This window comes from Hypanus sabinus, unplaced genomic scaffold, assembly GCF_030144855.1.
Source record: "Hypanus sabinus isolate sHypSab1 unplaced genomic scaffold, sHypSab1.hap1 scaffold_105, whole genome shotgun sequence".
Lineage (NCBI taxonomy): Eukaryota > Metazoa > Chordata > Chondrichthyes > Myliobatiformes > Dasyatidae > Hypanus > Hypanus sabinus.
The window spans coordinates 691,513-835,691 of NW_026779103.1; the positions used below are offsets into that span (position 1 = coordinate 691,513).

Genomic DNA, 144,179 nt, shown 5'->3' on the forward strand with positions numbered 1-144,179 from the left:
ACCATACCAGAGCCCACTGATTCTTGAGGCATTGTTACTAATCCCTCCAGAATCTTTTCAGCCACCTCTTTCAGAACTCTCAGATGTGCACCATCTACTCCGGGTGACCGGTTTACCTTCAGACCTTTCTGCTTCCCAAGAACCTTCTCATGAGTAATGTAACTTTACATAATTCTGACCACTGACATCTAGACATTTATCATCCTGCTCGTGTCTTCTGGAGTGAAGACTTATGTAAAATACTTATTCAGTTCATCTGCCAGCTCCACGTTCCCCATTACTACCCCTCCAGCCTCGTTTTCCAGTGGTCTGCTATCCATTCGCACGTTTGTTATATCCATATTAGTGTATTATTTTTTTTCAAAATACCTTAGTCCCATTCTAATCTGGAAACTTCACAAAGAAAAACAAGAACTGAAATGACAAATTCAGAAAACCCTATTTACCACTTAGATGAAAATTACCGAGGACAGAACTGGGAAGAGCTATAATAGTCATTTAAAAAAATCAAATGTCTGATAAGATTTCTAAAGTATACATTTTCATACAAAATAAACAGGATTCAGCACACCAGACAGGTATATACAAATCTGATTTGAAATACAGACCAGAAAACTTAAATGAAAGGCCAACTCAGAAAAATGAATCATCACTATGGAAGAAAACATTAACCAGTGGAATGAGTATGACCCTCCATGGGAGACATCCCAATGATCTGAGCAGACCAGATGGTGACAAGGAAGCATCGAGCGCCCGACTCTGAGTTGGAGACCTCTTCCCAGAAAAAGGGGTGCCTTGGGGAATTACATTTTAAAATAAACGGAAATACATAAAAGACAAACAAACAATGCAATAAATGCAGAAAATGCCACGAGAAACCAGACACAATCCAACACATTCCAGGATCAGCAGTTTAACTCAATCTGATTACTTACAAAGGTACAATCAGGTGGTAAATATCATTCACCAAAATCTTGCTTTAAAATACAAACCCATTCATGACCACCATAACTTCATTATAGCACCATGAATTTAGGCCTGATCCAGTTTTAGAGTCAAAATCTTACAAACTATAGGATAATCAATACATTATTGCAGATAGGACAATCCATAATAACCAAATGGATATAATATTACAGGATAAGCAAGCAGGAACAACTCCCTCAATAGAAAAAACTATTCTGAACACACTAGTTCCTCAACCAATGGAGTACCTCACCACAGGCATTATTTGTGTCATCAGTCAGACAATTGAATTATTATCTCTGTCAATTAGCTTCCAAATGTTGCTACTCTGTCATTCGTTGTCCGCCCCGTTGCTGGTTCCCTTCTCCTCATCATACGGTCTTAACCCGACCATCATCCAGAGCCCCAAACTCTGCCCTGTGCAGACCAGCCTCTGGTTTCTAACCCCACTTGGTTGAACTAATGGTTTCCCATTCTGCTTTCAGCCTTTACAGGACAGTGGTGTTTTCTAACAACCCTTTAGAAGCAGGGAAAATGACCCATAATGTGGAAATGAGCCCTGAATAAGGGGGTTAACTGCCAATGTCATTCCTCTTCACCCCAGAAATTGGAGGATTTCAAAGGACTGTCATAGAACTGAATCACTGGCAGGGTTCAACCAGCCTGAATTGACTCTACTGTACTCTAGCTGTGTTATAAATTCACTAAGTACTGGAGACAGAGTTTAAAATAGAACTAATTATTTGTCTCAGACCCACAATATTAAACTCCAGTCCTATTAAAGGTGAATGTGCAGCAGAAGAAACTCCTGCCATGCCCAGTGACCAGGGTACAGAACTGGGTGTGGGGAGCAGCAGCAATAATTGCAGAGTTCATCACCGACAGTCACTCTTGAAATTGCATTCCGCAACGGTGATGGGCAAATCTCCAGCATGAAGCTTACTAAAACTTTCTCCTCAGTGTGAACCCAGCAGTGTGTCACAAGGTTAGATTACTGAGTGAATCCCTTCCCACATTCACAGCAGGTGAACGGCCTCTTCACAGTGTGAACTCAATGATGCACATTTGGCGGAGATGTCTGAGAGAAATTCTTCCCAATGTCTGAGCAGGTGATCAGCCTCTACCCAGTGTGATCTCGCTGGTGTCTCTGTACATGAGTTGATCGGCGGGATCCCTTCCCACATTTACAGCAGGTGAATGGTCTCTCCCCAGTGTGAACTCGCTGGTGTGCCAATAAGGAAGATGACCGAGTGAATCCCTTCCCACATTCTGAGCAGCTGAACTGCCTCTCAGCATTGTGAACTGACTGATGTCTCAGTCGGTGAGATGAGCAAGTGAATCCTTTCCCACAGACTGAGCAGGTGAATGGCCTCTCCCCAATGTGAACTGACTGGTGTATCTTCAGTTGGGCTGAGCAAGTAAATCCCTTCCCACAGTCTGAGCAGGTGAACGGCCTCTCCCCAGTGTGAATTCGTCGGTGAGCCATTAGGTTTGATGACTGACTGAATCCCTTCCCACAGTCTGAGCAGGTGAATGGCCTCTCTCCAGTGTGAACTGTCTGGTGTCTCAGTAGGTGACATGCCAGAGAGAATCCCTTCCCACAGTGTGGGCAGCTGAATGGCCTCTCTCCAGTGTGAACTCGCTGGTGACTCTGTAGATTGGATGATCGAGAGAATCCCTTCCCACATTCTGAGCAGGTGAAAGGCTTCTCCCCGGTGTGAACTCGCTGGTGTCTTTGTAGGTAGGATGACTGACTGAATGTCTTCCCACAGATTGAGCAGGTGAATGGCCTCTCCCCAGTGTGAACTGTCTGGTGTATCTGTAGGTCAGATGATTGAATGAATCCCTTCTCACAGACTGAGCAGGTGAATGGCTTCTCTCCAGTGTGAACACTCTGGTGTCTCTTTAGGTGGGCTGACTGAGTGAATGCCTTCCCACAGTCTGAGCAGGTGAACGGCTTCTCCCCAGTGTGAATTCGCTGATGTAGCTTCAGTTGAGATGAAGAAGTGAATCCCTTCCCACAGTCCATGCAGGTGAACAGCTGCTCCCTGGTGTGAACTCGCTGGTGAGCCATTAGGTCAGATGACCAAGTGAATCTTTCCCTATAACTTCAGCGGCTGACCAGCCTCTGCCCAGTGTGAACTGACTGGTGTGTCCACAGGTGGGAAGACCTTCTGAATCCCTTCTCACACACAGAACAGGTGAATGGCCTTGCCCCAGTGTGAACTTGCTGATGTACCTTCAGTTGTGATGACCAACTGAATCCAATCCCACTGTCTGAGTGGGTTCTCCCATGTGTAAGATGATGGGCATGCCAGTCGGTCAGATGATTGAGCAAATCCCTCTCCACAGTCTGAGTAGGAAGGATGGTCGATTGAATCCCTTGCTCCACTCCTAAAATATCTGGACAGAGACAGCAAAACTGGTGTGTTGTGTTTGAATTCCCATAGACAAATTCCTTGTTGTTTTTAACCTGTAAAAAGATTTACAAAATCCATCAATGGGTATAGGTCAAAATTTCAGACGAGATCACTCGAATTGTCAAGGTGTAATCTGGCATCACACTGTTACAGTGAGGTTCTAACTGGGCACAGTGCTGGGTTCAGGAATGACCATCAAACTCTTTGATGCTCTTCCTGTCTCTGTAAGAATGGGACATTTCTGCCGTCTCCAATCTGTGACCTGGCTCAGTTTGACTCTCTCCATTGGTGTCATTCCCTGTTGCCACTGAGCTGTATGGCTGCCTGGCCCCACAGGAACTGAAACAGTCTCACACAAATAGTCTTTCTTGTCACGTAGATGGAATTTCTTTGATGTACTGTTAATTTAAACGGCCACAGTTTTAATGCCATGTGAATATCTCCCACTCAGCTGTACAGGATTGTTGGTCAGCACAGAATTCGAGTGAATGTTAGTATTATTTCAGGCACTTGTCACAGTCATGGAAAAATACAATACAGACACAGGCCCTTTGGCCCATCTAGCTTATGTTGAACCATTGAAACAGTCTACTCCCGTAGCCCTACTATCCAGGTACTATACGAACCTCTTAAATGTTGAAATCAAGCACGCATGCACCACATGTGCTGACTACTCATTCCACACCCAGATGATCAACAGTGTCAAGATGTTTCCCCTCAAGTTTCCCTTAACGTTTCACCTTTCACACTTAACCCATGGCCTCTGGTTGTAGTCTCACCCCATCTGAATGGAAAAAGCAAACTGGCATTTACCCTATCTATGCCCTTCTTTCACTAACAAATCTCCACTCAATCTTCTATATTCCAAGAAATAATGTCCTGACCTGTTCAGCCTCTCCTTGTAACCCAAGTGCTCCAGACCTGGCAACATCCTTGTGAATTTTCTCTGAACTCTCGGAACCTCTTTTACATCTTTCATGTAGGCAGGTGACCAAAACCGCACACAATACTCCAAATTAGGCCTCACCAATGTCTTGTACAAAGTCAACATAACGTCCATCTCCTGTACTCAGTACGTCGGTTTATGAAGGCCAATGTGACGAAATCTTTCATTCTGTCCCTATCGATCTGTGACACTACTTTCAGTGAAATATAGACCTGTATTCCCAAATCCCTTTCTTCTACAACACTCCTCAGTGCCCGACCAGTCACTGTGTCAGACCTACCCTGGTCTTTGCAGCTGGTCCAGTTCACAGTGCAGGCCATGACAGTCTTCCTCTCTGAACACTACACCACCAGACTTGGTGTCATCCACAAATTTGCTGATCCAGCTAACCACACCATCATCCAGATTACTGATATAGATGACAAACAACATCAGACTCAGCACTGATCCCTGTGGCACACCACTAATCACAGGCCTCCAGTCAGGGAGGCGACCATCTGCTACCACACTCTGGCTTCTCCCAAAGACAGTGTCTCGTCCAATTTACTATCTCATCTTGAATACTGAGTGACTGAACCTTGTTGACCCACCTCCCATGTGAGACTTTGTCAAGTGCCTTGCTAAAGTCCATGTAGACAACATCCGTTGCCTTGCCTTCATCCACTTTCCTGATAACTTCCTCGAGAGACTCTATAAGACTGGTTAGACATGACCTACCATGCACAAAGCCATGCTGCCTATCCTTAATTAATCCACATCTATCCAAATACTTATACATCTGTTTCCTGCACATACGTTCCAATAACTTTCCCACGACGGATGTCAAGGTCACCGATGTATAATTTCCTCGTTTATTATTAGAGCCTTTCTTGAGCAGCGGAACAACATTAGCAACAACATTGGGAACATCCAATCCTCCAGTACCTCACTTGTCACTGAGGATGTGCTTGAGCCCCGACAATTTCTGTACTTGGTTTCTGCAGGGTTCCAGGGAACAACCTGTCAGGTCCAGGGAATATATCCACACTATTTTGCCTTAAGACAGCAAACACCTCCACTTCTGTAATCTGTCCAGGGTCCGTGAAGTTAATGCTGCTTTGCCTCACTTCTATAGATGCTGTGTCCATCTCCTGAGTAAATATAGATGTAAATATAATATTTTAAATCTCCCCCATATATTTTGTCTCCTCATATTGATTACCATTCTGAACTTCAGGAGGATTCATTATTTTCCCTTGCAATCTTTTTGCTCTTAACATATTTGCACAATCCCTGAGGATTCTCCTTCACCTTGTCTGCTGGGGCAACCTCATGCCTTCTTTTATTTCTTTCATAAGTGTTCACTTGAATTTCCTGTACTTCATAAGTATCCCATTTGTTACTATTTGACTGTACCTGGTATGCAACTCCTTGTTATTGAACTGGGAGAGGAAAGCCAAAGGGGTGATAGAAGATTCATGAGTTTGGGGAACGAAACAAGAATGTGTCTGATATCCCACTGGTAATGCTTGCCAGTGCTGCACGGTGGGTGGGGTCTGTGAAACTAAAGTTGCAGGGGGAATGGGAGCCTGAATAACAGAACAGATAGTGGAGAGTTTGTGGAGACAGATGTTGTTCTGTCCTCAGACAAGGTCAGGAATGAAAAACGTTGAGCATGATGCAGTGAATATGCTCAGCCCTGTATATTTCAATACAAGGAGCAGCGTAGGAAAGGTGGATGTGTTCAGGGCATGGATCAACACCTGGAATTAAGACACTAGGATCTGGCAACTGTGGACTGGGACAGGCTGCTTTATGGCAAAGGTGTGCTTGGTCAGTGGGAGGCCTTCAAAGCGAAATTTTGAAAGTACAAAGTGGGTATGTGCTTCTCAGAATAAAAGGTAAAGATAGAAATTGTAGGGAACCTTGGATTTCAAGAGATATGGAGACCCTGGTGAAGCACAAAATGAAGTTGCATAACAGGGATAGGCAGGCAGGTTCTAATGGAGTATAAAAAATTCAAGAGGACACATAAGCAATAAATCAGGATGGCTAAAGAACAGCATGAGGTTGTTGTCGCAGAAAAGATGAAGGATAATCCTCAGGGCTTCCAGAGACAGATTAAGAGCAAAAGGATTGTAAGGCAGAAAGTTGGTCCTCTGGAAGACCGGAATGCAATCCATGTGTGGAACCAAAGCAGATGGGGGAGATGTTAAATATTTTTTCATCTCTATTTACTCAGGAGATGGACAAAGCGTCTAAGGGAGTGTGAAAAAGCGGCATTAAAATCGTGGACCCTGTACCAATTAAAGAAGAAAAGTTATTTTGCTGTTCAACATAGAGCATAGATGTCTACAGCATATTCCAGGCCATTCAGCCCACAATGTTGTGCCAACCATGTAACGTACTCTACAAACTGCGTAGAATTTCCCTAGTGCATAGTCCTCTATTTCTCTAAGCTCCATGTTCCTAACTAAGAAGCTGTTAAAAAAAAAAACCCTATTTTATCCGCCTTTACCACCGCTGCTAGCAGTACATTCCATGCATGCACCACTCTCGGTGTGAAAAACTTACCCGATATCCCCTCGGTACCCATTTCCAAGCACTTTAAAACTATGCCTCCTTGTGTTAGCTTTTTCAGCCCTGGGAAAAAGCCTCTGACTATCCACACGATCAATGCCCCTCATCATCTTATACACCTAAAAAGAGGCTCTAAACATAAAAAAAGGAAAATATTCTTTGCTTTGAAGATTTGTTAGAAGTACAGAAGTTAGTTTTTTTTTACACAGAGAGTGGTGAGTGTGTGGAATTGGCTGCCAGTGGCGGTGGTGGAGGCGGAAATGAAAGGGTCCTTTAAGAGAGTCCTGGATGGATACATGGAGCTCAGAAAATTAGAGGGCTATGGGTAAGCCTAGGTAATTCTAAGGTAAGGATATGTTTGGCCCGGCTTTGTGGGCCAAAAGGCATGTATCGTAATGTAGGTTTTCTATGTTTCAGTGTAGACAAAATATAAGGATATAGAACGGGTAAATTCAAGCAGGCTTTTCAAATGATGTTAAGTGTGACAACAACCAGAGGTTATGGGTAAGTGGGGAGGTGAAAATTTATGGGGAACATGTGGAAAATCTCTTCAATGAATTGGCCATGAGAGTGCAGAGTGAAATGCCAGCACAAGTGGTGCACGCCAGCTCGGATTCACCGTTTCAAAGAAGTTTGGAAGGGAGCCTAGATGGTAGGTGTTTGGAGGGCGATGGTCCCAGTGCAGGTAGATGCATTAGACAGCTTGAATGTACTTTCAGCATTGACTAGATGGGCAAATAGTCTGTTTCCATACTGAACTTCAACATGTTTCTATGACAGAGAAGCTGGCCGAACTTGTTTGGAAATTAGAGAGAGTGCAGAGGCGATTTACTAGGATGTTACCTGGGTTTCAGCAATTAAGTTACAGAGAAAGGTTGAACAAGTTAGGTCTCTATTCATTGGAGCGTAGAAGGTTGAGGGGGGATTTGATCGAGGTATTTAAAATTTTGAGAGGGATAGATAGAGTTGACGTGAACAGGCTGTTTCCATTGAGAGTAGGGGAGATTCAAACTAGAGGACATGATTTGAGAGTTAGGGGGCAGAAGTTTAAGGGAAACGCGAGGGGGTATTTCTTTACTCAAAGAGTGATAGCTGTGTGGAATGAGCTTCCTGTAGAAGTAGTAGAGGGCAGTTCAGTTGTGTCATTTAAGGTAAAATTGGATAGGTATATGGACAGGAAAGGAGTGGAGGGTTATCGGCTGAGTGCGGGTAGGTGGGACTAGGTGAGATTAACGATTCGGCACGGACTAGGACGGCCAAGATGGCCTGTTTCCGTGCTGTGATTGTTATATGGTTAAAATTTACTGGTCCTGATATATCCCGATTAACTGGAATCCACTGTACTGTTGAAATGTAGTCAGTTGTAACGTAGGGAACGAAAACAACCAGGGCAGATAATCTGTTAGTGATTTTGGTTGAGGAACAGAGATTGGTTTAGAAAGAGAGAAGGATTTCCCACTAGACAAAAGGTTATGGCATTTGTTACATTTGCCTGAAAAAGCAAGTATAGATTTAGTTTTGAAAGAGAGCACTTCTGGCATTATGGCGTTCTCCCCGTATCGCTCTGAAATGTCAGGATTGCTTAAGTGTCTGCTCAGGCAATTGAGATTCTAACATAGTGGCAAGGATAAGCCAAGCTGACACCTTTGGAACGCAATAATTTTTCTTACCCTCTGCGAACAGAACTATATAGACTTTTTACAATGTTTACATGATTCTTCAATACAGTTCAGGAAAATTATGTTTTACAGCCTATTGCATTGTTCCTTACAATTGTCCATCCACCTCCAGAGCCTCAAAATCCTGGAACCCTGAAGACAAGGTAGTCTTCTAAGCCTTGTTCTTGGCATATCATATAGTTGTGTGACACTGACAGCTGGTTGAATTCCTGCAAAGAACCAAAGTCAGGGTGTAACTCCAGCTCAGGGTCTTCAAAAGTACCCTGGAAGGGAAAAATAGAGATATTAAAGATAGAAATAGAGCTGTTTCTGAAGATGCCAGCAAAGGAGTCGCCATTAGGCACCTTCGTTCTCCTAAGCTCCTCCTCTACTAAGGATATCCCAACATCCATGAGACAGTATATATGATTGGCTACTGTTCAAAATTAAGGTCAGACATACACAGCAGGAGGTGATTGATTTGCTTGCCCTTTTAAGAGGGACGCAAGGTTTGTAACAGCAGTCTAGCCACTAAATCCTGTTTGAAGATACGCCTAGTTCAAGAGTATCCTAAAGGGCAACAAGAGAATGCTTTCAAGGTGTATGTTATGCTCAAAGACCAGAGCAACAGATCCTTAGCCTGGTCAGTGTTCACTGATCTGTTTGCTATCCATTGTGATTCTTCATCCTACATCTTGAACACCTGTAGTAGCCTAATGGAGAGATCAGCTAGAAGAGAGAGAGATTATCAGATTGAAGCATTGAATGGTGACATTACTCTTACACCTCCAACACTAATTCAGTGTAATGACATTCCAGACAGTCAGAAAGAAATACCAACGCCTGAGGCTGCTCTCTAGAACCTTAAGTGTTGTGCCAAACAGATCCCACCTGTAGATGATACAGGCCAAATCCCACTTTGCCTTGGTAGAGATATCCTCACAGCACACAAGGTCAGGAAGGATATCAGTGGTCATGGCAAAGCACCCTTTGCACAGAAGCTGAACCGAGGATGTGTTCTTGTTGGTGATATATGTTCAGGGAACGTACACAGGCCTACTGTTCACAGCTTTACAACAAACATTCTGGAAAATGATGGGGTGGTAAATTGGATTAGTAAATATGCAGATGATACTAAGGTAGGTGGCGTTGTGGATAATGAAGTAGGTTTTCAAAGCTTGCAGAGAGATTTAGGCCAGTTAAAAGAGTGGGCTGAATGATGGCTGATGGAGCTTAATGCTGATAAGTGTAAGGTGCTACATTTTGGTAGGAATAATCCAAATAGGACATACGTAGTAAATGGTAGGGCATTGAAGAATGCAGTAGAACAGAGTGATCTAGGAATAGTGGTGCCAAGTTCCCTGACGGTGGAATCGCATGTGGATAGGGTGGTGAAGAAAGCTTTTGGTATGCTGGCCTTTATAAATCAGAGCATTGAGTATAGGAAATGGGATGTAATGTTAAAATTGTACAAGGCATTGGTAAGGCCAAATTTGGAGTATTGTGTACAGTTCTGGTCACTGAATTATAGGAAAGATATCAACAAAACAGAGAGAGTACAGAGAAGCTTTACTAGAATGTTACCTGGGTTTCAGCACCTAAGTTACAGGGAAAGGCTGAACTAGTTAGGTCTTTATTCTTTGGAGCGTAGAAGGTTGAGGGGGGACTTGATAGAGGTATTTAAAATAATGGGGATATATTGAGTTGATGTGGATAGGCTTTTTCCAATGAGAGTATAGGAGATTCAAACAAGAGGACATGATTTGAGAGTTAGGGGGCAAAAGTTTAAGGGTAACACGAGGGGGAATTTCTTTACTCAGTGAGTGTGAAACGAGCTTCCAGTAGAAGTGGTAAAGGCAGGTTTGGTATTGTCATTTAAAGTAAAATTGGATAGGTATATGGACAGGAATGGAGGGTTATGGGCTGAGTGCGGGCCAGTGGGACTATGTGAGTGTTAGCATCGGCACGGACTAGAAGGGACGAGATGGCCTGTTTCCGTGCTGTAATTGTTATATGGTTATATATATGGAAGGGAAAAGGTAGGAGTGACAACGCAGCAGCAATGGCTGGAGTTTCTGGGAACAATTCAGGAGATGAGTGATCGATACATCCCAAAGAAATGGAAGCATTGGAAAGGCAGGAGGACGCAACCAAAGCTGAAATGAGCCAAAGCCAACATAAAAGCCAAAGAGAGAGCAAACAAAAGAGCAAAAACAATTGGGAAGCTTTGAGAAACCAACAGAAGACCGAAAAACAAGTCAGATGAGTTTAGGACATAGAATGATGATTAATGAGTCAGTCATTAAAGAGCCTTGGCAGCACCCAACAGTCTGAGGCATTTAGAGGAACAAAATATCTGGGGCTTCAATATCTCTTGAGAACCAAGGTTCCCTGCACCAGTTACCTTTCACCTTTTATTTTGACAGACACATACACACTCTACACCCTCAAAATTTCACTTCTGAAGGCTCCCACTTACCAAGTACTCCTTTGCCAGAAAGCAGCCTGTCCCAAACCACACTTGTCAGATCCTTTCTGATACCATCAAAATTGACCTTTCTGCAATTGAGAATCTCAACCCGTGATCCAGAACTCTCTTTTTCCTTATTTACTTTCAATTTCATGGCATTATGATCTCTAATTGCAGTCACCAGCCATGGATCATTTCCTAACAGCTTATTGCACACTTATACGTCAGGAATTCTAGGTAGTGATTAAGGCCACATTTGACAAACTCTACCCCATCTATTCATTTTACAGCATGGGAGTCCCAGTCAATATATGGAAAGTTAAAATCACTTACTAAATCTACCTTTGTTTCTTGGCATGGTCTGGGACCTCTCTACAAATTTGTTCCTCCAAATCGCTCAGACTGTTGGGTGCAACCAAGTCCCAATAATGGCTAGAATATCATAAATCCCTGTCTTCAGCTCATTTGGAATCTGGACTGAAGGAATGGAAACAGGCTAACCCCTATTGATATCAATGGATCTGGGGTTGAGAGGGTGAACAACTTTAAGTTCCATGGCACAAACGTCACCAAGGATCTCACATGGTCTGCATATACTGGCTGTGTTGTGAAAAAAAGCACAGTGCCTCTTTCACCTCAGATGGCTGAAGAAGTTTGGGATGGGGACACAAATCCTAAGGACTTTCTAAAGGAACACAATTCAGAGCATCCTGACTGGCTGCATCACTGCCTGGTATGAGAACTGTACTTCCCTTAATTGCAAGAACCTTTTACTGGTAAAGAGAAGAATTAATTAAATTAAATACCAGCAAATTCTGGAAGCAAACATCATACTGTCCGTAAAAAAGCCGAAGATGAAAAGAGAATGGCTTTTACAAAAAGATAATGATCCTAAACATAACTCAAAATCCACAATGAACTACCTCAAGAGGTGCAAGCTGAAGGTTTTGCCATGGTTCTCACATTCCCCTGACCTAAACATCATCGAGCATCTGTGGATAGACCTCAAAAGATCAGTGCATGCAAGACAGCTCAAGATTCCACAGAACTAGAATCCTTTTGCAAAGGAAGAATGGGCGAAAATCCCTCAAACAAGAATTGAAAGACTGTTAGCTGGCTACAAAAAGCATTTAGAAGCGGTGACACTTGCCAAAGGGGGTGTTACTAAATACTGACCATGCAGGGTGCCCAAACCTTTGCTTTGGGCCCTTTGCCTTTTTTGTTATTTTGAAACTGTAAAAGAAGGAAATGAAAAAGCTTTCTTGCTTAAAATATTAAAGAAATGTGTCACCATTTTTGGAAATCAGTTCAAATTTTACTCGTTTAACTACTCACAGTAACAGAAATTTTGACCAGGGGTGCCCAAACTTTTGCATGCCAGTGTAATTGAGCAGGCCACTTTTGAAGCGGCCGTCTCCGCCCAGAAGGCTGAGCTGTTCCTACAACTCATAATACCACGATGACTGTTGTGAAAATATTGCTAAATAACTCCACACTATGGACTTCCAGAAGTGATAAGCTAGGACAATGGGCCAAAATAAATGAGGAAATCTGTAAAGAACTTGCTATAAAACAGCAGTTCCACTGCACCCATCATCTGAACGCAGCGGCATAGTGGAACGAGCCAATGGTACTTTGAAAGGTAAGTTGGCAAAACCTACACAAGAAACTGGATTGACCTGATTGAAGGTTTTACCCTTAGTCCTATTCCATATGAGAATCACGCTATCAAGTTAGACAGGGCTATCAACGGCAGAAATCATCAATGGGAAGCCCATGAGAACCCCATGGGGACCCCGACCTTGTCTGCCGCTCCTCCCTGAGCGCTTACCTGCAACATTGGATATGCATACCTTGGGGGAGGAGATGGGAAAATATTTATGGAAAGTAACTAACACTCTCCAAAGCTTGCATTCACAGGTACGACAGGCCTATCGAGACGACGAAACCCCAACTAAAGGTGACTTCTCCACCATCCAGCCTAGAGATTTTGTTCTGCTCAAGAACTGGGATGATAAGAAGTTGGGACCGAGGTGGAGAGGACTGTACCAAGTGCTACTGACAACACCTCCTGCAGTGATGGTGGAAGGGCAGCTCCGGTGGATACATCGAACGGACTGTAAACACGTTACTGGCGGAACTGATAAGACTGAATGATGTACTGGTTAATGCTGATTTTAATGACCCTAAGGGAACTTGCCCCTGTCTTGGGAGGCCCCCAGTTTAACAGTTTCCTGTCCCTCTACCACACCTACGCTAAGCACGTAGAGCGGGGAGCATGTTGGTTATGTGATGAAATTCCCCAACAGGGTCAGACTATGATCCCCATGTCAGTGGTGCCCTGAATACTAGCGAAGTAAATTCAGATCTGGAGTTTTCTGATAGCCGTAAAGGTAGCATTGTCAATGGCACCATATCCAGGTCTGGAAGTTGAGACTGGGGATGGTGTTGCTTTGAGGGTTGGAGTCGTAGATCTCCTCCACAAGACCCCTCCAAGCTATGGCCGGGGATAAGAGTTACATCTCCAGCAGTGGCTAGTACTACTTGTTGGTGTAATTAGAACGAGAGTGCACCCCATCAAGTGGGAAGTAGTAACTCCAAGAGTCAAGCTTATGATACCCTTGGACCACTAAATGGAGCTTATTGGGTTTGTGGAAATAGGGCCTACCCCTGGCTGCCGGGAGAAAGAACAGGGCAGCGGCATGGAACCACACCTTACCAGACGGGTTCTCGAGGGGGGACGAGAGTTGGAGTGGTTGTTGCTACTTGGCCGACTTTGTGCCACACTTGAGGATCCTGGCTCAGCCTCAGGATCACCCCCATTGGAATAGGCAATGAAGGGTTGCCTGTTAAATTTGGTGGAATGCTTTGAGAAATAATAAGCAGGGTGGCCAAAGGAGAATTGGTAGATATTGTGTACGTGGATTTTCAGACCTTTGACAAAGTGCCACATGAGGCTTCTTAACGAGCTCTGAGCCTGGTTGGGTGGCGATGAGGAAGGAGCTGATCTCGGGTTTGTGTAAATCGAAGGGCGGTTGCAGTGGGAAAGGGCCTGGACCGAGCCAGGCGGCTGCACCGTCTGGGCCGGGAATGTAGGATCAGTTCGTTGTGGTTCCCCAAGTTGTGAGAGTGGATGTCGGTGACGAGGATCTGTCTACATGGATGGGTGTGGGGTAAATGGTGGGAATGTTGTGGGGCTACTGACGGGGTGAGGGAGGTTGGGGACGTGGGTTATCGGACACAGTGTGACCCGGGAGGATGCGTTCTAGGGCAGATTTAGTTGTAAGCAAGGACGGATCTGGTCCATTGCATCAGACAACTTTCAGGAAACAACAAATCTCTCTTTATATTAATCACTGTCTAATTTTGCTGCTACCATTGTGTTTGTCACAGAGCCCAGAGTCTGGGAACAGCTCGATGGTAGGAAGCAGATGGTGATGATGGGAGCAAACACAAGGAAATCTGCAGTTGCTGGAAATTCAAACAACACACACAATATGCTGGTGGAACACAGCATGCCAGGCAGCATCTATAAGGGGAAGCACTGTCGACGTTTTGGGCCGAGACCCTTCGTCAGGACTAACTGAAAGGAAAGATACTAAGAGATTTGAAAGTAGTAGGGAGAATGCGAAATGATAGGAGTAGACCAGAGGGGGTGGGATAAAGCTAAGAGCTGGAAACATTATTGGCGAAAGTGATACGGAGCTGGAGAAGGGAGAGGGTAATGGGACGGGAGGCCGAGGGAGAAAGAAAGGGGGAGGGGGGAAGCACCAGTGGTCGACAGTGTTTCTCCTTATAGATGCTGTCTGGCCTGCTGTGCTGCGTTCCACCAGCATTTTGTGTGTGTTGGTGATGATGGGAGGCTGTTTATTGGAGTCAAGGCCCGTGCCTCCTGGAGCTCCCCAGGGTGACACCCATTGCTACTTGTCATCTATGTCAATAATCTGGTTGAGAATGTACAGGGTATGGGTAGTGAGTCTGCAGCAAGTAATTGCAAACAATTACCTCCTTTTGCAGGATAGTAAATATAAACACCCCTCTTTCCCTCCCCACACTCAGAACCGACCAAAAGCTACTTCAGAAGATACAAGTTCTTCAAATGAGCAAACACTGAGGGAATGTGAGTGACTTAAAAGAGCTCGGACACTGACAGTACATTATTGCAACTGGGTCTGAGAGACTTAACTGATACATTCATTCTCACCTCAACTATTCCCTACTTTACTTTGTACAGATACCATAAATTCCAGTGTATAAGCCGAGAATTAGGCCCCAAATTTTGGTCCTAAAATTAGGAGGTCGGCTGTTACAGAGGGTGCCAACTTTGGAAAAACGAATACAGGGAAGACAGGTCGGATTTATTGGTTGTTTTTGAGTCAAATTCATTCCACTCTCAATGCATGAATTCTTTGGTTTGTTTAAAATCACATCTAGTGGCTGGCGCACGGAGATCAAACCACTGGGGATGACTGCAATCTCTGTGTTTTCAGCTTTCAGTGCTGCTTTTGTCTCACCTGACAAGTGCGCTTTGAACACGTCCCAGACAAGTAGCGACTTTTCCTTCCCAAAACCTTCCGAATGTCAACGCCACACCTCTTTAACCCACTTTGTCCATCCAGCAGCGATTTTGAACGTAAACAACAACACCTCGCAGGAATTTTCTGAGTAATCTTTGTTTTTTGTCTCAAGATCGAGTCTATTCATAAATCGGGTGCACCAAATTCGCGTAGCTTTGAAATTTTCACTGACCTCATGGTGTTTTTCGTCCCATTGAACTCGTATCATTTCTCTGGTAACAATGTATCCGGATGATCGCTGGTGATTCACCCACTCTAAGACATTTTCTTCCAGTTCTGGCCACTGGCGTGTTTTCCCGTGGTTTGCACATTTCATCTTTGGCATTTCCCTCAGCGTGTCCTCTGCCTTTCTCCACTCTCTCACTCTCTCTCGTTTACACTAAACTTCTTAGCAGCTGCAGAATTATTTGTTCCTTTGGCAAAATCAACAACCTTCAGCTTGAAGCCAGCACCATATCGCACTCGTTTTAATCTTTTGTACATGGCGGTCGCAAACTCAATACTGAATACATGTACTGATCCCGCCACCCCGTGTTATGTTTTAACGAGATTACGATCGGTGCAAAATGGTTTTGTGGGGGTAATATTTCAGAGGCTTCTTCACCATTGGTGACCTAATCCAAAAGTTTCCTCCCTGATTTATTTATTAAGAATTTGCTGATAACGCTCTTCACTGTGTAAGCCTGTTTTCTTAGCAGGTACCGGTTCACAAAAATTTCAGGTTCCGGATCCTGCAAAGCTGAGTACAGGCATTGTTTCTGGTTAAATCAAAAACCTTTATAAAAGGGGACAGCTTATACAAAGGTAACATGAAAAAGTCCCATTTTTAACCTTGAAAATGGGGGTCGGCTTATACTCCGGAATATACGGCATGTGACGTCTAAAGGACCAGTGTTTGAGTAAATGAGACTCACCAGACTTGTTCCCGACTGAATCAATGGAAACCCTGAGTCAAAAGGGTTTCTCTCTAGTCGGTGCTCTCAGTCCTCGTGCTGGTTCGCTTGCTGCTGCTCCCTCATCTTCATTCGTGGTTTGCTTCCAGTTGTGGGTATTTCTTCCAATAAATCTCTCACCGCAGGTCTAACTTTAACACGAACGATAATGAAGCATGTTAACAATACAAATGAGAACAAAATATTTCTGCTTGCTGAAATCTAAACATTGAAGACAAATATAACGGTCTCAGTGAACAAATCTGTAATTGTCCCTGACACGTCACCGAACCTGATATGGGATAGGAAGGAGTCATTGTTCAGTCATGGTAAGATATGAGATGTCGGGACAGAATTAGATGATTCGATCTATCGAGTCTGCTCCACCACTCAACCATGGCGGAGATTTATTCCAACACCATATTCCTGCCTTCCTTCTGTAACCCTGAACCTACTTAGCAATCATCAATATATTAATCTCTGTCATAAATATACCCAAAGCAGCCTCAACCAACCTCTATGACAACAAATTCCACAGATCAGTCATCTTTTGGCTGAAATTGTTTTTCTCATCACAGTTTTGAAGGGAAGTATCTTTATTCTGAGCCTGTGCTGTCAGATCACAGACTCTCTGTCTAATGGAAACATCCTTTCCATGTCCACTGTATCCAGGCTTTCCAGCATTCGGTAGGTTTACTTAACCACACATCCCTCCGCAACTCCCACCGTCCCTCTGAACTCCATTGAGCACAGGTCCAGAACCATCAAATGCTCCTCATACATAAAGCCCATCATCCCTGAGATTATTCACGTGTACCTTGTTAGCAACAACTGCACTGAACACAATCCCAATCATAACAGACAATCAGGAGATTTAAACCATTCCAGAGTGAAAGCAATAAAAAGAAACTGGATTCACCAAAATCCCTCAAAAGTAAGGAACTGCTGTGGGGATAGCAACAAATTTAAAGATTCAGGTTCACAATCATTTGTCAGAATGGATTCAAAATTTATCATTTTTGTGCAGATCTCCAGTAACCTGAGTGTCTGTTTGATTTCCACTGTCTGACAGACAGGTGACAGCAAGGAGGAATTTGCAAACACAGTTCAAACACTGAACCCCCCCCCCCCCCAGATCTATTTCCACTTGTTCAAACACAGAACAGCCCATTTACTCACAGCCTGTCCTTGTGAGGGATGGAATACAAACTCATTTTCTCCTCAGATTAGCTGCATTGCGTCCAAAGAAACTCCAGAAAAAAAAACACTAGATCCCAGACCAGAAACACTCGCTCAACACCTCATAAACCGGGGCAGCTTGATCCCCGGGTCCAGTTTACTTGGATCTAAACAGGGGTGCAGTGCACCTCCGGACCTCACCGGAGCAACACTCCAGCACATCTGTAAAAAACACTAGATCCCAGACCAGAAACACTCGCTCAACACCTCATAAACCGGGCAGCTTGATCCCCGGGTCCATTTTACTTGGATCTAAACAGGGGTGCAGAGCACCTCCGGAGCTCACCGGAGCGCCACTCCAGCACCTCTGTAAAAAACACTAGATCCCAGACCAGAAATACTCGCTCAACACCTCATAAACCCGGGCAGCTTGATCCCCGGGGCCATGTTACTTGGATCGAAACAGGGGTGCAGTGCTGCCGGAGCTCACCGGAGCACCACTCCAGCACCTCTGTAAAAAAAAGTCAAATTAAACAAGCGGGGAATTTAACAGCGGCCGCATATTAAATAGAGGGCATTTTACAGAAGTGGGGGTTGGGGACAGGGGTTGGTGGATGGGGGGGGGGGTGGGGAATGCAACTAATAACATTAAGATAAGATGTTCGATAGTTTTTGGTGAAATCCTGGAGCCGTGACTGTGGTGGTCCGTGGATTACTCGCTAATACAAAAGTAATTTTTTCTCACTTATAACCCTATGGCTTCTAAGCAAACGACGTTACTCCACTTGCTTGGTAATTATATTTTATGATTATTAGTGAATGCAACTGTGCAATACTTTGTCATATTATTAAATTAAGTGTTATTTGTTTTATTGTACCAGTTATATACTGAAATGCAGTGATTGGCTATAATCTTGTTAATGTCTTAACTATCACCGTATTTCTGTGGAGCTCTGGAATTCATATATATTTCTTTGTTTAGAGTTTGATATTATAAAAAGCCCAATTTGTGTACGTGCTCATCACATGAATGGTGCAAGGAAGTTACCCAGTACATGAAAGGAGCAGGTACACAAATTAGGTGTGACATACAAGGGGTGATTGATAAATTCGTGGCCCAGGCAGAAGGTCGATTTCAGAAAAACTAGCTATTTTCCATTATCTGAAACAGAAATACAACAAAAGTTACTGACTTCAAACTTTCTGTATAATCACTCAAAGAGTTAAACTGCAAGTGCATGTACCATGAGCTGTATAACTTTAGCCGTTCTAACAGAGGCCACAAACTAATCAATCACCGCTCGTACAGCTAAAAGATTGGCATTGCACCCCTGCTGCAGCCGTCCGGCAGAGCTCGGGTCCGGCCCTTTCCCAAAGCAAGTGGCCCCCAATGTACAGAAATCCGCCGAGGTCAGACCCCATTCACCCCCGCTCTAGTCGGAGAACTCCCAACAGCCGGAGTCGGCACTGCGCATGCGTTTAACGAGAGGTTTTCCGCAGCACCACCGGTGGCCGGAGGTCTACACATCGTCGCTAGTGGCCGGAGGACCCTACAGCGCCTCCTGTGATCGGAGGCGGGAGGGACAACGGAGAGGCCAAGTCTGCAGATAATACACACAAAATGCTGGTGGGACGCAGCAGGCCAGACAGCATCTATATGGAGAAGCACGGTCGACATTTCGGGCCGGGACCCTCCCTCTGGACTGAGAGTGGACGGGAAATGGTCAGAGAAAAGAGGTGAGGGTTGGGGATGGGGCATGAGCTGGGGAGTGAGAGGTGGATCCAGGTGAGGGGGGAGGTGGGAAGGTGGAAACAGTGACAGGGGGGGAGGTGAGTGTTTGGTGTAACACGGGGCTGCAGAAGATGGTAATTAATTCCACAGAGGATTAACAAAGAGGTTAGAGCGTATTTGTTATAGAGAGTGCAACGAAGATTCACCAGACTGATCCCTGGAGTGGTGGGTCATCATATGGAGAAAGACTAAATGTGATAATCCTTTCACTTAGAGAATCCAGGACTGAAGTGAACACTTTGAAATGCACAACATCATAACCAGTTGAACCAGGGATCCCAGTCATTGAAAAAGGGGATGGACTGTCCCAGACTGAGCGGAGGGGGAATGTCTCCACTTTGAGGGTGGTAAATGTCTGTAAATTCCCACCACAGAGGGCGGTGAAGACTCAGTGATCGTCCTCACATAAAACAGAGTCCGGCAGATGTGTGGAGATCGAAGGGATCGAGGAAATGAGGATCGGGCAGAAACATGTGGCTGAGATGGCAGAGCAGCCGCCATCTTGTTGATGATTAGAGGGGCTGAATGGCCTCCTCCTGCTGTTTCTCACTTGATGTCTCAGTGTTCCTGTCCAGTGAGGCTGGAGGAATGTGAATAGACTGATTTAAATGAAACCTGCGCATTTCCTGTTTGGGTCTGATTTGTGTGTTGTACCGTGATGTCAATCGAGCCCATGACTTCGTGACCATAGCGGTGGAGGGAATGGGATGTTTCTGATGTAAATATTAAATAATGTGGGAAATGCGGCGGATGGGGCGGGCAGTATGTGAGGGTGAGGAGCGGAGACACTGGTTCAGGTGGGACACCCTCCACCCGTCACCTGATCCCGTTTCCTGTTCACGTTTCTCTGCAGATCTGCAGCATCAGCGGGTCACTGCTCTACATGTACGTGTAGCTTCATCTTTCACCCATTCAGACAAGGCAGTGAGATCCGGATCTGTCGCTTCCTCTCGTTGTGGGTGGACAATGTTCTCTTCCTGCAATACGTTCAGCATGTTTCATCCCACTGTTTCACCTGCTGAAGTGCAGCCGATGTTTCTGGATATGTGACCCATTTATGTGAGAATTTCGCCTTTTGATTTATCTGAGCTTCTCATAAATGTGTACAGTTCAGCTAAGCTTCACTGCAGAATTTACAAAGCAACAACCCAGTCAGTCAAATAGATCCACACAATTAAAAGTTTATTACATTCTTTGTACTACATATATAATTTATCTATTTAATATGAATCAGGTTCTACTGCTGCCGCAGAGGCAACAAATTTCATGACATATGCCGGTGCTATTAAACCTGATTCTGATATTGATATGGGAGACCCTCCACCCGTCACGATCCCAGTTACCGCAGATCGTAATGCGAGGTTGAAGCCTTTTTTATTTATTTGCATTCCTCAGAAAAGGCAACTGTTAAGTTTCCTTCTGTGGTTCCAAAGCAGAAGCTCACTCTGTCTAATGTTTCCACACAATTAAAATGGGGATATTGTTTATTATCATCACGTACTGAGCTACAGTGAAAATCTTGCCTGACGTACCATCCACACAGATCAATACATTATGACAGTACATTGAGTTGATATACGACAAGACAATAACTGTAACAAAGCATTATTGCTGCAGAGAAAGTCCAGTGCAGATAGACATATGGTGCAGTGTCACGTCGAGTCCATTTTATCATTCATTTGGCTTATAGCCACAGACAGGAAGCAGACCTTGAGCCTGGTGTTACGCACTTTAAGGCTTTTGTATAGCTTCCTTGAAGGGAGAGCAGGTTTGCAGCAAGAATGTCCAGGTTGTGAGGAACTTTGAGTTCATATCCTGCTTTTCTGAGGTAGGGGGAGTGTAGGAAGAGTCAATGGAGGGGAGGCTTGTTTCTCTGATGTTCTCGGCTCTCCAAAGTTCTCTACAGTTCCTTGCAGTAAAGGGCAGAGCAGTAGCCATACCAAGGCGTGAAGTGTCGACAAGAAGCTCAGAGACCACAGCCTGCCTTGTGCAGCTGGATCCTGGTCTTCCTGTCAGATCGCCGGCAGGTGCTAAGAGTGGCCTCACTCACTTCTGTCTCTCTGACCCTCAGCACATATACCCCACAGGGTTGTCTCCCTGGCCCCCTTCTTTACTCTCTGTGCACCCACGACTAGTGTCGCCACTCACAGCTCCAATCTGCAAATTAAACTTGTTGACGACACTACATTGATTGGCCTAATCTCAAATAATAATTTTCAATCAATCTCCTGACAAGACTTGGTCCAAACAAACTTGCCACCCTTCTTCAGGAGATCAGTCAGCGGAAGAGCGATACCAGCAAAGTTCTTACGGAACTTACAATAATATCCAACCATTCCCAGAAACCTTCCAAGAGCCTTGTTACCAGTTGGAATAGAAACTTCAGAAAATTGCCTGGACTTTTGCCTGAATAGGAACCAATTTGCTTTGACCTACAACATTGCCAAGATAGGTCACAATGGCATAGCCATATTCACTCTTAGGTGAGTTAACTGTAAGGTTGGCCTGGGAAAGCCTGTCAAACAGCTTTTCTACTGCAGAGATACGGTCATTCCAAGTGTCTCTCCCTGTGACAACGTCATTAGTACAAGTATCTGTGTGTTCCAACCCTCGAATTACAGAATCAATCATTCTCTGGAATGTTCCTAGAGCATTTTTCATTCCAAACGGCAAAACATTGTATTCGTACAACCCAGAACGTGTCACAAACACGGAAATTTCTCTACCTCTGTCGGTCAATGGAACACACCGATACCCTTTCAACAGATCAATCTTTGTAAGAAATTTAGCCTTTCCAGCCTTATCAATGTAATCATCCAACCTAGGGATAGGATATGCATCTGTTTTTGTTACTGTATTTACCTTTCCATAATCAGTGCAAAATCTAGCAGTGTTATGCATATATAGGTGTAAAGATATATTTCACAAACTTAGCTGGTAAATGATGCAGTCTTACGCTGGTGTGGTAAGGATATTCAGTTCACGGGATTGAAGTGAGTGAGAGATTTTGCATCCAAACAGGTGTTGTCGACCCTCTTCCAATGTCCTCCAAATCTTCCAAGTTAGCCAAACATGACCAACTTAAGAGCACCGTCTTCAAGTAACAATCTACCAACCCAGGCAAGGGTTTCTAGCAGATTTCACAGGGTTGCTCTTACATGCACTAATATTCACAGACTGATTCCTCCTAACTTATCCTCAACCCCACCCCACCCCCCCGTGGGCATTTAAAACATCAGTGACAACTCTTCCCACTAGCCGTTGTGTGTCTGCGTGTCCTATGAAACAAACAGCAACACTCCTTTAAATACCATTGTGCTGTCCATCATGCAGGCACTCCGCTCTATCTGTCTCTGTAACAAGCTGCTTGTTCTCGTCTCTCTCTCTCTCTTTTACAGACATGGTTCTTAGAGGCACAGTCCATAATCACAGGCCTAATAATACCATTGTTCAGCATATATTCAATTTCTTGCTCAGCCAATTTACACTTTTCTACCTTTGTGCAATATGGGTGTTGTTTAATCAGTTTGGCTGGACCGAAATCTACGTCGTGTACTGCGACCGTGGTTTGCTTGGGAACATTGGGAAATAAACCTTTAAACTTCAGAATTAATTTCTTCAGCTGTTGTTGTTGTTTTGGCTGCAGATGAGCCAACTTGTTATCAATGCTTTCTTGAACAACCGAGTTCATTAGCCTAACTGGGACCACGTTTGGCGTGTGAAATGTCTCAGATGGGTCAATTGTTTCATTGTCAGGGTTGCCAGATTCATATGTTTTGATAACAACACCCACAGATGGTGTCTGCTTGTCAAAATAAGTCTGTATCATATTTATGTGTACCACCTGTGTTGGTTTGCATCGGTCGGGTGTCTCAATAACATAATTCACGTCATTAACTTGAGAGACTATTTCATACGATCCATTGAGTTTCGCCTTAAGTGGATTCATCCACGTTGGAAATAAAGCAAGCACCTTACCCCCCCCCCCCCCAACCTGGTATTTTCTTTCACAAGCCTGTTTATGAAACCAAAACTTCATTTTGCTTTGAGAAATCTATACGTTTTGTCTTGCTAGGCTACAGGACTGGTGTAGTTTGTTTTTGAACTTCAAAACATAGTCTAACAAATTAACATGTACATCCCATCAATCCACTGTTCCTTTAACAAGGTCAAAGGTCCCTCACTCTCTGACCAAGTACAAGTTCAAATGGACTAAAGCCCATTAATTCCTGTACTGACTCTCTCACTGTGAACAAAAGCAATTATATTCCTTCATCTCATTATTTTCCATTTTCAACAAAGTATGTACTATTCATTGTTTTGAGGGTGGAATGAAATCTATCTAAAGCCCATTGTGATTCCGGATGGTACACAGATGATGTAATCCCTTTAGCTCCCAGTTCATAAACCACCTGCTGGAATAAACCAGATGTAAAATTACTTCCTTGATCAGACTGGATTGCTTTAGGCAAACCAAACAGAGTAAAAAAAAACTTGGCAAGAGCCTTCGTCACAGTTTGAGCTTTAATATTCCTGAGAGGTAGTGCCTCTGGGAATCTGGATGAGGTACTCATAATAGTGAGCAAATACTGATGGCCAGCTTTAGTCTTTGGCAATGGGCCAACACAATCCACTATAACTGGAAAAGGGTTCACCGAATGCAGGTATAGGCTGGAGTGGGGCCATTGGTGTGACCTGATTAGGCTTATCCACAACTTGACAAGTATGATAGGTTCTGCAAAAGGTCATAACATCTTTCCTCAAATTAGGCCGTAAAATTCCTTCATAATCCTGTTTACAGTTTTATTCACTCCAAAATGGCCACCTAAGGGCATACTGTGGGCCAAAGTTAACATTTTTATCCTATGGACTTTAGGAACTACAACTTGGTGAACAATTGCCCATTCCTCACTCACAGGTATAGCAGGTGGCACCACTTCCTGATTAACAGTCCATCCTTGAGATAATACCCTACTTGCATTTTCTTATTATCATCATCTGAGAGAGCGGTTTCTTTTAAAACTTCAATCTCAGGGTCTCGGTTCTGTTCTGCTATAAACTCCTTTCTAGACAGGGATAAGTCTTTCTCATCAGACTTACTACCTGAATCCTGTTGAAACACTGAAGGCAGAAAAGTCCGACAGGTCAGCATTACCTGAATCCCGATTTTGGCTATCATGGGTATCAGAATCATGCTGCACAGAACCGTCTGCGTCGGCAGACTTTTTAGCCATACTTGGGAGTTACTACACAGGAAGAATAAATGTTAAAATCCATCTGTCGGTCATCAGTGGTTGGCTTAGTTGTCAACTGCACTGCAGGAACAACTTTATCATCTGCCAGGTCATTCCCGAACAGCAAAGTAACATCTTCCACCGGTAAACTGGAGCATAATCCAATCTTAACAAGTCTGGAAACCAACCGTGACTGTAAAGTTACCTTGTGCAATGGCACAGAAGCCCCAATGCCTTTAATAAAATGCTGCTCCCAATGCCTTTAATACGATTTACCTCACCAGTGTTAGTCTCATCACCAAACGTTAGAACACTGTCTAATGTAAGTGACTGAGAAGCCCCAGTATCTCAAAGAATTTTCACTGGTACAGGGGTTGACCGTTCCTTTACTTCAGATACAAACCCATCTGACATAAAATGATCGAATCCGTTCTTAACTCGGTCGGACCTCTCAGTTCTTAACTGACCTTCAACAGAATGTTCAGAAGCCTGTCGGTTTATAGGTGCTTCAACATTTGGGACTGCCTCCTTTTTTCTTTTTCTTATTCAGGATACAACAGTTAGCCATCATATGAGCAGCTTCTTACAATAGCAACAAGTAAGACCAGAATATTTCTCCTTCAGCTGCTTCCCTTCATCCTTACTCGTGTCACTAGTCCCAGCTTTAATTTCTGGTTTACCCTGGTGATCCCTGCTACTCTTTTGGAAACTCTTATTCTGGGTAAATTTAACATTATAAGTTAAAACAAACTCATCTGCTAATCTAGCAGACTCCTGCAATGTAGCAGCATCCTTTTCATCTACATATGTCTTTATGTCATCAGGGACACACCTTTTGAATTCTTCAATTACAACCAACTCTTTCAAGCGGTTAAAATCATCATTTATATTTTTATATGTGCACCAGCCAAAACACAAACTTCTCACAAGAAAATTCCATATAAGTCTGGTTCACAGATTTCCTTGAATTTCTAAATTTTTGCCTGTATGATTCTGGGGCCAACTCATAAGCTTTGAGCACAGCCTGTTTCACTAGGTCATAATCAGCTGCTTCATCAACTGTCAAGGCAGAATATGCTTGCTGAGCCTTCCCCTTAATTACACATTGTAAGAGAATAGGCCAACCCTTTTCTGGCCACTTTAAACTATGAGCAACCTTCTCAAAATGCTGAAAGTATTTATCAACCTCTGCCTCGTCAAGTGGAGGTACCAATTTAACTTCCCGACTGTGCTCAAACTTATCACCAGAGTCTAACACCAGACCCCTTTGCTGTAATCTGTCTATCTTCTCCAGCCGAACACCCTCTGTCTTTATGCTTCCTCCCTGTTTTTCTGCCTCTCTAGCCTCAAACTGCCTCTGCCTTTCCGCAGCCTCCATCTTTAACTTTTCTAAGTTGTATTGGAGCTCAAGTTCACTCGGTTTACTTTCAGGAAACACCTCCAACTCCTCCACTTTAAACACACCTCAGATACATAATGTTCAGCTATAATCCTCTGCATCTGTGCCTTTCTCATTGTCAATTTCACCTTAGCAAGTTTAAACCTTTTCACAATACACAACAACACGATCCTTCTGGTGTCCTCTAATGCCTCAGAAGTTGGTGCTTCCAGACATTTATCAACATCCATTGCTGCTGTTTTTGCACGCACAAATAAATTAAAAGGGATTTCCCCAATGAAATCAATAATTAATTAATCAACACGCCCTCAAATTTGTTCATATCCCAGATGCAGGCCCCAATTTTGTTATGAACAAAAATTTAGAATCTAAAGCTTTAGAAATGAACCAGCAGCAATACACTACTCCTGGAGTCTAGTTTTGATGTTAAAACCACTATCTTTATTAGTATCTACTTATAATAAAGTAATTTAAGCAAGATAAACAAAAGTTAACATTGTTATGTGTATATATGTGTGTAAATTGTTACGTACCCCGTAACAGGGTCACTTACCAGCAAAGATAGAGGTCCGTTGAAGTCTGATGGTACCATTTTTAACAGTATTTATTGATAAAAATACAGAAAAATAATATCAATGCAAACATACAGATAATATACGTCATCAATACTAAATCTAAAAGCGCGGGTATAATAATAATCAATAAGAAATAACTCTATTGTTGTGTAGGGGATAATGTATTGTCCGATACAAATGTAAAACTTATTCAAATTCATGCAGGCTGCAGCCTTTTGTTGGAGTCAGGAGAGAGAGAGAGATGTTTTAAACTTGCCGGCTTTCCTTTTTATGATGTCGATCCTTCGAGAGTTCCGTTTTTGAAGTCGGTCCTTTAGCTAAGCCGTTCCGTGGAAAACTCGTCATCCGGGCAAGGATGCACACACACACACACGAGTCACCACCGGCTGTCACTATTAAACGCTGTCACGGGATTTCTATCGTTTCTCCTGGTGCGTCTAAAGGGGTTGTTCCCCAGACCCTCTTTTATCCTTACTCACGGGGTCTCAGATGTCAATCAGGTTGGGATGATGCAATCCCTCAGCCAGCCCCCTCGGCTCATTCCCTGAGGGCTTCAAATAAATAGTACGGTACTGAATACACAGTTAGGTCTCCAAGAGACAATGGCCGTTTCCCGGGGCCAGGACATTCCAAACCCCATGTGGATTCTGCGTGTCTTTCTCTCATATCCTGGGTCTCCTGACATGAATTAATAGCGATCCTGCGATTCTCAAAAAGGAGGGGGCTACTTTGTACACTTCTGCTGCTCAGAGTTGGGGCACAGGCGTAACACCCTCTTGTTTCAAACCGTTTTAGTAATACAGAGTCTTACAGGATTTTAGAATCTAACAAAGCTTTTTTTTGCATTACAGAGTAATAAGGTTATACATTCAATTCGGCATCTAAACTGTTAACGATTACATTTTCACTTCCTTTAATAACTCAAAGTCTTATAACTTACTAAAGTCTTGTAGCATCAGACTTCAATTTAATAACCACCTGTGCTGTCTATATTTAGTTTATAGTATTTTCGCTAGTAATTCATTCGATAGTATTTTCTAGTTAGAATTAGAAGTGTTTAATATATATTCATAGCATGTAAAATATATCGGCATGCGATGACGTCACATCCGGTTTCGCCGCGACTTGTGGGAGAGTACCGGTTTGAAATTAACGCGAGGGTGGGTGCTCACCACAAGGCACACCTGAGCAGAAGTTGTTTTGCAGGCATTAGAAATCACAGTGAGAGCAACGCCTTTTCACCATATGTTAATGTGAAGAGTGAACAGTAAATGGTTAATCTTACTTCAAACTGGTTTCATTGACTGTGGTTTATCTCGACGTTGAATTCGGCGTTCCGTTACACCCGAAGGAGAACGTTACAGTGAAAAAGCGGCATTATCAGGTGTTTCAAGTGCTGCAATGTCAGCTCGATCCAGCATCAAGTCGATGGCGCCCAGCGACAAGGACAGTAGAGCGGCATCAAGTAAGTCCACCCAGGCAAGAGCCAAGGCAGAAGCCACCAGGATGCGACTGCGTTACGCCAGACAAGAAGCAGTTTTGAAAATGGAACAGGCCACCAGAGAAGCCGAAATCCAGAAGTAAAAGGCTGCCAGAGAAGCCAAAATCCAGAAGGAAAGGGCCGCCAGACAAAGTGAAGCGGCCGCCAGAGAAGCCGAAATCCGGAAGGAAAAGGCTGCCGGAGAAGCCGAAATCCGGAAGGAAAAGGCTGCCGGAGAAGCCGAAATCCAGAAGGAAAGGGCCGCCAGAGAAGCCGAAATCCAGAAGGAAAGGGCCGCCAGAGAAGCCGAAATCCGGAAGGAAAAGGCTGCCGGAGAAGCCGAAATCCAGAAGGAAAGGGCCGCCAGAGAAGCCGAAACCCAGTTGGAAATGGCAAAAATATCGACAGAGTTGCAAGTGCTGCAGCTAGAAAGAGAAGAAGAAGCTGCCAAGGCGGAAGCAGAGTACATAGAAGAAGCTGAAGGGACGCATGATCTGACCGAAGTAAGATCTACTTTAGAAAGGACCAGATTGGAACGCACAAGCGACTACGTACAATATCAAACAGACTGGCAGGCTCGTCTCCCCTCTCCATACGTATTCGATAACTTCCCCAGCTACGAGGAACCTCAGAGAGTCACGATTGCATCACATCCATACGAGGAAGACAATTTACCCTCGCGACTCCGTGATGAAGTCAAGAATGAAAGAGCTGACAACCAATACTTCTCGACACCAAACTTACAAGGTTTGATGCGAAGAGATGCAGAGGTCGAATCCAGGACGGCAAATTCCATAAGAAACGTACGCTCTCAGTCATATAGGCACAACGTACTTCTCCAGCCCGCATGCCGCTTACAGCTGATCCCACGATGCAGTATTTAGCACGACGGGATCTCGTCACTTCGGGACTGTACCAGTTTGACGATAAACCTGAAAATTACCGTGCATGGTACTCCACATTCACCAACGCGATCAACGGAGTCCAGCTCAGTGTAACCCAAAAGTTGGACCTTATGGGGAAATGGCTGGGGAAAGAATCACGCGACCAGGTGAGACGCATACGTTCAGTGTACATCAACAAACCCGAGCTAGCCTTAAGCGAAGCGTGGGAGAGACTTCAGGAGAGATATGGGGCCCCCCGAAATTATTGAAGCGGCGCTATATCGACGTCTGGAAAACTTTCCTAAGGTGTCAGCCAAAGATCACTTTAAGTTAAGAGAATTCGGAGATTTACTCATGGAGATCTAAGGCGCCAAAGAAGATGGCTACTCAGCTGGTCTAGTATACCTAGATACTCCATCCGGGATTAGACAAATCGTGGACAAACTTCCATTTGGGCTGCAGGACAGGTGGCTGACTGTTGCCTCAGAGTACAAGGAAGGCCACGGTGGTCGATTTCCTCCCTTTAGGCACCTCACTGAGTTTGTGTGCAAGGAGGCGAAGATGCGAAACGACCCTAGCCTCGTGGGTCCAGGAAGCAGTTCGATTTACACCAAGCCAGGTAGATCCTCTTCGAATGTTTTCAACATTGATAAACCCGTGTCAGTGCTCAAGTCTGAAGCCCTTACAACTAACAACGACCCTAGCAAGGATTGTCCACCGCAAACCGACGACGTTCTTTCACCCCCACAACAGGACGGCGGGGAGGGAGAGGCTCACTCCAGGACAACAATTGTCAGCTCGAACTGTACAGAAGTTTGCGGTCAAGCTCAGTCAAGCCGTTCTTGTTCCAAGATCTGCCTCACGAAGGTGTACCCTAAAGGAGCCAAAGACAAGGCCATCAAAGCCTATGTGATTCTGGACGATCAGAGCAATCGCTCACGAGTCAGTCCAGATTTCTTTAAATTGTTTAACATTGAGAGTGAACAGTTCCCATACTGCCTCAAAACTTGCTCAGGCAACAAGGAAACCCAAGGAAGGAAGGCAGAAGGCATCCAGATCGAGTCCCTGGATGGTAAAGTCGTCATCTGTCTCCCTCCGCTCTTAGAGTGCGATGGAATCATGAATAACCGCACTGAGATCCCGACACCAAGTGCGGCGCTACACCAGCCACATCTCCACCACATCGCCAAACACATCCCAGAACTGGATCCAAAAGCGGAAATACTCCTGCTATTAGGAACAGATGTAATCCGGGTACACAAGGTTAGGCAGCTGGTCAATGGACCACACGACGCCCCCTTTGCACAACGCCTGGATCTAGGCTGGGTGGTGATAGGAGGGGTGTGCCCTGAAGACGTACACAAACCGATGGTTAACACACTCAAGACCAATGTGCTAGAGGGTGGCCGCCATTCAATCTTTCAACCCTGCCCGAGTGTCCCGTGCATTAAGGAAGCACAACAAGACGTTAACAAGCGTAAAGTAACTGACGAGACGCTAGGTCAGTCAGTTTTTGTTCAAACCGAGCACGGAAATAAACTTGCACAATCAGCTCAAGATGCCATTTCTTTAAAAACAAAGGACACCAAGGTCTTCAGAGATGAAGCAAATAATGGGGTTGCCCCATTGCCTTTCAGAGAACCACGCCAGCGCTCACCAGATAACAAAGAGCAGGCAGTCAAACGGTTCACGTCCTTACGGAAAACCCGGAAAAGGAAACCTGAGATGCAGCAACGCACCCGATTGACCCACGAGGTACTGTGCACCCTAATGGCAGAGGTCACAGCCATTATAAACGCACGACCACTCCAGCCTGTGTCCTCTGACCCAGAAAACCTCTTCATACTTTCGCCATCAATGCTCCTTACACAGAAGGCAGGAGCACCTCCTCCACCAGGAGACTTCTCAGACAAGGATTTGTACACAAAGCAATGGAGACAAGTCCAGGCTCTGGCAAATCAGTTCTGGTCTCGCTGGAGACAGGAATATCTACCTTTGTTGCAACAGAGACAAAAGTGGACAGAACCCCGCAGGAATCTTCAAGTTGGAGACTTAGTCCTGCTCAGGGACAAGCAAATCGCCCGCAACCGCTGGCCAATGGCCAGAATCACTGCCAGATTCCCTCGCGGGGATGGACATGACAGGAAGATCGAATTGAAGACTACCGACCAAGGCGATGTGAAAATTTACCAAAGGCCAGTTACAGAAGTTATTCTACTTCTACCCAATGACTGATTAAGAGACTAAGTTTTGTACTCTGTTCATTATGACCTTACGAAGGTCAAGCGGGGAGTGTGCTGTCTTTACGACAGTTATTTAGTTTATAGTATTTTCGCTTAGTAATTCATTCGATAGTGTTTTCTAGTTAGAATTAGAAGTGTTTAAAGTATATTCATTGCATGTAAAATATGTCGGCATGCGCTGACGTCACATCCGGTTTCGCCGCTTCTTGTGGGAAAGTACCGGTTTGAAATTAACGCGAGGGTGGGGGCTCACCACGAGGCACACCTGAGCAGAAGTTGTTTTGCAGGCATTAGAAATCACAGTGAGAGCAACGCTTTTTCACCATATGTTAATATGAAGAGTGAACAGTAAATGGTTAATCTTACTGCAAACTGGTTTCATTGACTGTGGTTTATCTCGACGTTGAACTCGGCGTTCCGTTACACCCGAAGGAGAACGTTACACCACCTATTTTTATTTATTTCCTTCAGCAAACAAAACTAAAGAGTTGTGATCTTAGCTTATGTGTGTACTACAAAAGTTCATGCAAAATACTAATCTTTATGTTACTATCAAAATTAACAGTCAAGCTTCCATGGGGGTTGTCTTTATTATTCACATACTTTGGCGAAATCCCTTAAAACCGGCTTCTGCTATTTAAAAATGGTGTCCCCATTAACCCTCGCCTCTTCTCCGGTTAATTTCCTCGTGGTGATCTTGGGCACCCTGGTGAAATAGGCTTTCGCCCGCTCCTTTCATAGGAGTTATTTTATCAACAATGTGTTCCAAACTTAGACCATCTTCCGAATTTCCACCCAATGCCTTAATTTTACGCAAGTTGCTAGTTTCCTCTTCAGGTCCCTTCAGGCTATTAGTTTTCAGTTTAAACTCTTTGTTCAAACAACATTTCAATTTCTGCCTTTTCACACCACACTCTGGAATAACAATAGCGTGTGGGGCTCCTTTACCTTCCAACTCAACCTGTAATTGATTCACAGGCTTTGTGGTACCAAGCCATTGTCTCTGTAGCTTGGTTGCTGCTTCTGTTATCAGTACAGCCTTTAAATTCTCTTCATTCAATATGGGAACTACACATTTCCCTTTACCTTCAATAATAATATTCAACTCACCAGCTTTGATCTCCTCATTAACTTGAAACACACCTTCGAGCACAAACACCTGGGAACTCTCACTTCCCACTATTATCAAGGTTAACCCTTTATTCACTGAACTAAGCCCATCTGACCCACAAGAACTGCATTCCTTTTCAACTGAATCAAATACCTCAGACTTTATCTGATCTCCATTACTAGGTTCAGTACCACGTGCATCCACATCTTCGACACACAGAAACGAGACATTTGCCTCTTCCAGGCTTTCAATATGCGTACCCGGTCCAAATTCTAAATTCCCCTGTTCCTCCCAGCTACTCTCTGGGCAATTCCCTTCCGGAATAAACTCAACCCCATGGGTTGAAACAACCTCATCTGCCAACTCAGCAGACTCCTTCAAGGTAAGGGTACCCTTTTCATCTAGGACTGCCCTCATTTCATCATCCGGAACACCGTTAGAATTTTCCACTTCTTCAAACAGTTCTGCCAAACCAGACAGATCATCCATGTCCAACCCTAGACATTTTAACAGCTCTGTCTGTTTCTCATCTTTATTTCGTGCCTCTAGAACTTTTCTCCTCGCTAAGGGCAGGTCTACCTCCTCTCTCTTACTCTCTTTCACTTTACTACTCTTAGTTTTACCACCCTCTAAACCCTCGTGGTACAGGGTTGGGAATAACGTCTCGGCCAACTCGATACTGGCTGGATTTAAAGTGCTCTCGTTCTCAGCTGCCTTTCTCGACATGCTGCGAGTGATCGCGTATGCGGGATAGATCTTGGAATCTGGGGCGGGGCCTCCACCGGCTGTCTCGTCAGCTTCATTGCTGACCAAACCCTACCATCGGCGAAATCATTACCCAGAAGGGCGTCCGCGTCAGTTCTCGGGAATTCTGATCGCACACCCATTTCAACTGGTCCAGAGACTAGCTCACAATTCATAATAAACCTATACAAGGGCACCACTTCCTTCCCTTTTCCTATTCCTTTCACAGCTACCATTCCCATCTTGCGACCAAAATCCAGTACCTTATGGCTAATCAATGACAGTTCAGCCCCCGTCTCTCTCCAGATTCGCACGGGAACTGGTGGGTGTCCCTCTCTCACAGACCCGGTTCCATTTGACATACAAGTCTCAGACCCTTCTCGTACTCTGTCTACCCAGGGCTCTCTTGTCGATTTACTGATTATCACGGCACATCCAATAGGGACTGCTGCTTTCCCCTTTCCTATCTCCTTCCTCGGAGCAAAGCAGCTAGATGCAATATGTCCCCCCTTTCCATAATTAAAATAGGTCAAGCCTGGAAATCCCTGGCTGTCTTGCCTCTCCTCCCCAATCTTACCAGTAACTGCCGGCGGGACCTCTGCCTCAGCCAGCGGGCTTTCTCTATCGTTCCCACGATCTCTCTGGGAACTTTTATTCGAGGTAAACTTTGTCTTGTGGGTTAGGGCATATTCATCTGCGAACCTAGCAAATTTGGAGATGGACGTAATAGGCTTCTCATTCAAATACATCCGGATATCCTCCGAAAAACCACTTTTAAATTCTTCAATCAGAATTACCTCCCCGAGACGCCAAAAATCCTCTTCCACTATTTCTGCTGTACACCAACAATCCAAGAGCACACCCTTCTCATAGGTAAACTCGGTATACATCTGATTCCACCCTTCCTTTAGATTTCTGAACTTTTGTCTATACGCTTCAGGTACCAATTCGTAAGTACGGAGAATGGCCGCTTTTACTTAGTCATAATTCTCCGCCTCGTCCTCCTCCATAGACAACGCCACATATGCCCGTTGTGCTTTCCCTTTTAACACACTTTGTAACAACGCCACCCACTGCTCTTTGGGCCACTTCTGATAAACTGCCACCTTTTCAAAAAGCAAGAAATAACTTTCAACATCCCTTTCCTCGAATGAAGGTACTAACCCGACTAACATTAAAACGCTCCTCTCGGTCTGACCCTTGAGCTCTTCGCTCTTGCCTTAACTTTTCCATATCCAAGTCATTTTGCCTCTTTCTCTGCCTCCTCATTCTCTCTCTCCTTCTCGGCTCTCTCCTTTTCCTTTTTAGCTGCCTCCAGCTGTTTTAACTGAATTTCATGCTCTCTTTGCTTCTCGGCTCTGTCCTGCTCTTTTTTCACCTCTAACCCCTTTAGCTGGAGCTCATGCTCCCGTTTCACCTCTAACTCCTTTAGCTGGAGCGCATGCTCCCTTTGTTTGTCGGCTCTTTCTTTCTCCTTCTCAGCTGCTTCAGCTGCTTTAATTTAATTTCATATTCCAACCTTAATTTCTCAAACTATAATTGAGCCGTCCCACTAGCTGGTACCTTTTCAGGGATATTTTCCAATACCTCAACTGTAAACACATTCTTCACAATACAATACTGAGTTATGGCCATTCGCACCTCTGGCTTTTTCATTGACAACCTCACCTCTGCGAGATTTAGCCCCTTCGCCATATTTATCAAGTCCAATTTGGTGGCCGCCTCTAGCGGTTCCAGAGTCGGGTTTTCTATAAATTCATCCACATCCATCTTTGCTGGTTTCCCGTCTGGCTACCCGTGTACCAGATGCAAGTTTGGACTCCTTTTCCCGATTCACTGGCCTCCCAATTTGATGTCAAATCTCAAGACGAGAACCCCAAGTTGTTACGTACCCCATAACTGGGTTACTTACCAGCAAAGATAGAGAGGTCCGTTGAAGTCTGATGGTACCATTTTTAACAGTATTTATTGAAAAATATACACAAAAATAATTTCAATGCAAACATACAGATAATATACGTCGTCAATACTAATTCTAAAAGCGCGGGTATAATAATAATCAATAAGAAAAAATTCTATCGTTGTCTAGGAGATAATGTATTGTCCGATGGAAATATAAAAGTCACTCAAGTTTGTGCAGGCTGCAGCCTTTTGTTGGAGTCAAGAGAGAGAGATGTTTTAAACTTGCCGGCTTTCCTTTTTATGATGTCAATCCTTCGAGAGTTCTGTTTTTGTAGTCGGTCCTTTAGCTAAGCCGTTCCGTGGAAAACTCGTCATCCGGGCAAGGATGGACAGACGGGATTTCTATCGTTTCCCTGGTGCGTCTAAAGGGGTTGTTCCCCAGACCCTCTTTTATCGTTACTCACAGGTTCTCAGATGTCAATCAGGTTGGAATGATGCAATCTCTCAGCCAGCCCCCTCGGCTCATTCCCTGAGGGCTTCAACTAAATAGTACGGAACTCAATACACTATTCCATCTCCAAGTGACAATGACCATTTCCCGTGGCTTTGTATCGCTGAGGGGCTGGGACATTAAAAACCCCATGTGGATTCTGCGTGTCTTTCTCTCATTTCCTGGGTCTCCTGACCTGAATTCATAGCGATCTTGCGATTCTCAAAAAGGAGGGGGCTACGTTGTACCCTTCGGCCCCTCAGAGGTTGGGGCGTAACAAAATATAACTCCCAAACTATTGAGCTTGGGGGAAACAAGGCTTGAGAGTCTTGAGATGGTAAAGTATGGAAGTTCAGTTCATCCACGGAATAGGTAACGAGAGAGAGATATTTGTAATCCAGGGTAAATGTCGAGAGAAGGCAATTACGTCGAATTCCAAAGGTTCCATTGTAGTAAAATGAGAGAACAGTTGCTGTAGATTTTATGCTTCATCGTTCCAAATCCACATACGAATTATCACCGAAAGTGACTTGTCACAAGGGGTATCATCTTCAAGTGTATTATCACACCACACCCCGCCAAGCGTTAACACAAAAGTAGTCTTCACAGGATACCTTAAATCTGATTCACACCTATGGATCAAACAAGGTGACAACCACACATTCGATGCATGGTGAATCAATACTTAACCCACACTTGTGGGCATAGGAAAGCTCTAAACAGTGACTCTTGGCCACTAGTTCCCTGGTTTCGATCCTTCCATTTTCCCTCCTTTATCTCCGTCTGACTCTGAGTGTCTGATTCCTCGGTTAAAACTAAACAAGCTGTGAGTGATGTAAACAAGCTGCAAGCCAGACTGATTTGCCTTCTTAATCACTCTCTCTCTTAAAATGAATGTCCTCAGCAAGCAAAAGCAAGGGATTAATAACAATGAGAACTGACTGGTGTGCCAGTAGTTGGGATGACTGAATGAATCCTTTCCAACATTCTGAGCAGGTGAATAGCTCAGAATGTGTGAACTGACTGGTGTTTCTGTAGGGTGGAGGACTGAGTGAATCCCTTCCCACAGACTGAGCAGGTGAATGGCTTCTTCCCAGTGTGAACTTTCTGGTGTCTCTGTAGGGTGGATGAATCAGTGAATCTCTTCCCTCATTCTGAGCAGATGAATGGCTTCTCCCTAGTGTGAACTCGCTGATGTCTCAGTAGGTGCGATGACCGAGTGAATGCCTTCCCGCATTCTGAGCAGGTGAATGGCTTCACCCCAGTGTGAACTCGCTGATGACTCTGCAGGTTGGATATCCGAGTGAAACCCTTCCCGCAGTCTAAGCAGGTGAACGACTTCTCCCCAGTGTGAACTCGCTGATGTCTCAGTAGGTGGGATGACAGTGTGAATCCCTGCCCACAGTCTGAGCAGGTGAACGGCTTCTCCCTAGTGTGAACTCGCTGATGTTTCAGTAGGTGGGATGACCGAGTGAATCTCTTCCCACATTCTGAGCAGGTGAACGGCGTCTCCCCAGTGTGAACTCGCTGATGTCTCTGTAGGCTGGATGACCGACTGAATCCCTTCCCACATTCTGAGCAGGTGAATGGCTTCTCCCCAGTGTGAACTCGCTGATGTACCTTCAGTTGGGATGAGCAAGTGAATCCCTTCCCACAGTCTGAGCAGATGAACGGCTTTTCCCCAGTGTGAACTCGCTGGTGTATCAGTAGGTGAGATGACATAGTGAATCCCTTACCACATTCTGAGCAGGTGAACGGCTTCTCCCCAGTGTGAACTCGTTGATGAACTATCAGTTCAGTTGAGTTAATGAATCCCTTCCCACAGACTGAACAGGTGAACGGCCACTCCCCAGTGTGAACCACCTGATGTACCTTCAGGTTAGATGAGAAAGTGAATCTCTTCCCACAGTCTGAGCAGGTGAACGGTTTCTCCCTGGTGTGAACTCGCTGGTGTACCTTAAGTGTCGATGAGAAAGTGAATCCCTTCCCGCATTCTGAGCAGGTGAATGGCTTCTCTCCAGTGTGAACTCGCTGATGACTCTGCAGGTTGGATAACTGAGTGAATTCCTTCCCACAGACTGAGCAGGTGAACGACTTCTCTCCAGTGTGAGATTGCTGGTGTCTCTGTAGGCTGGATGAATGAGTGAATCCCTTCCCACATTCTGAGCAGGTGAACGGTTTCTCTCCAGTGTGAACTCGCTGATGACTCAGCAGGCTGGATGACAAAATGAATTTCTTCCCTCATTCTAAGCAGATGAATGGCTTCTCCCCAGTGTGAACTCGCTGATGACTCCGCAGGCTGGATGACGAAGTGAATCCCTTCCCACAGACTGAGCAGGTGAATGGCTTCTCCCCAGTGTGAACTCGCTGATGTACCTTTAGGTCAGATGACCGAGTAAATCCCTTACCGCAGTCTGAGCAGGTGAATGGCTTCTCCCTTGTGTGAACTGACTGGTGAGCCATTAGGTCAGATGACCGAGTGAATCCTTCCCCAGAAATTTAGCAGATGACCAGCTTCTGACTGGTGGGTCCACAGGTGGGATGACAGACTAAATATTTTTTTTACACACAGAACAGGTGAATGACCTTGCCCAATGTGAACTTACTGATGTACCTTCAGTTGAGATGACTGACTGAATCCATTCCCACAGCCTGAGCAGAAGAATGGGCTCTCCCCTGTGTAAAATAATGGAGGTGCCAGTTGGTCAAATGACTGAGTGAATCCTGCCCCGTAGTCTGATCAGATAGGAAGGTTGATTGAATCCCTTGCTTCACCTCTTAAATATCTAGACAGAGACAGCAAAACTGGTGTGCCATGTTTGAGCTTCTGGGAGACAAATTCCTTCTCGTTTTTAACCTGTAAAAAGATTTACAAAATGCATCAACGGGAGTAGGACAACACTTCAGATGAGATTACTTGAGTTGCCAAGGTTTGATCCAGCATCACACTGTTATAGTGAGGTTCCACCCAAGTTGGACAGAGAAATCAACTTCTAACTGGGCACAGTGCTGGTATCTGGAATAACCATCAATTCCCTGATGCTCTTCTTGTTTCTATAGGAATGGGGCATTTCTGCCATCTCAAATCTGTGACCTGGCTCAGTTTGGCTCTCTCCATTGGTATTATTCCCTGTTCCTGCTGAGCTGCATGGGTGCCTGGCCACACAGTAACTGAAACATTCTCACACAAATAGTCTTTCTTAATGGGCAGCTGGAATTTTCCCATATGTATTATTAACTTAAAGTGCCACAGTTTTAATGCCTTATAAAAATTTCCTGCTGAGATGAATAGTTGGTCCACACAGCTGTTCAATGGACACAGAGTGAATCTTTGAATTATTTCAGGCCCTTGCAGAAAAGTACCAACACAGAAACAGGCCCTTTGGACAATCTAGCTTGTGCTAAACTATTTAAACTGCCCACTCCCACAACCCTACCATTCAGGTACCTACACAAACCTCCTTAAATTCAGCTCGAATTCTCCACTTGTGTTGGCTGCTCATTCCACACCCAGATAACCATCTGTGTGAAGAAGTTTCCCCTCACATTTCCCCTTAACATTTCACCTTTCACCCTTAACCCATGGCTTCTGGTTGTAGTCGCACACCATCTCCGTGGTAAAAGCCAGCTTGCATTTAGTCTATCTATGCCCCTCTATCACAATCAAATCTCCCCTCAATCTTCTACATTCCAAGGAATAAAATCCTATCCTGTTCAATCTTTCCTTGTTACCAAAGTCGCCCAGACCTGGCAACATCCTTGTGAATTTTCTCTGAACTCTCAGAACCTCTTTTACAACTTTCATGTAGGTAGGTGACCAACACTGCACAAAATATTCCAAATTAGGCCTCACCAATACCTTCTACAAGTCAACATAACATCTACCTACTGTTGATAGTGCTTTGGTTCATGAAGGCCGATGGGCCGAAATCTTTCTTTCCATCTCTATCTAACTGTGGCACCACTTTCAGTGAATTACGGACTTGTATTCCCAGGTCCCTTTCTTCTACAACACTCCTCAGTGCCCAACCAGTCAAATACAACACCTCACTCTTGTCTGCATTGAATTTCATTTTCCATTTCGCAAACCATTTTTCCAGCTGGTCCAGGTCGCACTATAAGCCATGATCATCTTCCTTGCTGTCCACTACACCCCAATCTTGTTGTCATCAACAAATTTACTGATGCAGTTAACCACAGTAATCCAGATTACTGATATAGATGACAAACAACATCAGATCCAGCACTGATCCCTATGACACACCACTGGTCAAAGGGTTCCAGTCAGAGAGGTAACCATCTGCTACCATACTCTGGCTTCTCCCAAAGACAGTGTCTCGTCCGATTTACTATCTCATCTTGAATGTTGAGTGACTGAACCTTCTTGACCAACCTCCCATATAAGACTTTGTCAAGTGCCTTGCCGAAGTCCATGTAGACAACATCCACTGCCTTGCCTTCATCCACTTCCCTGATAACTTCCTCGAGACTCTATAAGATTGGTTAGACATGACCTACCATGCACAAAGCTATGCTATCCAACCTTAATCAGTCCACATCGATCCAAATACTTATATATCCAGTTCCTGCACATATGTTAGAATAACTTTCCCCCTACTGATGTCAAGCTTACCAAGGTACAATTTCTTAGTTTATTTTTAGAGCCTTTCTTGAACAGCAGAACAACATTGGCTGTCCTCCAATCTTCCAGTACCTCACCTGTCACTAAGGATGATTTAAATATCTGTGCTTGGGCCACTACAACTTCTGCACTTGTCTTCCACAGGGTCCGAGGGAACAATTTGTCAGGCACTGGGGATATATTCCTGGTAATTTTCCTTCATACGGCAACAAGATTACCTCTGTAATCTGTACAGTGTCCATGAAGCTGATGCTACTTTGCCTCACATCTACAGACTCTGTGTCAATCTCCTGAGTAAATACGAATGCAGAAAAAATCTCCCCAATCTATTTTGTCTCCTCATATGGATTACCATTCTGATCTTGCAAAGGATTAATTTTTTCCCTTGCAATTTTTTGCACTTAACATATCTGCAGAATCCATGCCTTCTTTCATCAGTGTTCACTTGAATTTCCTGTATCTCATAAGTAGCCCATTTGTTCCTATCTGCCTGTATGCACCTCCTTTTTATTGATCTGGGAGTGATCAAAACACTATCAAAACAAAGGGATGATACAGCTGCATGTTGGGGGGTGGGGGTAAGTGGGGTTAAGCTAAATTTGCAGGGGGGATGGATGCCTGAATAACAGAACAGATAGTGGAGGGGTTTTGAAGACAGGTGTTGTTCAGAACTCAGACAAAGTCAGGAATGAAAAACATTGAGCATGATGCAGTGAATATGCTGAGCCCTGTATATCTCAATGCAAGGTGCATGATAGGAAAGGTGGATGTGTTCAGGGAATGGATCAACACCTGGAATTAAGACACTAGGATCTGGCAACTGTGGACTGGGACAGGCTGCTTTATGGCAAAGGTGTGCTTGGTCAGTGGGAGGCCTTCAAAGTGAAATTTTGAAAGTACAAAGTTGGTATGTGTTTGTCAGAATAAAAGGTAAAGATAGAAACTGCAGGGAACCTTGGATTTCAAGATATATTGAGACACTGGTGAAGCACAAAATGGAGTTGCATAACAGGGATCGGCAGGCAGGTTCTTTTGAAGTGTAAAAAATACAAGAGAACACATAAGAGATAAATCAGGATGGCTAAGAGAAGACATGAGGTTGCCCTTGCAGAAAAGATTAATCATCAAGGACTCCAGGGATAGATTAAGAGCAAAAGGATTGTAAGGCACAAAGTTGGTTCACTGTAAGACCAGAATGGCAATCCACGTATGGAACCAAAGCAGATGGGGGAGATCTTAAATATGTTTTCATCTCTATTTACTCAGGAGATAGACAAAGGTTCTATTGGAGTGTGAAAAAGCCACATTAAAATCATGGACACTGTACAGATTAAAGAAGAGATGTTATTTCACTGTTCAACATAGAACATTGAGCATTGAAATCTACATCATATTCCAGGCCATTCAGCCTACAACATTGTGCCAACCACGTAACTTACTCTAGAAACTGCCTAGAATTTCCCTAGCAAATAGCCCTCTATTTTTCTAAGCTCCATGTGCCTATCTAAGAGGCTGTTAAAACACCCTATTGTATCTGCCTCGACCACCGCTGCTGGCAGTGGATTACACGCACGCACTATTTTCTAGGTAAAAAATTTACCCTTGCCATCCCCTCGGTAGCTATTTCCAAGCACCTTAAAGCTATGCCCTCTCGTGTTAGCCATTTCAACCCTGGGGCAAAAACCTCTGACTATCCACACGATCAATGCCCTTCATCACTTTATAAACCTAAAAAAGGCTCTGAGCATTAGAAAGTAAGTTTGCTTTGAGGATCTGTTAGAATTATGAGGGTATAGATAGGGTAAATGCAAACAGCTTTTTCCGCTGAGGTTGGGTAGGATGACAACCAGAGGTCATGGGTAAGTGGGGAAGGTGAAAATTTAACGGTACCATTTGGGAAAGCTCTCTAATGAAATGGTCGTGAGAGTGGGGAATGAGATGCCAGCAAAAGTGGTGAATATAAGCCCGGTTTCAACAATAAGAGAAGTTTGATAGGTACTTGGATGGTAGGGGCATGAAGGGTGATTGTCCCAGTGCAGGTAGTTGAATTAGACAGCTTAAATGTGTTCTCGGCATTGACTAGGTGGGCCAAATAGCCTGTTTCTCTACTGAACTTCTCCATGTTTCTATGACAGAGAAGCTGGCCAAACTTGTAAGGGGAAAGGTAGCAGTGACAACAGAGCAGCAATGGCTGGAGTTTCTGGGAGCAATTCGGCAGCTGAGTGATCGATGCAGCCCAATGAAGTGGAAGCTTAGGAAAGGCAGGAGAACACAACCATGGTTAAAATGAGAAGCCAAAGCAACAGAAAAACCAAAGAGAGAGCAAACAACCAAGAGCAAAAACTATTGGGAAGCTTTTAGAAACCAACAGAAGATGACTAAAAATAAAGTCAGATGAGCTCGCATGGATTTATGATTTGTAGTCATTAATGAGTCTTGGTAGCACCCAACAGTCTGAGGCATTCAGAAGAATAAAATATCCGGGGCCTCAATATCTCTTGAAAACCAAGGTTCCCTGCATCAGTTACCTTTCAACGTTTATTTTGACAGACACATACAAACTCAACACACTCAAAATTTCACTTCTGAAGGCCTCACACTTACCAAGTACTCCTTTGCCAGAAAACAGCCAGTAACAAACCACACTTATCAGATCCTTTCTGATACCATCAAAATTGACCTTTCTCCAATTTAGAACATCAATCCATGGTCCAGACCTCTCTTTTTCCATATTTACTTTTGAATCTCATGGCATTACGATCACTAATTTCTGTCATCAGCCCTGGATCATTTCCTAACAGCTTATTGCACACCTCTACGTTGGGAATCCTACGCACTGATTAAGGGCACATTTGACAAACTCTACCCCATCTAGTCCTTTTACATTATGGGAGTCCTAGTCAATATATGGAAAGTTAAAATCACTTACTGCATCAACCTTTGTTTCTTGGCATGGTCTGCAATCTCTCTAAAAACTTGTTCCTCTAAATCCCTCAGACTTTTGGGTGCAACAAAGTCCCAATCATGGCTACAATATCATAATTCCCTGCCCTGAGCTCATCTGGCTTTCCTACGATGCTTCTTGCTTTATGATATACACAGCTCAGCACATTCATCGCACCATGCTCAGCCATTTGATTGCTGATTCCATCTGAGGACTGAACAACATCTGACCAAGCCTTTAAAGGCGGGAATCTGTCCCCCCAGTTTAACTCCCTACTGCTCCAATACTTACCAACTAAGTTAGCCAACATGATTAAAACAAATAACATGGATGGTCTGACAATGACCAAAATCGAATGTGTCGAGCTTTAACATATTGTTGGGACCTGACTTTCAAATCCCAATCAACCCTGAAGGGAACTAATATTAAAGGTGAAGATGTTCAGTGGGAAGAAGGACACAAGAGGGCGATATCTGGGGATCAGAAATGGGAAGAAAAACCTACCAAGAGACAGGTGGGGACAACAACCCGTTTTCAAATTAACAAGCTAGGATGCTTCCTGCCGTGAGTACCATCCCTCAGGAAGAGCCCAACGGAACATTGCAAGTTGCTGGAATTCCAATTCCGTTTATGATTGATATGCCGACAACCACAGCCACTCTCAATCAGGAAGTAATATCGGAAAATGGATTCCAGCTATCAAACACTACAATCACTCTGTCTGGGTTCGAAGGCACGGAACACACGTATTCACATACACAGCCACTGCAAGTGGAATTCCAGGGGGATTGAGTAAAGCCAGTATTATTTGCCCCTCTAGGGACAAAGTTCCCAGTCACGTTAGAGCAGTTAAAGGAAGAGAGAACATTGTACTACTGGCCGAAGTTCCGGATTTCCTTTGGTGACAAACAGGACAGGTGGTTCCCCATACACCGTGAGGGTTTGCCTTGGGTTCAAGCCAAAAAGCCTAGGGTTCCTTGCCTACACCCTGATGAAACAAGCCTCCAGCACCAAGGGAGGCTGGCCAGACTTGGCCGCATGCCAACTCTGATACTGGAAGGACTCAGGTGAAGACAGGACATCTGGTAAGACACTCTTTTAATATTGACTGAACCCAAGAGGCTGTACCCCATCTTTGCGCAATTTCAGGCCATGAAATTGGCCTTGCTTGTTAATTTCTAAAACTGCCCCCCATCTGGATCACCATGAAAAGAGGACAGAGATTCCCATGCATTCTGCTATATCCCCTCAAGCCCGAGGCAATGTTTTATGAGAATGGAAGCCCTTTTGTGGATCCAGCAGGGAAACAATATTCTGGTGATGCGATAGTAACTGACAGTGAAGTAATTGAGCGGGATTCTTTTGAAACAGCCGTCTCATCCAGAAGCCTGAGCTGTTTGCTCTGACTTGTGCCTGTATCCGAACAACAGATAAAAGTGAGAACAATTACACGGACTCCCGTTATGCATTTGGAGATGTACATGACTACCGGGCTCTCTGGGAACATGGGGATTCCTGACTTGCTCTGGCCACCCCATTAGTAATGCCACCTTTGTAAACAACTTACTCACTGCTCCGCAGCTACCTTGAGTTCTGGCCATTATTAATGTGCGGCCCACACCCGCATGTCCAAACAGGTCACTAAACCCAATGCTTTAGCAGATTACACAGCGAAAAGTGCTGCACAATCCTCGATAGTTGTAGTCTCCTCGGGATTCCCATCAAGCAATCCTCCATGACTCAGGCAGAACAAGTTTGCCAGACATGCGAGAGTTACGTACTTCTCAGGGGGACACCTGTGAGGAGGAGTGCAAGCTGTGGTCCCAGATGGGGTGCCAGAAAGACCCCGACCCAGGTATTTGGATCACCACAGTGGGACAGGTTTGTGTTCCTACACAGTTTTTACCTATATTGGTCAATTATGTACACACCTGGAAAAGGAGGGATTGGTTGCTAACCTGCACCCTGCACACCGGGTACGACTCCCTTGACCATGTTCGTGTCTACAAGTTGATGTTACTGAATTGCCTAGAGTACATTGCTATAGATACTGCTTAGTTATTATAGATGCATTTCATAGATGGATTGAAGCTATTCCAACTACCAATAATACTGTTATGACTGTTGTGAAGGTATTATTTTGGGATATAATTCCCAGGTACGGCCTGCCAGAGATGCTGAGCTCTGACAATGGCCCACACTTCGTGGCGAAAGCAAGCGAAGGGGTGAGTAACAAATGAGCTATCAAGCAACAATTCCACTCTGTACACCACCCACTGTGTACACCACCCGCTGGCTTATTGTAAAGTGTCAATGGCGCTCTGAAGAGTAAGTTGGCCAAACTAACAGCGGAGACTGGACTCACTTGGTTGAAGGTCCTACTGTTAGACCTATTCCACATGAGGGTCACCCCACAGGGGAAATCAGTGTTGTCACCAGCTGAAATCATTTATGGACGGCCCATGAGGACACCCTGTGGACCAAGACCTTGTGCACCATTGTTCTCAGGAAGTCTACCAGGTAAATTGGATATGCATACCCTAGGGGAAGAGATGGGGAAATGCATATGCCAACTAAACAAACTTTTCCAAGCATTACATTCACAGGTACGATTGGCTTACAAGGAAGAGAACTACCACGCAGAGAGGAGTGACTATCCCACCCAAGAACCTGGGAATTTTGACCTGACCAAGAACTGGGATTGAGGGAAACTCAGAACTCGGTGGAGAGGAGCATATTAGGTGTTACTGACCACTCCACGGCTCTGAGACTGAAGGGGCAATCTCGGTGGATATATCGAACAGACTACAAACGTGTTACTGAAGGAACTGAGTAGAAGGGCTCTCTCGGAATAAAGGAAAATGTATTGGTTGATAGTGGTGTGTCGAACCTCGAGGTTTCTTGCCATGGACTGTCATTTTAAGAGAGAGTGCCTGAGTGACGTCATCCGCCAGCTTTCTCGGCTGCTGTTTTATTCTTACTGAGGGAGAGGGAGGGGTGGAACTATTTGACTCTGCAGCGTGTTTACACTTGCTCACAGCTTGTGTTTACATAGCTTGCAGTTTGCTTTATTTAAGCAAGGACAGTCAGAGACGGACAGTCAGACGGAGAGAAAGAAAGAGGATGGAAGGTTCGAAACAAAGGACCTAGTGGCCGAAGTTCGCTGTTTGAACCCTCCTGTGCCCACAGAACAATACTGAATGTGTGATTGTCACTTTGTTTGATCCACTGGAGTGGATCTTTATGTTTGGCAGTGTCCTGTGAAGACCACTTGTGCCAACCCTTGCCTGGGGGTGGTAACTCACTGGTACAGGGTACCCCGTGACAAATCACTGTTGGTGATAATTCCTATAATCCATATGGGGATTTTGATGGAGTATCCCGTGGCTACAACTTTTGTTAACCCTTAACTGGATTTGGGTGCGTTATCTGGTGACCACTTGTGAGAAAGTTATTCTGTGGAAATCACTGTCGGTAATACTTTGTGTGTTGGATCTGGATTGAGAATACCTTGTGGAATCTACCTGTGTGTTAACCCTTGCCTGGGTGGTAGTTCCCTTTGAAGACGGTACCCCTGTTATCAGCTAGTTTTGGTGATAATTCAAATGTGGATTTGGAACGAAGACGGATAAGATCTTCGGCGACTGTTATCCTGTTTTATCACCGTGGAACTTGTGGAATTGGAAGCAATTGCCTACTCTCGACATTCACCTTGGATTACAAATATCTCTCTTTCATCATTTATTCGGGGGATGAGCTGAACTTTCATACTTTACCATCTTCAGACTCTAAGCTTGGTATTCCCTGAGCTCAATGGTTTGGGAGTTATATTTACACATATGTATACACATAACACTGTTAACCATAGAACACTACAGCACAGTACAGGCCCTTCAGCCCTTCATGTTGTGCCGACCCATATAACCCTTAAAAAATATACTAAATCCACACTACCACATAACCCTCTATTTTTCTTTCATCCATGTGCCTGTCCAAGAGGCTCTTAAATAGCCCTAATGTTATAGCCTCCAACACCATCCCTGGCAAGTCATTCCAGGCACCCACAACCCTCTGTGTAAAAAAACTTACCACTGATGTCTCCCCTAGACTTCCCTCCCTTAATTTTGTACATATGCCCTCTGGTGTTTGCTATTGCTGCCCTGGGAAACAGAGACTGACTATCCACCCTGTCTATGCTTCTCATAATCTTGTAGACCTCTATCAAGTCCCCTCTCATTCTTCTACTCTCCAAAGTGAAAAGTCCCAGCTCTGCTAACCTTGATTCATATGACTTGTTCTCCAAACCAGGCAACATCCTGGTAAATCTCCTCTGCACCCTCTCCATAGCGTCCACTTCCTTCCTATAATGAGGTGACCAGAACTGAACGTAATACTCTTAAAGTGCAGTCTCACCAGAGATTTGTAGAGTTGCAACATGACCTCTCTACTCTTGAACTCAATCCCCCTGTTAATGAAGCCTAGCATACCATAGGTCTTCTTAACCACCGTATCAACCTGTGCAGCAACCTTGAGGGATGTATGGATTTGAACCCAAAGGTCCCTTTTGATTGTTTTGATTAAGTTGTTATAGTATAAGTAGATACAAATAAAGATAGTGGTGTTAATATCAAAACCAGACTCCATGTCTGGTCTATAGCTGCTGGTTCAATTAAATTGTTACAGGTATGTAACACTGGTATTCGTGTTTATGTCTTTGAGAGGGATCACCCCAGCATCCAGGGTCCCCATGTTAACACATTTCTGTATCTCTGTCACACCGATGCCGAACAGGTAGTACTAGGGGCCTGCTGGGTTTGTGCCGAAATTCTGCAGCATAGTAAAACTATGACTCCAATGTCAGTAATCCTGCTCAACCAGAGTGAGGAACTCTCAGCCTGGGCTTTCACAAATAACGCCAGGGGAAGAGAGATGAGGAACTGGGGTCCAGTCAGAGATGACTGTGGCTGTCAGTATTCTGAGGGATGGTATCTCAGGCTCCCACCAAACACAACTTCCTAGACTGGGAAACATGCATCCTGACCATACTTGCAGGTGCCCAGCAGCGGAGAGGAACAACTGAGACTGAGTGATTTTGGATGATCCCTTTTCTCTCCTATGGAGTAGCCAGGAATCCACCAAAGATAATCAATTTGGCTACAGCACTTGAGGAGCTGGCCACAATACTGCAGGGGCTCTGACAGAAACACAGGCCCAAGAAAACAGACAATTCCACTGAAACGAGTGCAATCCAGCAAACAGTCGTACAGAATCATTTGGCTTTAGATTTTATCCTCACTGAGAAAGGGGGAACCTGTGCTATTAGTGACATAGAATGCTGCACCTATATCCCTGATGAGTCTACCAACATTACATCCCTTTCCGAGCACACTGCCAGGGAGATTGATAGCATCAAGAAAGTAGGGCAGGATTTACACAGGTTCACCGAAGGGTCGAAATGTTAGTATTTGAAGGCCTGTTTGGTAATATCTGAGGCATGATATTGCATTATGGCTTAATAGTTGTGCACATCATTGTTATATTTAATGTTGTGCACTGTTTTTATCCATTGATAAGTCAATGTTGTACATGGTTGCTTTCTCTGTGAAAAAATTACTGCTTGATCATGTAATGATCAAAAGGAGGGAGTGGTGAACTATGTAAAAGGGTTAACACTTCCTTAAACAATAGCCGCCTGTTCTTCTGAAAGAAATTGCTGATGATCAGCCAATGTACCAAGCCATGCTGAGCCATATTTCTTCTTGAGGGTAGCTAGCTAGGGTTTCTGGATGTTTATCTGAATTGTGCACTCATGCGTAGAGATAGGACAACTTCAATCTGTCCTGTGTGTGTAAGCCGTTATGACTATTTTGTAATTTATCTTAAGGGGCTGTAATATAGTAAATAACCAGCCTGCCTTCTGTGGTGGGTATCTGGGTACCTGTGGTGTAAGGGGAATTGTTAGTCAGTTAGTGGATTGGGCGGGAACAGTCATAGACTGTTCCTGTTTGAGCGACTAACTGAGTAAGTCCCTGGTGCTTGGAGTAAAGAGTTTGTATTTATATGGTCTTTGAGTGACTTTTTCCAGATTCGACTTCCACAGAATGGCAGTGGTTTTAAAGGGCTGGGCTGCTGGAAGCACATTACCAGACCTGGAGTGATTGCAACTGGATCTGACAGAGGCATAACTGGTTCTGCTGGGCACATTCAGTCTCCCTCCAACTATTTCTCACCTTCCTTTGTACAGGTATGTAATGTCTAAAGGACCAGTGTTTGAGTAAATGAGTCTCACCAAACTTTCTCCTGACTGAATCACTGGAATCTCCGAGTCAGATGGATTCTCTTCAGTTGATGCTCTCAATCCTCTGGCTGGTTCACTTGTTGATGTTCCCTCATCTTCAGTCGTGGTTTGCTTCCAGTTGGGTTTTTTATTCCAATAAATCTCTCACCGCAGGTCTAACTTTAACATGAAAAATAATGAAGCACATTGACAATAGTAAGGAGAACCAAACATTTCTGCTTAATGCTACTAAGAGCAAAACTCATTGAAATTTAAATGTTGAATATAATGATCTCAGTGAACAATCTTTTATTGTCCCTCACACTTCACAAAAAGATATGGGAGAAGAAGGAGCCATCATTCAGTCATGGTAAGACACAAGACACAGGAACAAAATTAGTTGATTCGATCAATCTGGTTTGCCCACCATTCAACCATGGCTGATTTTCATTCCAACACCATATTCCTGCCTTCCTCCGTAACCCTGAAGCTACTTAGCAATCATCAATATATTAATCTCTGTCATAAACATAACCAAATGGCAGCCTCAACTACCCTCTGCGGCAACAAATTCCACAGATCAGACATCCTTTGGCTGAAGAAATTTTCTCACCTCAATTTTAAAGGGAAGCGTCTTTATTCTGAGCCTATGCTGTCAGATCACAGACTCTCCGTCTAATGGAAACATCCTCTCCATGTCCACTGTATCCAGGCTTTCCAGCATTCGGTAGGTTTACTTAACCATACATCCCTCCACCAACCCCACTGTCCCTCTGAACTCCATTGAGCACAGGTCCACAACCATCAAATGCTCCTCATACATAAAGCCGATCATTGCTGAGATTATTCTTGTAAACCTTGTTCGCAACACACCACGTGATCGTGCGTCACAAAGCGGAGGGCGGGGCCGATCTGCGGCGCACAGTCTCACGTGACCTGTTGGCGGGCCTCCCCTTTCAGTGCTGAGAAAATAGACAGCCTGGGCTCCTGGTTTGGATCGCTTAATTCCGTGAAGCCGATACATTTCTGACGAGCCCAGATAACTGGGTACTAAATGAGTAATAGGCCCTCATTTCGGGGCTCAAGGCCAACATCGGATCTCCCCGCTCGGGATCGGTCTCAATACTCACCGATTCTTCTGCCCCGAGACAGTGATCCCAAATCCGCAGAACGCAACCCAGCTGGAGACTGTGAGCATGTGCAAAGATATTGGCGCATCATCCGGAGGGCGGGGCCTCGGAAGCGACGCAGAGTTGCAGCTCATCTGTGGTTAAATGGGAGGGGCAAATCGGATCACGTGACTCCTCCTCGCGCGCGCGCGCTCTCTCTCTCTCTCTCTACACCCACCCACCCCCCCCCCCCCCCCTTCCCGGGGCAGTGACTCCAGCTGTCCATTACTCTTTGGAAAGAAGCAAACATGCCACTCACATCTCCTCTCACCCTAAATGTATTAGACATTTCACCCCCAGGAAAAATATATCGTCTGTCCACTCTATTTATTCCTCTCGTAATCTTATAAATGTCCATCCAGTCTCACCGCAGTCTACGCCGCTCTGGAGTAAACAACACAAGTTTGTGCAACCTCTCGTTACAGCTCATGCCCTCTAATCCAGGCAATATCCTGGTAACCCGATTCTGCGCCCTCTCCAAAGCCCAGATATCCTTGTGAGAATGGGGGCGACCAGAACTGTATGAAATACTTCAGATGTGGTCTTAAAACTGTGTTACGAACTGTTACGTTTTAGAGACGAACCAGCAGCAATAGAGTTCACACTGGAGTCTGGTTTTGATGTTAAAACCACTCTCTTTATTAGTATCTACTTATAGTAACAACGAAATAAAGGAAAGGTAACAGTGTTATGTGTGTATATGTGTAACTATAACTCCTAAACTATCGAGCCTGAGGGAACAAAGCTCAGAGTCTTGAGATGGTAAAGTAGGAAAGTTCAGTCATCCCCGGAATAAATGATGGCAGAGAGATATTTGTGTTCCACGGTGAAACGTAGAGAAAAGGCCGTTACTTCGACATAACCGTCGTCGAGAATTTTATCCGTTGAATCTGTCCATATACGAGTTATCAGCGAAAGTGACCTGTCACAGCAATACCGTCTACCAGGGGTTACCGTACAACATACCCAGGCAAGGGTTAACACAAGGGACAACCATACACGTTCGTTGTGGTTCTGTGCACCAATGATCAACCCACTCTTCTGGGCATAGGAGAGTTCCAAGCCACAGCTGCAACAAACTGAAGCTATCAGCTTTTCCAGTCTCTCCTTCTCTCTTTAGACTGGCCGACTGCCTGTCTGCAGATCTCTCTCTCTCTCTCTCATGGTTAATCCACAGTCAGCGCTGTCAGCCTGTGACTGACGTCATAGTCCCGCCTCCTCACGCCGGCGCTCTTAAAGAAGCAGTCACAGAACGACCGCAGGCTCGTAACGGCTGCAACACAACTTCCCGACTTTTGAACTCAATGCTTCAACTAATAAAGACAACCACGCCATTTGCCTTCTGAACCACCCGATCAATCTGTGCAGTCTCTTTCAGGGAGCGTTGAACTTGGAGTCTGAGATCCCTCTGATCATCAACAGAGTTCAGGATTTTTCATTTAACAGTGTACTCATTGTCTCATACATTCCACCTACCGAGCTGCCGAGATTATCATCACTAATCAAATCTCACTGAGATTTCTCAGGTCCTGTTGAATTTATTGCCAAGTGCACAAGTACGGGAAGGTACAGGTACAGAGAATCACTGACTTGTGGCAGCATCACAGGCAAGTACATTCAGATAACACACGGAACAAACAATGATACGATTCTCTGTCAGTAACAATCTATTATCTATAAATATGTCATTATCCGTATTTTAAATACAATACGTTCTGTCATATTCAATATTAAAATGTGCAATAACGGACTTGGAAATGTTGAATTTGGTCCCTGTTTCCATTCCTCCTGTAATCCACCACCAGCTCCTTTGTTTCTGTCACAATGAGGGAGAGATTGTTATCTTGACACCACTGTGTCGGGGTGATGACTTCTTCTCTGTGGGCTGTCTCGTTATTATTTGAGATTAGGCCAGTCAGTGCAGTGTCCTCACATATTTAATAAACTGATTGGAGCTGTGGGTGGCGACACAAGTCATGGATATACAGAGAGTAAAGGAGGGGGCAAGGAGACACCCCTGTGGGGTATGTGTGCTGAGGGTCAGAGAGACAGAGGTGAGGGAGCCCATTCTCGCGATCTGACAGGAAGTCCAGGATCCAGCTGCACAAGACAGGGTGAAGGCCGAGGTCTCTGAGCTTCTTGTCGATACGTCTCGCCTTCGTATGGCTACTGCTCTGCCCATGACCGCAAGGAACTGCAGAGAACTTTGGTGCGCAGAGAACATCAGAGAAACAAGCCTCCCCTCAATGGACTCTTCCTACACTTCCCCTGCCTCGGAAAAGCAGGCCATGTACTCAAATAACCTCATAACCTGGACACTCTTGCTGCAAACCCGCTCCCCCATCGGGGAAGAGATACAAAAGCCTTAAAGCGCGTTCCACCAGGCTCAATGTCGGCTTCCTGTTTGTGGTTATAATCCAAATGAATGGTCTTCAGTCCGATAAAATGGACTTAACCTCACAATGTAACTCGACGTGACCCTGCACCAGATGTCTATCTACACTGCACTTTCTCTGCAGCCATAATGCTTTGTTACAGTTATTGTTTTGTCGTATATCAGCTCAATGTACTGTCGTAATATATTGATCTGTGTGGATGGTACGGCAGGCAAGATTTTCACAGTAGCTCAGTACGTGATAAGAAAAAAACGAATTCCCCATTTTAATTGTGTGGAAATATTAGACAGACTGAGCGTCTGCTTTGGAACCTCAGGAGGAAACTTAACTGAACTGTTGTCATTTCTTTGGAATGCAAATAAATAGAAAAGGCTTCAATCTCGCATTACGATCTGCGGTAACTGGGATCAGGTGACCGGTGATCAGTTTACCACCGACAGATGCCGGGGGGACATAATAATCAGAAAGTCCCTAGTCGCAGCCGTATAAATAAAATGTGATATCAGTAGGTGTGTGGTGCATGACAATACACAATCGGTGCCGGAGTAGGCCATTCGGCCCTTCGAGCCTGCACCGCCAGTCAATGTGACCATGGCTGATTATCCACAATCAGTACCCCGTTCATACCTTATCCCCGTATCCCTTGACTCCGCTATCTTTAAAAGCTCTACTTAACTCTTTCTTGAAGACATCCAGGGAATTGGCCTTCACTGCCTTCTGCAGCAGAGTATTCCATAGATCCTTATCCCTGTGGGTGAAAATTTCCTGAACTCCATTCTAAATGGCCTACCCCTTATTCTTAAACTGTGACCTTTGGTTCCGGACTCCCCCAACATTGGGAACATGTTTCCTGCCTCCAGTGTGTCCAATCCGTAAATAATTTTATCTGTTCCAATCAGATCCCTTCTCATCCTTCTAAGAATGTGAAGGAGATAGACAACCTGAGCAAAGTCACAGATTGATGAAGGGGAGGAATGATCCATTTTGATACAGAGGGAAGCGGAGAGTTTGATATTGTTCCTGATGCCGGAACTGTAGCCAGTTAGAAGATGAAATCTTGTTCCTCCAAATTGTTTTGAGCTGTGACAGAGTTTTTTTTTATCAGAAGACACCATGGAGACTAAAATTATCTGAGTTGAAATGTCCTTCACCCACTGACGTGCTTTGTAAACAGTGTAGAGAAGTCAAAGGATTTGTGTATGGGAATCTCAAACACAACAGCACGTTAGTTCCGCTGTATCTGTCAGTTCGCCAGTACTTGAATGCCACCGATCCTTGAATGTGGAGGCAGAGATGTTGGGGAAGACAGCGCCCCACTCGCTGCAAGGAGAGCCCGAACACGTGTCCATGTCCGCGATCTGATTTGATACATTGCCATGACTTGATAGCAGTGTGACGTCATTCACTGACGAAAGGTCTCGGCCCGAACGTTGACTGCTCGTTTCAACTGATGCTGCCCGACCTGCTGAGTTCATCCAGCTTGTTTGTACCTGTTGATGTCATTCACTGGCTCTCATTTTGGAAGGGATTCAGTCGGCCATCGCAGATACACCAGCAGCTTCGCACTGGGAAGCGGCCGTTCACCTGCTCCGTGTGTGTGAAGAGACTCATTCAGTTAACCCACCTTGACATGCTCCGGTGAGTTCACAATAAATAGAAGCCACATTTCTGTCCGGAGTGAGCAAAGAGTTTTACTCAATCATCCCGGCTGCTGCAACGCCAACAACTTCACATCAGGGAGGAAGTTCAAATCAGCTCCGTGTTAAATGTTTAACCATCACGGTGACAGAAGGCAGCTGCAGGTTCATGAGGGACTGTTACTGTCAGATTCTGCAGTTCTTGCGACTGCTCATCGCACCCAGGATTGAACCCTGGTCACTGAGCATTGGAGGTTTCTGTTCTGCTGATGTTAGCCTTGAACTAGACTGGTGTTTAATATTGTGGATCCGTGAAAGATAAATCAGTTCTGTATTCACTCCACTGTCTCAGGTAGTTACTGACTTTACCACACTCACAATGTACGCTAGAAAAGCCACTCGGCCTATCTTACCCCTGCCCATGTTTCTGTTCCATATCAGTACATCAAAGCCTATCCGTGCCATTCCCCTATCACTCTCCCTGAGATGATAGGTTTCAACTAGTCACCACACAGTGGGATAGGAGATTTCCGTTGAATTTCATAGAATCATAGAAGTCTACAGCATATTACAGCTGTGCCGACCATGTAAATTACTCTGGTAACTGTCTAGAATTTCCCTACCGCATAGACAGCTATTTTCCTGAGTTCCATTTACCTCTCTAAGAGTCTCTTAAAATACCCTATTGTATCCGCCTCTACCACCGGCGCTGGCAGTGCATTCCACACAGGCACCACACTTTGTTTTAAAAAACTTAGCTCTGGCATCTCCTCTGCAGGTACTTCCAAGCAGCTTAAACCTATTCCCCCTCGTGTTAGCCGTTTCAGCCCTGGGAAAAAGCCTCTGGCTATCCACACGACCAATGCCTCTCATCATCTCATACACCTGCATGAATCTCCTGCATGATTTTCTCCGGGCTGAACAAGACGATGAGCTCAATGTGGTTTTGACGTTCTTCAGGGCTCCGGACGAAGTTGGTTAAACTCCTTCTTCCCCGCTCTTTTCAACGTTTTGGGTCATTTTCACCAATTTTAAAGGACTGTGCCTCAGACAGCTGGGTTGTTGCAATTGTTACGTACCAGCAGCAATAGGTCACTAATGGAGTCTTGTTTCGATGTTAAATCCACTATCTTTATCAGTATCTACTCCAAATATAAAAGATTAAACGAAATAAACAGAAGTTAACAGCGTTATCGTATATATATGTACGTACGTAGAGCTTCCAAACTATCAAGCTTGGGAAACAATGCTTAAAGTCCTAAAATGGTAAGGTAGAAAAGTTCAGTAATCCACGGAATACGTGAGAGAGGGGAGAGATTTATAAATCCACCCGAACATGTAGAGAGAGGGCAATTACGAAGAATTCCACACACATTCCACGCTGGGTAAACGAAATATCAGTCGCCAAAGATCTTATCCGTTGATTCGTTCCGAAATCCACTTCGAACTATCACCAGGTGACAGTGACAGGAATACCGTCTTCAAGTGGTTACCGTAGAACACCCCGATACCAGGTAAGGGCCAACAAAAGTGATACCACAGTATACTCCAGCAAATTCACAAATATGGATTATACGAAGTGACAGTCACACATCCGTTGTGCACGGCGTGCCGATCATGAACCCGATTTTCTGGGCATTTCAACCCATAGCAGTGACAAGCTGAAGTTCCAACAGCTTCCTCTCTCTCTCTCTCTCTCTCTCTCTCTCTCTCTCTCTCTCTCTCTCTCTCTCTCTCTCTCTCTCTCTCTCCCTCTCTCTCTGCCGCAGCTTGTGTCTGACGTCACAGTCCCGCCTCACTCAGACATTTAAAGCGACACTCACAGTAAACGAACCTGCGGTCTCGCAACACAATGCATCTCTAAAGTCTGATAGTTGACTAGCTAGTGAATCTTCCATGGTGCAGTCGGAAACCAAAGAGTTGCCAGCCTTAGTCAGGGCTTTGGGGCTCCAGAGAGAGATGGGGCCTGGAGTTCACGAGGAGGAGGTGGAATCAAACCAGCAGGCTGTGGCTACAAAAGAAAGATCGGAAACATTTGGAAACAGGTTGCCCGAAAAAAAAAAGGTGGTTAATTTCTGGAAAATAGTAGTGGAAATTAACAGATCAGGCAATAAATGTGGAGAGGAATAAATAGACAACGTTTAGGCGGAGTTCCTTCTGCATTTTGTGTGTGTGCGTCTCTGTATTTCCAAAATGCAGAATCTCCTGCGTTTCAGATCTGCATTTTACTTTGGCATGAGATACACGTTGATACTGAGTATATTGTTTATCGGAGCCGCTTTCTGCGTTAAAACAGCTGCAGATTTTTCTATACACACGAAAAAAAATGAGGTACGGACATTAAACCAGTGCTTGCAGAAATGTTTAATGGCACCGTGACTACCCATAAGCCCCTGCGTTATAGTTTTTGGCCGGCATTGAAGCACAGATGAAATGCGCAGGCGTCAGGGTTGTGGCGTCTCTGAGTATGACGCATGCGCACAGTACTCAGAAGGCCTTTGAAATATCGTGTGCAGGTAAGAGCGATTTTCTGTCTCTTTACCTTAAACACCGATTTCGGGGCAATTCCTGTGACCCGCAACCCCAGGAGAGTCCTGCTCTCTTCCCTCTCTCTCAGCCCCCGATCCGTACACGGGCCCCAGGGAATGGGAACCGATGGTTCTCAGACAGAGCTGAGCTCCAGCTTGGGAACTCAGAGAAAGGGCACAAAATCTTTTACATCACCAGTTGAGAAAATCACCTTTGGTCTACCTCCAGTCGCAAGCAAGAGGAAATCTGCAGATGCTGGAAATGTAAGCAACGCACACAAAATGCCGGCGGAATTCAACATTAGCACTTTTTTCCATAGATTCTGCCTGGCTTGCTGAGTTCCTCCTGCCTTTTGTGTGTGTTGCTTGTTCTAACTCCTCTTGCTCTGGACTTTTCTACCAGTGAGAACATGTTTTATCTCATTCTGTCTGGGTACATAATGATATCAAACACCTTTGCCCTGGCAACAAGTAGCATTCACATCACAGATGTGCCAGACTACAATGAGACAGACTACTGCCCTTCCCTTCATATTCATTGGCATTGCCATCACTGAGTTCACCACTGTCAGTCATTTGGGGGTGGGTTCAGGGGAAATATTTATGTCCAATATAGAAACTGTTGTTACCTGTGTGGATTGTGGTGATGCAAAAGTTGCTGGAGAATTTGCAAGTGGGCAGAAGTGGAGTGATATTTGGAAATCTGACTTTTTAAAGTGTAATTTAGCAAGCAAACCACATATGAACAAAGTGCAAAAGCTCTGGTGAGGAAATCCTTCATTACCCTGTTACGTACCCCGTAACTGGGTGTCTTACCAGCAAAAATAGAAGTATCCGTTTATTTTCAAAACAGTGTTTATTAGTAAAATATACAAATCAATATCAACAATGCAAATATACAGATAATACACGTTAGCAATACTAAACTTAAAAGTGTGGGTATAATAATAATCAATAATAAACAAGCTATCGTTGTCTAGGGGATAATGAATTGTCATATGTGAGTATAAAGTTCAGTTCATACAGGCTGAGGTAGTTGTTGGTTGATGTGTTGTAATTGTCTTGCAAACCTTCCTTTACGATCTTGATCTATTGATGTGTTGTTGTGGCCATTCAGGTATGACCCCTATCACCTTTAGCTAGACCGTTCTTCTATGGTGGACTCGTCACCCAGGCAAGGGTGGACACACCCACAAGCCCCCACCGGCCTCGCTATAAACACTGTGAGTTAAAATTCTTCATTCGGTCTCTGATGTCACCAACTTTTCTCGTGGGTTCCAACACTTAAACAGTGCTCACTAGTGTGTCTCTTGGTGCGTCTGAGAGGTGTATCCCCAGACCTCACTTTTATCCCTACTCACAGGCTCTCAGGTGTCAATCAGTTTTGAATGGCTGAGCCCATCAAACCAGCCCACTCGGGCTGTCCACTGAGGAATTTTAATGAACAGAATAGTACCAAGTAAACAGCCCTCTCCGGAGCCGTGAGTCTTACAGGAGTCATAATATGGTCTCTCTCCCCCGGTGTTATCTAGCCCCTGCCTGAAGCAAATGTTCCATTCCAATATGTTTTGCTCCATCTCTTTCTCTCTCATTAACAGGCTGGCAACAGTAACGGTTTGTAATTCTCCCAGGGGAGGGGGACATGGGCAACCCTGCACCCTTCTGCCCATCAGAGCTGTTCATCCTTCGTAACAACCTGTTCCAGGCCTGTTAAACCAGTTGCGTGAGAGTGCAGATGAACTCGATTGAACCCAGAGGAGATCAAAGTTCCTATCGACAGTGATTTGCTAGCTATTAAAATGAATGCCTCTCCATATAAAATTCACTGTGCACATCTTGTCACTGGCTAAAAATGCACAGTACAAGATTTATGTGCACACTGGTCATTACAAATTAGGGGGGACATTGGTGGGTAGGTGAGGAGACCTCCAGTGTCCTTGAGGCCCTCACCTACAAGATGTGCATCCAGCTGCAGCTTGTAACCCTGCACTTGAAGGTGTTGGAACTTGAAATGGATGAATTCTGGATCATCCAGCAGTTGGAGGGCGTGATAGATATTACATGAAGAAAGGTGAGTTACACACAAGGTGCAGGACACAGGAAATTGGGTAAGAGTCAGGAAAGGAAATGAGGTTAAATAGCCATCGCAGAGTACTCTTGCGGCCATCCCCCATAACCACAGGGGGACCACTTTAGAAACTGTTGAGGGGAGTTGCCTGGCAGAGGAAAGTCAAAGGGGTGAGAGGGGATTGGTGAGTTAGGGGTGCAGAACAGGAAGGGGTCTAATATTCTAGCAGTGAGGCTTGCTAGAGCTAGTGTGGGGGAGGGTGATGTAAATTGTAAGGGGAATAGGAGGCAGAATGACAGAACAGATAGTGGAGAGATTGAATTGAATTGACTTTATTATGCGCATCCTTCATATACATGAACAGTAGGAACCTTTATATTACATCTCCATCTAAATGTGCAATGTGTAATTTATAGTAATTAATAATAAATAGGACTGTCAATACAACATGAAAGTGCAATTGTATCAGCATGAATTAATCAGTCTGATGACCTGGTGGAAGATGATGACCGGAGCCTGTTGCTCCTTTTGCTTTGGTACTGTTTCCTGGATGGTAGCAGCAGGTAGCAACAGTTGGTGTTTGTGGTGAATTGGGTCCCCAAAATCCTTTGGGCCCCTTTTACACAGCTGGCTTTGTAAATGTCCTGAATAGTGGGAAGTTCACATCTGCAGATATGCCGGGCTGTCCACACCACTCTCTGTAGGTTCCTGCGATTAAAGGAAGTACAGTTCCCATAACAGGCAGTGATGCAGCTGGTCAGGATGCTTTCAATTGTGTCCCTGCAGAAAGTTATTAGGATTTGGGGCCCCATCGCAAACTTCTTCAGCCGTCTGAAGTGAAAGAGGTGCTGTTTTGCTTTTCTCACAACATAGCCAGAATGTGCAGACAAAGTGAAATCTTGGTGATTTTTATACCAAAGAACTTAAAGCTGTTCACCCTCTGAACCCCAGATCCATTGGTGTCAATGTAGGTTAGTCTGTCTCCATTCCTCCTGTCGTCTACAATCAGCTCCTTTGTTTTTGTGATAATGAGGGAGAGTTTGTTTTCTGACACCAGTCAGATGTTGTTCAGACCTCAGACAGAGTCAGCAATCAAATGGCTGAGCGTGGTGCGATGAATGTGCTGAGCTGTGTATATCACAATGCAAGAAGCATCGTAGGAAAGCCAGATAAGCTCAGGACAGGGAATTATGATATTGAATCAATTACTAGGACTTGTTTCCACCCAACAATCTGTGGTGTTTGGAGGAACAGATTTGTCGGGAGATCACAATAGACAATAGGTGCAGAAGTAGACCATTCGACCCCTCGAGCCTGCACCACCATTCTGAGATCATGGCTGATCAACTACTATCAATACCCGGTCCCTGCCTTGTCCCCATATCCCTTGATTCCCCTATCCATAAGATACTTATCTAGCTCCTTCTTGAAAGCATCCAGAGAATTGGCCTCCACAACCTTCCATGACAGTGCATTCCAGGCCCCCACAACTCTCCTTAACTCCTTAGTTTTTCCTTAACTCTGTCCAAAATGACCAACCCCTTATTCTCAAACCATACCCTCTGGTACTGGACTCTGGAACATATTTCCTGCCTTTATCTTGTCCAATCCCTTAATGATCTTATATGTTTCAATCAGATCCCCTCTCAATCTCCTTAATTCCAGCGTGTAAAAGCCCAGTCTCTATAACCGCTCTGCGTAAGACAGTCCAGACATCCCAGGAATTAAACTCGTGAATCTACGCTGCACTTTCTCGACAGCCAGGATGTCATTCCTTAACCCTGGAGACCAAAACTGTACACAATACTCCAGGTGTAGTCTCACTAGGGCTCTGTACAAATGCAAGAGGATTTCCTTGCGCTTGTACTGAAATTCCCTTTGTAATAAAGGCCAATATTCCATTAGCCTTCTTCACTGCCTGCTGCATTTGCTCATTCACATTCAGTGACTGATGAACAAGGACTCCTAGATCTCTTACCTAACTCTACACCATTCAGATAATAGTCTGCCTTCCTGTTCTTACTCCCAAAGTGGATAACCTTACACTTATTCACATTAAACGTCATCTGCCAAGTATCTGCCCACTCACCCAGCCTATCCAAGTCACCCTGAATTCTCCTAACATCCTCATCACATGTCACCCAACATACCACCCAACTTAGTATCATCAGCAAATTTGCTGATGTTATTTTCAATGCCTTCATCCAAATCGTTGACATAAATTGTAAACAGCTGTGGTCCCAATACCGAGCCCTGTGGCACCCCACTAGTCACCACCTGCCATTCCGAGAAACACCCATTCACCGCTACCCTTTACTTTCTATCTGCCAGCCAGTTTTCTATCCATGTCAATGCCTTCCCCCCGATGCCATGAGCTTTGATTTTACCCACCAATCTCCTATGTGGGACCTTATCAAATGCCTTCTGAAAATCGAGGTACACTATATCCACTAGATCTCCCCCGTCTAACTTCCTGGTTACATCCTCGAAAAACTCCAACAGATTAGTCAAGCATGATTTACCCTTGGTAAATCCATGCTGGCTCGGCCCAATCCTATCACTGCTATCGAGATATGCCACTATTTCATCCTTAATAATGGACTCTAGCATCTTCCCCACCACCGATGTCAGGCTGACAGGTCGATAGTTCTCTGTTTTCTCCCTCCCTACTTTCTTAAAAAGAAAGATAACATTAGCCATTCTCCAATCCTCAGGAACTGATCCTGAATCTAAGGAACATTGGAAAATGATTACCAATGCATCCGCAATTTCCAGGGCCACCTCCTTTAATACCCTCGGATGCAGACCATCTGGACCTGGGGATTTGTCAGCCTTCAGTCCCATCAGTCTTCTCAACACCATTTCCTTCCTAATGTTAATGTGTTTCATTTCCTCTGTCACCCTATGTCCTTGGGTATCACAGACCATGCCAAGAAACAAAGGTTGATTCAATAACTGATTTTAACTTTCCATATTTTGACTAGGACTCCCATAATGTAAAAGGACTAGATGGGGTAGAGTTTGTCAAATGTGCCCTTATTCAGTACGTAGAATTCCCGATGCAGAAGTGTGCAATAAGCTGTTAGGAAATGATCCAGGGCTGGTGACAGACATTAGTGATCATAATGCCATGAGATTCAAAGTAAATATGGAAAAAGATAGGTCTGGACCACGGGTTGAGATTCTAAATTGGAGAAAGGTCAATTTGGATGGTATCAGAAAGGATCTGACGTGTGGTTTGGGACAGGCTGTTTTCTGGCAATGGTAAGTGGGAGGCCTTCAGAAATGAAATTTTGAGCGTGTGGAGTTTGAATGTGCCTGCTGAAATAAAAGCTGAAAGGTACCTGGTGCAGGGAGCTGTGCTTTTCAGGAGATATTGAGGCCCGGATCATTTTGTTCCTCTGAATGCCTCAGACTGTTGGGTGCTACCAAGACTCATTAATGACTACAAATCATAATTCCAAGCCTTGAGCTCATCTGACTTTTTTTTTACTCATTATCTGTTAGTTTCCAAAAGCTTCCCAATAGTTTTTGCTCTTTTGTTTGCCCTCACTTTGGCTTTTATGTTGGCTTTGGCTTCTCATTTCAGCCAAAGTTGTGTCCTTCTGCCTTTCCAATACTTCCACTTCTTTGGGATGTATCAATCACTCGGCTCCCGAATTGTTCCCAGAAACTCTAGCCATTGCAGCTCCATTGTCCCTCCTACCTTTTCCCTTCCAAACAAGTTTGGACAACTTCTCTGCCATAGAAATATGGAGAAGTTCAGTACAGAAACAGTCTATTTGGCCCATCTAGTCAATGCCGAAAAAACATTTAAGCTGTCTAATACAACTACCTGCTCCGGGATCATCACCCTCCATAACCCTACAATCCAGGTACCTATCAAACTTCTCTTAATCGTGAATTTGAGGTCATATTCACCACTTGCGCTGGCATCTCATTCCACACTCTCCCAACCATTTCAGTAAAGAGCTTTTCCACACTATCCCATTAAATGGTCACCTTCCACTTACCCATGACCTCTGGTTATCATCCCACCCAACCTCAGTGGAAAAAGCTGTCTGCATTTACCTGATCCATACCCTCATAATTTTCTATACTTCTCACAAATCCTCAAAGCAAGGTTTAATTTCCTTGTTTATATTTAGAGCCTTTTTTAGGTGTATAAAATGATGAGGGGTATTGATCGTGTGGATAGCCAGAGGTTTTTTTCTCAGGGTTGAAATGGCTAACTTGAGGGGGCATAGTTTCAAGGTGCTTGGAAATAGCTACCATGGGGATGTCAGCCATAAGTTTTTTATACACAGAGAGTTGTGGGTGATGGTAGCGGTGGTCGAGGCAGGTACAGTAGGGTCTTTTAACAGCCTCTTAGATAGGTACATGGAGCTTAGGAAAATAGAGGGCTATGCGCTGGGGAAATTCTGGGCAGTTACCAGAGTAAGTTACATGGTTGGCACATTTTAGGCTGAAAAATCTGGAATATGCTGTAGACTTCTATGTTTGAAGTTGAACAGCAAAGTAACTTCTCTTCTTTAAACTGTACATGTCTAGGATTTTAATGCCACTTTCCCACACTCCCATAGACCCTTTGTCCATCTCCTGAGTAAATAGAGATGAAAAATTATTTAAGATCTCGGCCATCTGCTTTGGTTCCACATGTGGGTTGCACTCTCTCTTGGAGGCTGCTTCGAGGGTCTCTCTCTCCTGAAGCAAATACAGTTCTCTTTATATCATGCAGTCATGTACACAGATACCTGTGGGTTCACCCCCCTTAGTTTCTCTACAGATGGGTATTGTTAACTTTATCAGTCATAAATTGTTTGTATAACAGTTTTATTTGCTACTATGTGTGGATGCAGACAGACACAGGCCCACCACCCAAAGTCTGCTGCCCTTGTAAATAGTCACTCGCTCTAATTGCTTATCTTGCAGGAGCCATGAGAAACACAAGGCACAATGTGCTTCTCACACCAAGGCTGCTCACCCGCTCAGCTTATCTCATGGGAAAGCAATTGTGCCTTTCTACTCTTATTCTCAAGCTCATGGATGCTATGACCTTTAAAAAAAATAGCCAGGGTCACAAGCGGCCTACGAGATGCTAACTTCTTAATATGACAGTGATATCTTAATTCCAGGTGTTGATCCACGCCCTTAACACATCCACCTGTCCTACACTGTTACTTGTATTGAAATATACCGGGCTCAGCATATTCACAGCACAATGCTCAACTTTTTCATTCCTGACTTTGAGGACAGAACAACATCTGTCTCCACCACCCCTCCAATATCTGTTCTGTTATTCAGGCTCCCATTCCCCCTGCAACTTTAGATTAAGCCCCCCCCCCTTACCCCCACCTCCCACCATGCAGGTCTATCAGCCCTTTGGCTTTCCTCTCCCAGATCTATAAAAAGGAGGTGCATACCAGCTACAGGTAAATAGGAAGAAATGGGGTACAAGAAATTCAAGTGAATACTTATGAAAGAAATAAAAGAAGGCATGAGGTTGTCCCAGCAGACAAGGTGAAGGGAAATCCTCAGAGATTCTGCAGATGCGTTGAGAGCAAAAAGATTGCAAGCGAAAAAAAAAAATCATCTGAACGATCAGAATATGAGGAGACAAAATAGATGGGGGAGATATTTTTCTGCTTCCGTATTTACACAGAAGATGGACACAGTATATAGAAGTGAGGCAAAGCAGCATCAACTCCATGGACCCTGTACAGATTACAGAGGTGGAGGTGTTTGCTGTCTTAAGGGAAATTACCATGGATAAGTTCCCAGGGCCTGTCAAGTTGTTCCCTTGGACCCTGTGGACGACAAGTGCAGAAATTGTTGGGGTCAAAGCACAGATACTTAAATCCCCGTTAGTGACAGGTGAGGAACTGGAGGATTGGAGGACAGCCAGTGTTGTTCCACTGTTCAAGAAAGACTCTAAAAATAAACTAGGAAATTATACATTGGTGAGCCTGATATCACTAGTGGGAAAGTTATTGGAAAGTGTGTGCAGGTTGCAGATATTTCATTTTAAAATCTTTTTTTAAATAAATTATTATTGATGATTAACAAAAAAGATACATTAAGTCGATATGTCATTATGTACAATAAAAAATTAAATTAGCAAATAACTGATTAACAAAGCTAAGCAATATATCAGTAATAATAAGAAAAAATAAATTTATAAGAATATTTTTTGAAAGAAAAAGAAGCAAAAAAATACCCTGTTAACTAAAAAAAACCCTGAAAGAAAAAAACAAAAAAAAGCATTAGCAGCAGAACCCCGGAGCTATACATCATACACGCTTGCATAAAAAATAAACATCAATCCACTAACTCAAATCCATTTAAAGAAAAATCAGAATGAAACCATATTAATTAACTCAAATCAGATGATAGAGGTGGGCAAATGAACTCCACCTTTTCTCAAAATCAAATCGAGAATCAAAAGTTTGACTTCTGATTTTCGCCAAACTAAGACATAACATCACCTGAGAAAACCATTGTATCAACGTAGGAGCAGAAGCATCTTTCCATTTCAACAAAATAGCCCTTCTGGCCGATAATGTGACAAATGCAATTACATGTTGGTCTGATGGAGAAATACCATGAAAATATTGAGGGATTATGCGAAATAAAACAGTCAATTTATTAGGTTGTAAATTAATTTTTAAAACTTTAGAAATTGTAGAGAAAATAAACTTCCAAAAATGTTTCAGTACAGAACATGACCAAAACATATAGGAGCTGGATATACAAGTATTTGGATCAATGTGGACTGATTCAGGATAGGCAGCATGGCTTGGTCCTGTCTAACCGATCTTACAGAGTCTCTCGAAGAAGTTATCAGGAAAGTGGATGAAGATAAGGCAGAGGATATCTACGTGGACTTCAGCAAGGCATTTGACGAAGTCTCATATGGGACGTTGGTCAAGAAGGTTCAGTCACTCAACATTCAGGATGAGATAGTAAATTGGATGAGTAAATTGGGAAAAGCCAGAGTGTGGTAGCAGATGGTTGCCTCTCTGACCGGAGGCCTGCGCCTAGTGGTGTGCCACAGGGATCACTGTTGGATCTGTTGGTGTTTGTCATCTATATCAGTAATCTGGATGTTAACATGGTTCGCTGGATCAGCAACTCTGTGGATGAAACCAAGATTTGGGTGTAGTGAACAGCAAGGAAGACTATCACGGCTTGCAGTGTGATCTGGACCCGCTGGAAAAATGGGTTATGTAATGCAAAATGGAATTTAATTGAGACAAGTTGCATTTTGGTAGGACCTAGGTCTTACACAGTGAATGGGAGGGCACTGAGGAACACTGTTGAAGAAAGGGATCTGGGAATACAGATTCACTGGGAATTCACTGCAAGTGGTGTCACAGTTTGATAGGGACGGAAAGAAAGATTTCGTCACATTGGCCTTAATAAACCAAAGTACTGAGTACAGGAGATGGATGTTATGTTGACTTTGTACAAGACATTGGTGAGGCCTAATTTGGAGTATTGTGTGCAGTTTTGGTCACCTACCTACATGAAAGATGTAAAAGAGGTTGAAAGAGTTCATTGAAAATTCACAAGGATGTTGCCAGGTCTGGAGCACTTGGGTTATAAGGGAAGATTGTACAGGTCAGGATTTTATTCCTTGGAACATAAAAGACTGAGGGGAGATTTGATTGTGATAGAGGGGCATAGCTCGGGTAAATGCAAGCTGGCTTTTACCACTGAGATGGGGTGGGACTACAACCAGCGACCATGGGTTAAGGGTGAAAGGTGAAACGTTAAGGGAAACATGAGGGGAAACTTCTTCACACAGACGGTCATCTGGGTGTGGAATGAGCAGCCAGCACAAGTGGTGCAATTTCAGCTTTTAAGATCTTTGTATAGGTACCTAAATGGTAAGGGTATGGGAGTGTGCAGTTGAAGTAGTTCAGCACTAACTAGATGGCCAAAATGGCCTGTTTCTGTGTTGTAATTTTCTATTACTGTAACAAGAACCTGAAATAATACAAAAATTCATTCTAAATCCTTTTAACAGCTGTGAAGACCAACCATTCATCTCAGCAGGAATTTTTTTTTATATATGGCATTAAAACTGTGGCACGTTAAGTTAAGGAAAATCCCAGTTGCACATCAAGAAAGACTATTTGCATGAGACTGTTTCAGTTACTGTGGGGCCAGGCACCAATGCTGCTCAGCAGGAACCGGGAATAATACCAATGCATAGAGTCAAACTGAGCCAAGGTACAAATTGGAGATGGCAGAAATGCCCATTCCTATAGAGACACAAGAGCATGAGGAAATTGATGGTCATTCCAGATACCAGCAATGTGCCCAGTCAGGAGATAATTTCTCTCTCCAACTTGGGTTGAACCTCACTGTAACAGTGTGATACCAGTTCAAACCTTGGCAACTCAAGTGATCTCATCTGAAATGTTGTCCTACACCCATTGATGGATTTTGTAAATCTTGTTACAGGTTGAGAATGAGAAGGAATTTATCTCCAAGACTCTCAAACACGGCACACCAGTTTTGCAGTCTCTGACTAGATACTTAAGAAGTGGAGCAAGAGATTCAATAGACCATCTGTCCTTCACAGACTGTGGGGAGGGATTCAATCGGTCCTTTGGCCAACTAGCATGTCTGTCATTTTACGCAGGGGAAAGGCTGTTCACCTGCTCAGACAGTGGGAATGGATTGACGCGGTTATCTCGATTGAAGGTACATCAGCAAGTTCACACTGGGTAAGGCCATTCACCTGTTCCGTGTGTGGGAAGGGATTCAGTCAGTCTTCCCACCTGTGCACACACTAGTCAGTTCATAACACACCAGGCAGAGGCTGGTCATCTGCTGAACTTCTGGGAAAGGATCCACTCAGTCATCTGACCTAATGGCTCATCAGCGAGTTCACACTGGGGATAAGCCGTTCACCTGCTCAGATTGTGGGAAGAGATTCATTCATTCATCCAGCCTACAGAGACATCAGCGAGTTCACACTGGGGAGAAGCCATTCATCTGCTCAGAATGTGGGAAGGGATTCACTGATTCATCCAGCCTACAGAGACATCAGCGAGTTCACACTGGGGAGAAGCCGTTCACCTGCTCAGAATGTGGGAAGAGATTCACTCAGTCATCCACCCTACAGAATCACCAGCGAGTTCACACTGGGGAGAAGCCATTCACCTGCACAATCTGTGGGAAGAGATTCACCCAGTCATCCACCCTACTGAGTCACCAGCGTGTTCACACTGGAGAGAGGCCATTCACCTGCTTAGAATGTGGGAAGAGATTCACTCATTCATCCACCCTACTGAGTCACAAGCAAGTTCACACGGGGGAGAGGCCGTTTACCTGCTCAGAATGTGGGAAGGGATTCATTGATTCATCCAGCCTGCAGAGACACCAGCGAATTCACACTGGGGAGAAGCCGTTCACCTGCTCAGAATGTGGGAAGGGATTCATTGATTCATCCAGCCTACGGAGACATCAGCGAGTTCACACTGGGGAGAGGCCATTCACCTGCTCAGAATGTGGGAAGGGATTCATTCAGTTATTCCACCTACAGAATCATCAGCGAGTTCACACTAGTGTGAGGCCGTTCACCTGCACAATCTGTGGGAAGAGATTCACCCAGTCATCCACCCTACTGAGTCATCAGCGAGTTCACACTGGAGAGAGGCCATTCACCTGCTCAGACTGTGGGAAGAGATTCACTCATTCATCCACCCTACTGAGTCACCAGCGAGTTCACACTGGGGAGAGGCCGTTCACCTGCTCAGAATGTGGGAAGGGATTCATTGATTCATCCAGCCTACAGAGACATCAGCGAGTTCACACTGGGGAGAGGCCATTCACCTGCTCAGAATGTGGGAAGGGATTCACTCAGTTATCCAACCTACTGAGTCATCAGCGAGTTCACACTGGAGAGAGGCCATTTGCCTGCTCAGACTGTGGGAAGAGATTCACTCATTCATCCACCGTACTGAGTCATCAGCGAGTTCACACTGGGGAGAGGCCGTTCAGCTGCTCAGTCTGTGGGAAGAGATTCACTCGGTCATCCGACCTACAGAGTCACCAACGAGTTCACATTAAGGAGAAGCCGTTCACTTGTTCATTCTGTGGGAAGGGATTCACTGAGTCATCCACACTACAGAGTCACCAGCGAGTTCACACTGGAGAGAGGCCATTCACCTACTCAGTCTGTGGGAAGAGATTCACTCAGTCATCCAACCTACAGACTCATCAGCGAGATCACACTGGGGAGAAGCCGTTTACCTGCTCAGATTGTGGGAAAAGATTCATTCATTCATCCAGCCTGCAGAGACATCAGCGAGTTCACACTGGGGAGAAGCCATTCATCTGCTCAGAATGTGGGAAGGGATTCACTGATTCATCCAGCCTACAGAGACATCAGCGAGTTCACACCGGGGAGAAGCCGTTCACCTGCTCAGAATGTGGGAAGAGATTCACTCAGTCATCCACCCTACAGAATCACCAGCGAGTTCACACTGGGGAGAAGCCATTCACCTGCACGATCTGTGGGAAGAGATTCACCCAGTCATCCACCCTACTGAGTCATCGGCGAGTTCACACTGGAGAGAGGCCATTCACCTGCTCAGACTGTGGGAAGAGATTCACTCATTCATCCACCCTACAGAGACACCAGCGAGTTCACACCGGGGAGAAGCCATTCATCTGTTCATAATTTGGGAAAGGATTCACTCAGTCATCCCAACTACTGGCACACCAGTCAGTTCACAATGGGGAGTGGCCGTTATTATGAATCCCTAGGTTTTGTTTGCTGTGGACTGTCATTTTAAGAGAGAGAGACAGAAATTAGGATGGTGAGTCAGTCTGACTTGCAGGTTGTTTAATTTGCTCACAGCTTGTTTAGTTTTAACTGAGGACAGAGACACTCAGACGGAGAGGAAGGAGGAAAAGTGGAAGGATTGGAACCGGGGAACTAGTGGCTGAGGGTCACTGTTTGGAACTTTCCTGTGACCACAAGGGTGGGTTAATTATCGATTCACCATATATCGAATGTGTGGTTATCACCTCGTTTGATCCATGGGTGTGGATCGGATTTGGCGTATCCTGTGAAGACCACTTATGTGTTAACCCTTGTCTGGGTTTGATGTGATAATTCACTTGAAGATGATACCCCTTGTGACAAGTCACTTTCAGTGATAATTTGTATGTGGATTCGGAACGATGAAGCATAAAATCTACAGCGACTGTTGTCTCGTTTTACCACGGTGGAGCCTGTGGAATTCGACATAATTGCCTTCTCTCGCCATTTACCCTGGATTACAAATATCGCTCTCATCATCTATTCTGTGGTTGTACTGAACTTTCATACTCTAACACATCAAGACTTGAAGCCTTGTTTCCCCCAAGCTTAATAGTTTGGAAATTATATTTACACACATATATACACATAACTTATGATTATCTTGCTTAAGTTACTGTATTATAACTAGATTCTAATAAAGATCCTTTTATTATCAAAAACTATCTTCAGGTGTCGTCTATTGCTGCTGGTTCGTTTCTAAAGCGTTACGATTCATAACAAAATTGGGGGTGTGTCCTGGATATGAACAGATTTGGGAGCATATTGATTGATTAATTATTGATTTCATTGGGGAAATCCCTTTTGATTTATTTGTGTGTGGAATATCAGCATCAACAGATGTTGATAGATTTCCGGAAGCCTCAACCTCTGAGGCATTAGAGGATGCCAGTAGGATTGAGTTGTTGAGTATTGGTAAAAGGTGAAATTGACAATGAAGAGAGCACATATGAAGAGGATAATAGCAGAACATTATTTACCTGAGGGTGTGTTTAAAGTGGAGGAGTTGGAGGTGTTTTCTGAAAGCAATCTTAGCGAGCTGGAGGTCCAGTACAAGATAGAAAAATTAAAGATGGAGGCTGCAGAAAGGCAGAGGCAGTTTGAGGCTAGAGAGGCAGAAAAACAGAGGGAGGAAGCAGAAAGACAGAGGGTGTTAGAGCTGGAAAATATAGAGAGATTGCAGCAAAGGGGTCTGGCATTAGACTCTGGTGATAAGTTTGAGGCCAGTCAGTAAGTTAAATTGGTAGAACAAACATGAGGAAAGTGGTTCGACAGTGGTTCTCCCTATAGATGCTGCCTGGACTGCTGTGTTCCTCCAGCATTTTGTGTGTGTTAGTTAAATTGGTACCTCCTTTTTACGAGGCAGAGTTTGATGAATACTTTCAGCTGTTTGAGAAGGTTGCTCAGAGTTTAAAGTGGCCAAAAGAGGACTGGCATATTCTCTTACAAAGTGTAATTAAGGGGAAGGCTCAGGAAGCATATTCTGTTTTGACAGTTGATGAAGCAGCTGATTTTGACATAGTGAAACAGGGTGTGCTCTAAGCTTATGGGTTGGTCCCTGAAGCATACAGGCAAAAGTTTAGACATTTGGAAATCTGTGAGGCAGACTTATATGGAATTTGCTTATGAGAAGTATGTGTGTTTTGACCACTGGTGCACATATAAGAATATAAGTGATGATCTTAACAGCTTGAAAGAGTTGGTTTTAATTGAACAATTTGAAAGATGCGTCTCTGATGACATAAAGGCATATTTAGATGAAAAGGATGCTGCCACTTTGCAGGAGTCTGCTAGATCAGCAGATGAGTTTGCTTTAACTCATATTGTTAAAGTTACCCAGAATAAGAGTTTCCAAAAGAGTAGCAGGGATTACCAGGGTAAACCAGAAATTAAAGCTGGGACTAGTGACACGAGTAAGGATGAAGGGAAGCAGCTGAAGGAGAAATATTCTGGTCTTACTTGTTACTATTGTAAGAAAGCTGCTCATATGATGACCAATTGTTTAATTTGAACTTGCATTTGGTCAGAGAGTGAGGGAGCTTTGACCTTGTTACAGGAACAGTGGATTGATGGGGATGTACATGTTAACTTGTGAGACTATGTTTTGAAGTTCAAAAACAAACTACAGCAGTCCTGTAGTCTAGCAAGACATCTGAAGAAGAAAAAGAAAAAGGAACCAGTCCCGAATGCCTGTGTTCAGTATGTTGAAGCACCGATAACCCCATAGGGTTCTGAACATTCTGTTGAGACTCAGTTAAGGACTGAGAGGTCTGACTGAGTTAAGAAGGGATTTGATTATTATATATCTGATGGGTTTGTATTAGTACAGGAAGGGTCTGCGAAGGTACCAGTGAAAATTCTTCAAGATGCTGTGGCTTCTCAGTCACTTATATGAGACAGCGTTCTAAAGTTTGGTGATGACACTGACACTGGTGAGGTAAATCTTATTAAAGGCATTGGGGGCGGCGTGGTTTCTGTGCCATTGCACAAGGGACCTTTACAGTCAGGGTTGATTTCGGGACCTGCTAAGATCAGATTATGCTCCAGTTTACTGGTGGAAGATATTACTTTGCTGTTAGAGAATGACCTGGCAGATGGTAAAGTTGTTCCTGCAGTGCAGTTGACAACTAAGCCAACCACTGTCGACCCACAGATGGATTTTAACATTTATCCTTCCTGCGCAGTAACTCACAGTATGGCTAAAAAGTCTGCCGACGCAGACAGTTCTGTGCAGCATGATTCTGATACCCATGACAGCCAAAATCGGGATTCAGATTATGCTGACTTGTCAGGGACTTTTCTGCCTTCAGTGTTTAAACAGTATTCATGTAGACAGTCTGATGAGAAAGATTTATCCCTGTCTAGGAAGTAGTTTATAGCAGAACAGAACCGGGACCCTGAGATTGAAGCTTTAAAAGAAACAGCTCTTTCTGATGATGAGATTAAGAAAGTGCCAGTAGGGTATTATCTCAAGGATGGAGTGTTAATGAGGAAGTGGATGCCGCCTGCTATACCTGCAAGTGAGGAATGGGCAATTGTTCGCCAAGTTGTAGTTCCTAAAGTTTACAGGACTGAAAATTTAACTTTGGCCCACAGTATGTACTTTGGTGGCCATTTTGGAGTGAATTATACTGTAAAAAGGATTATGAAGGAATTTTACTACCTAATTTGAGGAAAGATGTTGTGATCTTTTGCAGAACCTGTCACACTTGTCAAGTTGTGGGTAAACCTGATCAGGTCATACCAATGGGCCCACTCCAGCCTATACCTGCATTCGGTGAACCCTTTTCCAAAGTTATAGTGGGTTGTTTTGGCCTATTGCCAAAGACTAAAGGAAGCCATCGGTATTTGCTAACTATTATGAATACCTCATCCAGATTCCCAGAGGCACTACCTCTCAGGAATATGAAAGCTCAAACTGTGACGAAGGCTCTTACCAAGTTTTTTACTTTATTTGGTTTGCCCAAAGAAATCCAATCTGATCAAGGAAGTAATTTTACATCTGGATTATTCCAGCAGGTAGTTTGTGAACTGGGAGCTAAACGAATTACATCGTCTGTGTACCATCCAGAATCACAAGGGGTTTAGAAAGATTTCATTCTACCCTCAAAACAATGATTAAGACATACTGTGTTGAAAATGGAAAAGTCTGCGATGAAGGAATACATTTGCTTTTGTTCGCAGTAAGAGAGTCAGTACAGGAATCACTGGGCTTTAGTCTATTTGAACTTGTGTTTGGTCAGAGAGTGAGGGACCTTTGACCTTGTTACAGGAACAGTGGATTGATGGGATGTACATGTTAACTTGTCAGACTATGTTTTGAAATTCAAAATCAAACTACACCAGTCCTGTAGTCTAGCAAGACAAAATTTAAAGATTTCTCGAAGCACAATGAAGTTTTGGTTTGATTAGTGGGCTTGCGAAAGAAAATACCAGGTGGGGGATAAGGTGCTTGCTTTATTTCCAATGTGGGTGAATCCACTTAAGGCGAAACTCAATGGACCGCATGAAATAATCTCTCGTTAACTATGTGAATTATGTTATTAAAAGACCTGACCAACGTAAACCAACACAGGTGGTACACATAAATAAGATAAAGCCTTATGTTGACAAGCAGGCACCATCTGTGAGTGTTGTCAAAACATTTGAATCTGGCAACCCTGAGAATGAAACAATTGACTCGTCCGAGACTTTTCACAAGCCAAACACTGTCCCAGTTAAGCTAATGAACTCGGTTGTTCAAGAAATCATTGATAACAAGTTGGCTCATCTGCAGCCAAAGCAACAACAACAGCTGAAGGAATTAATTCTGAAGTATAAAGATTTATTTCCCATCGTTCCCAAGCAAACTCCGGTCACAGTATATGACGTAGATATTGGTCAAGCCAACCCAATTAAACAATATTGTATTGTATGAATATATTGTATATTGTAACAATGAATATTGTATGAATGTAGAAGAGTGTAAATTGGCTGAGCAAGAAATTGAATATATGCTGAACAATGGTATTATTAGGCCTGTGATTATGGACTGTGCCTCTAAGAACCATGTCTGTAAAAGAGAGAGAGAGACAAGCACAAGCAGCTTGTTACAGAGACAGATAGAGCGGAGGGCCTGCATGAAGGACAGCTGGTGTTCAGCACAATGGTATTTAAAGGAGCATTGCTGTTTGTTTCATAGGACAGGCAGACACACAAAGGCTAGTGGGAAGAGTTGTCAGTGAAGTTTTAAATGCTCTCGCGTGTGGGGTTGAGGATCAGTTATGAGAAATCGGTCTGTGACTATTAGTGCATGTGAGAGCAACCCTGTGAAATCTGCTGAAACCCTTGCCTGGGTTGGTAGATTTCACTTGAAGAAGAAGCTCTTTAGTTGCTCGCATTTGACTACATTGGAAGATTCGGAGAACATCGACACCTGTTTACTTGGATGCCAAATCTCTCACTCACTTCAATCCCGTGAACTGAACTGAATATCCTTACCACACCAGCGTAAGATTGTATCATTTACCACCTAAGTTTGGGACATATATATTTAAAACTATATATGCATAACTCTGCTAAATTTTGCACTGATTATGGAAAGGTAAATGCAGTAACAATAACAGATGCCTATCCTATCCCTCAGTTGAATGATTGCATCGTAAGGTTGGAAAAGCTATATTTCTAACAAAGATTGATCTGTTGAGAGATTATCGGTGTGTTCCGTTGACGGACGGAGGTAGAGAAATTTCTGTGTTTCTGACACCATCTGGGTTGTACGATTACAATGTTTTGCCGTTTGGAATGAAAAATGCCCCAGGAACATTCCAGAGAATGGTTGATTCTGTAATTCGAGGGTTGGAACACACAGATACCTGTTCTAATGACGTAGTCACTGGGAGTGACACTTGGGAAGAGCATATCTCTGCAGTAGAGAAACTGTTTGACAGGCTTTCCCAGGCCAGCCTTACAGTTAACTTAGCTAAGAGTGAACTTGGCCATGCCACTGTGACCTATGATGGCTATGTTGTAGGTCAAGTCAAGTTGGCTTCTGTTCAGGCAAAAGTCCAGGTAATTTTCTGAAGTTTCTATTCCGACTGGTAACAAGGCTCTTGGAAGGTTTCTGGGAATGGTTGGATATTATCGTAAGAACTTTGTAAGAGCTTTGCTGGTATCGCTCTTCCGCTGACTAATCTCCTGAAGAAGGGTGACAAGTTTGTTTGGACCAAGTCTTGTCAGGAGATTGATTGAAAATTATTATTTGAGATTAGGCCTATCAATGTAGTGTCGTCAACAAATTAAATTCACAGATTGGAGCTGTGAGTGGCGACACAAGTTGTGAGTGCACAGAGAGTAAAGGAGGGGGCCAGGGAGACAACCATGTGGGGTATATGTGCTGAGGGTCAGAGAGACAGAGTGAGGGAGCCCACTCTCGCAATCTGACAGGAAGTCCAGGATCCAGCTGCACAAGACAGGGTGAAGGCCGAGGTCTCTGAGCTTCTTGTCGATACGTCACGCCTTCGTATGGCTACTGCTCTGCCCATGACCGCAAGGAACTGCAGAGAACTTTGGTGTGCAGAGAACATCAGAGAAACAAGCCTCCCCTCAATGGACTCTTCCTACACTTCCCCTGCCTCGGAAAAGCAGGCCATGTACTCAATGATCCTCACAACCTGGACATTCTTGCTGCAAATCCGCTCTCTCTTCAAGTAAGCGATACAAAGGCGCTAAAGCGCGTACCACCCGGCTCAAGGTCGACTTCCTGTCTGCGGTTATAAGCAAAATGAATGATAAAATGGACTCGGCCTCACAATGTAACTCGACGTGACACTGCACCATATGTCTATCTGCACTGCACTTTCTCTGCAGCCATAATGCTTTGTTACAGTTATTGTCTTGTTGTATATCAACTGAATGTACTGTCATAATGTATTGATCTGTGTGGATGGTACGTCAGGCAAGAGTTTCACTGTAGCTCAGTACATGATGATAATAAACAATATCCCCATTTTAATTGTCGGGAAATATTAGACAGACAGAGCTTCCGCTTTGGAACCACAGAAGGAAACTTAACTGTTGCCTTTTCTGAGGAATACCAATAAATAGAAAAGGCTTCAATCTCACATTACGGTAACTGGGATCAGGTGACCGGTGGTGGGTCTCCCATATCAATATCAGAATCAAGTTTAATTGCACCAGCATATGTCATGAAATTTGTTGTCTCTGCGGCAGCGGTAGAACCTAACTCATAACAATAGATTTTAACAGCTATGAGTTAAGAAAATATACACATTCTATAGTTAAATTAAATAAGTAGTACAAAATTTAAAATAATACAAATGTAATAAACTATTTTAATTGTGTGGAATTATTTGACTGACTGGGTTGTTGCTTTGGAAATTCTGGAGTGAAGCTTAGCTGAACTGTACACATTTATGAGAAGCTCAGATAAATCAAAAGGCTAAATTCTCACATAAAGGGGTCACACATCCAGAAACATTGGCTGCACTTCAGCAGGTAAAAACATTTCAATGAAATATGCTGAAAATATTGCAGGAAGAGAACATTGTCCACCCACAACGAGAGGAAGCGACAGATCCGGATCTCACTGCCTTGACTGAATGGGTGAAAGGTGAAGCTACACGTACATGTAGAGCAGTGACCCGCTGATGCTGCAGATCTGCAGAGAAACGTGAACAGGAAACGGGATCAGGTGACGGGTGGAGAGTCTCACACCTGAACCAGTGTCTCTGCTCCTCACACTTCACACGCTGCCCGACCCATCTGTTGCATTCCTCACATTATTCCATACTTACACCAGATACATGTTTAGTTTTTCTCTCCATATCTTCCCTGTCCCTTTCCCTCCAACCCCAGGTCACAGAGTCTTGGGCTCAATTCCCATCCCAATACAACACACAATTCAGACGCAAACAGGAAATGTTCAGTGTTCATTTAAATCAGTCTATGTTTATAAACACTAATTTCTATTCATATTCCTCCGGCCTCACTGGACAGGAACACTGAAACATCAAGTGAGAGACAACAAGAGGAGGCCATTCAGCCCCTCTAACCATCAATAAAATGGCGGCTGCTCTCTCATCTCACATGTTTCTGCACGATGCACATTTCCTCGATCCCTTCGGTCTCCACATTTCTGCCGGCCTCTGTTTTATGTGAGGACGATCACAGAGTCTTCACTGCCCACTGTGGTGTGTTTTTAGGGATATTCCCCACCCTCAGAGTGGAGACATTTCCCCTCATCTCAGTCCGGAACAGTCCATCCCCTTTTTCATAGACTGGGATCCCTGGTTCAACTGGTAATGATGTTGTGCATATCAATGTGTTCACCTCTCAGTCCTAAATGAAAGGGTTATCGCATTTGATCTTTCTCCATATGATGACCTCACCACTCCAGGGATCAGTCTGGTGAATCTTCATTGCACTCTCTATAACAAATACTCTCTAACCTCTTTGTTAATCCTCTACGGAATTATTTTCCATCTTCTGCAGCCCCGTGTTGCCCCAACCACTCAACTCCCACCCCTGTCACTATTTCCACCTTCCCACCTCGCCCCTCACCTGAATCCACCTCTCACTCCCCAGCTCTTGCCCCATCCCCATCCCTCACCTCCTTTCTCTGACTATTTCCCAACCACTCTCAGTCCAGAGGGAGGGTCTCAGCCCGAAATGTTGACGGTCCATTTCCCTCCACAGATGCTGCCCGACCCACTGAGTTCCTCCGGCAGTTTCTTCTTTGGTCTGTATAACCCGTGTTAGTATGGGGAGCGGGATTTTACACCATATTCCAGGTACAGTCTCAACAAAACCCAAATAACTGTCACTTTGCGCAGACCATTGGCTCCAATTGCAGGGCAACTGTGTGCCGGTGTTTGCCCCCCAATGTGGTGAATCCGTCTGCTCGCCACCACCGTGGGTTCAGTCATTTCCACAGATGAGCCCCTCCTGTCCCCACCGGGACAAACATCCTGTCCGCCCCCCTCACACCATCTTCATCCTTTCAGTAAAATCATCCTCCTCTCTCCCGGAATCGCCGATGGGCCGAGCGGTCTCCTCCTACCTCTCAGTGATACATCAGACTCCGGCCTCAGGAGATGCTTCACAAACGCCCCAACTTCCCTTGGACGGAAATGGAAATAAATCAGAAAGCGGACATTTACTTTGGGATTTGTTCCGCCCTGACGGGAGATTGACACTTTAGTGGGAAAGTTTCCGCGAGGCAATATCCACTTGGCTTGTCTGCCTCCATTACTGGTTGTAACCAGTGATTGACATTGCTTCGCATCAACGGGAGTAGCGCAGCCCCTGAAGCTTTGGTTTACAGCGGTGGGGGTGGGGACGGTCACGCGATTGGTGGCTCAGCCGTTAAACCGATAAAGCTCGAGCTCACCAGCGTGTCGGTGATGTAAGACACCACGCACGCGAGGGCAGGTCCTGGTGTGGGCAGCCCATGTGTGACGTCAGGCGCGTGAATTCGCGTGTGTGACGTCACCTGTGTGGGAGCGCTTGTAATTAAAACACCTGAATGGACGTTTCTGATCATTCCAGTGGGACAACAACATTAATCTCGGGTTTCATCACTGAATCCAGTGTTGTGAGATATAAAGTCCCCTGATATGTGTCCGGCTGTGCCGTGTTGTTGGTGGAGTGGGCAGCGTGGTGTTTGTCTCGATTCGGGTCACAACACCAGAATTGCCAGCGGGGTCCACACACAGTGTATTAGTCAACAGAAAACCTCTCGTCCCTGCAGTCTTTGTCTCCTGGTAAACTCAACACCCTGACACTGTGGACCATAAACACCCCTTCCTCTCAGAGTCAGGGAATCATTCAGAGAGCTGATCGCTGGGAGGAATTATATTTATTGGTCATTAAAGTTCGCCCAGATTCGTTTGGACGGATTTGATGTGGAGTTCGGGGTGTCACAGTGAAAGGGCCGGACGGCCGATCTCTCTCCGTTGTACAAACATCTTTCCAGGTGAGGCGACACTTCACCTGTGAATCTTCCGGGGACGCCCGTTGTGTCCGCTGCTCCCGATGCGGCCGCCTCTACACTGGTGACACCAGCTCCTCCGCAGTTGTGCGGGGTAGGGTTGTTTTTTTGGGGGGCGGATCGATGTTATTGTTCCGTTTTGTGCGGGAGGGGTGGGTTTTGGGGGTTGATGATCGGGATGCCGTTCTTGTTGATGTGGGGGGTGGGGTGGGAGTTTGATTTTTCTCCCTGAAAGACTTTCATGCTCTTTCGTTGTTTTGTGGTTCTCTGGAGAAAAATAAAACGCGAGTTGTTTATGGATACCTGCTTTGATAATAAACTGACCTTTGAACTATCCGCTCCCGGCGGGACTTCCCAGTGTCCAAACATTTTCATTCTCATTCCCATTCCCATTCCCGTTCCGACGTGTCAACCCATTGCCTCCTCTTGTGCCAAGTTAAGGCCACCCTCAGGGTCCAGGATCTGCACCTTATATTCCGTCTGGGTAGCTCCTCCCCCTAACCTGATGGCATGAATATCAATTTCTCCTTCCAGTGAACACTCCCCCTCTTCCTCTCTGATTTTTCACGTCCTCTCACGTGCTTATCACTTCCCTCTGGATTCTATTTTCTTCAGCTCTTGAGCTTTCCCATCCACCTGGCTTCAACCTATCACCATCCCGGCAGGCATTTTCTCGCCCGCCCCGATTTTATTTAGATATTTCCCCCATTCCATCTCAATCTTGAAGGAGGGTTCAGCTGGAAACGTCGACTGTCGACCCTTTTCGATCGATGCTGCCGGGTCTGCTGAGTTCCACCAGCCTTTTGTTTGTGCTGAGCTGGATTTCCTGCATGTGCAGACTTTGTCACGTTTGTGATTTGCCGCTCCGTTGTCCCACACGCCTCCGAGCACTGGGGGCGCTGTATGGACCTCCGACCACTGGTGGCCATGTGTACCTCCGATCGCTGGTGGTGCTGCGGAGAACATCCTGATAAACGCATGCGCACTGCCGAAAGCAGCTGTCGTTGGGGTGAGTGGAGTTTGATCCCGGCGGGTTTGTGTAAATCCGGGCCGGTTGCATTGGGAAAGGGCCGGGCCCGAGCTCTGCTGGACGGCTGGAGCAGGGGTGCAGTGCCAGTCTTTTAGCTGCCAGAGCTGTACGAGGGGTAATTGATAAGTTCGTGGCCTAATGTAATACAGCTCTTGGTACCTGCACTATTTGAGTCATTTTGCAGAAAGTTTGAAGTTAATCAGTTTTGTGCTGTTTCCGTTGCAGATAACTGAAAATTGCTAGGTTTTGTAAAATTGACTCCTTTCATCTTAGGCCATGAACTTATCAGTCACCCCTAGTATGTCACACCCAATTTGTGTACCTGCTCCTTTCGTGTATTGGGCAACTTCCTTGTCCCATTCATTTGATGAGCAGGTACCCAAATTGGGGGTGTGTATATGTGTATATATATGTGTGTGTGTGTGCGTGTGGAAAGCTGCCGGAGCTGTACGAGGGATGATTGATAAGTTTATGGCCTATGTTAGGAGGTCTAGTTATACAGATCTCGGTACATGTATGTGATGTTCAACTATTTGAGTGATTATGAAAGTTTGAAATTAATCACTTTTGCCATATTTCTGTTTCAGATAATTGAAAATTGCAAGGTTTTCTAAAATCGACTCGTTCCACCTTAGGCCACGAACCTGTCAGTCACCCCTCTATGTCACACCCAATTTGTGTACCTGCTCATTTCATATACTGGGCAACTTCCCTGTCCCATTCATGTGATGAGCAGTTACACAAATTGGGGGGGGGGGGGGTGCTTGTGTGTGTGTGTGTGTGTGTGTGTGTATATGAATTGAGCTTTTTATAATGTCAAACTCTAAACCAAGGTGAAAGAAATATATATGATTTCCAGAGCTCCACAGAAATACAGTGATAAATAAAACATTAACATGCTTATAACCAATCACTGCATTTCAGTATGTAACTGGTACAATAAAGCATATAACACTTAATTTAATAATAATACAAATATTGCACAGTTGCATTCACTAATTATCATAAAATATAATGATCAACCAAGTGAAATAAGGTTGTTTGCTTAGAAGCCATAAGGTTGTTAGTGAGAAAAATTTACTTTTGTATTAGTGAGTAATCCACGGACCACCACAGTCACAGCTCCAGGAGTTCACCAAAAGCTATCAAATATCTTATCTTAATGTTATTGGTAGTATTTTCCTCACCAGCCACCAACCCCTCTCCCTAACCCCAGTTTCCTTAAAATTCCCTCTATTTAATATGCGGCCGCTGTTAAATTCCCTGCTTGTTTATTTTTTTACTTATTTTCTAACGGAAGTGCTGGAGTGGTGCTCCGGTGAGGTCCGGAGGTGCTCTGCACCCCTGTTTAGATCCAAGTAAACTGGACCCGGGGATCAAGCTGCCCCGGTTTATGAGGTGTTGAGCGAGTATTTCTGGTCTGGGATCTAGTGTTTTTTACAGAGGTGCTGGAGTGGTGCTCCGGTGAGCTCCGGAGGTGCTCTGCACCCCTGTTTAGATCCAAGTAAAATGGACCCAGAGATCAAGCTGCCCGGGTTCATGAGGTGTTGAGTGAGTATTTTTGGTCTGGGATCAAATGTTTGCTTCTGGAGTTCCTTTGGAAGCAATGCTGCTAATCTGAGGAGAGAATGAGTTTGTATTCCATCCCTCACAAGGACAGGCTGTGAGTAAATGAGCTGTTCTGTGTTTGAACCAGTAGAAATAGACCTGGGGGGTTCAGTGTTCGAACTGTGTTTGGGAATTCCTCCTCGCTGTTACCTGTCTGTCAGACAGTAGGAATCAAACAGGAACTCATGTTGCTGGAAATCTGCACTAAAAATGAAAAGTTCTGAATCCATTCTGACAAAAGATTGTGAACCTGAATCGTTAAATTTGTTGCTCTCCCCACAGCAGTTCCTTACCTTTTGAGCGATTCTGGTGATTCCGGTTTCTTTTAATTCCATTCACTCGGGAATGGTTTAAATTTCCTGATGGTCTGTTATACTTGGGAATGTGTTCAGTGCAGTTGTTACTAACAAGATTCACCTGAATAATCTCAGGGATGATCGGCTTTATGTTTGAGGAGCATTTGATGGTTGTGGACCTGTGCTCAATGGGGTTCAGAGGAACGGTGGGGTTGGTGGAGGGATGTATGGTTAAGTAAACCTACCGAATGCTGGAAAGCCTGGATACAGTGGACATGGAGAGGATGTTTCCATTAGACAGAGAATCTGTGACCTGACAGCACAGGCTCAGAATAAAGATGCTTACCTTTAAAATTGAGTTGAGAAAAATTTCTTCATCCAAAAGATGACTGAACTGTGGAATTTGTTGCTGCAGAGGTTGGTTGAGGCTGCCATTTGGGTATATTTATGGCAGAGATTAATATACTCATGATTGCTAAGTAGCTTCAGGGTTACAGCAGGAAGGCAGGGATATGGTGTTGGAATAAATCTCAGCCATGGTTGAGTGGTGGAGCAGACTTGATGGATGGAATCACCTAATTCTGTTCCTGCATCTTACATCTTACCATGACAGAACGATGACTCCTTCCTATCCCACATCAGGTTTTGTGACGTGTCAGGAACAATTACAGATTTGTTCACTGAGTTCATTATATTTGTCTTCAATATTTAGATTTCAGTGAGCAGAAATATTTTGTTGTCCTTTGTATTGTTAACCTGCTTCATTATCTTTCATGTTAAAGTTAGACCTGCGGTGAGAGATTTATTGGAAGAAAAACCCACAACTGGAAGCAAACCACGACTGAAGACGAGGGAACAGCAGCAAGTGAACCAGCCCGAGGACTGAGAGCACTGACTGGAGAGAAACCCTTCTGACTCAGGATTTCCATTGATTCAGTCAGGAGCAAGTCTGGTGAGTCTCATTTACTCAAACACTGGTCCTTTAGACATTACATACTTATAAAAGGAAGGTAGGGAATAGTTGGAGTGAGCTGAATGTGACCAGAAATACTATCAGACCAGTTGCAATCATTCCAGGTCTGGTAATGTGCTATCAGTATCCCAGCTCTTTAAAGTCTCTCACATTCCCTCAGTGTTTGCTCATTTGAAGAACTTGTATCTTCTGAAGTAGCTTTTGGTCGGTTCTGAGTGTGGGGAGGGAAAGAGGGGTGTTTATATTTACTATCCTGCAAAAGGAGGTAATTGTTTACAATTACCTGCTGCAGACTCACTGCCCATACCCTGTACATTCTCAACCAGATTATTGACATAGATGACAAGTAGCAATGGGTGTCACCCTGGGGAGCTCCAGGAGGCACGGGCCTTGACTCCAATAAATAGCCTCCCATCATCACCATCTGCTTCCTACCATCGAGCTGTTCCCAGACTCTGGGCTCTGTGACAAACACAATGTTAGTAGAAAGATTAGACTGTGAGTAATATAAAGAGATATTTGTTGCTTCCTGAAAGCTGTCTGATGCAATGGACCTGATCCTCCTTTGCTCACAACATGATCTGCCCTAGGACTCTTCCTCCCGGGTCACACTGTGTCCGATAACCCACATCCCCAACCTCCCTCCACCCTGCCAGTAACCCCACAACTTTCCCACCATTTACCCCACAACTTTCCCACCATTTACCCCACACCCATACACGTAAACAGATCCTCGTTACCGACATCCACTCTCACTGCTTGGGGAACCAGAACTAACTGATCCTACATTCCTGGCCCAGACTGTCCAGCCGTCTGGGTGGGTCCCGGCCCTTTCCCACTGCAATCGCCTTTCGATTTATACAAACTTGAAATCAGATCCTTCCTCATCGCTGCCCAACCAGGCTCAGAACTTGTTAAGGAGCCTCATGTGTGGCACCTTGTCAAAGGTCTGAAAATCCAAGTACACAACATCAACCAATTCTCCTTTGTCTACTCTGCTTATTATTTCTCAAAGCATTCCAACAAATTCATCAGGCAAGATTTTCCCTTGCAGAAACAATGTTCAGTCCAGCCTATTTTATCTTGTGCCTCCAAGTGTCCCAAACTCACATCCTTAACAATCGACTCCAACATCTTTCATACCACTCTCAGACTAAGTAGCCTATAGTTTCCTTTCTTCTGCCTCTCTCCCTTCTTGAAGAGTGGAGTGACATTTCTGAAATCTTTATGGGTTGAGCTAAGAAATCGCAGGGGTAAAAGGACCATGATGGCAGTTATCTACAGGCCTCTAAACAGCTGCAGTGATGTGGACTGCAAATTACAACAGGAAATCGGCTGTACCGGATTGGGTATTGTGTAATGAACCAGAGGTGATTTGAGAGATGGAAGTGAAGGTAGTGATAACAACATGATTGAGTTCACTGTGAAATTTGAGAAGGAGAAGCCAAAATCCGATGTGTCGGTATTTCAGTGGAGTAAAGGAAATTACAGTGGCATTGGACAGGAACTGGCCAAGGTTGACTGGAAAGAGACACTAGCGGGAAGGACGGCAGAGTAGCAGTGGCTGGAGTTTATGCGAGAAGTGAGGAAGGTGCAAGACAGATATTTTGCAAAGAAGAAGACATTTTTGAATGGAAAAAGGATGCGTCAGTGGCTGACAAGAGAAGTCAAAGCCAAAGTAAAAGCAAAGCAGAGGGCATATGGTTATGGGGTTCTGCTTCTACAACATGATACAAAACATGGCCAAAGGCACTGTAGGACACAGACAATAATCAAAATTAATACAATCAGACTTCCGAAATGCAAAAACAACCTCCAGAAGCCCTCGAATATGTTGAAGGGCCAGGGCCACCCCCCTGCCTTACTGGTCCCAAAATTATGTAGCTTACTGCCAACATCTTGAATTTTCTGAATCTCTTGGGTTATGTGTTTAGACAAGTCAGTAATATTGGAAGATCTATCATGGATTTAAGTACAGCATTTATTACCAGTGATAGCACAGGTCCCTCCTTTTTCTGCTAATATAAAGTCATGGACCACCCGATTCTGTCGCACTGTTTGGCGAATTTGGGTGTGGTTCCATGCCGCTGCCCTGTTCTTTCTCCCGGCAGCCAGGGGTGGGCCCTATTTCCACAAAGCCAATAATAGGGTGAACTCTCATTCTGGTTACACCAGCAAGTTGTTCTAGTGTTACGTATTCAGGCAACAATAAATATGAGTTCGGCAAGGGTTTCTTATAACAAACAACACGTTTATTAAGCACAGAAAACAAACCCCCCCCAAAAGTAAACAAACACTACCGTAACCGGAAACAGCTGCTGTGCGGCAGCCCAAACAGTTCTTAAAGTGATGTTGCAAAAACAGTTCTTTAAAGTGGTATTGCCAAAAGTTCGATATGCTCACAGTCCATTTAAAAGGAGAGACTTTATAAGACGATTTAAATTCTCTTTCACGTCGCTTGGCTTCGATCCCCGACGTCGAACTTCCCATGAAGAATTTACGAAACGAAACGGCTTAAAGGCACTGACCTTTCCTTCTTCACTACCTTCAATCCTTTCTGGTAAAACCCAGGGATTAACACGAAGATAGTCAACAAAATCCTTCCGTATAAGGATCAAACAAACGTTGAAACCCGTTTCACCGTAGAAAGCGATTCTCCTCGACCTTTAACTCTCGAACTTCGATCTTCACTCTCCACTGTCTCTAGCAGAATCGTAAAGAACCTGTTGGCAATGACCTTTTAAACTTTAGGCATTAGATAAAAGCTTCATCCTTCAACTAAACTGCGTCATCACCTAAAACACGCAGTGGCATGAAGTCAACTTGGCAAATCCAGCCACGAACTGCCCCTCCTCACAGGGTGGGGTCTTCCTTTTATAACCTGTAAAAAAAAAAAACCTGTCGCATGATCTCTACTGGCGGGAAAATTATGTCATTCCACCATCACAAGACCATACCTCAAGTCCAGTATAGCTTCAACCCCAGTCATGTGACAAGTGTACCACTGTCATGTGTCACAAGCACTTAACACTAGCCACTGCTGGAGACGTAACTCCTACCCCCGGCCATAGCTTGGAGGGGTCTTGTGGAGGAGGTCTACGACTCCAACACTCAAAGCAACACCATCCCCAGTCTCGCCTTCCAGACCTGGATATGGTGCAATTGACAATGCTACCATTACGGCTATCAGAAAACACCAGAACTGAATTGACTGCGCTAGTATTCAGGGGCACCACTGACATAGTCTTACCCTGTTGGAGAATTCTGGCACATACCCAACATGCTCCCCGCTCAACTTGCTTAGCATAGGTGTGGTAGAGGGACAGGAAACTGTTAAACTGGGGGCCTCCCAAGACAGGGGCAGGTTCCCTTAGGGTCATTAAAATCAGCATTAACCAGTACATTATTCTGTCTTATCAGTTCTGCCAGTAACTTGTTTACAGTCCGTTCGATGTATCCGCCGGAGCTGCCCTTCCACCATCACTGCAGGAGGTGTTGTCAGTAGCACTTGGTACAGTCCTCTCCTCCTCGGTCCCAACTTCTTATCATCCCAGTTCTTGAGCAGGACAATTCTCTAGGCTGGATGGTGGAGTAGTCACCTGTAGTTTGGGGTTCATCCTCTCGATAGGCTTGTCGTACCTGTGAATGCAAGCTTTGGAGAGTGTTAGTTAATTTCCATAAGTATTTTCCCATCTCCTCCCCCAAGGTATGAATATCCAATGTTGCGGGTAAGCTCTCAGGGAGGAGCGGCAGACAAGGTCGGGGTCCCCATGGGGTTCTCATGGGCTTCCTGTAGATAATTTCTGCCAGTGATAGCCCTGTCTAACTTGATGGCGTGATTCTCATCTGGAATAGGACTAAGGGTAAAACCTTCAATCAGGTCAATCCAGTTTCTTGTGTAAGTTTTGCCAACTTATCTTTCAAAGTACCATTGGTTCGTTCCAATGTCGCTGCGTTCAGATGATGGGTGCAGTGGAACTGCTGTTTTATAGCAAGTTCTTTACAGATTTCCTCATTTATTTTGGCCCATTGTCCGAACTTATCATTTCTGAAAGTCCATAGTGTTACGTATTCAGGCAACAATATATATGTGAGTTCAGCAAGGGATTATATAACAAACAAAACTTTTATTAAACACTGAAAACAAACCCCCCAAAAGTAAACAAACTTGATGAGTTTGTATCTCCTTAGGTAATCCAAAATAAGTGAAGAATTTTATAATTCTTATAATTTATATTTTTCAATTTGTCATTGTTTTAGCTTTTATATTGGTAAGTGGTACTAACTTAAGTGGCTAAGTGGCTAAGTGGTGTGGCTAAGTGGCTAAGTGGTACTGGCTAAGTGGCTTATATTGGCTAAGTGGTACTGCCTCTGGAAACCTAGACAAAGTACACATAATAGTCAACAAATACTGATAACCAGTTTTTGTCTTTGGTAATGGACCAACACAATCTATAATAACTTAAGAAAATGGTTCACCAAGTGCTGGAATAGGTTGTAATGGAGCTACTGGTGTAACCTGATTTGGTTTACCCACAATTTGACAAGTATGGCACATTTTGCAAAACATCGCCACATCTTTTCTTAGACCAGGCCAGTAAAAATGTTTTAAAATGTTGTCCACAGTTTTCCTTACCCCTTGATGTCCACCGAAAGGCACACTATGAGCTAAAGTCAAAATCTCATTTCAATAATCTTTGGGTACAACTACCTGGTAAACAACATTCCAATCCTCACTTGCAGGAATTGTAGGCGATCTCCACTTCCTCATCAACCCCCCTTTTTCCAAGTAATATCCTAATGGCACCTTCTCAATTTCACTACCTAGTAAAGCTTGCTCTCTTAATTTTATAATCACAGAGTGTCTATTCTGCTCTGCTATCATCTCCTTCCGAGACAGAGATAAATCTTCATAGTCAGATTTCCCCCAAGAATCTTGATCAATCAACGAAGATAAGAAAGTCTCTGACACATCCGCAAAACTCGAATCCTAAGTTGAACAGTCCTGAGTAACAACCTCATTTTGCACGTCAATCTTTTTAGCCATAGCTCTAGTCACAATACAGGAAGAATCTGTGTTGGAATTCAACTCTGGTTCCTCTGACTCCATTGTCAAATGCACTTCAGGAAAAACTTGTCCACCTGCCAAGTCATTACCTAACAATAAAGAAATACCCTTCACAGGTAAGCTATGCTGTAATCGTACTTTAACAAATCCTGTAACGAACCCTGACTTTAAATTTACTTTATTTAATTTACCTCACGAGTATCAGACTCTTTAAACTTAAACACACTGTCTAACATCAGTGATTGAGAAGCTCCAGTATCCCTAAGGATTCTTATTGGCACCAGAGTAGATCCTTCTTTCAAAGATACAAAAGCTTCAGTTATAAAATGATCATATCCCTTCCTAACTTGGTCAGCCTGTAACAAAACCTCATTTGTGTTTATCAAACCCTGTAACTTTACAGGTGCTTCAGTATGTTGCACACAAGCATCTGGAACTGCTTCCTTCTCTTTCTTTTTCAAGCTGAAACAGTTAGCTATGACATGGCCAGGCTTCTTACACTAGTTACAATTAAAACCAAACTGACTTTCTGGTGTTCCAGAAACAAACTGGTTTTCCTTCCTCCTTACCTTTCTCATTAACTTCTGATTTAATTTCTGATTTACCTTGAGTCTCCATGTTATTTTTCCTCTTAAAAATTAAGCCCTGAGGAAATTTATTCGTATGGATTAAAACATACTCATCAGCTAATCTAGTACAGTCTTGCAATTTATCAGTATCCCTCTCATTTAAGTAGGTCCTTACTTCAACGGGAATGCTTCTTTTAAATTCCTCCATTAAAAACAGCTCTCTCAATTTATCATAGTCCCCATTTACATTTATAGAAGAAACCCATCTCTCAAAACACATAGCTTTATCGTAGGCAAATTCCACATAGGTTTTATCCCCAGACTTTTTCAGAGTTCTGAATCTTTCCCTATAAGCTTCTGGGACTAATTCATATGCTTTTAGAATATGCATTTTCACAATATCATAATCAAGTTCTTGTGCAGCAGTTAAAGCTGTGTAAACTTGTTGTGCTTTGCCTTTAATTACACTCTGTAACAACACTGACCGTTTATCTCTCGGCCACTCTGACATCCGAGCAATAGTTTCAAAATGTTGAAAATATCTTTCCACTTCTGTTTCACTAAATGGAGGGACCAATTTAATTTCTTGACTAGCAACAAATGGTTTTCTAGAAGCAGAAGACTGTTTCCCAGACCTTAATTCCTCCATTGCATATGCAAATGCTCTCTGCTTTTGTTCAGCCTCTAATTTACAACGCTCTAACATCATTTGTTCGATTTGTAACTGCATCTCCAGAGCACTTATTGGAAACGACTCTAAAATAGATACATTAAAAACACCCGAATCCACATAGTGTGACGCGATTTTTCTCTGTATGACAGCCATAGATGTAGTCGTCAAAATACTTTTAAGTTGCAATCTACGAGCTATCTCAGAGACCTCAGTTTTTTTTGCCTTCACTAAGAACCCCGCGACTGGCGAAACCAGAAACTCATCAATATTTATTGTTGCCGAATACCACTCACAAGCCAATCAAACAAAAGAATCTAGTATTCTCCTTTTCCAAAACACCGATTCAAAAGTTAGCAACCATCTAAACTCGAACGATCCAATTCGGACGCAGCCCCCATATTTATGTTACGTATTCAGGCAACAATAAATATATGAGTTAGGCAACGGATTATATAACAAACAACACTTTTATTAAACACTGTAAACAAACCCCCCAAAAGTAAACAAACACTAACGTAACCGGAAACAGCTGCTGTGCGGCAGCTTAAACAGTTCTTAAAGCGATGTTGCAAAAACAGTTCTTTAAAGTAGTATTGCCAAAAGTTCAGAAATGCTCACAGTCCAATTAAAAGGAGAGACTTTATAAGACGATTTAAATTCTCTTTCACGTTGTTCTGCTTCGATCCCCGACGTCAAACTTTTCCCACAAAGAGTTTACGAAATGAAACGGCTTAAAGGCACTGACCTTTCCTTTATCACAATCTTCTGCTATCTCGCAGAGATTAACACGAGAACAGTCAACGAATTCCTTCCAAATAAGGATTAAATAAGGTCGAACCTGTTTCACCGTCGAAATAGATTCTCCTCGATCTTTAACTCCCGAACTCCGATCCTCACTCTCCACTGATTCTCAACTAGTAGTATTGTAAAGAAACAGCTGGCAATGACCTTTTAAACTTTAGGCATTAGATAAAAACTTCATCCTTCAACTAAACTGCGACATCACATTAAATCACGCAGTGGCATGAAGTCAACTTGGCAAATCCAGCCACGAACTGCCCCTCCTCACAGGGTGGGGTCTTCCTTTTATAACCAGTTAATAAAAAAAAACCTGTCACATGATCTCTACTGGCGGGAAAATGACATCACTCCACCGTCACAAGACCATTACCTCCAGTATAGCTTCAACCCCAGTCACGTGACAAGGGTACCACTGTCATGGCACAAGTATATAACAATAGCGAGGAGTTATTTCTTTTAGCAATATGTTCACAACAGTCATAGTGGTATCATTAGTTGTAGGAACAGCTTCAATCCATCTGCTAAATGCATCTACTATCACTGAGCAACACCTATAACAATGTACTCAGGTGATTCTATAAACTGAAGTTACAAGCAAGGAAAAGGTCCACCAGGCAAGGGGTAGTTCCCGAACCACAAGGCATCCCCTTCCCAGCATCTGTTTTTTTTTACAATTTAAGCATGCTTTGGCTGGTTTTTCAGCTGCTCTCTGGAAGTCAAGATTGTAATAATGTATTAACCATTCCCTCCTTGCACAAGTGTGTACAATTATGTATATAATCTATCAAAATAGGTAAGAACACAGAGGGAACACAGAGCTGTCCCGCAGGGGTCACCCATAAATTGGTCTGAGGTTCCAGGTGGAAACCCATTTGGGACCATAGTTTGCGCTCTCCTTCAGGGGGGTCCCCCTGTTAGTTACGTATTTCCCCCATGTCTGGCATACCCGTGCTTAGATTTTGACTAATAGGAGCTTGCTGGGTTCCCCAGGGGACTAAAAGTGTGGGATTCAAGGCTGTCTGTTTGGCCGCTGCATCAGCCCTAACGTTACCCTGGAACATCTCATCAAACTCCCCAGTATGGGCTGCACATTTAATAATAGTGAAAACTCGAGGTAGCTGTCGAGCGGTGAGTAAGTTGTTTACAAAGTTAGCATTACTAATGGGGTGGCCAGAGGAAGTCAGGAATCCCTAAAGCCCCGTAGTCAGTTCCTAACGGGAGTCCATGTAAAAGTCCACACTTTAGTTTGTTGCTAGGACACAGGCAGGAGGCAGAGCAAACAGCTCAGCCTTCTGGGTAGAGACAGCTGATTTAAAAGAGGCCTGCTCAATTACAATGGCATGCAAAAGCTTGGGTACCCCGTTCAAAATTTCTGCTACTGTTAAACAAGTAAAAGTTGAACTGATTTCCAAAAGACATAAGTTAAAGATCACACATTTCTGTAATATTTTAAGCAAGGAAACTTTTTTTTTTTAATTTCCATCTTTTACAGTTCCAAAATAACAAAAAAGGCAAAGGGCCTGAAGCAAAAGTTTGGGCACCCTCCATTATCAACACCTAGTAACACCCCCTTTGGCAAGTATCACAGCTTGTAAATGCTTTTTGTAGCCAGCTAAGGGTCTTTCAATTCTTGTTTGGGGGAGTTTTGCCCATTCTTCCTTGCAAAAGGCTTCTAGTTCTGTGAGACTCTTGAGCCATCTTGCATGCACTGCTCTATCCACCGATTCTCAATGATGCTTAGGCCGGGGAACTCTGAGGGCCTTGGTAAAACCTTCAGCTTGCACCTCTTGAGGTCGTCCATTGTGGATTTTGAGGTGTTTTTAGGATCATTATCCTGTTGTAGAAGCCATCCTCTTTTCATTTTTTGGCTTTTTTACAGACAGTGTGATGTTTGCTTCCAGAATTTGCTGGTATTTAATTGAATTCATTATTCCCTCTACCAGTAAAAGTCCCTGTGCCACTGGCTGCAACACAAGCCAAAAGCATGATCGATCCACCCCCGTGCTTAACAGTTGGAGAGGTGATCTTCTCATGAAATTCTACACCCTTTTTTCTCCAAAGATATCTTTGCTCATTGCAGTCAAAAAGTTCTATTGTAACTTCATCAGTCCACAGGACTTGTTTCCAAAATGCATCAGGCTTGTTTAGATGTTCCTTTGAACCTTCTGAATTGAACTCTGGGCTCTTTGGCTTTCACCCAGGGCAAACCCAGACAGTGATATGGGGAAGCACCAGTTCTGTCTGTCGCCAAAGGAAATCCGGAACTTCAGGCAGTAATGCGCTGACCTCTTTTCCTTTAACCTCTCCAATCACCGTGACTGGGAACTTCTGTCCCTCGAGGGGTGCATAATATTGGCTTTCCTCAGTTCAGCACCTCGGAGGGTCAAAGCACAGAGTCACATGAGGGTCGGCCGCTGGCAGAAGGGGTTCAAACGCAGATAAAGTGCCCAGCACTGGGGGGAGGGGGGGGGGGGGGTGTCAGTAACTGGGGAAGATGTCCTTGTTCACTAGTCCCAGGGTGATATCCTCGTCCACGCAGAGAATCTCGATTTCCAACGGACAGAACAAGTCTCTCTCTGCTAGATTACACCCCGACTGGTGGTGACTGTAAATGAAGCCTCACACTGGGTGCCCTGGAATTCCACCTGCAGTGGCTGGGTACATGAATACATGCCTTTGAACCCAGACAGTCCATTTTTCTGATAGCTGTTTTCCATTTTCTGAAACCATTTCCTGATTGAGAGTGGATGTGGTTGCCCCCATATCAATAATAAATGGAATTCCAGCCACTTGCAATATTACATTGGGCTCTTCCTGAGGGGTGATACTCATGGTTGGAAGCATCCTTGTTTGTCAATTTCTAAACGGGCTGTTGCCCCCACCGGTTCCTTGGTATGTTTTTGTTCCCATTTCTGTTCCCCAGATATAGCCCGCTCATGTCCTTCGCTGAGCCTATTTACCTCTTATATTAGTTCCCTTCGGGGTCGAACGGGATTCGAAAGTCGGGTCAAAGCTTGTCATGTTCCATTTCAGTCTTTGTCAGGCCAATCCATATCATTTGTTTTAATCATGTTGGCTAACTTAGTTGGTAAGCATTGGAGCAGTTAGGCATTAAACGGGAGGGACGGATTCCCATCTTTAAAGACTCGGTCTCCTGTGAAAGTGCTCAGCAGGCCATAAATCGCTCCCAATAGACTGGTCCCGATTCTCCAGGCTTAGGTTTGCTTTGACGTACTTTAGTGATGTTTGCATGTTGCTGGAGAGCCCTTTCCAAGGCTTGAATAATCCGGTCTGTCTGTTCATTCTCATCATGGATTCCTGTCTGTAACTCCGGATAGGTTTGGTATCTCAGTTCTGCCTTCCGTTTCCACCCCTCATCAGCTGAGAAAATCATGCAGCAGAGCGAATAAATCTTGCGGAGTCGCATTATGCACTCAGCATCACAGTCACTGTCCTCAAACAAGGTCGGTATGCCAGACATGGGTTCGGGATCCCTTGTTTCACTTATCACTTAGAACTTCAAACTGATGTTCTTGCCCTGCTCTCCTATCCAGGCCGGCCTTGATTTGCTTACGTTGTTTTCCATACTCTCGTTTTCGGCGCCCATCCACCCATTCATGCTCCGCTTTCAGCCTCTCCCAACCTTTGGCGTACCTTCTGCAGTGCATACCTCTAACGCTTTGTCACATGCATTATTCCACCAACTTGCTAATACTATACTGTTCCACTTTGCATCGGCCTTATCCTTCCATTCCCTTTTCAGTAATTTCCACTTCTTTCCACAGTTCTTTTTCCATATCAAATTTACTGCTTGTTCTCACGAGGTAATATCCCAGGCTCCCCCCCCCAGTGGCCAGATTTTGTTTCCCAATTTCTTACTCAGCGCTGCACTCAACATTCACAAATCTTTTCCCTTGTCTGGAAAACTCTCACACATATTGTGTTTGGCTGCTCTTGTCCCACTCATATCACTCGACTGCAATTGACCTCTGTTCTTTACCCGGCACAAAGCCTTCTGCTCAATTAACAATCAGATAAATTTACACGGCTGGCAACTCCTGTGAAATTGATAAATTTACCTGGGACCACCTCCTGCCCACTTACTAAAATTTACCCGGCCCATCTGCCTCCTCAGTAAAATTTTGCCCACCTTATATGAGTCTCCCAACAGATTCTTTCCCGGTCCCGTCAAGGTATGTGATCAGCTTGGGAGAGGGACCGTACCTCGAAAGGAACTTAACGGAGAATGACAAAATACCTATTGGGCGCCTGGTCGGTCTCCGCAGTCCCCAGAGTGGTCCAGCCACTTACTCAGCCTGTCTGCTTGGCACTACCTATATTGGGATCCTGTTCGTGACAACAAATGTTAAAGTTGAATCTGAATAAAACACGAGAGACCAGCTATCGTCACCACAGTTTATTGCGCATTCTCCTGTAGGAGTTTGAGACCCAGTTGTCAAAGGGAAGGCACGTAAGCAGTCAGGTTACAGTCGTGTATTTATACATACTAAGCCCCATACGTTACTATTTGCAAGATGTTATTTGAACTGGTATGCTCACCAAGTCTGTTGGTGCAAAACTTAATTACTTAGATAAGAGAGTTCATAAAATGAAGGTTTTAATTGCAGATGCACGTGCTGTTCTGTCCTTATCAGTTATTCCCTTTGCAAGGCCCTGACTTAGTAACAGACAGATGTTCATTCCTGTCCTTTTCAGTGAGTCCTCCTCCCTTTATTTAAATATGGGTACAATGTATAATGTTATCAACTAACGAGGATATAATGTATAATGTTATCAACTAATAAGGGTACAATGTATAATGTTATCAGCTCTCAGTGTGTCTCTCTGCAAGCCAGAGAGAACTGGGAATGTGCCTGTCTTAGTTAACCGCTGAAAACAGAGTTTACTTAAGTTCCAAAATTCCTATTCAGTCCCAATTATTCTTTTAGCCAGAGGTTACAAAGGTTCAAAATGATTTTGTTATATATCCTCAATTCCTCAGGAGTGCTCAGGGGAAATACTCATGTTACCTGTGGTTATTGTGGCGATGCAGAAGTTGCTGGAGAATTTACAAGTGCGAAGTGATATTTGGAAATCTGACATTTTAAAGTGTAATTTAGCAAGCAAATCGCATATAGACAAAGTGCAAAAGCTCTGGTGAGAAAAGTTTTCATTACCCGTTACAAGCCTGCTACATAGGTTGTGTGAGAGTGCAGATGAACTTGATCTAACTCAGAGATCAAAGTTCTTATGGACAATGCTTTGCTCGCTGTTAAAATTAATACCTCTATATAAAATACACTGTGCACATGTTATCACTGGGTAAAGAAATGCACATTATGAGATTTATGTGCCCACTGGTCATTGCAAGTTAGAGGGGACATTGGTGGGAAGGTGGGGAGTCCTCCAGTGTCCTTGATGCCCTCACCTACAAGATGTGCATCCTGCTGCAGCCTGTAATCCTGCACTTTAAGGAGTTGGAACTTGAAACGGATGAATTCCGGATCATCCAGGAGTTGGAGGGGGAGATAGATATGACGTGAAGTGAGATGAGTTACACTCAAGGTACAGGACACAGGAAACTGGGTGAAAGTGAGGAAAGGGATGAGGTTAAACATTCCTCACAAAATATTCTTGTGACCATCCCACACAACAACAGGTGGACCACTTCAGAAACTGTTGGGGATTATTAGCAGAGGAAAGTCAATGGGGTGATAGGGGATTCGTTAGTTAGGGGAACAGAACAAGAAGGAATGAATATCCTCGTGGTAAGGCTTTCTAATGCTAGTGTGGGTGGAGGGTTGATGTGATTAAAGTAAGTTGTAGTGGGAACGGTAACCAGAATGACAGAACAGATAGTGGAGAGGGGTTAATTGAATTGAATTTATTGCATACATTCTGCATCTACATGAGTAGTAGAAATCTTCACATTACGTCTCTGTTGAAAATGTGTCATTTATAGTAATTTATAAAAAATAGTATGTAGATAGGGCAGTCAATATGACATAGAAATCAATTAATCAGTCTGATGGCCTGGTGGAAGATGTTCTCCCAGAGCCCGTTGGTCCTTTTGCTGTGGTACCGTTTCCTGGATGGTAGCAACAGGATCAGTTTGTGGTTGTGGTGAATTGGGTCCTCAATATCCTTTTATCACACCTGCCTCTGCAAATGTCCTGAATAGTGGGAAGTTCACATCTAGAGATGTGCTGGGCTGTGCGTACCCCTCTCTGTAGGTTCTTGCAATTAAGGAAAGGGCAGTTTACCAGGCTGTCATTCAGCCAGTCAGGATACCCTCATTTGTGTTCCTGTAGAAACTCCTTAGGATTTGGGTCCCCATCCCAAACTTCAACCGTCTGAGGTGAAAGAGGTGCTGTTGTGTTTTTATCACAACACAGCTAGTAAATACAGACCATGTCAGATCCTTGGTGACCCTCTCAACCCCAGATCCATTGATGCCAATAGGGGTTAGCCTGTCTCCATTCCTTTTGTCATCCACAATTAGCTCCTTTGGGTTTGTGACAATGATTGAGAGGTTGTTTTCTTGACACCAGTCAGATGTTGTTCAGACCTCAGACAGAGTCAGCAATCAAATGGTTGAGCATGGTGCGATGAATGTGCTGAGCTGTGTATATCACAATGCAAGAAGCATCGTAGGAAAACCAGATGAGCTCAGGACAGGGAAATATGATATTGTAGCCATTACTGGGACTTGGTTACACCCAACAGTCTGAGATATTTAGAGCAACAAATTTGTAGAGAGATCGCAGACCATGCCAAGAAACAAAGGTTGATTCAGTTGGTGATTTTAACTTCCCAGATATTGACTGGGATTCCCATACTGTGAAAGGACTAGATGGGGCAGAGTATGTCAAATGTGCCCTTAATCAGGATGTAGAATTCCCGACGTAAATTGTGCAATAAGCTGTTAGGAAATGACCCAGGGCTGTTGACAGAAACTAGTGATCATAATGCCATGAATTTGAAAGTAAATATGCAAAAAGAGGTCTGGACCATGGGTTGAGATTCTAAACTGGGGAAAGGTCAATTTTGATGGTATCAGAAAGGATCTGACAAGTGTGGTTTGGGACAGGCTGTTTTCTGGCAAAGGAGTACTTGTAAGTGGGAGGCCTTCAGAAGTGAAATTTTGAGGGTGTGGAGTTTGTATGTGCCTGTCAAAATAAAAGTTGAAAGGTAAATGGTGCAGAGAACCTTGGTTCTCAAGAGATATTGAGGCCCCAGATATTTTGTTCCTCTAAATGCCTCAGACTGTTGGGTGCTGCCAAGACTCCTTAACGACTGACTCATTAATCATCATTCCAATTCCTGAGCTCATCTGACTTTTTTTTTGTCGTCTTCTGTTGGTTCCTAAAAGATTCCCAATAGTTTTTGCTCTTTTGTTTGCCCTCTGTTTGGCTTCTCATTTCAGCCATGGTTGTGTCCTCCTGCCTTTCCGATGCTTCCACTTCTTTCGTAAGTATCGATCACTCAACTCCCGAGTTTCTGCCAGAAACTCCAGCCATTGCTGTTCCATTGTCACTCCAACTTGTTTTCCCTTTGAAGCAAGTTAGACATCATGGAAACATGGAGAAGTTCAGCACAAAAACAGGCTATTTGGCCCATATAGTCAATGCCAAAAAAACATTTAAGCTGTCGAATGCATCTACCTGCACCGGGACCATCACCCTCCATACCCCTACCATCCAGGCTCCCATCCAAACTTCTTTTAAATGGTGAAACCGAGCTCACATTCATCACTTGTGCTGGCATCTCATTCCACACTCTCGCGACCATTTCAGTGAAGGGCTTTTCCACATGTTCCTGTTAAATTTTCACCTTCCCCACTGACCCACTACCTCTGGTTGTCATCCCACCCAACCTCAGTGGAAAGAGCTGCTGGCATTTAACCTATCGTTTTCCTCATAGTTTTGTGGACTTCTAATAAATCCTCAAAGCAATGTATAATTTCCTTGTTTATGTTTAGAGCATTTTTTTTAGGTGGAAAAGATGATGAGGGGCATTGATCAGAGGATAGTCAGAGGTTTCTTTCCCAGGGCTGAAATGGCTAACACAAGGGGGCATAGTTTTAAGGTGCTTTGAAGTAGATACCGAGGGGATGTCAGGGGTAAGTTTTTTTAAACAGAAAATGGTGGGTGCGTAGAGAGTGTTTCAGTTCCTGTGGGACCAGGCAATGAGCACCGATGCGGCTCATTGGGAACAGGGAATAAAACCAATGGAGAGAGACAACTGAGCCAGATCACAGGTTGGAAATGGCAGAACTGCCCCTATGTTATAGATTCAGGAAGAGCATCAGAGAGTTTGATGATCATTCCAGATACCAGCACTGTGCCCAGTTAGAAGATGATTTCTCTCTCCAACTTGGATTGAACTTTACTGTAACAGTGTGATGTCAGCTCACACCTTGCCAACTCAAGTGATCTCATCTGAAATGTTGTTCCACACCCATTGATCGATTTTGTATATGTTTTTACAGGTTAAATATGACAAGGAATTTGTCTATGGGAATCTCGAACACAACACGCCAGTTTTGCTGTCTCTGTCCAGATATTTAAGAAGAGGAGCAAGGGATTCACTCGGTCATTTCAACTGAAGGTACATCAGCAAGTTCACACTGGACAAGGCCATTCACCTGTTGTAAGTGTGAGAAGGGATCCAGTCAGTTATCCCACTTGTGGACACACCAGTCAGGTCACACTGGGCAGAGGCTGGTCATTTGCTGAATTTGTGGGGAATGGTTCACTCGATCATCTAACCGAATGGCACACCAGCATGTTCACACTGGAGAAATGCCGTTCACCTGCTCAGACTGTGGGAAGGGATTCACAAAATCATCTCAACTACTGAGACACCAGTCAGTTCACACTGGGCTGAGGCTGGTCATTTGCTGAATTTGTGGGGAATGATTCACTCGATCATCTAACCAAATGGCACACCAGTCAGTTCACACTGGCGAGCGGCCGTTCACCTGCTCAGACTGTGGGAAGGGATTCACTATATCATCTCACCTACTGAGACACCAGTCAGTTCACACTGGCGAATGGCCGTTCACCTGCTCAGACTGTGGGAAGGGATTCACTTGCTCATCTAACCTGAAGGAACATCAGAGAGTTCACACTGGAGAGAGGCCATTCACCTGCTCAGACTGTGGGAAGGGATTCACTTCTTTGTCCCAACTGAAGGTACATCAGCGAGTTCACAGTGGAGAGAGGCCGTTCACCTGCTCAGACTGTGGGAAGGGATTCACTTCTTCGTCCCATCTGAAGGTACATCAGCGAGTTCACACTGGAGAGAGGCCGTTCACCTGCTCAGACTGTGGGAAGGGATTCACTTGCTCATCTAACCTGAAGGAACATCAGCGAGTTCACACTGGAGAGAGGCCATTCACCTGCTCAGACTGTGGGAAGGGATTCACTTCTTCGTCCCATCTGAAGGTACATCAGCGAGTTCACACTGGAGAGAGGCTGTTCACTTGCTCAGACTGTGGGAAGGGATTCACTTCTTCGTCCCAACTGAAGGTACATCAGCGAGTTCACACTGGGGAGAGGCCGTTCACCTGCTCAGAATGTGGGAAGGGATTCACTTGCTCATCTAAACTGAAGGTACATCAGAGAGTTCACACCGGGGACTGGCCGTTCACCTGCTCAGACTGTGGGAGGGGATTCACTTCTTCGTCCCAACTGAAGGTACATCAGCGAGTTCACACTGGAGACAGGCCATTCACCTGCTCAGTCTGTGGGAAGGGATTCACTCGGTCATCCACCCTAATGGCACACCAGCGGGTTCACACAGGGGAGCAGCCGTTCACCTGCTCAGAATGTGGGAAGGGATTCACTTGCTCATCTAAACTGAATGAACATCAGCGAGTTCACACTGGAGAGAGGCCATTCACCTGCTCAGACTGTGGGAAGGGATTCAGTAAATCATCTGACCTACTGAGCCACCAGTCAGTTCACACTGGCGAGCGGCCGTTCACCTGCTCAGACTGTGGGAAGGGATTCACTTGCTCATCTGAACTGAAGGTTCATCACCGAGCTCACACTGGGGAGAGGCCGTTCACCTGCTCAGACTGTGGGAAGGGATTCACTCGACCATCCCACCTACAGTTGCACAGGTCTGTTCACACTGGGGAGTGGCCGTTTACCTGCTCAGTCTGTGGGAAGGGATTCACTTGCTCATCTAAACTGAAGGAACACCAGAGAGTTCACACTGGAGAGAGGCCATTCACCTGCTCAGACTGTGGGAAGGGATTCACTTCTTTGCCCCAACTGAAGATACATCAGCGAGTTCACACTGGAGAGAGGCCATTCACCTGCTCAGTGTGTGGGAAGGGATTCACTAAATCATCTCACCTACTGATCCACCAGTCAGTTCACAATGGCGAGTGGCCGTTCACCTGCTCAGACTGTGGGAAGGGATTCACTCAGTCATCTAAACTGAAGGAACATCAGAGAGTTCACACTGGGGAGTGGCCATTCACCTGCTCTGAATGTGGGAAGGGATTCATTAAATCATCCCACCTACAGTTGCACAGGTCTGTTCACACCGGGGAGAGGCCGTTTACCTGCTCAGACTGTGGGAAGGGATTCACTTGCTCATCTAAACTGAAGATACATCAGCGTGTTCACACCGGGGAGAGGCCGTTCACCTGCTCAGACTGTGGGAAGGGATTCACTAAATCATCTCACGTACTGAGACACCAGTCACTTCACAGTGGCGAGCGGCCGTTCACCTGCTCAGACTGTGGGAACGGATTCACTTGCTCATCTCAAATGAAGGTACATCAGCGAGTTCACACTGGAGAGAGGCCATTCACCTGCTCAGACTTAGGGAAGGGATTCACTTGCTCATCTGAACTGAAGGTACATCAGCGAGTTCACACTGGGGAGAGGCCGTTCACGTGCTCAGAGTGTGGGAAGGGATTCACTAAATCATCTAACCTCCTGAGCCACCAGTCAGTTCACACTGGCGAGCGGCCTGCTCAGACTGTGGGAAGGGATTCAGTTGCTCATCCCAACTGAAGGTACATCAGCGAGTTCACACTGGGAGAGGCCGTTCACCTGCTCAGTGTGTGGGAAGGTATTGACTCAGTCATCTCATCTACAGACACACAGGCGAGTTCACACAGGAGAGAGGCCGATCAGCTGCTGAGACTTTGGGAAGTAATTCTATCAGCAAAATCAACCAAATGTGTATCATTGAGTTCACAGTGGGGAGAGGCCATTCACCTTCTGTGAATGTGGGGTGCGATTCACTCAGGACATTTAACCTTATGTAACTCTTGCTTCAGCTAGCAACTTAATATAGGGGGTGATAGCCCCTGAGCTTGGCCAAACCTAAGAAATCTCGTTTGTGTGAATGCTGCATGATGTGTCCCCTGTTACAAATCAGTACCCCAAAAATAACAAATGGTACACAATATGCGATTAAACAATTGAGCTATTTACTTCTTACTTTGACTATGGGATTAGTAAAGGAAACAAATAAAGGTAAAAGGGCCCTTTCTCTCCATTTGTGTCTTCTCATCTCTCCCTGGCAAAAGACCGTGAAAATCTACCTTCCAGACTCACAGGAAAGGACAATATCTTTATCATTGGATAGCTAGGCACTCCAAAACCCTGTTATTTCTAGTCATAAGCTAAACATTGCTGCTGCAGAGAAATCATTAGCTCTGCAGTGAAATATAACACAGACACCATTACATTAGCAGTGAAATCTCACAGCCTGTTACATTTGTGACACATTACCGGCTTCACACAGCGGAAAAAGTTTCAATAAGTTGCATGCTGGATATTTGTCCATCACTGTTGCTAAAGCTATTTTGAGAGTGACTATCAGTGCTGAACTCTGCAATTATTGCTGCTGCTCACCGCATTCAGTTCTGGGCACAGGAGGAGTTTCTTCTACTGCATATTCACCTTCAATGGGACTGGAGTTTAATATTGACGGGGGTGGAGTGTGGCCAGTAAAGAAGTGGAGCTTTGAGGCTTTGGCTCAAGTAGTTTTGGCAGATGGATTGTGCAATCAAGTCAATCAAGATGTGAATAGCTCCTGGAGGCTACGCCTGTCTGTGAATGGAGTAACATCAGTTTCTGAGCTGCTAGTTTTGTCCCTTTCCCCCTAGTTTAAACCAAATTTAATATCTTGAGTTGCTGATTTTTGAAGGGGAACAATATGTCTTTGAGGAGTGGGAAATACTTGTCTGAACCTAGTGATAAAGGCAACGGGAAAGGAAAGATGCAAAAGGAAGGATCTGATGAAATGCCATTGTGGGCTGAAGATATGGCTTTGAAACAGTTCACTTAAAGACTAACTTAAAAAGAATAGTAATGAAATGATGTCATTTCTGGGAAAACTTAAGGATCTGGAAGCTCAAGTCACTACACACAAAGAGGAATTGAAGATAATTAAGCAAAAATTGCTTGAAAGTAAAATGAAGTAAAACTCGTTTGGAAAGATATCTAAATAAGATTATAGACCTCAAAACTAGGTCTTGCCGAAGGAATATACAAATTGTTGGGCTGCAGGAAGGAGTTGAAAATGGAGATTTAACTGCTTACATTGGTAAGCTTTCTCATACCCTTATTTCCTTCTATATTATCACAGCCGCCTACTATAGAAAGAGCAGACAGAACTTTTACTTTGAGATCTCAAGATCCAGATAAAGCAAGGGCTTTTCTGGTTTGTTTTCATTATTTTAAGATTAAAGGTCAAATAATGTGACAGGCAAGAAAACAAGAGTTTTTAGATTTGAGACATCTGAGCTTGGTTTTTATGAAGTTTATTCAAAGGAGGTAATGGAACAAAGATCAAAATTTGCTCTGGTAATGAAACAGGCATATGATAAGAAATTGTTTCCTTCCTTGCGTCACCCAACAAGAATTAAAGTTTTTCCTCCTGATTCTCCTCCTCGTACATTTTGTGATCAGAAAGTTGCACTGGCGTTTGTTTAAACTATATCTGCTGCGACTGCCGATTGAACTGTCTGGCATATTATCTGCATAATAGCATTTTGGAAAGAAGATTTATGAAGACTATTTGGACATTTCATTGAGAGACTATTAAAAGAAGATTAGGGGACGTTTATTATTGCATATCATTGTTTTTTTGGTAAGAGGATTGATATTTCAAGTATGACTGTTTAAATGGTTATTTGGACATTCGACGGAGGAAAAGAACATAAAAGGACTTGTTCCTTTAACCTAATATCTGGTTTGATTTTTTTTGTGTTTTTTTCTTAATTAAATAACTGGCAGTTTTTCCTTCTAATGGGGCAATTTCCTTCTCTTATATATACTTAGCGGAGGTTTCAATTACTTGCATAATATTATTAGTTTTCAAGATTGTGTTGATCTGTTATTAAACACTATGCTTGGTTTCTCTAGGTAATATGTTTTAGATTTTAATAACTGCTTATTTTTTAAATTCTTTTCAACATATTAATATGTTTTTTATATAATGAATATTATTGCATCTTATAACTGAATTTAAAGCCTTTTTAGGGGATTTAATGTTAAGTTTAAGAAGGAGCTGTTTTTTTCTTTTTAAGAGATAACAATTTTTTGGTTTCCTCTTTGTTTAAAAAAAGACTAAATATAAACATGGGATAGTTTGTAGATGCTGGAATGTAAACATTTTCCTTTGTTGAGACTGTCATTCAAAGGGATAGAGAACCTTTTTTAATCTTTTTTTTTCAGACAGACAGAGCAGTCTTGGTTGTGTTTTCTATCATAGGGTGCCTCATTTTTCTGGGCTGTGGGGGGAGTGGGATGGGGTTAGAATTAGGGTTTTTGTCCCATTGGGTGGTTCCGGAGCATGTGTGTTTTCTGTGTGGTTGTACTGTCCATCGCCACCATTTTTGATCATCCCTTATTGGTATGTGCTCGGCACATGTGTAAAGTAGAATAAAATTATAGTTTGGAATCTAAACTCATTAATGTAATATGCTGGAATGTATGTGGTTGGAATCATCCTATCAAATGAAAAAAGACTTTTAAAATCATCAATCGATTTCAACCTGGTACAATTTTTTGCCTAGGAGACGCATATAAAGGCGGGAGATCAAAATAGGTTTTTTGGATCATGGAAGAGTTTGCAATTACACTCCACTTCTCAAAGTAAAACTAAGGGAGTGTCTATTTTTATTAAATCCAATATTTTGTTCATTCAAGAGGACATTAAGTCAGATTTTTTTGTCGATTTTTAATTGTTAAAGGAGTAATTTGTAACAGAAAAGCTGTTTTGGCCAATTTGTATGGTCCTAACTTAGATGATCTTTTTTTAAAAAATGTATTTGCTTTACTGCCTCATTTAAATGAATATATGTTAATAATGGCCGGGGATTTTAACTGTTGTTTAAATCCTTTGACAAGAGCTGAACCAACCAGCAACTTCCAAATCACTCCGCATTACTTGTTAATTCCTTTTTGACCGATTTTTGGATTGATTGAATTATGCAGATATTTACAGCCTGATGACAGAGAATATTCTTTTTTGTCACATTTTTATAGAAAATATTCAAGGATCGATTATATTACAGTTGACCCTTACTTCTTGCCTACTGTTAAGAATTGTGAATATGACACTCTCGCTGTTTCTGCTCATGCAGCTTTCAGTTTGTCTTTCGAATTCGATGATGCCATCCTTGCCCACCCACCTTGGCACCTGTCTCAGACATCATTGCAGAATTCAGACTTTGTTAGCTTCATTGAGAAACAGGTAAAATATTTTTTTTCTTTTTGATGTTTTAGGGGGTACATCTAAATTAATCATATGGGATACATTTAGAGCATTTTAAGGTGGTCAGATCATTTCTTATTCTAACCTGAAAAAAACAGACTAAATTAGAATTAGATATGATTACAAAACAAGTTAAAGTCCGATAATACTTATGCAATTTCCCGTAATATTGACTTATTTAAACAAAGGATGGAACTTAAATCACAATATAATTTATTATTAACTCATCCTATTGAAGGCTATTTGCTTAAGCTAAAAAGTCAATATTATATGTTTGAGATAAAAATAATAAACTGCATGTCAATTAAAAACGGCCAGAGCCAAAAGGCAAATTTTGAAAATCTGTAAGGAAGTTGGTACCCTTGCTTGGGAATATGAAGACATTAATAAGATTTTTATACTGAACTTTATAAATCTAAATTTCCAGTCGATTCTTCTAAAATGAATTTTTTTTACGAAAGATTGTTTTTCCTCGAATTTCTGTTAAGAATCAAAAACCTCTTGATGCCCAAATTACCAAAGCCAAAATTCATAAAGCTATTTTTTCAATGCCATCTGGTAAGGCCCCTGGACTTGATTCGTATCCTGTAGAATTTTATTAAAAAATTGGAAAATTGCTCTCTCCGTATATGTAGGAAATGTTTAAGGACTCTTTTGTGAAAGGCGATTTACACTTTGTTTTTTATGACACTTCTATTGCTTTAATTCTTAGAAAGGATAAAGGTCCTTCTGATTGTGCCTCATATAGACCTATTTCATTATTGAATGTTGACGCTCAGGTCCTGTCAAAGATAATGGCCAATTGGTTGGAAACTTTTAGGGTAAAGTTATTTTTAAAGATCAAACAGGCTTTATAAACGGCCGTTATTCCTTTTCAAATGTTTGGAGATTATTTAACATTAGATACCCATCTTCTGTTAAAACTCAGTAATGTGTCATCTCTTTCGATGCTGAAAAAGCATTCAATCGAGTTGCATGGAAATATTTATTTAATGTTTTCGAGAAATTTGGTTTTGGTGTTAATTTAAATAATTGGATTAGAATGATATATAAAACTCCTATTGCCTCTGTTATTACTAATAATTGTAGATCTCTTTTTTCAGCTTTCACGGAGGACAAGACAAGGTTGTCTATTAAGTCCTTTGTTATTTAATTTAAAATTAGAATCCCTTGGTATCACTCTTCGTGAAGCTAAAGATATTCATGGGATTCTTGTGAAGGAGATTTCTGTTTACGCTGACGATTTTCTGGTTTATGTATCTAATCCAGAGGAATCTCCCTGCCTTGCTAAATTTATTTCATGAATTTGGAGATTTTTCAGGATATAAAATAAATTTTAATAAAAATGAACTATTTCCTTAATGAATCTGTTTCTGAATATGATAATACTCCTTTCAACATTATGGATTTTTTTAGATATTTATGGGTTATAATCCCTAAAAAAAAATAAGGATCTTTACAAAGCTAATTTTGTTCCCTGAGTAGATTCTATGAAGTATTTATTTAGTGGATGGAACCCACTTACATTTTCACTTGTTGGTCACATCCTTATAGTCAAAATGCTGATTTTACCAAAATTTTTATATTTTCTGAATATCCCTGTTTTTTTGATGATGTGTTTTTGATCGGATTGATTCTATTATCTCATCTTTTATATGAAATGATAACAGAACAAGAATTAGTAAATGTTACTTACAAAAATTGAAAAAGGATGGAGGTCTTACTTGGCCTAATTTAAGAATGTATTACTGGGCTGTTAATGTGCATTGTATGTCCTTTTGGTTACACTGGGTTGATAAGAATGAACAGCCAATTTGGGTTGATCTGGAATTGAAAGCTGTGAAACTGTTTTATTTAACCTCGGTATTGGGAGCTGCTTTACAATTGGCTAAAGTTGCTAATTTAAATTTATACCCTCTGATTAAGTATTCTTTACAAATTTGTCTCCAGTTCTGTAATTTTTTAATCTAAAAAAAATTATACTTTATAGTTTAATTTATTATAATTTTTTAAAGCATTCTGTGATCCAATTTTTTTACTTTGGAAAATAAAGGTATTAATTTTTTGGATCTATTTAAAGAAGATAGACTGATGCCTTTTGAACAATTAGTTGATAAATGTTCTGTTTCGTACTCACACTTTTTACAATAACTTCAAGTTAGACATTTCTTACAAAAACATTTAACTAATTTTCCTTACATATTGAATGCCGGCTTGTTAGGTACTATTACGAGTATGAACCCTTTGATGAAGGTTTCCATTGGAAGAATTTATAAATTACTATCACAATGGGATAAGTGTCCTTTATTTAAGATTAAACAAAACTGGAACTTAATTTGACTTTTATGACGGAGGACTGGACACGGATTCTGAAGTTGGTTAACTCTTTTTCGATTTGTGCTAGTAATGCACTGATTCAATTTAAAGTTGTACATCATTACTATTGGACGAAGGAGAGATTGTCTGAAATGTTTCCTGATGTTGATAGTTATTGTGATAGATGTAAAACTGAGACAGCTACACTGACACACATGTCCTACACTGGAACAGTTCTGGAAGTCAGTTTTTTTCTACAATTTCTAAAGCACTTGAAATTAGTTTACAACCTAACAAATTAATTGTACTTTTTGGAATAATTCCTCAAAATATCCAAGCTATTTTTTTTGTCTGACCAACATGTTATTGTGCTTGTTACATTGATAGCTAGGAGGGCCATTCTGTTGAAGAGGAAAGATATGTCGGCTCCCACTCTGTTACAATGGTTCTTCCAAGTGATGCTATGTCTTAGTTTGGAGAAAATTAGAAGTTGAACCTTTGAACCTGTGTTTGATTTTGAGAAAAGGAGGTGTTCATTTTCTCGTTATTACCATTTGAGTTAATTGCTAATTTTCTCCATGATCTAATTGTATTTTTTTTTCTTGCTGGCGGTTTGCTGGTTATCTTTAGAAGCATTTTTTTATAACATGGCTCCAGGGTTGAGTTCTTAGTATTTTTTTCCTCACTTTTCTTTGCTTTAGTGTTTTTTTTTTTCTTTCCTTTTTTTGTGTCACCATATTTTTCAATCTTTAAAACAATGTTTTTTTTTCCTTGACGCATTGTAAGTGTTATTTACTTTGATGTACTCTTGTTATTTTGGACAATAATAATGAAAAGATTTGAGTAGTTCAGACTCAGCAGAAAGCAGCTGATTGGGCAATCGAGGTCATGTGACCAAGCAGTCTGATTGGGTAATCATAAATTGAATAGCTCAACAAACAAATAAAAAGAGGGGTAGATCAACTGGAGCGGCCAGTGAATGAGTGGGGCCTGAGCAGCAGTGGAGCTTTGAGGCTTTGACTCGAGAGGTTTTGGCGAGCAGAGGCGGAGGACGAACTTGCTCCCAGTGGGTAAGGCCGGGTAAGGTTCTTTAATTAATTTAATTAACTTAGGAGTTGGTGATGGAGGCAGAAGATAGGGTAGTCCAGTGCTCCGATTGTAGGATGTAGGAGTCAGGGACAACACAATTGTCTCTGATGACTATACCAGCAAGAGAAGCATCCAGCTTCAGCTCTTGTCAAACTGAGTTAGGGAACTGGAGCTGGATGAACTTCGGATCATTCGGGAGGCAGAGGCAGTAATAGATCGAAGTTTTGGGGAGACAGTCTCCCCTAAAAGTCAGGAGACAGGTAACTAACTGGGTGACTATCCGGAGAGGGAGGGGGAATAGACAGAGAGAGCAGAGCACCCCTGTGGCCGTTCCCATCAACATTAAGTTTTATGTTTTGGAGATTGTTGGTGGGGATGACCTACCAGGGACAAGTTGTAGTGGTCGTGTCTCCAGCACAGTGACTGGCCCCTTTGCTGAGAAAGGAAGGAGGGAAAAGAGGAGAGCAGTAGTGATTGGGGATTCGATAGTTAGGGGGATTGATAGAAGGTTCTGTGGGAAAGATCGAGAATCCTGGATGGTGTGTTGCCTCCCTGGTGCCAGGGTCCGTGATATCTTGGATCGAGTTCTCGGTATTCTCAGGAAAGAGGGTGAGCAGTCAGCTGTGGTCCGAGTGGGGACCAATGACATAGATAGGAGTAAGGATGAGGTCCTGAAGAAGGAATATAGAGAGTTAATATAAAAGGTAAAAAGCAAGGGGGGTAATCTCAGGCAGAGAGAGTAGGAACTGGAAGTCATGGCAGTTGAATGGGTGGCTGAAGAGTTGGTACAGGGGACAGGGGTTCAGACTTCTGGGACATTGGGATCTCTTCTGGGAAAGGTCTGACCTGTACAAAGTGGACCGGCTGCACATGAAAAGGAAAGGGACCAATATCCTGGCGGCCAGGTTTGTTAGAGCTGTTGGAGAGGGTTTAACCTAGTTTGGCAGGGGGTGGGAATCAGAATGTGAGTGCAGAGATTAGGGTATAAGGACAAGGGCATGATACTATGTGTTCTGAGTTGGTGAGGAAGGACAGGCAGGCGATAAAACATAAATGTAGCCACAGAGGGGTTGAAATGTGTCTATTTCAATGCTAAGAGTGTTAGGAATAAAGTGGATGAATTTAGAGCATGGATCAGTATGTGGAGTTATGACACTGGCCGTTACTGAAACCTGGCTGAAGGAAGGACAGCATTGGCTGATGGAGGTACCGAGGTTAAGGTGTTTTAAAAGGAATAAGATGGGAGGTAGAAAGGGCGGGGGGGGGAGTAGCAGTACTGGTCAGGGATAGTTGCACATCTATAGAAAAGGGAGGACGCTGCAGAGGGAGTGTCCACTGAGTCGGTGTGGGTGGCAGTCAGAAATAGGAAGGGAACAATCACGTGTGCTGGGAGTAGACTATCTGCCCCCAACTAGCCCTTCGGACACCGAGGAGCAGATAAGCAGGCAGATTTTAGAATGGTGCAGGAAATACAGGGTTGTACTTATGGGTGATTTCAACTTCCCTCATTGACTGACACCACCTGACTGCAAGGGGGATAGATGGAGCTGAATTTGTCAGGTGTGTTCAAGAAGGATTCCTGATACAGTATGTGGACTGGCTGATGAGAGGAGAAACCATACTGGATCTAGTTCTAGGTAATGAACCGGATCAGGTGGCAGATCATTTTGGTGAGAGTGACCTCAACTCCCTTAGCTTCAGTATTGCTATGGAAAAGGATAAACAGCCAATGGGAAAGTGCTTAACTGTGGAATGGCTAACTGAAGGGATGAGGCAGGAACTAGCGGGAGTAAATTGGAAACAGATGTTCAAAGGTGAAAGCACAGAAGTAATGTGAAGGAAGTTTAGGGAACACTTGGGCTGGGTTCAGGATAGGTTTATCCCACTGAGGCAAGGAAAAAGTGGGAGAAAAAGGGAACCGTGGCTGACAAAACGAGGCAACTCGTCAAGAGAAAGAAGAAAGCATATGTTCGATATAAGAAGCAGGAAGCAGGAGAGGCTCATGAGAAATATTGGGTAGCCAGGAAGGAGCTTAAGAAAGGATTTAGGAGAGCTTGAAGGGGGCATACGAAGGCCTTGGCGTTTAGGATTAAGGAAAACCCCAAGGTGTTCTATGCATATGTGAAGAGCAACGATGACAAGAATGAAGATGGGCCCGCAATAGGATAAAGAGGTCAACATGTGCCTGGAGGCGCAGGAGGTTGGACAGTTACTAAATGGATACTTTGCTTCAGTATTCATAAGTGAAAAGGATCTTGATCAGGGTGAGGTCGAAATAGAACAGGCCTATATGCTGGAGAATGTGGAGATTAAGGAAGAAGAAGTGTTGGATCTTTTTAAAAACCACAAATCCCCAGGTCCGGACGAGATATACCCCAGGTTGCTGTGGCATTGAGAGAAGAGATCGCTGGAGCAGTAGCTATGATCTTTGAATCCTCTTTGGCTGCAGGGGAGGTGTCGGAGGATTGGAAAACGGCTAATGTAGTTTCCTTGTTAAAAAAGGTAACAGAGAAACCTGGTGAGACCTGGTATAGACCAGTGAGTCTTACGTCGGTGGTCTGCAAACCATTGGTAAGGATTCTTAAGGAAAGGATCTACGAGCATTTGGAGAAGTACAGACTCCTCAAGTATAGTCGACCTGGCTTTATGAAGGGAAGATCGTGCCTCACGGGCCCAATTGAGTTTTTTGAAGAGATAACAAAATAAATTGATAAGGGTAGGGCGGTAGATGTCGTCGACATCGATTTTAACAAGGCATTTGACCCCGCGAGAGACTCATCCAGAAATTAATGAGGCATGGGATCAGTGGATCCTTGCTGTTTGGATTAAAAAATGGTTACTGGAGTTGTGGAAGGAAAGTATGCCGCCTGGAGGTCGGTGACTAGTGGAGTGCTGCAAGGATCAGTCCTGGGACCCCTGCTCTTTGTGATGTTTATAAATGACCTGGATGAAGACGCAGGAGGATGGGTGTGTAAGCTTGCGGATGACACGAAGTTTGGAGGAGTTGTGGATGGAGATGTAGATTGTCGAAGGTTACAAGAGGGTATGTACAGGAAGCAGAGTTGGCCAGAATAGTGGCAGATGGAGTTCAATCCGATTAAGTGTGCGATGATGCATTTTAGAAGGACAAACCAGAAGGCTGAGCACAGGGTTAATGGTTACTTAAGAGTGTGTATGAACAGAGGATCATTGGGGTTCAAATCTATTCATCCCTCACGGTCGCTGCACAGATTAATAGAATAGTTAAGAAGGCCTGTGGGATGCTAGGCTTCTTTAATAGGGGGATTAAGTTCAAGAGTAGAGAGGTCATGTTGCAACTCTACTAAACTTTGGTGAGACTACACTTAGGGTATTGTATTCCATTCTGGTCACCTCATTATAGGAAGGATGTGGAAGCTATGGAGAGGGTGCAGAGGAGATTTACAGGGAAATTGGCTGGATTGGAAAACAAGTGTTATGAGGCATGATTAGCAGAGCTGGGACTTTTTTCTTTGGAGCATAGAAGGATGAGAGGGGTCTTTATAGAGGTCTACATGATTATGAGAGGCATAGATAAGGTGCTAGCCAGTACCTGTTTCCCAGGGCACGAATAACAAACACCAGAGGGCATGCATACACAGTTAATTTAAGGGCTAGAAGTTTATGGAGACATTTTTTTACACAGACGGTTGTGAGTGCCTGGAATGACTTGCCAGGGATTGTGGTGGAGTCTAAAACATTAGGGGTATTTAAGAGCCTCTTGCACAGGCAAATGGATGAAATACATTTATGGGTTGGCTCAAAATCGAGCGCCGAAGGGTCTGTATTGTGCTATCATATCCTGTTGTCTAGTGTCTTCTAGTGTCATTTTCAAACCGTGTCCACTGGTGCCTGATAGTGCCCTTGGAATTCTGGGGCTTAGTACTGATAAGTACCCATACAATGGCTACTTTTCGTTGAAGCTGGCATTTATGGAAGCAGATGTTGGAGTAACTGAGACTATGGAAACGGATGGAACTTTTTTATTCTTGTGAGAAGGTTCCAAGGAGCAAGCAAAGAGAGAAGTAGAGAGAACTTTTTGAGCAATTTGTCCATTCACCATGTGTTCAGAGCTGCTTTTAAGGCGGTGCAAGTTCCTGCTAAGTAGGATTATGAGCGGAAAGGAGGAACTGTGAGGTGCATCCCGTCGAAACCTGTCATGTTACATTCTGGGAGCAGCTAGAGCGACCGGAAAACCTAGATTTGCTGAAATGTTCGAGGAAGGGAAATGGAGATTAACTGATAACGTGTTGGAACGTGAAGACGCCTTTTCCACTTGCAGTTCTGAGTTTGATTTCTCCAAGATTACTTGCCACAGTATTAGAGGAACCGAGGGCATCTATTTCCGAGAGAGGTCTCGCTGATTGGTTCCAGCGGGGGTTCCTGACATTCATCCGCAGCTGATAAAACAGAGGGAAGCTAAGTTTTGTCATGGAGCAGGAGCGCCTAAGCCGCCGGGAGACACAAGTGACAGACACCGGGAGAGACGGTCCAGTAGTCAGCTGGGTGACACGAGTGATAGAGACTCTCCAAGGGGTGATTTGATGCGCGAACCACTCACTCTCCTGAATTCCCCTGAGTAGAGACCCAGAACCGTCACATGCATGACAAAGCTTTCAACCCTGGAATAATTTTCTAAACCACCTCTGAACCGTCTCCAGTGACAGCACAACCTGTCTCAGACAAGGGGCTCCAAACTGCTCACAATACTCGAGGTAAGGCCTCAACAGTGCATTTTAAAACCTGAAAATTCCATCGCTGCATCCATACTCCATTCCTCTGGAAATGATCGCGAACATCGCATTGGCCTTCCTCACCACTATCGCAACCTGCATATTCACCTCAGGGAATGCTGGACGAACAACGTTGAGTCCTTTTGCACCTCAGATTTTCCAATTTTCTCTGCGATTAGAAAATAGCCTTCCATTTTATTTCTTCTGCTCAAGTGCAGCACCATACATTTTGTGGCAGTGTTTTATGTCTGCCACTTCTTTGCCCATTCTCCTCATCTTCCTCTGTCCTTTTGTAGACTTTCTACTTCCTCCAGATTTCCTGCACCTCCTCCTATCATCATCTGGACCACAAACCTGTCCGTATGATCATCAATTCCAGCATCCAAATCATTAACACATAAAATAAGAGTATTCATCCATCAGCTGTACTGTATCCTGCAGTTCCGTTATATATTACGCTACCTCAATTGCAACTCTCTTTATGTTTAATCTAACACGCTTATTTTGTCCAGATTGTGTTCTTATAGCTTTTGAAATCATATTTACTATCTATTGTGTTTCAGCTTTACATGAATAATTCCAAATCGTGCATATTCGATCCTCTGTCAATGTGTAATTCATCTGGTTGTCTCTGAGAGAGGTTAAATCTAAACAAACTCCAGTGAGCTTCATAGTCGCCCTGGATTATTGCGTAAAATAACAATTAATATTGCTATCACCATTATTCTCTCACTTGACTTTGCACAGATTGCTGTGTTGTACTCGTTGAGTGTTTTGACCGTCCTGTTAGTGCGGTCCTTCATGGATTTTATTGTGTTTCTCGGATGCCCGCAGGAATGTCAATCTCATTGCTGCAAATGGTGATATATGCATACAGATATGCTGTGATGCAAAATTTACTTTCGGCTTTGAACTTTGCACCAATTGGGCCGAAGGCTATTTTCCATGCTGTACGACTTAAAGTATCTGCATTGCAAAACAAGGAAAAGTGGCCTGTTAAACAATGCAAAGTGTATATAATCCAGTCCGGAATGATCAATCCGATATTCCCAAATCCAGAAAGGTGTTAAGCACACGTTACTGAGCTCCGCGGCAGATGTACGTTTGAGAACGACGATGTAAAATGCCTTTTCAATACAGAGACCAGCAAAGTGTCTGAATGAGAAGGTGATGCAGACACTCCTCACCGAGGCCTCTTTCTCATCAAACACCGCAGCCCGAATCCCATGTAACCTGTTCTGCTCTCTGTTGTGACTAAAACAAAATCTTTATGTTAATTGTGTCTTTCTCATACTCCCAAACATACCACGCTTTGATCGCTGCAGTAAAATTACAGTGATTACATTATAAAAAAACAGCACATGGAAAACAGAGTATTTGTCGTGAGTGGGATTCGAACCCACGCCTCCGGTTGGAGATCAGAACACTCACGTTTACTAGGATGCGACTTACTCGCTTTAAGTATGGCGCCTTAGACCACTCGGCCACCCTGACCGCTCTGCAGTACTCTCTCCACATGCCAGATAAACAGCTGAATTTCGGAATAGTCTGAATGACTGCTTTGATGAGAGGGTATACATACAAACACACTCTATATCCTGGGATTTTAAATGAACATGGACGTGATGCATTTTCTCAGGTTGCCGAACATGTGCGGAATCAGAGCGTACAGCATCACAACACTGGAATTGTGCTGCACCCCGTTCAGGCCATCCTCCAGAGAAAGGATGACGAGGATTCGGAGAGTGTGCGGAAGAGCATCACCAAGATGCTGCCTGAAATAGACGGTTTGTGCAATAACGAGAGTTTAGTCAAACTTGTTCTTTTTCTCTGGAGCATCGGAGGTGAGGGGCAATCCGACAGTCGTTTCTTAGATTTTCAGGCATAGATATTGGTAGTGCATGCAAAAGTTATCTCCATTCCAGGGTTTACAAGTCTTTAAACGATCCTCTCTTAGGGCATACATTTCAACTAAGAGGGGATGTTATAAACACGATTTGCCAACACCCCATAACTTTATGTCGGCAAAACCATTGTTGTCTTCAGCAGAGGGAAAACCTGAGGTTCTTGAGCCAGTTCTCCTTGGACGATCAGAGGCGGGGCGCGTCTGTATCTTTAATTTGTTGACATTACGATTTCCTCTGCTTTCTTAGGAGACTGCGGAGATTCAGCGTGAGAACAAAAACCTTGATGAGCTTCTATAGATGTTTCGTAGAGAGTATATTGTCTGTCTGCATTGAGACGTGGTACGGAAATACCGTACCTTTGAAGGAAAATCTTTAAAAAGTTTATTGAATTCTGCCCAGTCCATCACGGGAAAAGCTCTGCCAAACATTAGGCACATCCACGTAAAACGCTGTCATAGAAAAACAGCATCCACTGTCAGAGGTCGTCACCATCCTGTCATGCTCCTTTTTCGCTGCTGCCATTGGGTAGATGGTACAAGAGCCTCAGGACTCACACCACCACGTTCAAGAACAGTTACTACCCATCCGACACCGGACTTTTGATCAAAAGGTGATAGTGTACACTACATGCCCATCCATTGAATATTCCGACGACCAATCATTTCACTTTAGAAACTATATTGATCAGCTGAGTATGCCAGGAGGAGCTCAGCAGACCAGGCTGCATCTATGGACAGACGTAAGCAGTCGGCGTTTCGGGACGAGATCCTTCACCGTGAAATTGTTTCTGAATAAATCATTTACCCACAGTTCGGTGTCGAGTGATCTATTGTAATGCGATGAACAGTGTCAAGAACATAATCTTATCCTCCAACAGTTTTTCTAATCCACCTCAAACAACCCAAGGTTTGTTTGCAGAAATAACGTCGCCTCGATTGAATACTTAAAGACAAATTATGTCAGGAGTGGGATTCGAACCCACGACCCCAGATGGAGACCAGAACACTCCCGTTTGGTGGAAGGACTTTCATTCCTTGAGTCTGGCGCCTTAGACCACTCGGCCATCCTGACAACTTTTGATGTGTGTTTGAGAACGGAAAGAATGCCTGACTTGTAAGCAAAGTTATATACACACAATCACGCATATCGACCTGCCAATCGGAAATGAAAGCGAGAGTGTTACAATTTTCTCAGGTTAGGCAACTTCTGTGGAAAGTGAAGCTGTAAAACAATTCCAAATCGAAGACTCGTGAGACGCGTCTCGGCAAGAATCTGTGAAGGATGTTTGCTGAGATGGATGAGAACGCTTGGAAGACTCAATAATTTTACATTTAGGGAAGCAGAGAAATAAACGTTTATAGACAGGACTGAATCTGAAAACTGGGTGGGAGTTGATCGCAACAATGTCAAAAGAAACTGAATACAGGTTGTTCAATGATACCGAGCAGCGCTGCTTTACAGATGGATGCTGTTAAGTAGACTACAAGGCCCAATAATCTGATGCTTGTGGAATAAAGCGAAGATGTGACAAGTTCCGCAAGAACATAAGACATCGTGCAGAAAGGCCGTTTGGTCTCCTGTGTTTGTTTCATCATTCCGTCATGGATGAGTTATTACAGTCAGAATGTTGTTCGGGCTTGTAGATCAATGTTTAATCTGACGGAGAGGAAACAGAAGCAGGGTGTTTTGGACGTTAGAGCAGCGGCCTTTCTGAGAGATGAGACGCTTTAGAGAACGTAATTCGCTCAGGTTCTCTGATCCAGTGTTAACGGCACTGAACACATTAAAATAAGGCAGGAACAGGCTCTGGACGCCATCGACTCAGTAAAAGGCTCCTCGCGGGATGTGGAAGACGTGGAGGCCTCCAGAGTTCCTGATGACGACACCTGCCGGAAGTGCTCACACCTGCAGCGTGTAACAATCCGCCCTGGGGTGCTGGAGTTGAATCTGGATGAACTCCGGTTCATTCAGAGCCACGGACGTGATGGACCGGAACATATAGAGTGATAGGACACAGAAAACTGGGTGACAATCAGGAGGAAAAAGGTTTTAAAGACCCAGTGCAGACTATCTCTAAGGCCATCACCGTCAGCAACACCTGGATGCCGTTTCTGGTTGGATGACCTGGACGGGGAAAGACATAGAGGTCTGATCTTTGGCTCTGAGTATGGTCTGTGACTCAGACTGGTAAGGGAAGAACAGATTCCTGGATGGTATGTTGCCCCCCGTGTGCCAGGGTCAGGGACAACTTGGATTAAGTCTTGAACATTTTCCAGTAGGAGCGTGAGCCGACAGGGGTTGGCTCCAGCTCGGTGCCAATGACATCGGTAGGAATAGTGACGAATTCCTGCAATGGAAATTCAGAGATTTAGGTGCTGAGGTGTAGGGCAGGATCTTCGGGGTTCTGACAGCGACTCGTGCCGCGTCCTTATCAGGCCAGTACAGGAAATATGATGCAGATTAACACGTGGCTAATGGTCTGGTGCAGGAGGGAGGCCATACGATTTTTTGGATCATTGATCTCTCTTCCAGGGAACCTGAGACCCATTGATAAAGACGATTTGCACGTGAACTAGAAATGATAATATCCTGCCGAAGGTTAGCTGGCGCTGCATGATTAAGTTTAAACAACATTTGTAGGGAGGTGGGAACGAGCGTGCCAGAACAGTTAGTGGAGAGATTGTACCGACATTTTGATAAGATCTCACACAAAGGCAGGAAGGTACGACTAGTGCTCTGCACTGCGTATACTTCAGTCGCAGAAGTATCGGAGAATAAGTCGATGAACTTTGGGCTAGGATCAAAACCTGGTATCATGGTAACTTAGCCGTTTATGAGACTTGGTTGCAGAAGAGTCTGGTCTGGCATTTCAGTATCCCTGAGTTCCTTTGTTTCAGAGTGATAGAGCGGGATGGACTAAAGCAGGAAAAGTAGCGTTAATAGTCAGCGAAAATGTCACGGCTGACTTCAGTCAGGACAGATGCAGAATTAAACTATTGTGGTTTTATGAGTGAAACTGAAAAAGAGGAAAGGTATGATCACGTTAATGGTGATAGTTTACTACCCACCCAATAGTCAATAGTACCTTGACGGCCAATGCTGAGGAGATATCGCTGTTTATTGCAAACCATTACGGTTGTTAGAGTAGGTGTTTTTAACTTTCCGCACGTTGATTGTTAATTCCACACTTTTAAAGGACTATATGACAATAGACAATAGGTGCAGACGTAGACCATTCGGTCCCGCGTTAGGAGATCGTCCAATGTGTTCAGGATTTTTACTAGCTGCAGAGAGCGTTTGCGATACTTGATATACTATTATGAAATTAATGAGTCGGGGCAAGAGATAAAAGCTTGATCTAACGAACTCGTAACTGGTGATCACAATGCCATTGGTTTCAATGTAAATATGTAAACGAGCTTTTTGCTCGTTGTTGTTCGTGCGTTGAGAATTTTCATTGGAGAAAGGTCAATTTTGACGGTATCAAAAACACTTAACAAGTGTCGATTGGAGACGGACGTTTTCTGGTAAGTGGGACGCGTTCAGAAATGAGCCAAATATCTGTACATGTACTCAATGAATGACCACTCTCCTTCGGCTTGCACTGTTCCAAATCGACATTCTTTTACAAACACTAATACACAAAATTCATGCAAACATACAACAGTTTTATTTGAGAAGCAGCCCAATGGCGTATATTATGGAGCTTGGTCCACACTCCATAATCGGGAAAAATGGAGTTCTATACAATTGATAAATGTTTACAAATATTGAATAAAACATGAATGTTCAAATGAAAACCAGGCTAGAGGCGTTACTGTGTGTGCTAATTATGTTAACAATTATTCCTTATCGCCTACCTAAACACGGGTCTCAGTGTCGACTTATAATCCCATCCTTTGCCAAGATGCTCGCTGATGGGTTGAAGTTCAGAGTGAGAATTCACCATCGGGAACACTAGAAGTGGAGGATAGTACGAAGCTTCGGGAAAGCCCAAACAGAAGATTTTTGGCACAGTGTTTGATGTGACCAGTGCAATTGCTTCTTACTTTGAGTTCCTATTGACATTAATGGATCTGTTGTTGAGAGGATGAACTGCTTCGAATTCCTCGGCATAAAGATCACCGAGGATCTCGAGTCGTCTGTCCACGCCAGCTCTGTGGTGAAAAAGGCACAACAGCGCCTCCTTCACCTGAGACGTTTGAAAAAGTTTGGTCTGGGTTTCCAAGTTTTAAGGTCTTTCCATAGTGGCACGATTGAGAGCATCCTGACTGGCTGCATCACTGCCTGGTATGCACACTGTACTTCGCTCCATGGCAGGACTCTAACATCCAGGCTCATCTGTACATATGGAATTCCCACTATTCCGGACGTAAACAAAGACAGGTGTGTAAATAGGGTTCTAAGGATCATAAGAGACCCGGGTCACGCTAACCACAAACTGTTCCAGCTGCAACCATCCGGGAAACTGTACCACATTTTAAATGCTGCAAACGAATGCTACGGGATGTCTTCCACCAGGCAGGCGGTTTAATTAATGCTGACGCAACTGTATTTCTATGTTATAATGACTATCCTGGCGTACATAAATCTGCTTAGAAATTACAACAATTGCAAGTTGCTCATTTATACGAAGACGTATTCAAAAACGTTTTACCGTCATGAAAATGAATGATGTCACTAATCAAGTCAATTTATTTCAAATAAACAATACAAAATAAAGAGGGAGTTAAAATAAAAGTGGACTTGTAATATTAATCATGGACTATAGCATCTGATGGGATTTGCTTGAGGATAGAGAGGCTGAGATGAGATTGTTCGGTCTTAACCAATGTATCAATGCCCCGGATTGCCAAGGACACTGTGGGACAGGGGAATAGCTATGTTGCTCCATCTTGCAGAACGGAAATCTGGATAAAGCGAGTAACTACAGAGTGTGCGTTAATCGGCAGAGCTATAGAAGTCATAGGATTTTTCAATTGTTCCAACAAAACCACCATTTCCATCGCTAAATGAATGACATTTAACGCAAAAAAGAATAGACCCCAACAGAGTCCCCTGTGAAACACTACCGGACAACGCCTACCAGTCAGAAAACGCTCTAGTTACCCCCCCCCCCCAGTCATCAGCCACTGCTTTGTCCATGCTAGAACCTTCACTGTATTACCATGTAGCTTGTCAAGCAGCCTCATTGTGTGGCACCTTCTCAAAAGCATTCGGAAGATCTCATTTGTCTGGCTTGTTCCCCCTTGAAAGAATTCCATTAGATTTCTCAGGCAAGATTTTCCCTGGATGAAGCCATGTTGACTCCGGCCTAGTTTATCATGTGTCTCCAAGTACACTGAGACATCATCAGTAATAATTAACTCGGACATCTTCCCAACCCCTGTGGTCAAACAAAATGGCTTAGATTTTCCTTTCTTCTGTCTCTCCCTGCTTGAAGAGTGAAGTGAGATTTACAATATTCAAGTCTTCCGGAAACATTGCAGACCGAGTGGTTGTTGCAAGATCATTTATAATACTTCAACCATGTCTTCAGCCAACTCTTTCACAACTATGGCGTGTACAGCGTATGGTCCATCTGATCTACCTTCAGATATTTGAGTTACTCACTAACCTACTTCACACACCTCATACCCATGAAACCTCAAATTTCCAACACACTGCTAGTGTCTTCCACAACGAAGACTGATGCAAAATATTTTTTTAGTTCTTCCGGTATTTGATGGTCCCACATTGCTACATCTCCAGCATCGTTGTTCAGCGATCTGATGTCCAGTCTTGCTATTTTTCTTACTTTTTATATATGAAGAAGAGATTGATGTCCTTACTAATATTATTCGCTATCATACTTTCGTACTCGATCTTTCCCTTCATAATCACTTTCCAGTGCTCCAACCTCCAACTAATCTTGCTCAATAGTTCACCCTCTCTTTTGCTTTTTATTTTCATTTTGAAATCCCGTATTAAGACCAGATAGCCATAAGATATAAGTGAAAGTATTCCATTCGGCCTGTTGAGTCTGCTACACCAGTCAATCATGTGTTGATCCAAATCTTCCAGTCATCCTCACTTCCCTGTCTCTTCACCACATACTCTTTGATGACCTAGTTAATCAAGAACCTATCTATTCTTGAATTAAATACATCGAATGTCCTGGCCTCCGCAGACGCTCGTGGCAACAATTTCCACTGATTTACCACCCTCTGACTAAGCTAATTTGTCCTCATCTCAAATCTAGATGGACGTTCATCAATCCTGAAGTCGTGCCCTCTTGTGCAACCTATGCTTCCCTGGCTTCACCAACTTCCCTGTAATTCCATGGGCTCTTATCTTGTTAAGCAGCCTCACGTATAGCATCTTGTCAAAGGCTTTCTGAAAATCCAAGTACACCACTTCTACTGCATCTCCTTTGACTACCCTGCTTCTAATTTCCCAATAAAATTGCAACAGGTTTGTCAGGCAGGATTTTCCTTTCAGGCTTTAGCCTACCTTGCTATGTGCCTCTAGATACTCGGTAATCTCATCCCTTTCAATCGATTCCAACAACTTTCCAAACACCGATATCAGACTAACTGGTTTCTAGTTTCCGTTCTGCTGCCTCCCACCATTCTTAAATAGGGGAGTAACATTTGCAAGTTGAAATTTTCCAGACTTCCGGTACAATGCCAGAATTCATCAATTCTTGAAAGATCATCGTTAATGCTTCTGCAATCTCTCCAGCTACTCCCTTCAGATCCAGAGGGTGCTTTCCATCAGGTCAGGAGATTTATCCACCCACAGACGAGGAAGCCTCCTGAGCACCTTCTCAGTCGTAATTTTCCCTGCACAAATTTTACTTCCAGGACACTCTTGAATGTCCAGTTTACTGCAGACGTCTTCCATTGTGAAGACTGTTGCAAAATGCGCATTCAGATCCTCTACCGTGGCGTTAGCCATGGTTGTGTCATCATTTCTTTAAAATGATTTTCTTTCTGTTTGAGATGTATATTTCTTGTGCCTTCCAGATTGTTTCCGCGTATTCCAGACATTGCAGTTCAGCTGTCATCCCTGCCAGTTTTTTTTTCTTTTCTTTCTCAATCAGTTCTGGCCAACTCCTCACTCACCCTCTGTAATTCCGACTACTCCACTGATGTACTGATACGTTTGGCTCTAGCTTCTTCTCAAATTTCAGGGGGAATTCGATCATGTTATGATCACTTTCTCCTAAGGATTCTGATAGCTGGAGCTCTCTGAACAATTTTGGTTCATTGTGCATCACCCAGTACAGAAGAGCCGATCCATTGAGCTCAAACACGAGGGGCTCTGATAAGCCATCTAGTAGATATTCTAGAAACTATGTATCCCGTAATGAAGCACCCACCAGATATCCACCAAACTACATGCATATTGAAGTTCTCCATGACAATTGAAACATGGCCTTTCCAGAATGCATCATCCACTTCCCGTTGTAATTTGCAGGCCACCTCATTACTGCTGTTTCGGGGTCTGTACACAATTCCCAGCAGTGTTTTGTTTTTAACCTTGCGGTTCTTTCGCCCTATCACAAATAAAGTAACCTTCTGGTATTCGGCAGATCCACTGCGGGGAATAGTCATCTACGCTGACTATTATCGCTATAATCTTATTGTCCTCGATCGAACCCCGTCCCAAGATCCTTCTGCATATCAATACTCTCCCAGCCTTTCTCATTGTTGTGTTTGTACTTCATCTCTCAAAGGTTAAGGTTTCGTATTTGAGCAGCTTAAATGTTATCTATCATTTCTTCGCCAATATGTTCTGTTGAGTCTATAATATTTCATTATTAGAGTGTATTGTAAATATGTAGTTTTATTATACTTTATTTCTCATTTACACAGTAGATTAAGTGTATTTTAAAGTAATTGGCTTTGGATTTTTTTCCCGTGATTAGACCATCAACAGCAGCCATTCTAGTACTTAGCGCATGCCTTCATATTCCTAACAAAACAGCATCTTTTTTTTGTACTTGTTCCTGTTTCATTAACTTAATCAACTTCGACCATGCGAAAAATTCTAACGGAGCAAAATTAGGTCATTTGGCTCACCGATTCTGTTCCGTGTTTAGATCATGCATGATCTATTTTCCCTCTCAGCCTCGATCTTCTGCCTTCTCCCCGTAAATCTCTGCCTTAAGTACGCAGAGCGAATTGACCTCCACAGCTTATTGAGGCAATGAATTCCACAGATTGACCATCCTCTTGTTAAAGATATTGCTCCTTATCTTCGTTCTAAAAGGACGCCCTCATTTCTGATGCTTTGCACTCTGGTTCTAAACTCCTCCATGGTCAGCAGTAAGCTAAGTGGATGTACAGTACAGGGCTGGGGGTGGTCTCAATAAGAATGACTGCGAAAACCTCCCTTCCGTACACCGTTCCGAACTGTCCAGTCGATCGTTGACCCAAACGCTGAAAGGGCCCAGCTGATTTGTATTCACTGAATATTCTGACTGGGGGTGAGTGCCCTTTCTCAGTCTACCACGCCATCGCAGTCTTGTCACCGGATATCTGCTGTAACTTGGATCGCTCCCCTTCTACTTTCCACAATATGTTTTAATTTCTACTCTACGCTCTACAACTGGTCATCAGCCTTCAATATAGAAAGCCGTTACCAATATACTTTAGCATGCTATTCACGGCTTTCTGTCAAGCTCTCGGAGTATTCAGCATATATGAGGAGGAATAGAGTCGACGTTTGAGACTACAGGAAGGATGTGGAAACCATTGAAAGGGTGCAGAGGAGATTTACAAGCATTTTCCCTCGATTTGGGACATGCCTTATGAAATCAGATTGCGTGAATTCGGCCAGTTCCCTTTGGAGTGACGGAGGATGAGAGGTGACCTGATAGGAGTATAAGATGATGAGAGGCATTGATCGTGTGTATAGTCAGAGGTTCCCCACTCCCACCCCAGGTCTGAAATGGTTGCCACAAGAGGACACAGGTTTTAAGTGCTGGGGAATAGGTACAGTGGAGTTGTCAGCTGTAAGTTTTTTACACAGAGGGTGGAGAGTGTGAGGAATGAGTTGCCGGCAACGGTGGTGGAGGCGGATATTCTAGAGTCTTTAAAATAAAAAACTTTTAGATAGGTACATGGAGCTTAGAGTAGGGACATGTTAGCCAAAACCTTGTGGGCGACAGAGCTATATTGTGCTGTGGGTTTTCAATGTTTCTATGAGACACATCCATCACAGAATTAGCACTGACCCTTCGGGGCTTGGGTCAAAGCCTGGTGTCATGATATGGATCTGTGAGTGCGAACATATTTCGGGGTTATCGTTGATCTGGTGTGTCTAACCATTTGGAGGTGAAAGTTGCATCATTTATAGATACGCCAATAATAACTTTAACTTGAATTTTGATCCCTGTTATTGTGTTTTGCAACTCTGCAGAGTCCGCACTTTCCCCGAGAAAGGAATCAATATATAACCATATAACCATATAACAATCACAGCACGGAAACAGGCCATCTTGGCCCTCCTAGTCCGTGCCGAACCCTTAATCTCACCTAGTCCCACCTACCCGCACTCAGCCCATAACCCTCCACTCCTTTCCTGTCCATATACCTATTTTACCTTAAATGACACAACTGAACTGTCCTCTACTACTTCTACAGGAAACTCATTCCACACAGCTATCACTCTGAGTAAAGAAATACCCCCTCGTGTATTCCTTACACTTCTGCCCCCTAACTCTCAACTCATGTCCTCTAGTTTGAATCTCCCCTACTCTCAATGGAAACAGCCTGTTCACGTCAACTCTATCTATCCCTCTCAAAATTTTAAATACCTCGATCAAATCCCCCCTCAACCTTCTACGCTCCAATGAATAGAGACCTAACTTGTTCAACATTTCTCTGTAACTTAATTGCTGAAACCCAGGTAACATCCTAGTAAATCGTCTCTGCACTCTCTCTAATTTATTGATATCATTCCTATAATTCGGTGACCAGAACTGCACACAATATTCCAAATTTGGCCTTACCAATGCCTTGTACAACTTTAGCATTACATCCCAACTTCTGTACTCAATGCTTTGATTTATAAAGGCCAGCGTTCCAAAACGCAATAAGGGTAAACACACCAGGAAGCGTTTTTTTAAAGCATTTGTCGTCAAATATGCATCATAATTTCGAGATGCTAAACGATTTAAGGGTCTGTATGCCAAACAGGGTACGCCCGAGATTTGGGGTGTGCACAGATTTACGTTTCTCTCGTAGTATATTTTGGTGGACTGGAATTAGGTGTGCGCACAGATTCGGGCGTATCGCCGGGTTTAAGGCAGCGCACGGATTTCAGCGAGTCTGTCGATCTGCGGGTATGATAAATCCCAAAACTCATTGAAGTTTGAGCTTTGCTCTTGCTATTCTTTAAAATGGAGACACCAATTTTTCTAACTGTTCTTGCTCTGGGATAATCTAATGTGCAAGTGGCGGGCCAGCAGATTTCGGCTTGTGCACAGATATCGGGATGTGCAGAGATTAGGCGGTGCCTCGGCGAATATGGGGTTGCTCGTGAACTTGGGGATGTGCTCAGATTTGCGTCTGCCGGCGAATATGCCGACTGGTGTCCGTGTATTAGGAGGCGCACACTACTTTCTGCATTGCATGTGTACTGTGTGGAGTACATGGATTTGGGGCAGAGGACATGATATCTGGCTGCGTGTGGATTTGGCAATGTACGCAGATTTCAGGGTGTTGTGGTGAAAATGGGTTCAAACGTAAAGAATATAACGGCTATTTTGGAGCTGTGACAATCTCAAGCATGTTTCATTTGTAGATACCTTCATAATAAATGCATTTGAATGATAAACTCTATTTTCACTGTACATTTTCATGTGGATCCAGCTATTTTCTGATCTGTTTGAAAGATTTGAAATGGTATAATCAATTATGCATGTGGTGAGTTTGATGCTGTGTAAAGATTTCTGGGCACACAGATGTGTGAGTGTGTGCGGGATTGGGCACAGATTTAGGGGTGTATGGATGCACATGGATTTGTTGATGTCGGCAGATTTGGGCGTGTGACTGATTTCAATTTTTTTTTCATTTTGTTCTTGCAACTTTTTCAGGTGGAGGCGATTACTTGATGAGCTGTTTAAATATATTTTCGCTGGTATAATCATATGTGCATATGAGGGTTTGAGCAGGGAAGCATGCTGATTTAGGGTGTATCGTCGAATAGGTGACTGCGCACGATCTTGCAGACTGTCCGTGCATTTGGGTACGTGACGAAACTCAAGATTGTCTCATTTATACGAGGGCTGATTGATATGTTCGTGGCCTGAGTTAGAAGCAGATGAATTGTACAGCTCTCGTTACGTGCAGGTCAACTCTTTGAGTGATTATGCACAACGTTTGTAGTTAATAATTCATCTCCTATCATTAATGGGATTCCTAGCACACAAAAAGTTAAGATCAAATGATGTATTGATCTTACACAAGGATATCAGTAAACACTAGCTGTTGGGGAAGAACGCTCGCTGTGTTTTATCATTGTCATTACATCAGACTGTGGTTGCACTCCGAGCAGAACGGGGAAAGGGAGTGTTTATTGCACGGAGCTACACATCCGTAAAATTAATTTGTTGAAATTACACCGAAGAAATTCATGATTTATACGCTCAAATCTAAATCTGATCACTGTCCAGTTGATCAGCAGATGAAAAAGAAAATCACATGTGCAGCCTGTATTCAGTGGCTGGTCGTAATGGTGACAACCGAATAATCTAATACTATCTTTACTTCGACACCTACTGTAGAAAAACTGTGCTTGCCTGATGTTTTGTCTGACGAAGAAATCTGTTTTATTGTAACCTGTTAATGAAACCGTCTCCAGGTTTGAACACATTTCTGTCAAATGTTCAATGTGAATCAACATGTCCTCTCTGCTGTTTCTACATTTCTAAGCTTTAAGAGAAGCTCATTGGAAACCACAGCAGAGATTAATAAGAAGAGACGTGCTTCTTAGTTCTCGTTCGCCCTTTGAAGTCTTACAAATATGCCATGTTATTATTCAGGGGGAAAGGAAAATAACATCCGTTTCCAAAGATTGGCAAATAATATATGAAGGTGGATACTGTTCAAAAACACGAAACATTCCAAGAAGGCACATAAAGGGGGAAAAGGCATAGTAAAATAATCTGAATAACCGATTAGGAGCACTGGTGGCTGCTGGTTTTTGTGAGAGCTTCAATCGAGGACAAATTGTACAAACGTAGAGTATCACCAATAAATACGAAGTCACTTCACAAAAAGGTGATGATGCCCCTGGATTAAAGCGTTTTCTATCATATCGACTGTTTACATCCAGCGGGAAAGCAACAGCTGCCGTACAGTGGTAAAGTCTATATGACTGCGGCCTGGCCTCTTGTGTGGGACACGGGTACGGGTATGGACAGTAAGAGGACCATTTTTCCTTGTTTCTTTCTGATTTAACAGCATGAGGCAGAGTGCACATGTCGAATATTATTAAGCTACTACTATATCAGGATGACATGAGAAATACTAATCAGCCACTTGTGAAGGCACAAGTGCAAAGACTGCGTGCGAAGAGTACTTATCGACCACTCGGAGATACGATCTACATTGTGCCGGACGGAACCCTGTTGCCGACAGATAATTCCATCATTCTTTGTCTCTCATTCTGCCTTTCCCTCTCTCACCTCCTGCCTTCCTCTCCTCCGCATGTCTGACGTTCTTGCCTCGTCTCTACTCCCGGCTACCAAGATAACTCCTTTTTCGAGAAAGGCTGATAGTCTTTCTCTCTTATAAAATTGACATATCCTGAGCTAATGCCGCTGTTTCAGAACCGCTGTTTGCATTTCTCATTTTACACACATCACGAAAGAATCAAATGTGATTTTTGACTAATTTACCTCATTCCTTTCACGGGATTTTAAAAGTAAATGCATACATTTGTTTATTATTTAAGGACCATTTTTCCACTTTATATTCAGTTAAGTCGACCGAAATCTTTTTAGTTATTTTTTAATTAATTTGGTAATTCCGATATATGTAATAGACGTATAGCAGCTACTCGGTAAACCAAGGGTTAACTCTTTCTGTCATTTCATGGAAAATAAATAACATCTTTTCAAGTTATACGGTTGACGTCACCGGAGGGTTTCTCTCTCTTATTAATAAGAGTCCCTTTCTCTCAGTTCCCCACTTTCAGTGGGAGCAGCCTCTCCTGCCTGGGACAGAGATCCGGAGCTGCACAACGAGGGAAAGTAACGACAGACTAGCTCGTTCTGTCATGGATCAGAATTCTGGAAGGACAGCTTGGAATATAACAGGAAATGGGAAAAATATCTTCTGGATGGTTCCATATGTTTTTGCAGATGATGAACGGATAACGGCAGATGTTCGAGTCACGAATGCTTTAATCGCCATTCAGGTGATTTTCTACCCAGTCCTCGCTATCATTGCTCTTCCCGGTGAGTCCCTTCTAAAGATAATTTATAAAACAACAGTTAACCACACATTTTCCTTCTGACGTGTATCTCTCATAATAATAATTAATGCTGCTGGCACGCATCCCAATTGATAATTAAGCAAATCTTTGATGCCTGCGCTTTGATAACTTACTGAATCCAGGACTCCTGTCTCAGGAAATACGTGCTGACAGTTGCGATGATCCAGAGCAGGTTTACCACAACAGTATATCTTATTATCTGTCTCCTCGTAGGAAAGAAACCTCATCGTGAACACTCCTCCTCCATTTCTCCCTGGTCGTTTGAACCAACATCGGTCGGAATACTAACTGAATAAAATCGTTTATAACTTTCCAGCTTTCATGTCAGCCTGCGTTTCCACTGAAGCAAAGGAAGCATTCTCTCCGCGAATGTAATCAGGAGTTCCCTCTTCTACATCTGACCATCTTCCTCCCCAGTGTGTTCTTAAAACTACATTTTCTATTTGGGATCCTAAAAATTATAAAATGCGAAGATCATTACTGTATACTTTCACACCAGTTGCATTTGACGGTTTTTAAAGCCCAAGTAACAGATGATAGACCACTGGAATTTCTTGAAATATTGATGATGACGTATTGTTATGGTGACAAATCAACTCCATTGTTGCGGAGAAAGGAAAGCGTAACTGAGACTGTAACTCGCGGAATAATTTGAAGGAAATGTTCAGTTCCAAAAGGTCAGGACACTGGAAGTTAGGTGCAATCATTGGGTATTGGGTTGCTACTCCATTTGCCAATGCCGGTGACCTGGGTGACGCGCAGCGACGGGAACCTGCTTTTTATCTAATGGGACACTTAGTTCACGACAGTTGAGATGCCGCAGATTTATTGCGCCATTCAGTGCTTTTGCCTCAAGAAGTACGAAATCCACCAATCGTCAGACATGGTTACCTGAAATCTCCGCTCTCTGTTTATTTACTGATAGTCGGCCCAACAGACGGCATTGAGGGCACAGAGATTTATCTGAAATCTCTGCTCTCTGTTTCTTTACTTATATTCGGTCCAACAGACGGCATTGAGGGCACACAGATTTGCAAAACTGTTTAATTTTAATTGAATGGTAGTCGCTACGATTCTATTATTCTGTCAGGTCCCTACTGTTCTGATATTGTCACTTACTGAAAACTGGATTACTTGCTTGAAGAAATCGCTTCCTGATGTGTTTACCCTGATTGATTCCTTTCTTCACACTCTCACACTGCAGCACAGACTGACAGATACAGAATGAAACCAACACTCTCACACTGTAACAGAGACTGACAGATACACAATGAAACGCACATTCTCACACTGTAACAGTGACGGACGGATACAGAATGAAACCCACACTCTCACACTGTAACAGAGACTGACAGACACATATAGAATGAAACCCACACTCTCACACTGTAGCAGAGACGGGCAGATACAGAATGAAACCCACACTCTCACACTGTAACAGAGACTGACAGACACATACAGAATGAAACCCACACTCTCACACTGTAACAGAGACTGACTGACACATACAGAACGAAACCCACACTCTCACACTGTAATAGAGACTGACAGATACGGAATGAAAACAACACTCTCACACTGTAACAGAGACTGACACATACACAATGAAACCCACATTCTCACACTGTAACAGTGACGGACGGATACATAATGAAACCCACACTCTCACACTGTAACAGAGACTGACAGACACATACAGAATGAAACCCACACTCTCACACTGTAGCGGAGACTGATGGATACAGAATGAAACCCACACTCTCACACTGTAGCAGAGACTGAAAGATACACAATTAACCCTACACTCTCTCATCGTACCTGAAACTGACAGATAAGGAAAGATACCCACACTGTCGCACTGTAACAGTAACTGACAGGTACAGAATGAAACCCACACTCTCACACTGTAGCAGAGACTGACAGACACATACACAATGAAACCCATACTCTCACACTGTAGCGGAGACTGATGGATACAGAATGAAACCCACACTCTCACACTGTAGCAGAGACTGACAGATACAGAATGAAACCCACACTCTCACAGAGACTGACAGACATATACAGAATGAAATAAACACTCTCACACTGTAGCAGAGACTGACATATACACAATGAAACCCACACTCTCACACTGTAGCAGAGACTGACGAATACAGAATGAAACCCACACTCTCACACTGTAACGGAGACTGACAGATACAGAATGAAACCCTCATTTTCACGCTGTGCAAAGACTGGTATGCATAGAAGAAAATTTATACATTCACATTTAACCAGAGATTGACACCTGAGGAATCCCATACTCTCACTCTGTACCAAGGACTGATATCCAGAAAATGAAGCTCACACTGCCACATTTCTTCGAAAGCTGATGGGTACAGAAAATGTTAACATATTGTTGAAAGAAGAGTACAGTTTGTAACTGCACGCCAATGATACAGATTGCAGAAGAATTCCACACAGAAAGGTAGAGCGTCAGTGTTGCACATTTAGTTACAAATGAAATGAAATAAGTTGAAAGAGGTGATATAGAATCGTGAGTCCTTGAGTCATTGTGGATAGAGCTACTGAACTGTAAGGGTAAAATACATTGATATGAGTTATACACCGAACCCCAAACAAAAGTAGGGATGTTGTGCACAAATTATAGCGGTAGATAGAAAATGAATGCCAAAAGGGTAGTACAACAATCGTCATAAGGGACTTAAATATTCAGCAAGAGTGAGAAAATCATGTTGGTGCTGGATTTCAAGCTGCAGGATTTCTTGAATACATACCTGATTGATGTTAGAGCAGCTCAAGGTTTAGTCACTATGGGATCAGCTATTCTGAATTAGCTGCTGTAAAATGAGCCGGAATTGGTTACAGGGCTTAGTAAAAGTACGCTTTGGTGAAGATGATCTTAATATGATGGAATGCACTCTGAAGCCTAATAAAAGGGATCTGATGTGGGATGCATTAGACTTACTGTGGTCTAAAGGGAATTACAGAGTCTTGAGGGAGACATTGGCCAGAACTGACTAGAAAAGAACATTGGCAGATATAACTCACAGTAAGAATGACAATGATTTTCGGAAAGAATTTAGAAGACACGGGCTATATACATCCCAAAGAGGAGATGTGTTCTAAAGTATAGAAGATACAATCGTGGCGAACAAGAGAAGTCAGAGCCAACATAATAGCCAAAGCGAAAGCTTACAATAGTGTTTAATTAGTGGGAATTTAGATGATTCGGAAGTTTTTAAGTGCCCACAGATGCAACTATAAAATGCCATTAAGAAGTTAAAATAGGAATACAAAATCATGCTAGCCAATACTATTAAATAAACCACTAAACGTTTATTCAGATAGATAAACTGTTAGAGATACATGAGAATGTATAATGGACGGATGAAGAGCGATGCTCGAGAGGTAGTAATATCAGAGTAATGAAATAGCTGACGGACTTTATAAATATTCTCCATCAGTTTTCATTGTGACACTGGCAGTATGTTGGTAGTTCCAGGTAAGTGAGGCCATAAGGTGAAACCAACTTTATACAAAATAATGCCAAAATCAGAGTTACTTAGTGGATAATGGTCTGCATACATACGAATACATTTCCTGCCTGATTACAAATACTTCAATGCAACCAGAACCGGGAAAAAAAAACAAGTCGTTCAGTCGTCACTTTATCCTAGTGGCGCATTAGCTCGTACATGGAGTTTTTAAAGTTGCGGATATTCTGAAGTGTTATTGAAAAGGAGAAAATTATGTAAATTATTGGAAAGGCCATTTGGTGCACGATGTTTTGTCGACGTTGACACCAATTTATGCTGGGTGATGAACATCATTTGTAACAATGATGAGCTAGGCACAGACAGATTCTGTACGTATTGTATCAATTAAAACACGTTAATTTATACATCCAAAAACCTATGTGTACGCCTGCTAATTGTCCCCGAAACATCCATTCCCAACATACAATGAACAGCGAAAGAAAAGAAAACGTTGGAAAGGAGTCTACGCTAGTCAGGAGTTCTTCCTTGTTATGATCTTGTGTCGCGTCCCTTTATACTCATGTAAAAGGCTTCACCATGATGTTCTGAGCTTTGATGTCTGCTATCTCCCTTCCCTCATCATCGCCTGTCCAGCCACTCGTATCCAGTCAATGACATCACAGGACCAGCAACTAGGAAAATTGTTCCGCCACGCATATTGTGTGCAAACTGTGAAGTTGTTGAATATTACCTCTCCGAGGAATAATGACCATGAGACGTAAATTAGAAGATCACGCAGGAGCGTTCAGTTGAATTTCCTTGAATAATTTTCATTGAATAGTGTAGCCCCAGAGGCACCGATATGTAAATGTACTGGAAAACCGAAAACCTTTGTTCCGTTTGTGCGTTTTCGGCATTGTTTTCACTCGGATCAGTCTGTAGCTCGCTTTGACTTCAGCTCGACAAATCTCAAGCGTACGTATTGTCACTCATCAGACAAACAGCGAAATGGAGAGCAAAACGATTATTACTCGAATCCGAGGCGGCATCTTTGAAAACACAATAAATATCAATATCAACACAATACTATATAATACAACGTATTACTAATTACTAATTAATCACTAATTAATGCGCTGGTAAATGCATGAGATTGGCTGACACAGATAGACTGACGGCATGTATTTGAAAGGGCGCTGTTTGCAAGAGTATCTGAACATGAGAAGAATCTGACAGGAAATGCTGAAGTGACAAAGTCAATGACTCCTAAAATGTGTCTGACTCTCAGGGCGCTGTGCAGCACAATTGTGAAAATTGTTTGCATCAGACTTAAACCATTATCGAACCAATAATGTCCCTGCCATTAGGAGTCAGGGAGAGTGAGTGGGATAGAAACTTCTGAGTATCTGGGCAGGAAATCTCAGAGCTGGTATCACATCTTGCTTTCATAAGCAATTATTGAGAGAGATTGAAACATATTCGCTTCCCTGGAGGAGTTAATATCGCGAACATGCATCGACCGTCCACAAAACAAGCTTAATTGAGCTTAAAAGAGATGCGGGAAGTTTTGAGAAATGCTACAGATCAAACGAACAACAGATCTTTTCCTTAGAATGCTTCAATCATGAAGCGAATCTCTACTGGATCCAAGTTTCCGGTGTATCTCCCTATTTCTGCGGTACACAGGTGTCCGAAAGTTCAACATCTAAAGAGCAGTGATTAGAACTTGCGTGGAATTTCATAGTTTGTTTGGAATCTGTCAGCGGAGCGCATCCTCTCTTTGGCTAATACAATGTACCAATTACAAATCTACGCAGACACTATCCACTACAAATGACAAGCGTTTCTATTCAGACTGTAAAGTTTGTTTCGGATGAAGATGACAATTGTAAAATGACAGATAATACTAGTAATGCTCGGCCAGTGGAGCTGAGATGATCCACATCAGCTATTGGTCAACACCGTGCAGAATTCCTGAGTATCTGTCTCTGCGAGTAGTTTAACTTGCGGCGTATTATGATATTACATCAGACCTATATATTAGACATGCAGTATCTCAGATGCGATGCCATATCACCACCCCCATCCGTCTCCCTCAGAGCACCCAGTCGAGAATAACTGGTCCCATACATATTGAAAACCACTGAAACTATCGTAATATTGACCTATTGACGTGAATTGCTGTAATTTGTGAACGACATCTTTGCTGCCGTATGGAGACCTTTAGAAAACCCCTATCACAGGCTTTCTAGCCTTGCAGTTCCTTAGTTGGACCAATAACGATGCTATGTCACCTCTTCAGCCATATAACCATCTAACAATTACAGCACGGAAACAGGCCATCTCGGCCCGTCTAGACCGTGCCAACGCGTACACATTCCTAGTCCCACTGGCCCTCACTCAGCCCATAACCCTCCATTCCTTTCCTGTCCGAATACCTATCCAATTTCATCTTAAATGACATTACCGAAACTGCTACCACTTCTACTGGAAGCTCATTCTAGCTATTTTATTTGGCTTTTTACCACCACAACATCTGCAGACTATTTGCCTGTCTTTTTTTATATACTGAGTATCCTTGCATATTAATCCTACATCTATTACCTTCTTTCAGACATGATTCAGTTATGCCCACAACGTCGAATTTGTAATTGGAAACTGTGCTACAACTCTTTCTGTTCCGTTCTGCAGCGTGCATTCAAATGTAACATTGACCCTTTGGAATGCATTTTCTATTCCCTGTTCTAATTTATAGACCACGTCCTTAATCCCATCGTCATCACACTTTGCAATGTTCACATTCTTTTAGATCGCAGCTCATCCCATTTACTAACAGTTTGCCCCATCATCAGCTGTCCTTGCTTGCAGTCTCACGATACACGGTTCCTGCTCGTAAATTCTCCCGAACATCTATCACAACCCTGCATGCAAGGATATTGTTGGGCCTTGGGTTCAGGTCGAAATCATCCCTTTTGTAAAGGTAGTACTTTCCCCAGAAGAGATCCCAAGTGATCTAGAAATCTGATCTCCTCCCCTTTGCGCCAGTTTCTCGCTCACGCAGTTTTCCGCGAAACCATCCTGGTCTTTTCCTCACTGGCGATTGCATGAGTACCAACTCAGAGATTTATTAGCCCAGAGATCCTGCTTCGCAACATTTCACCTCGCCAGCTAAAATAGCTCATAATGACCTCATCACTTCCATAGATATGTGATTGGTTCCAATATTTGCTATTTGAAATCTGGCTGCTCAAACTCCCCCATTGGAATGCCGTATTCCCGATCGGATGTATACATGTCACTCGCACCTGGGAGGCAACATACCGTCCGGGTGTCTCCATCGAGCGCGCAGAATTTACGTCCCTCTTCTACTAACACGAGGAAATCTGCAGATGCTGGAAATACAAACAACAACACACACAAAATGCTGGTGGAACACATGGAAACTCTTAACACCACTGCAGTCCTCGTCAACTTCGTTATTTTTTTCTTAGCCACAGTCCCAGACTTAGAGCCAGAGACACGGTGACTGCGCCTTCCCCACCCGCGGCAGTTCATCCCCCTCAATAGTAATCAGTGGCAGTCTTATTAGTGAGGGGAGCGGCCTATTTCCCTTCCTTAAACTTATACTGACAGATACCTGCCCCCGACAACAGAAGGATGAGTTTGCACCTCTATTTCACCCTCACAGTCTTCTGCATGAGCTGGAGGTCTTCCAAGGGCAGCTCCAGCTCCTTAACACGTTCTCTAAGGAACAGCACTTTGGTGGAAAATGGAGTTTTCGTGACGCAGCCGCTCTCCTAGATTTCTGACATAGCAAACATACAACAAATACTGCCCCGGAGCCATTTTCACTGCGCTATCTTCACCCCAATAGTCGAGGAGGAAAATTAGTAAATACTCTGATATAGGAACACTGATATAGTCTTTGCTCATAATTAATCCAAAATAATTTTGGTATCAGGGCCGTTAACACTGTCAGAAGTAAATGGGACTCGGCCATTAGTGCTAATCTGGCAGCAGCATCAGAAAGACAATAAACACTGAATCCGTGAGCCAATCAAAATGAACCCAACAAACTTTAACAGGAGGCCGCATGACAAGAGCGAGTCTCTCGAGGCTAAATCTAAATAACTGTGATCACTCCTGTTACAGATCATTTAGCCAATACGAGTGCTCCGGAAGCCTCGAAGACTGACATACTCCAGTCTGAAGAACCCATTACAATAGGATCATGCACATCTCTGGAGAGAGCGAGTGTGTGTGTAGTGTATTTGGACACCGGGAGAACTTTCTTTAGTTCCACATTACAGATCAGCATCTAAAATTTGAATGCATGGGATTGAGGACCAGCTGCAGAAGAGCATCTCGGTACACGCAACACGTCAAACCTGGAAGTGGATGCGCTACAGCAGCAGACGACCAGGAATATTCACACAGTTTCGAATTCATTAGGTATAGGTCGTACCCAATAAAGTCGTGACTATCTAACGTTGGAACACAGCGAGGGTTATAGAAGAAATTGCACGAAGAATTGCTCACCGTTAACCATCGGTGACGGACCGGGACGCTGGAGACTCAGAAATGATTTGCTTCGTATAAGACGGAATCAGACAGAGAAAAAAACGGAGCTATAATTCAGTAAACATTTTTTTTACAGTTTCTGATTCTGAAGAATTAAAAAAAGCATGGATTGACCAAGATGGCGTTTGATTAGAGATTGTCCGCACAGTTTTCTTTTTTAACGGATCGTATTCCCTGTCTTAGGGAATGATGATATTTTTTGTCAATGTGATCAGGAATGAATTTGAGGCAAAGCGGTGCAAGTGGTTTAATCGGAGATCGAAAAGGCCTCTGATGAAGTTCCATATGTAAGCAAGTGTGAAAGGATAGTTCGCACGAGATCCTGAAGGAAATGACTAACAGCATCCGTAATTGATGATGCAGATCGCCACATAAGAAGGATTCTTTCAGCACCAGAGGCCTGCGACGTTTTTGGCTGGTTGTTGTTACTAATTTAAATGTAATCTGGGCAGAAAGAGTAGGTTAGGTTAAGTTCCCTGGCAAGAGCTTGGACACTGCAAAACAACAGCCGTCAGAGAGATGGAGTTGCTTTTTCTTAAGGATGTTAGTGAATGCCAGACTAAACTTTCTGAATCGGTGGGCGTAATATGAGTACGTATTTTACATGGTCTTTAACGATGAAAACAGTGACATCTCAGGAAGATTACGCAAATACTGATCATGGAAATATCACCATGTTGTGTTTCGAAGCCATCTGCTACCTGCTATTGAGCAATGGCAAACTGTTTTACCAATTCAGGGCACATCAGCGGAGAGAAACAAGATAGTGATTTTTTTCCAATATATACCATCCTCAAATTGTCAGAAACCGCAAGCAATCCAAAGATGAATTATCAATCATTTCCCGAGGCTACATCCTAATAATTACGCTTGCATTTGAAGTACAGTTGTTCGGAGTTGGTGCATATTGTCAGAAAAATCAAGATGTTGTACAAACGTTACTGTTGACTGGCCACCATATCGATCATTTCAGAACAATAGTACTGTCAGGTAATGGAGGCCAGCACACCTGTGCAAAAGATAAGGCTCTGGCAACTGCAACACCCTTCACCTAGAAGTGCCGAGTAGATAATCCAACTCGGCCTCCTCCAGGGGCCCCCAACTTCCCAGTTGTCAGCAGGCAGCCAATCCGATTAAGTCCACGTGATATCAAGATACGACCGAACGCACTGGACACTGTAAAATACTAGTAGCTCAGAAGAAATAAAAAAAACGGCAAGAGTCCTATATACTTGTGCTCCAGAACTTGCCGCACCATATGTTTCCAGTGCAGGTACGACACCGGCATCTACCTGGCAATGTGGAAAGTTGCCCAAGTGTGTCCTGTGCACATGAAACATGAGTCGTCCAACCCAGCCAATTACCGCACTATCGGCAGACTCTCAATCATCAGTAAAAAATGAGCAGGTCATCTACAGTGCCATTATGCAACACATATTCTGCAATAACCTGCCTACGGATGCCCAGTGTGGGTCCCGCCATGGCCAATCAGATCCTGACCTCATCACTTCCTTGCTCCAAATACCGACCAAAGAGCTAAATACCAGAAGTGAGGCGGGAGTGAAAGCCTTGGACAACGTATCAGCATTCGACTGAGAATCGCATCAAGGTGCGTTAGCTAAAATAGACACACTGTGAATGAGAGTTTAATATAATCAGACGTTGGAAATACACGTGACACAGAGGAAGATGGTTGTGCTGTTTGGAGGTCGACCATCTTATTCTCAGTATATCACTACAGGACTTTCACGGGTGAAGTATCCGCACCAATCGTGACTCCTCGGACAGTGAAGCAGTTCATACCCAAATGCAGCAGAACCCAGTCAGCCAATGACTATCTCTGACAAGAGAAGATCTGACCATCGTCCTTTTACATTAAGTGATATTCCCCACTATCAACATCCTGTGGATTACCATTGACAGGAAGACGAACTGGTCTGGTCATATTAACACCGTGGCTACAAGATCAGGTCAGAGGCTAGGAGTTCTGTGTCGTGTAACTCAACTCTTCACTCTCGAAAGCCTGTCCAACATCTGGAATGCTCAGGTCAAGAGTGTAGTTGAACACTGGCCACTCGGTGGGATAGGTGCAAATCCGTCAACACTTAAGAAGCTAGACATCATTCAGAACAAAGCAGCCCACTTGACTGGTACCCTTCCACCGGGATCCATTCCTTCCTCAGCCGTTATATGGTTCATTGCGTTTCCCTTCGCCGCAATCACACTCTCTAGATGGCTGATGCAGCAAACGGATCTCACCGCGTTGGCAGATTCACCTAAAACTTGCAATAAATCGTTGTGTTTGTTTTGTCCTGCTGTAAGCGCACGGCCACTCATCCAGCACCTGAGAGTTCTGCTTCGCCCAAGTCAGCTATTACTCTTCCACCTCGGTGCGGGCTTCACTCCTGAGGACAATCTCAGCTTTGAATAGCTGTGACTTTCTACATTGCTATTCAGTCGCCAGGAATGTAAGGGATGATTACAACTCAAAATTATCACTCCTCTCTGGAGGACTCATTGAATATCTCACATCAGACTACTTCATCCCTTTGTTCCGCAGAAATGAAAGGAACCCTTCTTTGAATTCTCCACTCTTTGCTACGGGAAACTCGGTTTCCGATTCAGTACGCTCGGCCACACTCCCTTCTTCCCGGAAAGTATGAGCAGCCAACGGCGCCCATCACTCCCCTACTCTCCCGGAGTATGATACCAGGCAGTTCAACTGCGATTATGGCAGTTCTAGTCTGATTTAAAACGAAGTCTTTGTCCAGCAATTTGTCATACCTCCGCTCCGTCATCGTACCTGCTCTAACTGCTTCAATGGAACCGAAAGATCGCTTTAACAATCCTTCGAAAACCCGAATCCCTATCACTCGAAGTATACATGCATTCGACGCCGGTAACCCCATGGATTCGCACCAGTGCTCAAAATCTGCAGCATCCAAAAGCACATGTCTTAATCAATTTACCGGTCAAAAGTTTAACACAGGCTTAAACACACTAAGTACTTGATCAATAGGCATGTCAATCAAAAAGCGTCGAAGTAAATCGATCCGGGACAAGTCCCCAAAATGAAACCCTCTGATTTCCTTGTCTGCGCAATTTCTTTGGAGGACACTTTCCCGTCCCGAAAATCTGTTGAGTTTGCCACAGCTCTCCGACCTCAAATCTCGCTTTGTCTGAATGCTGTGCAATTTGCTACCTGCGAAAATGCGGAGACAGATTTAGATGTTAGTGGAAGGCGAGGTGGAACAAGAAGGTGATACATGAAACTCGGATGGGAGCAAGGATGAGATAATGAGCTGAGAAGGTGATTGCAGGAATTGATACAGGTTAGTGAAAGCTAATTTATTAGAAGAGGACGGAAGAATGCAAATGCTGAAGAGGACCTGAGGGAAGTGAGAGGCAGGTGTAAGTGAGAGGCATTTAGAGAGGGAAATGGTGAAGTGTTGGACCATAACCGGAACTTCGAGAAATCGTTGTTTATGCAATCAGATTGGAGTTACCCAGGTACGTTGTAAGGTGTTGCTCCACCAAAATGCACACGCTTTCCTTGCCGGGAACCCCATGGATTCGCACCAGTGCTCAGAATCTGCAGCATCCATGAGCACATATCTTAATCAATCTACCGGTCAAATATTTAACACAGGCTTAAACACACAAACCACTTGATCAATGGGCATGTCAATCACAAAGCGCAGAAGTAAATCGATCCGGGACAAGCCCCAGAAATGAAACCCTCTGGTTTCCTTGTCTGCGGAATTTCTGTGGAGGACATTCTCAAGTCCCGACAACATCGTGAGTTTATGACAGCTCTCCTCCCCCAAAACTTGCTTTGTATGAATGTTGTGTAATTTACTGCCGGGAAAAGATGCAGAGACAGATTTAGAAGCTGGTGGATGGCGAGGAGGAACCAGAAGGTGTAGTTTCAGACGTATAATTCTCCGTAACTTCCGCCACCTCCTAGGCGATCCCATTACCAAGCACATTTTTTCCTCCCCCCCCCCCCTTTCTGCTTTCCGCAGGGATCGCTCCCTACTCGACTGCCTTGTCCATTCGTCCCCCAAATCCCTTCCTACCGATCTCCCTCCTGATAATTATCCTTAAGCGGAGCAAATGCTACACTTGCTCTTACACTTCCTCCCTCACCATCATTCAGGGCTCCAGACAGCCCTATCAGGTGAGGCGACACTTCACAGGTGAGTCGGCCGGTGTGGTATACTGCGTCCGGTGCTCCCGGTGTGGCCTTTTATACATTGGTGAGACCCGACGCAGTCGAGGAGACCGTTTCTCTGAACACCTATGCTGTGTCCGCCAGAGAAAGCAGGATCTCCCAGTGTCCACACATATTAATTCCATGTCCCATTCCCATTCTGATATGAATCATTCATGATGAATCCACATTCAGGTTGGAGGAACAACACCTTGCGGCTCGGTAGCCTCCAACCTGATGGCATGAGCTTTGACTTCTCTAACTTCCGTTAATGCCACTCCTCCCCTTCTTACCCCATCCCTGACGCATTTAGTTGTTTTTTTTTTTCTCTCTCTCTCCACCAATCCCTGCCTGTTCTCCATCTCCCTCTGGTGCTCCCCTCCCCCTTTCCTCTTCCTTAGGCCTCCCATCCCATGATCCTTTCCCTTCTCCGGCTCTGTATCCCTTCAGTTAATCACCTGCCCAGCTCTTAGCTTCATCACACCCCCTCTGGTCTATCATTTTGCATTTCCCACTTCCATACCTACTTTCAAATCTCTTAGTTTTGTTCCTTTCAGTCAGTCTTGACGAAGGATCTCGGCCTGAAACGCCGACGGTGCTTCTCCTTATAGATGCTGTCTGGCCTGCTGCGTTCCACCAGCATTTTGTGTGTATTAGTTGATACATGAAACTCTGTTAGGGGTAAGGGTGAGGTTATGCGCTGGTTGGTGAAATTGATACGGGGTGGTGAAAGCGAATCTAATAGGATAGGACCGAAGAAAGCAAAGGTGGGGGGAGGTCCTGCGGGAAGTGAGGGGAAGGTGTGCAGATAAGCTTAGAGAGGGAAATTATTAAGTGTTGGACCTTTATCGGAACTTCGAGAAATCGTTGTTTATGCCATCAGATTGGACTTACCCAGGCGCATTGTAAGGTGATGCTCCACCAAATAAGTACTGCACCCACCAGTAGAGGAGATCATGGACAGATATGTGAATGGGGATGGTGTGTGGAATTAAAGCCGCTGGCTCCCTGGATGTCCCTCTTTTTTTCTAATGGGCGGAGCATAATCATTCGGTGTAGCAGTCTCCTAATTATTGTCGGGTTTCAGTTATACACAGGAGGCGACACGGGGAGCAACAGGCACAATAGATTACCCCGACAGTCTCACAGTAGCAGTAACGCCTCACTTGGCAGGGCAGTTTGAGGACTTCAACGGCAGTGAGGAAGGTTTTGTAGATATAGTTGAGGCACTTGTTCAGCTTGCAAGGATAAGAGTCGGGAGAGAGATCAGTGGCGAGGGATGAATGGAAAAGGGAGTAATTTTGGAAGCGATCCGTGCGGAAATCCAATATGAGGGAATGCAGAAGTGAAGATGTACTTGGTGGTGGTATCGCGTTGTATGATGGCGGAAGTTACAAAGTATTATGTGCTACTCGCGGAGGCTGGTGGGATAGCAGGTGAGGTCAAGAGATAGATCTGTACATCTCCATAAAAGCACTGAAAGAAACAGCACTAAAATAATCCAAAAGCTCCTCGGAATTGAGAAATGAGTTTATTTCTACGCGTCAATTTTGACCAGTTTCACCTGAGAAATTAAAATAGTAATAACCATGCGACTCAACTGGAGTACATGCAGGAGATTCAACATGCAGGTTGTTCGGATGGGAATAAATAAGAGAACAGGAAGAGAGGTGGCATTCTTTCCTTGATGCATTGGCGTGGGACTTCCACAGAAATTTGCAAAGTTATGAAGGGAATGAATGAGTTCTGTAGTTTTACGTATTTCTGCATAACAGTTTACCTAGTGTGAATTAGAAGTGCAAGATCTATTGTAAGTTTTTTTTTGCAATCTATTGACCTTCTTCTTTCATTTCATTCTGTTGCAAAGAGTGAAGTAACGAATGGGAGGCATTTCTGCCGAGTTAGTCTTGAACATCCTTAGATTCGGACCCACTCTCTTATTACCGTAAGGGTCGTGTTGGCGACAAGAGCGGGAATATGGAGAAAACGAGTAAAAGTTAGGTTCATACTTGACAGGAGGTCGGTATTGCATTCTTGGGCGCCGAAGGCTCTCTTTCTGTGCCATGACTCTCTCAGGCTCTAACATAATTTTATTCTCCCCGCTGCTACGTTATCCAATGACCGCCAGGTCTGTAGTGTGAAAACTCGATAACACTGCGACCACCTCTTAGGAAAACTTATTTATTTTGTTTATTAACTACTTGAATAATGAATACGAGCGGATATTTTGCTGCGCTGATGAACTGCTCTCTGAACCTGGATTGAGTTATCGCATAAATAAACGCGTTTGTGCAGCAACTTAATAACATCAGCATGTATCCAGTTTGATCAGCTATGTATTCCGAATCATTGTAATTATTCCGATCCAATCCACCAGTGCTGTTATAAAGGAATACGGCAACGATTACCGACCACAAGATGATGAAGCTTCCGGAGATGGAGAGAAGCAAGATCAGAGACCTCCTCCTGCTCTCCATCTCTGGGTCACTGCGGTTCTCCGCCTCGCTCTGACCCCTCAGCGCCTTACGGACGCGACTTGTCACTAAAACGTGTCTCACAGTCAGGCCATTGAAAAGTAGCATTAACACGAACGGCAGTAATGGCGTTAGTACAGCCGAAAACCATCGAAATCCCAACCACCCGGGATCTGTATAGTAAGCAGATTTTATAATACAGTCCCAGGGTACATTGTCAATAACTTTAACTGGATGAAATAAAAAGATGTAGGGCACATTTTTTAAACAGAGCAGAACGCCGGTTGTTGTCAGAACCACAGCCGCAGTTTTCCCGGTGCAATACTTTGCTTTCCGCTTCTGGCAACAGATGGCGACAAACCGATCAAACGTAAAAGTGACCGTGAACCAGACAGAACAGCCCGTGGCTGCGATTCCCACGGCACTGATCACACTGCATACGGGGGTGATGTCCAGAAATGTCCCGGGGAAGTAATTATAACTGACCCTCCACGGTATCACCTGAAAGACGATGGTCAGTAGATCAGCCGTTGCTATGGCCACCAGGTAAC

The 144,179-nt window shown here is 43.7% G+C and overlaps 3 protein-coding genes, 1 non-coding gene and 1 pseudogene across 8 annotated transcripts; 2 read left to right on the forward strand and 3 right to left on the reverse strand.

Annotated features, from left to right (window-relative positions):
- Positions 1–2,341: 2,341 nt before the first annotated feature.
- LOC132386180 (zinc finger protein 214-like) lies at positions 2,342–50,639 on the reverse strand (the record flags this gene model as incomplete). The annotated part of the gene is made up of 5 exons (XM_059958472.1): positions 50,555–50,639; positions 49,437–49,604; positions 16,511–16,680; positions 8,663–8,833; positions 2,342–3,439 (listed from the first exon to the last, which is right to left on the reverse strand). A coding segment is annotated over exon 5 (699 nt), but the record flags the coding sequence as incomplete, so codon positions are not given.
- On the reverse strand, positions 35,117–39,366 carry LOC132386181 (zinc finger protein 135-like; annotated as a pseudogene).
- Positions 50,640–57,080: 6,441 nt separating the features above from the next.
- Positions 57,081–70,966, forward strand: LOC132386171 (gastrula zinc finger protein XlCGF26.1-like). Of its 2 annotated transcripts, none has more exons than XM_059958462.1 (2): positions 57,081–57,142; positions 67,692–70,966. In XM_059958462.1, the coding sequence occupies exon 2, from the start codon at positions 68,104–68,106 to the stop codon at positions 69,916–69,918; it is 1,815 nt and encodes a 604-aa protein (XP_059814445.1). In that variant the 5' UTR covers positions 57,081–57,142; positions 67,692–68,103; the 3' UTR covers positions 69,919–70,966. The 2 variants fall into 2 exon arrangements, with proteins under 2 accessions (XP_059814445.1, XP_059814446.1); XM_059958463.1 differs by lacking the exon at positions 57,081–57,142 and adding an exon at positions 62,879–63,097.
- LOC132386169 (oocyte zinc finger protein XlCOF6-like) lies at positions 58,142–101,822 on the forward strand. 4 transcript variants are annotated; one of them, XM_059958458.1, is made up of 3 exons: positions 58,142–58,377; positions 83,269–83,438; positions 99,062–101,822. In XM_059958458.1, exon 3 carries the CDS (start codon positions 99,513–99,515, stop codon positions 101,604–101,606), a length of 2,094 nt encoding a protein of 697 aa, XP_059814441.1. In that variant the 5' UTR covers positions 58,142–58,377; positions 83,269–83,438; positions 99,062–99,512; the 3' UTR covers positions 101,607–101,822. The 4 variants fall into 4 exon arrangements, with proteins under 4 accessions (XP_059814441.1, XP_059814442.1, XP_059814443.1 ...); XM_059958459.1 differs by lacking the exon at positions 58,142–58,377 and adding an exon at positions 78,172–78,353; XM_059958460.1 differs by lacking the exon at positions 58,142–58,377 and adding an exon at positions 78,969–79,537.
- A 14,522-nt stretch (positions 101,823–116,344) lies between these two features.
- On the reverse strand, positions 116,345–116,458 carry trnal-caa (transfer RNA leucine (anticodon CAA)). Its single transcript has 2 exons — positions 116,421–116,458; positions 116,345–116,379 (listed from the first exon to the last, which is right to left on the reverse strand). It is a non-coding gene; the product is annotated as a tRNA-Leu (tRNA).
- Between the last annotated feature and the right edge of the window lie 27,721 nt (positions 116,459–144,179).

Bases quoted from the DNA above. Each gene is read 5' to 3' on its own strand.
- LOC132386169 (XM_059958458.1), top strand. From the start codon at position 99,513: ATGGCACACCAGTCAGTTCACACTGGCGAGCGGCCGTTCACCTGCTCA.
- LOC132386171 (XM_059958462.1), top strand. From the start codon at position 68,104: ATGGCTCATCAGCGAGTTCACACTGGGGATAAGCCGTTCACCTGCTCA.